The sequence below is a fragment of the Tasmannia lanceolata genome, unplaced genomic scaffold (genome assembly GCF_043159265.1).
Source record: "Tasmannia lanceolata isolate RefF3 unplaced genomic scaffold, GAP_Taslan_0.1 ptg000015l, whole genome shotgun sequence".
NCBI lineage: Eukaryota > Viridiplantae > Streptophyta > Magnoliopsida > Canellales > Winteraceae > Tasmannia > Tasmannia lanceolata.
In genome coordinates this window covers 29273264-29417442 of record NW_027518692.1, presented here as the reverse complement: position 1 = coordinate 29417442, position 144179 = coordinate 29273264, and the positions used below count along the sequence as shown (strand labels likewise).

The 144179-nt window shown below is 37.9% G+C and overlaps 6 protein-coding genes, 1 long non-coding RNA gene and 1 pseudogene across 16 annotated transcripts in view; 3 read left to right on the top strand and 5 right to left on the bottom strand.

Moving 5' to 3' along the window:
* Nucleotides 1–11563: 11563 nt before the first annotated feature.
* LOC143846174 (homeobox protein ATH1-like) lies at nt 11564–30252 on the bottom strand. Of its 4 annotated transcripts, none has more exons than XM_077354591.1 (7): nt 29506–30252; nt 28433–28506; nt 14825–16654; nt 12850–13205; nt 12700–12760; nt 11812–12038; nt 11564–11702 (listed from the first exon to the last, which is right to left on the bottom strand). In XM_077354591.1, the coding sequence occupies exons 3-6, from the start codon at nt 15983–15985 to the stop codon at nt 11874–11876; spliced, it is 1743 nt and encodes a 580-aa protein (XP_077210706.1). In that variant the 5' UTR covers nt 15986–16654; nt 28433–28506; nt 29506–30252; the 3' UTR covers nt 11564–11702; nt 11812–11873. The 4 variants fall into 4 exon arrangements, with proteins under 4 accessions (XP_077210706.1, XP_077210708.1, XP_077210707.1 ...); XM_077354593.1 differs by having other exon boundaries at nt 14825–15871; XM_077354592.1 differs by having other exon boundaries at nt 29816–30252.
* A 9350-nt stretch (nt 30253–39602) lies between these two features.
* On the bottom strand, nt 39603–44788 carry LOC143846336 (SNF2 domain protein). The gene is made up of 5 exons (XM_077354767.1): nt 43786–44788; nt 42768–42820; nt 40680–40846; nt 40445–40593; nt 39603–40349 (listed from the first exon to the last, which is right to left on the bottom strand). The coding sequence occupies exons 1-5, from the start codon at nt 44603–44605 to the stop codon at nt 39895–39897; spliced, it is 1644 nt and encodes a 547-aa protein (XP_077210882.1). The 5' UTR covers nt 44606–44788; the 3' UTR covers nt 39603–39894.
* Nucleotides 44789–47930: 3142 nt separating this feature from the next.
* On the top strand, nt 47931–57309 carry LOC143846755 (uncharacterized). The gene is made up of 7 exons (XM_077355308.1): nt 47931–48208; nt 48685–48795; nt 50348–50416; nt 54026–54157; nt 56156–56233; nt 56320–56439; nt 56830–57309. The coding sequence occupies exons 1-7, from the start codon at nt 48011–48013 to the stop codon at nt 57013–57015; spliced, it is 894 nt and encodes a 297-aa protein (XP_077211423.1). The 5' UTR covers nt 47931–48010; the 3' UTR covers nt 57016–57309.
* An 8179-nt stretch (nt 57310–65488) lies between these two features.
* Nucleotides 65489–65600, bottom strand: LOC143847696 (U6 spliceosomal RNA; annotated as a pseudogene).
* A 382-nt stretch (nt 65601–65982) lies between these two features.
* On the bottom strand, nt 65983–89018 carry PRMT11 (arginine methyltransferase 11). Of its 4 annotated transcripts, XM_077354585.1 has the most exons (9): nt 88683–89018; nt 87942–87952; nt 87100–87255; nt 85497–85560; nt 85249–85391; nt 68714–68801; nt 68251–68366; nt 68020–68170; nt 65983–66445 (listed from the first exon to the last, which is right to left on the bottom strand). In XM_077354585.1, exons 1-9 carry the CDS (start codon nt 88819–88821, stop codon nt 66240–66242), a joined length of 1074 nt encoding a protein of 357 aa, XP_077210700.1. In that variant the 5' UTR covers nt 88822–89018; the 3' UTR covers nt 65983–66239. The 4 variants fall into 4 exon arrangements, with proteins under 4 accessions (XP_077210700.1, XP_077210703.1, XP_077210702.1 ...); XM_077354588.1 differs by lacking the exon at nt 87942–87952 and having other exon boundaries at nt 88683–88821; XM_077354587.1 differs by lacking the exons at nt 87942–87952; nt 88683–89018 and adding an exon at nt 87911–87929.
* A 1787-nt stretch (nt 89019–90805) lies between these two features.
* Nucleotides 90806–107934, bottom strand: LOC143846165 (serine/threonine protein phosphatase 2A 55 kDa regulatory subunit B beta isoform-like). 2 transcript variants are annotated; one of them, XM_077354582.1, is made up of 14 exons: nt 107583–107934; nt 105826–105929; nt 105631–105726; nt 105389–105508; nt 99009–99215; nt 98437–98528; nt 97159–97277; nt 95852–95975; nt 95501–95624; nt 92434–92502; nt 92223–92314; nt 92035–92112; nt 91531–91580; nt 90806–91395 (listed from the first exon to the last, which is right to left on the bottom strand). In XM_077354582.1, the coding sequence occupies exons 1-14, from the start codon at nt 107677–107679 to the stop codon at nt 91274–91276; spliced, it is 1494 nt and encodes a 497-aa protein (XP_077210697.1). In that variant the 5' UTR covers nt 107680–107934; the 3' UTR covers nt 90806–91273. The 2 variants fall into 2 exon arrangements, with proteins under 2 accessions (XP_077210697.1, XP_077210698.1); XM_077354583.1 differs by lacking the exons at nt 105389–105508; nt 105631–105726; nt 105826–105929; nt 107583–107934 and adding an exon at nt 103774–104404.
* An 11264-nt stretch (nt 107935–119198) lies between these two features.
* On the top strand, nt 119199–133306 carry LOC143846164 (uncharacterized). 3 transcript variants are annotated; one of them, XM_077354581.1, is made up of 8 exons: nt 119199–119613; nt 122480–122598; nt 122688–122873; nt 123021–123116; nt 123191–123262; nt 124262–124381; nt 131853–132165; nt 132277–133306. In XM_077354581.1, exons 1-8 carry the CDS (start codon nt 119310–119312, stop codon nt 133065–133067), a joined length of 2001 nt encoding a protein of 666 aa, XP_077210696.1. In that variant the 5' UTR covers nt 119199–119309; the 3' UTR covers nt 133068–133306. The 3 variants fall into 3 exon arrangements, with proteins under 3 accessions (XP_077210696.1, XP_077210695.1, XP_077210694.1); XM_077354580.1 differs by having other exon boundaries at nt 131853–133073; nt 133161–133306; XM_077354579.1 differs by having other exon boundaries at nt 131853–133306.
* Nucleotides 133307–143012: 9706 nt separating this feature from the next.
* The window catches only part of LOC143846069 (uncharacterized), a 4758-nt gene continuing 3591 nt past the window's right edge, over nt 143013–144179 (top strand). The window contains exon 1 of the long non-coding RNA XR_013234638.1: nt 143013–143230. This is a non-coding gene — a long non-coding RNA (uncharacterized LOC143846069). The remainder of the gene's footprint in view (nt 143231–144179) is intronic.

The window sequence follows — 144179 nt, the reverse complement described above, 5'->3', positions numbered from 1 at the left end:
AATTAAAAACAAAAAGGCATTCTACTTTTGCTACAAATCAAAACAGTGGAGTGCGAAAATCATTTCCCTAAAAGAATCATTTCTTTCCAGAATTGGGGAGGGAAAATATATTATTGAGAAGAATGCCAAAGTGAAGGTCGTCCTTGCCAAAAAAAAAAAAAGAGCTATAAGGCTCCCCCATTAGACCATCTCAACAAAATTCATCATATGGACGGTTTGGATCATCCTATAGTGTGGTCCGTACAGTACTTTTTGAAAAATAAGGGACTATAAGGGCTTACACCATATAAAATCTCTTGGATTGCTGGAATTTTGTGGAAAAGTTTGGAAAGGAAAAATATTCGTAGAATTGCCTACTTTTTTTCACCCGTGAAAAAAGTAACTTGAACCAACCCTATTCAATTTTTTTGAGAAGGACCTATAGTTAATAATGATATTCCACCATGTTAAGCATACTGATATTATTTCCCTCTGAATTGTGGAAAGAAAAAAAATTAGAGAAAAAGTATTCCATCAGAAAATGTTTTTCTAGCACTCCAAGCAGGGTTAGTTTTATAATTTTCTGTGTCATTTTTGTGCATTTGTCATTTTGTTAGTTTTCTAATTTTCTATGTCCTTATATTTTTCTTTGTAGGTGTTTTTCTGCAAGGGCACAGTTCAGTTTAGTATTTATCCTAATATGGTTAGAATTGATTTAGAGGAACATTGTTAAGGTGGATTTGCTAGCGTCCGTCCATCGCAATAGGCATTTCGCAAATGTTAGAGGGTTGATCCTAACCCCCTATAGATCGGAGGGTTAGGATCAACCTATGGAAATGATTTTTGGGGCACAACCTATTTAGGCTGTGGCCCATCTAATGGACTGTTTGGATCATCCTATGGTGCGGGCCACACCATACTTCTAATAAAGTGAGGAGTGCCCTCATCAAAATACCGTAGTGCTGATAACATTTCCCCCCTTTTGTTTTGTTAAATTCTTTGTTGGCAACTTTGAACCATAGTTTAAAATTTCGGTTTCAGTAACCATTTCGGACCCCACCAAAAACCGAAATTTGGTAATTTGGTTCGAAATTTCGGCCGAAATTTTGTAACACTTTTTTTAAAGATAAATAATGGCATTTAATCGACATTTAGGACCGAAATTACCGAAATTTGTTTTTTTATGGTATGCTTTTCCAATTTTTTTTGTTTCTTAGGATTTAATTGGCCCTGCTAAAATTTCAAACAACTCTTGGATTAAATCTACTCTTGCATCAACATTTTATGCACTCTTATTTTGCAGTTACTTTAAAATATAAATATTAAGCGACACAATTTGCACAAGAATGTAACAGATCAACAACAAAAGGGCTATGAACTAGCCCCAAGGAAACAAAAATAAAAATAAAAAATCGCGCGCACTAAATAGATTTACAAACAAAAGAAAGAAGAAAAAAAAAAAAAAAACAAGAGGAACCAAAATTGTAGACCACTACACAATCGGATCAAATTTCCCACAGTATTGAGAGTCCTCTCGACAACTTCCCTATCAATATTGTTGTGCTTTGTTTTGAAAGCTCCCCTTGTGAATCATTGACTTGCCCTAGTGGACTCCATTTTGGCCCTACTGTGCAGAAGCTCCTTTGACTTGCCCAAGATACTAAAAACTCACTGCGACAGTCATTGAATTGTCCAATTCACTCGATTTTACCTTGGCTATGTTCTTGTCCTAGTATGTGTCTTTAAACACATTTGATCGGTTATCTCACTAGCTCTCTAATGGAAGTGCTTGAGAGTGGCTACAACCACTTGACAGGGGTTGATAATCACCAGGTTTTTAGACTCACTATTTTTTAACAACAGTAACTTTATTCATTCCCAGAAATAACAGATTATAAAACAATACGGGAGACAAGTTGTCCCTCAACAAGATTACAATCTGTGGATCCCAAAATATACAGTCCTGATTACCATAAGAGCTAGACTCATTATCGACCCTCACAAGTCTAGGATTACCATAAGAGCTTCCATTGAATCCTAGTTTGAGGGGTCTGATGGATGGAGGGATCCATTTGGCCATATTTTTCTCTGGCTAGACCACGAAGAGGAAATGGTCTTCAAATTACCAAGAATTTTCTCAACTGACGGCCCCCGAAACACTTTTTTGCACCGCGTTCCTTAAGTAATGCCCTTTAAATCTCTAAATGATACTTCCAATCAAGGTGGTACAATTGTTGAGGACATTACCAAGACACTCGGATGTAATTTCATGGCATCAGGCTGACCCACTGAACTGTGGAAACATTTTACTTGTTGATTACATGGTCCTTGAAAAGTTTTGTACAATTTATCAGTGGAATGATTAAGCTCTTGACCACACTATTTTTTTTAATGGCATTCTTGACCACACTCATTATGTTTGTGGTTTGCATCCTCTGTTGGTGGCTATGAGAACTTCAGTAATTATGGGGTAAAGATTTAGATCTATCTGATCATTTCGATTATTAGAAAGAATCCATGTTCCCTTTACGAGCATTACAAATTGCAAGGGTTTTGGAAATGGCCTGGCACTAGCCCTGGCTTCTGCTGGCCTGGACCCATACATTTTTCCCTGGCATGCCATGTAAAGGATGATAGATGAGCGTCTTATATATATTAAAAAAGAAATGACCCTTTTTAGTGATATTTATTACTACCCAAGAACGAAATTTAGAACTCACAAGGATGCGTCTGTTGATGTAGGATAAAATGGTTCAAGGCTAGTTAATTGATATGCTGTCCCAAAACTGAGGCATTAACTTGTGCCTATTTACCGCGCATTAGTTTCTGATGCTGTATACTGAATGAAGAACAGAAGTGAACCTTTTTAGTGATATTTATTACTAACTAAGATCGAAATTTAGAACCCACTAGGATGTGTGGCTGATGGTGTTGGATATAATGATTCAAGGCATTGACTTGTGCCTATTTAGTATTTACTGCAAATTAGTGTTTGATGCTGTATACGACTGAAAGAACAGAAATGAATCTTTTTAGTGATATTTATTACTACCCAGGAACAAAATGTGGCTGATGGTGTTGGATATAATGGTTTGAGGCTAGGGTGTTTTTTTTTTTTTTGAATGGTTGTTCAAGGCTAGTTAATTGCTATGCTGTCCCGAAATTGCATTAACTTGTGCCTATTTACCGCACATTAGCTTCAGATGCTGTATATTGAATTAAAGTTCGATGAAAACAAGTCTGTTTGACATCAAATGTTGTAATTTCATGTATCAGGTAAAGTGATTCTTGAATTTGGATTTTGATGCAGGTTCCTTATTGGTTGACATATGATTTCCCTCCAGAAGTCGGAGAGAAACTTAATAAACGGTTAGGATCAAACTGGAAAGGTCAAGGACAAAAGTGGTAAGCATGTTTGTTTTATTTGGTAAACAACTATACGACTAGAAAGTGAACCGCTACTTTGTTTTGGGTCATGCATATTAAGTTGTATTTAATGGTTAACTTGTTCATTGGACTAATGAAGTTTCAGAAAGTTTCAAAAGTAGCATTCGAAAGAGTAGTTCCCTAGGCTTTTGGGCCTTTCATCCATTGAGAAGAGCTTCCCTGGATTGCTAGCAATTTCTAAAGATTGTTTGTACATCTTGCTGGATTTTCGACTCTGTTGAAGACCCGTTTAGGTTTTTCAGTTACACATTTCCTCATTGCACGTTCGGCGTATGTGCATGTTGGGGACACAGTAGTGGTGATAGGTTAGTTACTACATTTCTTTAAAAAAATAAAAACTTAAAAGATTAGCCGCCATAAAGTTTTGCTAATCTCTCTTTATTTTAGTATTTATGATCCGATTTGAAACTTTGGAAGCATTTATATTATTTATTACAAGACTGTGACCTGAAGATCAGATCTGCGTTGAAAAAGACCTCCACACAAGACAGGTTAGCTTGGCGTCTCGAGGGAGGTCTTGGAGTTATTTGCTTCTCTCCCTCCGTAATGTTTTTGCTTCTTCCTTCTTTTATTTTTATTTTTATTTATTTATTTATTTATTTTTATTTATTTATTTTTTTTGGGAGGGGGGCGGGGGTATCTTGTGTCCTGTATTACTTTTATTTGCTGCTTGTACGGACCACCTGTATTACTTTCATGTATAAAAAAAGTGATTCAAGTTCTTACTGGAATGATAAGCAGGTTTCTTAGATTTACTGGAAAGGAGGACGAGATCAATCTTTTGGGTGATGGGACTGAAAAACTGGAGTTTGCAGAATGGTTGTGGATGACCCCACGACAATTTATCGATCTCGTGATTAAACCTTAAATTCCTCCTGAACTTGCCCTCATAAGAAATGGCCGTTGGATATTTATAGCCTGTTATTTTTCCGCAGGCCGTCCCTTTCAAGAAACCGGTTTATGAGCAGGTCTTGAAGATTTTCGCCCCTAATCTTCAGTCGAATTCCGCTGAACAGGTCTAGATGCCTGCAGAAATTTTGTTGTGCTGTTTTGCTGGTGTTTTGCTGGCAGATCATATCATGTTCCTTTTCTTCAACATTTATGTGTAATATGCAAGAGCTATGTTTAGATTAGATGGCTTGAACTAGTAATCATCTATCTCAATTATAATGCAACTTGTGTTATTGCTTTTTTGCCAAAGTCTCAAAACTAGGGGTGCAACTCGGGTCATGTTGGGTTCGCTGAGGCCAACCCGACCCGACTCGAGGAACCCTTTTTTGCAACCTAACTTCAACCTGACCCAACCCAAATTTTTAAGCTTAGCCAAAAAAAAATCTCAGGTTGAACTCAGGTCAGGTTGCCCAAACCCTCAACCTGAACTGACCCGAACTCAACTTGACCCAACCCAACTTTTTTTTCTTGTTGAACCCGACCCGAGTTGCACCCCTACTCAAAACACAACTATGTTTTAATGATTGCGCAAACCCAACTTGTCATTTCCTTTTTAATTGGTTTGTGAGTACTTTTTGGTAACTGTAATAACCTTTGATGGCTATTTAAGTACTAAGATGATGTACTATGATGATTATATATATATATATATATATATATATATATATATATATATATATATATATATATATATATGTGTGTGTGTGTGTGTGTGTGTGGGGGGGGGGGGGGGGGGGGGTGGGGGTGGTGGGGATGATATCAGCACAACCCAACTAAGCCTTTGTCCCAAACTAGTTGGGGTCGGCTAATGAATCATTTAGAAAATTTTCATGAAGAAGATATCAGCACAACCATGTTTTAAGGGATTTGCTAGGGTCCATTACAAAATTCATATCGCAACTGGTCTGTCGCATGTCAGACGAGCCACCTCGTGAATGGAGACAACATCTTTTGTCTCCATTCATGAGGTGGTTGGTCTGACATGCACCAGACCAACCACGAAATGCCTTTTGAGATGGACGCTAGCAATTCCCAACGTTTTAATAATTGCACAATCCAGCATGTCATTTCCTTTTTAATTGGCTTGTGTGAACTTTTTGGGAACTGTAATAACCATTGATAGCTCCTCTTTAAGTGCCAAAAGAGATGAATTAGTGAAAACATCAAAACATGGCTGTGCTGATATCATTTCCTTTTTTTGTTGTTTTCTAGAAGATGACCTATAAATTGCTGCTGATATCATTTCCTTTTTTTGTTGTTTTCTAGAAGATGACCTATAAATTGCTGCGAGAACCATTTTTACCTTTGGCTGTGCTCCCTATCTCCGACCTTGATTTGCAAAGTGCCAAAATATAGTCTATCTGCAAAAAGTCCAAAGTCTATTTGCTAAAACCCCGAAAAATTATTCTCAACCTAAAATTAGCTTATTGTTTAGAGACAGTGTTTCAATGTACATAGAAATGTAAAAATGGAGGGACACCGGTCGGACCGATCTCTGTGGCTAATAGGGTACACATTTTTTATGGGTTATTGGTACACGTCTTGCCCTTCCTTTGAGGTTGAGAACATATCTCCCCTCTATGTGAGACTTCTTTTCAGCCATTCTGACTATCTGTCCTTTCCCCCATTAGGTTTACGGTTTTAGGGTTTCCATTTTTAACATTGCATGGTTTTCTAAGCCTTCAAGAATTCCTCTAAACGGCAAAAACCAGGAATTTCTAGGATGATCAGGGCCGTTGCAGCCCATTTGTTTAAATGTTTTTTTTTTGGGGGGGCACTTCATAGGATGATCCAAACCGTTCATTTGTTTGGCAGCAATGTAAATATGTTGTAGCCCGTAAATCATCTAAATGCGATGATCCTAACCATCCGATCTGGACTTCACATTATAGAAACTTCTACAGATCGAAGGGTCTAAATGATAATTAATGACCCTCCTCTCTGTGTTGAACCTCTCTAATTAGCTTATTTATAGTGTCTAATACTCTAATTGACAACAGTGTACTGCTGTTATCAAAGCATGGGAGTGTGGTCACCAGAACATGGGACATGAAATCCCATATTAAAAGCCATGATGGTCTCACTTAATTGACACCATTTTCCAAACTCTCTCATTCTCCTCAACCAAACTATCTATCATTCAAGAAGGTACTGCACAGCTTCTTCTCAACCTCCCTTCTTCTTCTTCTTCTCTTCTCTTCTCTTCTCTTCTCTCTTCTTCTTCATCCTCCTTAAGGGCAAAAAAACCAAAACTGAAACCTACATGTTTGTGCTCTAGTTTTCTATTGAGTACTAATCTTCTGTTTTCCTAATTTCCCTTTTATTTCCCCAAACAGAAGAGTAAAAGATCCATCATACTTGATAATAATGCGTGGTGGGAAAATAGAGAATTGAATCATCCAAAAAGAGGAATGCTACCTCTTCAGACGAAGGACACGGCTTCTCAAGAAAGCAAGTGAACTGGCTGTACTCTGTGATGTGCAGCTTGGAATGATCATTTTCTCCAATAGTGGGAAGATGTTTGAGTATAGCAACCCTCCATCAAGGTCCGTAGATAAAAAAAATTGCTTTAATTGATGATAACTGGTGTAGACGTATTTTTCTTTCCACAATTTAGAGGGAAATCATTTGATATTCTTTCGCAAACATGCCCTTAATCTTGCAAATGAGTTCTCCCTTTTGCTTGTTCATCTCAATTTTGTTTTGTTCTTTGAAGCATAAAGAAACTTGAACAATTTCTACACAACACTTACACCATAATGGTAGGGGGAAAGGTTTGAATAAGTCTAGTTCTTTATCAGATGTAAAACCCCACTTTAGAAAGACATCTTCCTTCTCTTGCTGTTTTTCCAAGAAAAGAATTTGCATCAGAAATGTTTTTCTTGCAATCAAACAGTGAAATGGGCAAAAACTGGAGAATAATCGGAATTGAATCTTACATGATTTCTATTAGGTAAGCAAAAAATAGAGCAAACACAGGTCTGGTAAAAAATGGGAAAAAAAAAAGAAAAAAAAAAGCCAAAATCCTCCTGATTTTTTAGTTTTACTCGTTCTCTCCAAAGCAAAAATGAGAAAACCCACTCTGCAAACAAGAATTTGTCTGCTTATCTGAACAAATAATAGCTCTGACATAAAGAACTCATACCCGTGTAGATGGTGGATTTTGATTTTCGAACAGATGTAATACTATAAAAAGCCAAACAAAAGGGAAAAAGAAAAATAGAAAATGATGGAAAGGGACCAAATATTCAACACTGTAAAGTCCAATGTCCTAGCCAAGTCATAGAAACTATGAAAAAATACCTCCATTGTGAGAGTTAGTACAAACTAGTATTCCTCTTTTTCTTCTCTTCTAAGTGTACCAGTTTATATGCATTAAATAGAGCAAAAGTGGGCAGTAGTCATTAACAAAATACACTTGAAAATCAGCAACCTATCTTGAAAAAAAAGGACTAGAAAATGAAATGAAAACACATATTTTGAAAAATAAATTTAAATTATCAAAATGTCTCCACCAGTTATCATCAGAATTAAATTAAAGCAGTACCTTGATGCAGGGTCGCTATACTAAACATCTTCCCTGCACTGGAGAACATAATTAGTCCAAGCTGCACATCACAGAGTACAGCCAGTTCACGTGCTTTCTTGAGAAGCCCTCTCTTTCGGTTGAAGCGGGTAGCATTCCTGTTTTTGGACTTTCCAATTCTCTTTTAGGGGGGGGGCGGGGGGGGGGGGGGGGCGGGCGTGCACTTGCCCTTTCTTCTAAAACTATTTAAAAGGAATGCAAGTGAGGAGGGTTCTCTATATATAAAGCAAGGCATCAATTTTATTGACAAATCATGGTATTGTTTGTGTGCTCAAAGAACTCACCTGCTTGAAGTTCAAATCATCCAAGTCGGCTTCAGAAAAATGAGTAGGAATCGGGTTGGTTTCAAAAATAGTACCCTTCATCATGTTAGCTAAACCATCAACCTCTGTCCCATCCACAAGGCCATTCTCTTGTTGAACCACACCTGCAAGCCCTCCCTTGAATTGATTGGTGTTCTCAATTCCACAGAAAGAAGAGAACCCATTGGTTCCACTGTTGCGAACCCCATTGAGAGAAACAACCCCATTAGTTACAATGTTAGGAGAGAACCCATTGGTTCCACTGTTGGGAACCCCATTGAGAGAAACAACCCTTTAGCTACACTGTCAGGAAACCCACTGAAAGAACCAAACCCATTAGTTCCACTATTGAGATTACAGAGGCTGAAATCAGGAACATGAGAGGGGTTCCTTGCTTCCACTCCAAAAACCATTTTCTTGTTAATTTCATTCAACATATTGTAACTTGAGTTGTTATTGTTAGAAGTTTCCACAATCATGCCTGTCTGAGTGGATCGAAGCAAGCCTCCACTACTTGTTAGTTGTAACCCACTATAGTTGTTTCCAAAGTTAAAAGGTGGGGTTTGTGTGAACCTTCCAACTGATGATAAAGTATTTCCAATGGTAGGAACTGAACCCATATTTCCTAAGTTTGATGTTGATCCAATACATCCTAAGTTTGAAACTAATCCAACATTTCCCATGCTTGGAAAGTTGTTTTGAGAATAAGGGTTAGGCATGATGAAACTACCAAACTGACTGCCTCCAAAAAGGCCTCGTCTAGTCTGAAGATTTGGTTGGATGGTCTGCATTGGATCAATACCACCGCTTAAATCACTAGAGGAAATATCCCCAAGGGATGGTGAAATTGTTTGAACATTTTGATTTGGGAACATTCCAAATCCTGAGTTCCCAATGCTTGCCTTTGGCATCATTGTTTGTTGAATGTTTCCCTGAGTATTGAGCAATGATTGACCAAATCTTATTGCTGCAGAAGAGTTATTGGTTTGTGGGTTTTGATTGAGGAAGTTCATGGAGTTCAGTAGTGGAGGAATAGGTGCTGGAGGATTAAGAACTGGCATGTTGCTACCTTACCCAGGCGAAATTCCAGTCAGATTTTGGTGTTCTGCGAATCGGGTAAAGTCTGATTGACCTTGGAGATCAAACAGTAATTGTGGAGGAGTGGGACCAAAAGATGACGTTAGAACACTATTAATGAGAGGGCTTGACAGTCCAGGTCTTGATTGGTTTGCTTCATTAAGCCTTTTTAAGAAGATACGATATTTCTGCAAAAAAGACCAACATAAAATGCAATATCATCATTGCAAGTCATATATCAAATTATCAACCATCGAGCTTAATTAGTGTATTGAATCTTTCAATTCAGAAAGGGAAACCTTTTTTGTCTACTCGTGTGAAAAGGAAGAAAACATACCTTCCGGTCTCGGACCCTACTAACAGAAATTTCTAATTGTTCGTCAATCCAATGCAAGTCATTCAGCGATAAGGTGTCCAAGTCCTCACCAGTGAAGTGCCTCATGCTTGCTTGAAGCTTACCATACTCATGCTTCAACTTTGTTACCTCACAGAACTTATTATGGAGAAATAGTATTCGCGACCCAATTACTTTGGTCGCTAATAGAACATGTATACATTGAAGATAGTATTTGCGACCCAATTAAGTATTTGCATATTGTTTGGGTGATCCAAACCATTCATTCGATTGCCCCTCACATAGATAGGGTGTCCACAAAAAATCAGCTCCATAGGATCATCCCAACCCTATGATTTGTGGAGGTAAATTGGACGTGTATAAACCTTCACAAATCTGTCCATTTTTTACCTCCACAGTTCGAGGGGTTAGGATGATCCTATGAAACTGATTTTTTTGGGCACACCCTATCTATGTGAAGGCCCATCAAATGAATGCTTTGGATCACCCAAACAATGTGGGGCCCCACTATATTTTAATCTAGTGTGTAGATAACTTATCTACACTAGTGTGTAGAAACCGTTCTCTCTCTCTCTCTCTCTCTCTCTCTCTCTCTCTCTATATATATATATATATATATATATATATATATATATATACTGTTGGTGTGCTTAAGCTCACCAAGCTTATGGTGCGCTTAAGCGCCCAATCACATGGGGGCCCACTTTGTTAGGATGATCCAAAGCATTCATTTGAAAGGCCCTCACATAGATGGGGGGTGTACCAAAAATCAGCTCCATAGAATCACCCTAACCCTTCCATTTGTGGAGGTCAAAATGGACAGACATTGTTTGTCCTCAAATCCGCCCATTTTTGTCGTCCACAAATGGAGGGGTTAGGATGATCCTATGGAGCTGATTTTTGGTACACCCCCTATCTACGATAAGGCCTTGCAAATGAATGGTTTGGATCACCACAGAAAATGTGGGACCCATGTGATTGGGCGCTTAAGCGCACCATAAGCTTGGTGAGCTTAAGCGCACCAACAGTTTCCTCTATATATATATATATATATATATAAAGAAATGTTATCAGCACCAACCATATTTTGATATTTGCACAAACCCAGCTGTCTTTTAGTATTTAAAGAGCTGTCAAAAGATTATTACAATTCCCATTCCAAACATTCATTTTCTGTGTGTGAATGAGTCGAAGTACTTATCCCTCGGTCAATTAGTGAACCATCTCTCTAGAGATTATGAAAGATGTCCCACTAGAAATATTCTTGTTATTGCTTTGACTTTGACTCATATTCCCCAAAATGTGGATCCCGCTCTAATAGCTCCGAATAAATTAAGGGCGATGATATTTGCACTCCCCCTACATTAGGCGACACACTCCCCTTATAACGTGATTTGACGTGAAAAATGGGCAACTTCAATGCTTTTTGACGTCAAATCACGTTATAGGGAGAGCGTGCATAATGCAAGGGGAGTGAAAATATCATCCCCTTAAATTAAATACTAAAAGACAGCTAGGTTTGTGCAAATATCAAAATTTGGTTGTGCTGATTTCATTTCCCTAAATATACTCAACTCAACTCAACTCAACTAAGCCTTTGTCCCAAATTAGTTGGGGTCGGCTAATGAATCCTTTAGAAAATTTTCATGAAGAAGGTGAAAGGATCTACCGGCTCAAATTAACTAAATCTAATCCTGACACTAGTTGGGTTCGTCTACATGGATCATTTTCTTCCATTCTCTCCTATCCAACACGAGTCACTTCTTCTCGCTGGAGCATCCAAAGGCCTACGTTGGAAATGCCCAAACTAGAGTCACTGCAATTAAGAAATTTTATATACTAGAAAGATACTAATATGCATGAAAGTGGTAGCAACATATTCTTTCTAATCAGTCAGTTGAATATCACTTCAATTTACAAATTCACAATGTCTTATAATATGAGCTTTTCTTTCCCACTGTAAGATCCAAAAAAATGATGACCTCTTTTCTCTTCTCTGAACTCCCTAAATCACAAGAAAAATGGATTAATCAATACCCATTTTGCACTTATGCCAACTTACCAAGATACGGAAAGAAAAAAGGAATGATGGAGTAACCGTGCTCCATACTAACCTGGAGCAAGATGAATTATAATGGTTAGATGCCAAAACGTATACGAGTAGTGCTTTCTAAGTTCAGACGTCTCGGTTAGTTCGGACTCTCTGGTCACTGCTGCTTCCATGGTTTCGACGTTCTTTTGCAGTTCCTTCAGTTTGAGCCTTTTTATTGATCTCTGAGTACATTTCTTCTATCATTGGTCTCCAGAGACGAACTCGTGCATTTATAAACCAATTTGACACCTGAACTCAAGTAACAATGAAGGACGAGTAAAAACCAATTCATGCAACCCACAAAGCTTTCGAAATGTTTGTGTCAATTTGATTAGATTCAGCCACATGATTTACATGTTTGGGATAGAAAGAGGTAGACACAAGCTTAGGGGTGAAACTAGGGTCGCTTTTTTTTTTTTTTTTTTTGAAAGATGACTTTATTACCGAAACTAGGGTCGATTTTTGGGAATTCGAGTGGATCTTATACCATAAAACCAGGTTGGGTTCGGATTGATTCCAATTCAATTTTCAGTAAAAACTCAACCCAAGTTCCACCCCTACACAAGCTAAAATCGCAAATATTGTTCTCCGGGATTTCTCGTTGAGGGAAAATATCAGGATACAATTTAAGAAAAAAATACAATAAAAAAATTGTAAAAATATCGTTATATTTTCGTAATATTTTTCACAGTAAATGATTAAAATATCACTACAGTTTATAAGATCTCGGGATTTTGTCATTTTATCAAAATCTTGGGATAAAATTGTGATATTTTGAAAATGTCGTCGATATTTGCGACATATGACACATGAGATTTAACACTACTACTGTGAGATACAAAAAAGATGAAATAAAGCACTTGCTAACGCCAAAACCTATCCTTTAAAGTGTACTAATAATTCTAAATACCTGACTCCTTGTTAACCCACTTCGAATTGCGAGTAGATGCTTCTCTGAATCTTTTGGATACCTGAAATCCACAAAATAATAATCAAATCACTAGAAATGTATGATTTATCAAGGTGAATGTATCAAAATCCTTTCTAGAAAGAAACTCACGGGTGGAGGAAATTCTGAAACATCCATGCTCGTAAAACTGAAACAGACTTTTCTGGCAAGCCTCTTTGTGGTTTCCATGATTGTGGATCATTTCTCCTTAGCAGTTGCAAATCCCATTGCTTTTGGATGAAAGAAGATTCAAAAGATTTCTCTTTTTCTCTCATGCATTCAGTACCTAGGCGTTCTCCAGTCAAAATAATTTGATTGGTGATTTGCTCCCTCAGTTTTTTATATACGCCAGAGATTGTCTGAAGGGCGAAGAGAGAATGCATATGAGGATCTGACTCAGTTGCAGCAAGGAATGAAGAAATGACCCTTTGGATCTCATCTAGGCATTGATTGTACCTACGATCAATCTGAGGCCAAGAAGCAAGAGGCAACGTAAGTGATCTAATGATACCTAATGTAACAAAATAGGAACAAAATCATGGATGAACTCTCCGGAATTTATTAAAAGAAGTTAAACATGAGGTGGTGGGTTAGTAAGACCACCAGCATCCAAAGAGAATGGTGGTTTAAAAATAACTACTGCTTTAAGAGGATGGAGGAGAAAATGAGAGAAAAAAGAGAAGCGACGATAGTAGAGGTGATTTTGAAGGAAGACAAGAGAAACAAGTATCATTAAACACTATTAAATGACTATAATTTGTTAGGAAATAAGAACTATGGAAATAGGTTCTGTGATTCTTTTAGAGAGAGAAAGAGGGTACCGGTGCGTATTTATAATAATTCATGCGTATTTATAACAATGCATGGTAGGTGAAGTTCAATAATCTTGCAATAAAAATTGACAAATTGGAGTGAACCTTCTTTCTAGAAATGAATAGACAGTCATGAGACTCATGACACTGTTTGAGAATAAGTGAAAAATCGAATCAACTAATGATTGCACGGAAGTATGTTGCACTGTCTAATGTGATTTGTGTAGCCCTATGCAAGAATTAACATCACATTAAGCAACCAGATAAAACATATAATTCAACGTAAGTTTGTTAACTTACCAACTTCTCCAAAAGCTTACGCTGTTGGAGAAAAGGCGTTATTTTTCTTTTATACTTTAACACTCCCCCGCACGTGTGGCCCACTTGGCAAACACGTGGCACATGTGGTCCCACTTTGGGCCGATTTTTGCTATCCAGGAGGTTTGAACTCGAGACCTTTGGCTTTGATACCATGTTAACTAACCAACTTCTCCAATAGCTTAAGCTTAAGCTTTGATACCAACAGCCTTTTCTCCAACAGCTTAAGCTTTGATATCATGTTAACTAACCAACTTCTCTAAAAGCTTAAGCTATTGGAGAAGTTGGTTAGTTAACAAAGTTTTAGCAAGAAAATTCCATGAAAACACTATTCCTACATATGTTAAAGATGCTTGTCACCAAAAGATCGTTCCGGCTGAACTAATACAGATTTACATCACCATATGGCAACATGTTGGCTTTTGAAATGAAAATAACATTCACATGAAAATCCTTTTAAGAAATGAGACTAGAGAACAGAAATAATTGAGGTGAACCATCACAAATCCAAATGTGTCAGAAAATTAGAGTGCATACAGTAAATTTTTCACCTGGATGGTTCGACTAAATGAGGTAGACTACATCTGGTTGTAATGAGCATGGTTTTAAATTTCGTGACCAAAACTGAATCTCACCGAAAGCCCAAATTTCAGCCGAAATTTTGGAAAAAAAAACAGATTTTTTAAAAATATTATTATTCCGAAATTTTCGGCAAAATATTATTATTTTGAAATTTCGGCCGAAATTTCAGAATTGATAAAATAATACTTTGTTTTATTACCGGATTTCAGCCGAAATTTTAGTTTCAGTCAAGGGTGAAACCGAAACTGAAACCAAAATTTAAATCCATGGTAATGAGTAAATAACATAATGACTAGACAAGTTGACAAATAGCTGTGCACAGTTCAGCTTGTTTAGATTACAATGGGGAATCTTAATAAATAGAAGTCACATACCGCTTGTAGCATTGCCAACAGTTCAGCTTTCTTAGTTTCAAGTTCCTGTGTTTGCATCTTGAACTTCATATGACCCTGATATTTGATTTCTCCGGCAGAGAAAGGACGTTCATCAAATTCAGAGCCCATTGGAGCCCCCTTGCTAGCGGAGAACCTTGAAGAAAATGACAATTTTGCCCCACTCAAAGTCCCATCCAGTGAATTGCCTAGCATGTTTAGATTCTCTAACGCATAGCAAAAAACTTCAGAAAGTATTTGTTGGGTTACATGCAGATATTTTGATCCTAACAGTACATGTGAGAACTGAGCCGATTTATAAGAATCACAACCCAGAAAAAGCTCCTTGCTGTTAGTAGGGTTTTGTTCCAAACCCAGACCCATTCCGAACCCAAAATCTTCAAATCTGTTATCTTTAAATGTAACATGAGTTACACCAGAGCAGCTTATTTCCGAGCATTGGTCCAGGATAGTTGGTATGCCGATAATCGGAGTCTGGAATGTGGCAAGACTCAGGGAAAGCTCATTACTAGGTATACAATAACTGTGCGGATGATTTGCAATCGTGCTAGATTTGTTTGAAACACATCCTGGTTGTGTACTTCTTATAACATGATATGACTGAGACACTCTACTCATAGGAGTCTTCCTCCAGAGCCATTGGTGACCCAGAATTCTATCATAGTCCCATATGGAGTTTGGTTGTCCATTCACACTGGCATCTTTAAGTGCACCATCATATGCACAGTTTACAGAGTTTGAGAGAGATGACCCTGAAGTATCACAGCAATCATTTGAAATTAATGTTCTCAAATCCTCTAATGGTGATGCCAAAGTGGCTGAGATAGGACCACCAATCAGATTGGCAAGTGATGTGGTAGACAGGTTAGATTCCATGAAATGCTCTTGAAAGTCACTGTTGCCAACAAGACAGTTGGATGAAATATTTCTAAAGGAATGCCTATTAAGTGGCGTATTTCTAGAAGTTGAAGCCTCGGCATTGACCAAGTCACCATGATTTGTCATATGAAGATTGTTCATGGAGTCGACCTGCAAGGTTGAAAACAAAGGGTAGCCATTCATTATATGCAATGGGGCTGCATCAATAACCATGGGATTTTGACCTTTCATTGGTAGTGAAGCATTGTATATATCATTCTCCATTATTATGCCGCAGAACTGCAATGTATCAGACAAGAACAACAGCTAAACCACTGGTAATAATGTGCTCGGAAAGACCAGTTCCACCATGAAGCGGATTTAAGAAATGTTTATCGTGAACTCTAGCCACATTTGTTTTCGACTATTATGCGGCAACTGTATCCTCAGAAAGATAAATTACTATTCCTAACTCTCTCTAGTGAGTCTCAGTAATAATACCATCCATACAGAATCGACATCACCTAGGCGAACCATAAAGCACTTTCAGTGAACCAAAATGGCAATTAAAGCTTTTTTCTTTCTCAATCTAACTAAGCATGTATTAAATTGCAAAGTTGCGAAGGGGGACCGAACCAAATATTAGATTAAAAATTTCAAACACCAGATGGTCAACTCTTTGAAGATCCTTCCCCGACCATCAAGAGAGTTTGGATGAGCTCTGAATTTTTAAAATTTCATCATTGTATTCATCACTGCTAAGAGACAGAATTGTAATTTTGGTACTACGCTTTCATGAACAACTTCAACAAATCGTCAGATGGACCCTTGCCACTTCCTTCAAACACGCTGCTCCTAGAAACATGAGAATTCTACAACTAGCAGGATGGAATTCTCTTCAACAATTTGTAATCGTCCACTTGCTTTACAAATCCTTCGTCAGCTAATGATGACCTGGAAAATCATATGCCATACTAAGAAAAACAAAATCTGAAATACATAGTTTTGAAAATATGCATACCCAGACCATTATCTCCAACAAGAAAAACAAAAATGTCCTAAGGAACACAATGACACTCATGATGGAAACAATAACAAGACAGGTTACTAGGGAAATGAGAAAAGACTTGAACAGTTGAACTTCAAGTCAGCCACTATCTCCTGCAAGGAAAGAAAAGGTTCGATCGACTAATCAAACAGTCATAACAGACATAATAACCAAATAATATTATTTTAATTGGTAAAAGAGTCTGGAAGAGAGCATGTAGGTTTAAACAGACGTACCTTTTAGCACAGTGACAAAAGATTTTAAAATCTCCCAAAAATTTCATAATATTTTTAAACTACTGTGGATGGTTGTCTTGATAATGCAATGGTTTCTAAGTGTATATTTGTATTTAGTCTAGCATTTTCTGAAGTTCCATCTTATTTCCATCGTTAACATGGACTTGCATAAAGTTCCACGACTTTTATGAACTTCCATGAAGTACTTCCACTTCTGTAGGGGAGCGAAGTCTGTTGGTGAGGTTAAAATTTAACATTTTCCAAAGCCCTAAAATACAAGCAGTTACCAAAAATAAATGAAGAGGCAGGAGTATCCTCAAGTTTATACAGCTATGATACTCAGATGTAGATACAGATACAAACATTGACATGGACACGATAAACAGGGAAACGAACAACATTTTCCAAAGTCTGGGATACAAATACGGATACGCTACGAGTGTCCCAAACCATGAAAAATGATACGAGACGTCTACTATAATATAGCAATGAGTCAATTGGGTGACATGGACAGGCCAATGATGATGTGGACAGCCTCCCCATCAAGCTATATCCTACATGGAAGCCAAGTCAGCTTCTCATAGCAGGCAAACAAGAAAGCAAATACGAAACGAAATCAGTTTCCTCCCTAAAATCTCTCAACTCTCTCCCTAAAATCTCTCTATAATATGTGACAACAACTCACCCAATTCATTTCATATAAATACAAACAGTCCTATTGAGTGAAGTTTGTAATGTTTCCAAACACTAACACATAACTCTAACTTCCTTTTATATCAATAATAAAGACCCCATTAAATCCTAAATGTATCCATTAATTCCTGAACATTTCCAATAGTAACCGTATGGTACTCCAGGTTTTTTGTTTCCAAATTGATGGGTCCCACATGGGGAGACGTATGTTCAATCGAGACCGTCGATCTCGCAAAACAACATGACTTAACCTGCACAATCTAAGTCCCATATCGAATGGACATCCATCAATAACATAAAAGGCATTGAGAATCAATAGTGTAGCTTTTCTTGGTGGAGCTCGAAATGTGGATTGAATGATGAAGGGCTTATTTTAATCCAATCAAGGTGTCTTCAGTGGCAATACATTCGGTTACTATTCGAATTAACAGATCTAATCATGGACATATTGCACAAAAGGGGCCCAATAAGCGGTCATTTCCTTATGTGGAAATCCGCGTTCAATACTAAAAATAGGAAACAAACACACTTATTTTTTGTGTTATGTGGTCCCAATTAGATGAGATGTAAAAGTGATATGAGATTATGATAGGTCCATCACTCCCTAGGTCTCATTATGTCTGAGAAAGGTCCACCCTTGAGGCAAACAAATAATCACATGTTCCAAGAGCATTCTCTTTCAATTTCTAAGAACAAATCTGGGTTTTCTTCTATGGAACTAGGTTTTAGTTTTATTTTATTGCCTTCAATTTTTTTCAGTTTGCTTCAGATTCAAAATAGTTTCCAAATCGTGGATTGCACGGATGGTCTACCTAGTTTATAAATAAAATAACACAAAACTTAAGAAGATCTAACTTATGAGATGGAAGTAATAGCAAATTTCAAATAGTATATATAAAACTCATGTCTATATTGCATGGATTCTTTGTCCCCCCTATGCCGAATCCGTGTCGACACGTCTCCACTTGCGAATCGGACATGAATTCACGTGGGGCATATCCGGATTCTTGTCATAGGCGTGTCCTGCACGAATCCTTTTTTTTTTGGGCGAATCCAATTCATCGTTGTCTCTTATAAAATGTGAATCCTGTATATTTTTCCTTTAAACGTGTTTTCTTCTCAATTTTTTTATATAAAAGCACAACCTGTACTCTAGCACCTCGACCCTTGAACATTGACCCCCTTCCTCCTTCAACTCTCTTAATACAAAACTTGCCTCAACCCTCTACCCTCAAAATTTTCATATATATATATATATATATATATATATATATATATATGAGGAAAAGGATTGTACGCTCGAGTTTACCTAACCTTAGGTACGCTCGAGTGCCAAATCACATGGGTCCCACATTTTTTTTTGTCATCTAAACCATTCATTTGCAAGGCCCCATCATAGATAGGGTGTGTACCAAAAATCAGCACCATCGAATCATCCTAACCCCTCCAAAACTGGAGGGCAAAATGGGCAGATTTGTGGACAAACAGTGTCTGTCCATTTTGACCTCCACAAATGGATGGGTTAGGATGATCCTATGGAGCTGATTTTTGGTATGCACCCTATCTATGATGGGGCCTTGCAAATGAATGGTTTAGATGACCAAAAAAAATGTGGGACCCATGTGATTTGGCACTCGAGCGTAGAGAGAGAGAGAGAGAGAGAGAGAAAACGGTTCCTACGCATGTGTAGAGAGTTCTCTACACACTAGCTTAAAATACAGTGGGGGCCCACATTGTTTGGGTGATCCAAGCCATCCATTTTAAAGGCCCTCACATAGATAGGGTGTCTACAAAAAATCAGATCCATAGGATCATCCCAACCCTACGATTTGTGGAGGTAGAATGGATGTCTTTAAACCTTCACAAATTAGTTCATTTTTTGCCTCCAAAGTTCGAATGGTTAGGATGATCCTATGGATCTGATTTTTTGTGGACACCCTATCTATGAGAGGGCCTTAAAAATGAATGGTTTGGATCACCCAAATAATGTGGCCCCCACTGTATTTTAAGCTAGTGTGTAGATAACTTATCTACACATGTGTGTAGGAACCGTTATATATATATATATATATCATTGCGGTTTCATTACAATTCCGGAACGAAATTCCAAAAATTTCGTTCCGGTGGAAATTTCGTTCCATTCCGGACAAAATTTTCTGAAATCCGGAATTTCGTCCGGAATGGACGAAATTCTCCATTCCGGCCGGAATCGTGCATAACGGCTAGTTTGACTGGATTTTGCAGATTTTACAATAATGCCCCTGGAACCTGGTGCGCACCACGCGTACCCGACACGTCCTGCTTCTTCCTGCTGCTTCTCTTTCCTCTCCTGTACTTCTCTCTACTTTCCTGTACTCGGTATTTACATGTAAACCATTTAAGTAAATGTCTTTACTATTTTATTGTCCATTTACTTAAAATAGTAAATGTCTTTACTATTTTATTGTCCATTTACTTAAGATTTACATGTAAATAACGGAATACCCCCCTTTTGGATTTATTAAAAATAGTTTCAACACCAAAATCTAATAGGAAAAAAAGTCAACTCTCCAGTTCTAGTACAAAATTCAAAGAAAAATGGTCGGGTCAAAATTTTAACTTTCTTAACTTCCAAACGGTGGGGTATTTTTCAAATTTTAAAAATTCATAAAATCTATTTTGTCCAAACATTATTAAATCCCAAAAGTCCGGTAAAAAAAATCTCATAATTTGGTCTCTAAAAATTATTCATCTTGTCAGGCACTGTTCAACACACTGGTCAACACCTTGGTGACAGACTTTTTTTTCTAATGAATGATGTATTGATGCCTCATGTTATGAAATATGGAACTTAATCACTTATGAAATGAAGAGTAATATTAGAATTTTCCACTTTGGTGATGTTATTGTTATTTGATTGCTCTACAATTTTTTTTATTTTTTTTTATAAATATATAATAAAATATTAAAATATATTATTATATTCGGCGTACCCGAACGTACCCGCACCCGATTTTTTTGGCAAATCACGTACCCACGTACCCGTGTCGTGTCGTACCCACACCCGTACCCATGCTTCATAGCCTGGAACGGCTCTTTTTTGTTTTTTATGTTTTTCTATATATCAGACTATCAGTTGGACTTGTGCAAGACTTTATGTGTTTAAGTAATGAATATGCCTTTTGGGACACATATTTTGGACTATTTATTAGTTTTTCATCTTTTTCTATTGATTTTTTATTTTTTTGGATTTTTCTCATATTTTTTAATATATTTTTTGTGTGAACGAAAAGTTTCGACCGAAATGATCGAAATCCCACCGAAATTTCGTTTTGGTGGCCAAAACGAAATGGCGGCCGAAACGGAATTTACAACTATATATATATATATATATATATATATATATATATATGGGAAAACGGTTTGTGAGCTTGAGCTCATATAGCTTATATGACCTAGAATGCCACAAAAACATGGGTCCCACATTTTTTTGTGGTGATCCAAACCACAAAAAAAAAATTTAAAAATTAAAAAAATTAAAAAAAAAAAAAAATATATATATATATATATAAATTAATTTTGAAAATTATCTTATTTAAAATTAGCGAATCTGAATCCTACTTTTGGGAGTTTTCCGAATCCGACACTTCAAATCTGAGTCGGATCCCGACACACGAATCCGAATCCATGCAACACTGACTCACGTGCTCAAAATATAATTACAAATAGGTGACGCTAACAAGTAAAAAAGTATTATAGTTTATTTGAAGAGAGCGGTGTATGTTCCAAATATTATAGTTATTTTGACCAATATAAGTATCTATGAAGTATCCAAGTACGAGTACAGGTATCATATCATGTCAGAGATGGTAAGGTGGGCCTACACAAGTATTCAAGTACTAAATCTAATAAACTATACCCAATATGATGACTAGTAGAGTGGAAGATTCATTCGCCACCTCGGATTTGTAAATTTTGTTGGACAGCTTGCTTAGATAAGATTCTCGGCATGGATCTTCGCAATAGAAATTGGGCCATCAACAGCCAGTGCATTATGTTTGGAGTCGCGACAGAGACGCCGCGCCACTTCATTGATGTTTTGTTGGTGACGTTTGGAGTTTCATTTTCTCCCAATTAGGGATTACTTGGGTGTTACCAGAGCATATCAATGGCATGTTTGAAGCTTGGTGCTTTGCTCCTTTACCCCCGAGAGCTAAGATCCTTTGTAGACTATGCTTGGACGTTATCAAGTGGTCATTCTGGAAGGGGAGGAATCAGAGAATCTTCAAAGGGGGGTCAAGGTGGGTTCATAGGATTTAAAAGGAAATATTCTCCAACATTGTGAAGTGTATTGAAACAGATATTTCAACTAATCTTTCGATGATGTTTATTAGCAATTATCAGTGATTATATAAGCACTTACAGATAAACATCACAGAGGATAAGGATAAAGAGATCCAAATCTTAACCATCTATCTAACTACTCTCTCATCTCTCTCATCCAGATCTAAATCTGATATTCTCTAACATGCCCCATCAAACGTATATGGATTTAAAAATCTGCATGCATTTGATTACAATAAAAATATCCCCAAATTAATTACAATAGAATAATCCCAAATAATTAGCACACTGTTGAATCTTGATGATCTGTCTGTTGAAGATGTCGCTTGCATATTGCCGATGTTGCTGAAGATAATGATTTGTGTCTGGTGCCAGATGACTGATGTTGATTGCCGAAGATGATGTCGCTTGAAAGATGAGCCCGAATTGGCTTGATGGAACTCTAGCCTCGATTGGCGAGTTTTCACGGACTGATTGCAGATATCGATCTTCAAAGATTGATCAGTATTTAGATACTGTTCTTCAAGGATTGGACTGGTTTTACATACTGATCTTCAGATAATTTGACCCTCTCAGGCACGAACCTCAAGGAATCGAGGCCCCTCAACTGAGTAGAGCAACTATTTCAGGCACACACCTCGAAAGAGGTACCTCAACTGAAATAGTCTAAAGATTGGAACTTATGATTTGGAAAAGAAAGAAAATGAAGAGAAATGAAAAGATATGTGACAAATAGCAACTCTAATGGTGATGGCAAACATCGGCGATCTTGAAAAAAATGCTACAACTCTAGGGATTTTGAACGCGAAAAAAAATCCTTTTTTTTTTTATTTTTTGGTTTCGGGAGTGTGGATATCAAATTTTTGGAAGGGTAACTTCGGGAGATGTGAGGGACATTGTGGCACACATCTTCTCTGTCATTGAAAAAAAAAGGGAAAATTAAAATGCAAGGGGGTGCCATTATCATTTTTGGAATGAGTATTTTGCATATGACACGAGAGTGCTGTTAAATCTTAACCATCTATCTAACTACTCTCTCATCTCTCTCATCCAGATCTAAATCTGATATTCTCTAACAAAGTGGGCTAGGGGCAAAAAAGTTGAGTGATTCGTGAGGGTGTTTATAGTAGTGATTGCCGTTCGTTTCACTTGGAATGTGATTCGTGAGAGTGCTTACATTCGTAACCACTCTTTACCTCAGTGGTGCCCCCAATGATGCAGAGATACTAATACGGACATAGACACAGATATAGGAACATAGACACAGACATAGGAAGATTCATTTTCCATAGGACACATGCGAGAGTCCCACGCCATGATAAGACACAATAAAAAAAAAATTAATTGACATATTTCATTAATATTAAGCTAGCATTCGGGACCCGGGGTCCCATCCTGTGATACAATATGTTAAAAAGAAAGTGCTAGCACGGGCATACCCGAGACCAACTAGTAAGCATAGAGAACCAATACAAAAGCAATTACCCAATACCTCCTACTTTCATCTTATCATCAGCCAATATTCATTATAAGATTAAAAGTGTCTTGTATACACCTTCGCCTGTGTCCTTCTAAGAGTACGATTGAAGCTCCAAGATGAAATATAACAGGAAAAAGCATCCTGAAAGAAAATCAAGGCGAAAGACAGAGTCTCTCAAGCCAAGACTAATGGATTGTAAACTTCTGGTTAGTCAAGAACTTCCATTTGCTATTTGCAATTTTCAACTGTCTTGGATAATCATCAAGATCACCATCATCAAGCATACTTAAAATCATCTACAACAACTCCAAAAATGACCACAAAAACCCTTCAGACTAAACTTCAAAGGAGCCACTAATAACTCCAAGAACCAAAAAGGGAACACCCATTTCATAAAAATTGGAAGAAATAAAGCTTCACTTTCCTGTATTCTTTCCTTCCCCCCTTTTCCTTCTTATCCTTTTTCTTTTTCCTCTTTTCCCTCTTCTTTTTTGGGCTGGAAGGCTTTTATTCAGGGTTGATACCCTCGGCCCCCTTAACCTCCTTCTCCTTTCCAAACTCTTTTCTCTCCCTCGAACTTCTAATAGCCATAGAGCGGAATAACTTTTTAGTGGCTTCCAAATCTTCCTCATAACCTATTCCAAAAACATCACCTACTGCTAAAAGCTCATCCATTTCCTCACAAGGAATATCTTCATCCTCTTCTGAAACCATAGGTTCCATTAAGGTTGAGTTCGCCTCCTGCACCTCTTCAACAATGCGTATCCGGTTCCGGACTTCTAGACTTACTTCTCGATCAAGAGTGCCCCTTGACTCCTGAGAGACACCTTCTGAGGGACTCAACATTTGTTCTAACAGTTCTATCTCCACCGCTTTTATTTCCTCCCATCGCTGACGACGTGCCTGGCACTCTTCTGCTAGAGCTTCCTGGAAGAAATCCATCATATAAATCTGAACAAAAACTTCCTTTGGATCTGATTTTCCTGACATTAGAAGAAATCTTTCTCTGTTTTCCAAAGCTTCACGCTTAAACTGCTTCCATTGCTGTTTCAAAATTTTCATCGAAACTTCCTTGGGTGTCGGACACTCTTCCGACGCTAGTTGTTCGCTGTATTCTAAGTCTCTGAGAAACTGTAAATCACTCACCTCGAACGAGGCCGCCTCCCACTTTCTTAGGGAAGAAGAGGCCATTGAATGAAGAGGTGGTCTAAAAGGTTTATCAAAATACTTCAAAAGAGTACTACACTTTGAAGCTAGGGAGTGGTTTTTGGGATCCTCTCTCTTACGGAAGCCTAGAAGGTTCCTTTTAAAGAGAGACAAACCGCCATTTGTGGCTGACAAATACTTTTTCTTGATCAACGACCCCACCCCTTATGATGTAAATCTGTTTTTTAGAGCGAAGAGTCTGTAGTTAAGGCACCAGTCGCTTTCAAACGACTATTAGTATTCTTCAAAACAAATTTCGAAACTGAGGAGTTCTTTTTCTTTGTAAAGAAACGGTTTTTGAACTTGACCGCCTTTTCAACTGTCACATGTTGAAAGCTACCTTCAGATATATCTTTTCTGAACCTTTCCCCATAAGAATGCTTGATTTAGCTTTTAAAGACTTCGATCAGATCTTTCTTTTGATCTGACCAAAATCTCTTTCAATGATGGGGCAGAACTTTGCAAAGCTTCAGACTGGATGGTCATTCCCAAGGTTGTAGAAAATTCAAAATCAGGGGCAGGTGGAACCAACGGCTGCTTTCCACTGGGAATGACCAAATTGCCCCCAGAGGCTATCGGAGAGGACCCATTCACCGGCGATTCCACTACTGAGGGTGAGTCAAAAGGGGCCCCTGCTTCTGAAACCACCGAAAGGGCGTCAACGGAGGCCCCTGCCTCCTTAAAGGGATTTAACGGTTCCTCCACCAACCTAATTCCAATGGGATAAATCATAGAATCTACCATGATATTTATGAAGGATAGTAAGCAGTTCGATAAAGGAGTTAAAACTTTAACAGAAGCAAATTCCATGCAATGGTCATGGCTACCCGACAATTGGGAATCCAAAATCTAACCCAAATGTTAGCCCAGGGTTTCCACAGTCGAAAGAGACCAGGCATGAAGTGGGATGTTAGAGAATCTCAGTCTCACCGTCCTTGCACCAGTATTTAAAATTGGGGACCAAGGCTGGAGGGAAAAGAGGTAGCCTCCCAAAGCATCACCCCCTTTTCGAAGAATGGAGGTTGCTTCACTTTGGGATTCAAAAGTAAAGAGCACAGATAGTGGACTCAGACAAAAAGGCTTGCTAAGTTGTGGCAAGTCCCATTGTCTTTTAGCCCAAAACTAAAGTTGCTCCACAAGAGCATTGTTCCTCAAGGTGCCTATCAAGCAGTTTTTAAGAAACTTCTCTCTGTCATTGACCACTTTGATGGGTATAGATATTATTGGATTACCTTCCCTAGAGGGCTCAGGGAAGATGTTGTGAGGCATCTTTGGAACCCATATCTTACCAAAGTCTACCTTTCTTCCAATATCTACCTTTGCGCTAAGCTTCGGCTCCAAGCATTTCCTACAGATATTCCGCTGCCCAAAGTTATAGTATTTGCATTTCAAACATTTCCAGTCACTGATACTCTACTTTAAATCAGTCCGCAATCCATTTACATTGTCATTTTTGAACTCCAACCTCCTATTCATCGATCCCAGATCCTCTTGGCTCCCAAGGGATCAGTTTCAGCCCAGCTGAGCACGCTGTCCGTAATTGGCGTGCCGACAATTGAAAAAATCCCGGACAGACATGCCGGCCTACAGACTCCGGCTGGCAGGTCTTCCCATCACTACCACGAGGCCCGACCCCAAGAGAACGGAAAGTGAGAGTCTAACTAAAGATTTTTTTCATACTCTACAGTATATGTTTGTATCAGTAGTTTAGTACTACTTCCAAGATATGTCTTACCCTTGATCTGTGTCTGGAGGGTTTTGGGGACGCGTTTGATAAGACACAATACATAGATAAGTAAAATATCATAAAGAAGTAGAGTTAAATTAGACATTGGAATTAAGAATAAATTTAAAATAGCATCTGTAAGACTCACATACTCAGAGTTACAACTGTAAATAAAAGACAGTAACATGAAAGAAACATGATAGTTAATTCAAATAGAGAATCATATGTTTGAAAGAAGACATTTATTTGACTAACAAAAGTATCCATAAAGTATCTGTCAAGTATCCGGGTATTTAATCGTTTCACATGTGGTACATTGGGCCTATAAAAGTATTTGAGTATCATAGGATGCCCACATCCTACCCGATTTCTTAAGCCAAACTTCATTAGTTTAAGTTTAGGGGTAATAGTTCAAGTTGAGGGAATCCGGGCCCAACTGGTATTGGTGGAGTTCTATATGACATGACAGAGTGGTGAAGTGGTCTTTCTCGGTGCCGCTTGGAGTGAAGGGTCCAAATGAGGCAGAAATTTTAGGGCTCAAGACTGGCATCCTCAATGTTGAATGGGATGCTTTGGACTCCATGATTGTTGAGAGTGATTCTATGAGCATCATCTGGTGGATCAAAGACTGGATGGGGTTCCCATGGAGATTCATGGACGCTAAGGAGGAGATTATGGGCCATATTGAAGGGCAGGAGGTGATCCTTTAACATATTTACCACTCAGCTAATGGGGATGCAGATTTACTTGCCCTCAGTGGAGTGGCCAAAGAGTCTCTTGCTATTCGAGATCATATCTCCTTTGAGGATTAGTCTTATATGCTTCTCTTTTCTGTTTTGCTTCTTTAGTTTTTCTTTGTTTGTTAGGCCTTGATCACCTCGATCGAGACTTGTTTCTCTCTTCGCTTCCTTAATAAAGATTCTGATTTTCCATTAAAAGAAAATGACTGGTTCCCTCAACATGTACCAAATTAGCAACTTGGTTGTAGTGAATGAGTTATGAAAGAGTATTGATCTGGAATGGTACAGAATTTTCAACCTTCCAAAAGAACTGGACCAGATGTCTCTCCAATGATGCAGTTGAATCACATGCAACAAAAATGCCTCTAAGCATGCAGCAAAGTTTCAGAGAAACGACATGACAGCTATGACCTATTCCACCGAAACCAAAATATTTTGATTTCGGTGGTGGCCGAATCCAACACCAAAACCAAAATTTAAAACCTTGCCCATGCATTTGGGCATATGCTGAACACCAAAATGCACTAAGATGCAGTCATAAATCATAATAGCGAAAAATGCATAGGAAAAGTGCGTATTCAGACAAATCGGGTAAGCAGATAATCCTCATGGATATTGGAACTACAAACATTCATACCCAGAGGGGTAAGATGTGGGAAAGTATCTAAAACACTTGTAGCAGCAAACAGCCCTTCTCCTTTTATCGGCGGGGTGAGAGATAGGTGTAACTGGTAGATTTTCAATAACAATATATGATCCTAAACCAAAAGGGCAAAACTCTAAACTGCACTTTGGTTCAAGTGAAGCAAAGACAAAAAACTACAAAGAATCAACAGCCATAGAAACTATGAAAAGACTAAGTCAAATTGTCTTAGCAGAGTGTCGCATTGCTTTCGGTCCCAACCCGGTTTATGAGTTCAATTTCCTAGCTTACCTTGTCGAACAAAGTAACTAATCTGAACTAACTAGATCTAAGCATGGAAGCAAAGTTCTTCATTTTATTATGCAACAATGTTAGTGTTTTATACAGGCGGATAAAAAGTAAGAAGAACACAAAAATGGAAATGAATATGTGGCATCAGTTACAGGCACAAAAATCACTTTGTAGTTCGTACAAGCAACAAATAAAGTCGGATATTAATCTCTAAACTTCAATAGCACAGCAAATCAATGAAATTACAAAATTCTTCCATTAGACAGCTTCTCTTCAACAAATTCAAATATAATTTTTATGCAGATATGAAAATAAAAACAAGAAGAGTAAAAATACAGGTACTAACCTCCCTTCCATCACCAAAAGACCAATCATCCCCCCCTGAACAAACAGCCCAAGAGGCAATTTCCTTCTCAGAACCTGAATCAAAATCAGAACAAAGGAGATGAAACTTGATCACAATAAATGGGCTTCTCCCCTTTTCAAACTTCTTCCTCAACAACAACAATAGAGTGGTTCTTTACAACCTTGACTCAGTATAGAAATGGAGTTCCACAGAGCCCAACAAACAAGAAAAGTGCAGGGCAAAGTTCAAGAAAGAATCATTAGTTTCTCCCATCCTACTGAGGGCAAAAACTAAAAATCCATAAAAAGAATGGGCGGGTCTCTCACTCTCTCTCAAAGTTCAACAAGAATCACTAGTTTCTTCCATCCTACTGTGGGCAAAAACAAAAAATCCAGAAAAAGAAAAGTTGGGTCTTCCCTCTCTCTCTCTGATTGAATAGAAAATTAGGTTTCTTTCTTGCAACAACAATAGAGTGGTTCTTTACCACCTTGACTTAGTATAGAAATGGGGTTTCCCAGAACCCAACAGACAAGACAAGTGAAGGGACCAAAATTGGGTTTCTTTCTTGAAACAAAAAAAAAAAAGAAAAGAAGAAGAAGAGGTGTGCATTCTTTCTCAAAACAATAAAAAAAATTTAAAAAAAAAAAAAAACAAAACAAAATTGGGTCTCTCTCTCTCTCTCTCTCTGATTGAATAGAAAATTGGGTTTCTTTCTTTAAACAAAGGAAAAAAAAAAGGGGGGAGGGGGGGGGGATTCAGAACCCAACAAACAAGAAAAGTGCAGGGATCAAATTGGGATTCCTTCTTCCTTTTCTTTTTTTATGAGTGAGCTGGGGTTAGGCAGGACCCCTACCAGATTCATTAGAAAAAAAAAAGAGATTACAGCTAGGGGGGCTCAAAAGCCAATTGGGATTCCTTCTTTGTATGAAAAATAAAAAGAGGTGGGCTTTCTCTCTTAAAACAAAATAAATAAATAAATGGGTTTCTCTCTCTCAGATTGAATAGAAAATTGGGTTCCTTTCCTTTCTCATAACATACAAATAAAAAAGAACAGGGATCGAAACTAATCATACATTTCCTCTTTCTCCAAAAAAGCAAGGCCAGTATAAGAGGTGGGTTTCTCTCCTAGAACCCAGAAGACCAAACAATGTGGTTCAAAATCCATTATGAATCATTGGATTCTCCCTTCTCCCCAAACCCACATAATCAAAAGCCACAAATAGACTGATATTAATTTCCTTTTGTAGAAGCCAAAAGACCTCAGCAGGAAAACCCAATAAAAGAAATAGCCAAAAAACTTTAACAGAGGTAGAACGGATATATGGCCCATTAATTAAAGCATGCAAGTGTGAGTGAAGAGGATAGAAAGAAGAAGAGCCACACATGAGAAAAAAACAAGAGAGAGAGAGAGATAGAAAGAAGAAGTGCCCCTCTCTGGGCAGGGCACTCATTTCACTTGCAGGCTTTTGGGGGCCCATTTCTCCCTCTTCTCCTCTGATTTTCATCGTCTCCATCTGTGGCTCTGTAATCATCACAATCAAAATATCTGAAATCTCTGTTCAAATTCCTGTCCTGGCAGCTATTTTCAGACAAGGTACTTTTAGCCCTTTTTAGAAAAGTAAATGTTAATGTGGCGAAGAAAAATAAGGTCGATATAAATTAGACCCCTATGTTTCTCCTCTCTCTCTCTCTCTCTCTAGCCTTGTCAGCACCTAGCTTCTTCAAAAGATTGCTTAAGTTTCTAATTATTGAAGGGAATAAGGAGAGGAGAAGAAAAAAGAAATCCCAATGCAGATTTTCTTGCAAGTTCTGTTTTTTTTTTTCCCCTTTCCGCAAAAGAAGTCTTCTGCTTTGCTTTATTTGTAAAAACAGTCCTCTAGTTTGACAATTTACCAATAAGTGATTTGCTAGGGACCATGACAGAAGTCATTTTGCACACTGGCTGTTGCATGAGAGAGAAGCCACATAGGCTTAGATTTTGTCATATTCATTTCATTCGTCTGAGGTGGCAGCTCTCTTATGCAACCAGCCGGTCCGCAAAATGCCTTCTGGGACGGTCCCTAGCAAATTGAATCTCCACATCCTAGATTTTCCTAGAACAACATGTCCTTGGATGTGACAAGAAGAAACTTACCTTGTTAAAAGACTTAAATACGTGTGATGCCCATTCATAAGTTTTGATAGGGTGGGTTCCACCATCTCAACTAAAACTTAGGGTTGCAAGTTGGGTCGGATTTTACCTGACCCCATCAACCCGACCCGAAAAATCCATAGGCTGGGTTTAAGAATCTCGAGTTATTTAAAAAAATAAACCGACCTCAAGTTTAAAATCTGGTTTTTGTAATCCTGATAAGTGGATTGATGCCTGATAAAAATATAGGGTAGTTAAATTTTGATAGAGTGATGCCTGATATAAAAGTATAGGATAGTTAAATTTTGACACTGTATGCTGTTGATATTAACCCAAACAACAAAGTTGTAAATGTGCCAAAAAAATACACATCAATCATCCAATCAGTTACTTAGATAGACATTAGCAGTAGATGAACTATACCAACCGAAGTACCACCCTGCCGTGGGGCCTAGCCGGGATTTTGTTGTTTTGTGCACTTCGGCGTATGTAGTTTGGCTGGACGAACGGACAAGCTGAAGTGCCACCTAGTTGTGGGGCCCAGCCGGTTTTTTTCCCATTTTGTGCACTTTAGCATATGCAGTTCGGCTGGACAATTTACACTAGGCAAAGTGCCACCCGGCCTTGGGCCGGCCAGATGTTTGTTGTTTTGTGCACTTCGGGATATGTAGTTCGGCCGAAGGCACTGTTCCAACCGAAGTACCACCCGGCTGTGGGGACTAGCAGGATGTTTGTCGTTTTGTGTACTTCGGCAAATGTAGTTTGGCTGGCCACATAGTCGTGGGTGGCACCAATCTATTGCAGCCAAAACTGATAATCTAGTGTGATGGCCTCAAAGGTGATGAAAAGATACCTATCAACATGAACAGACGGCTGGAAGACCACTCGGACTTTGTTCTCAAGGAAGGCCCTTCGATGCTTAAGTCAGTGACCAGCAACAAATACGTATAGAAAGATAGAAGATGATCGTTTTTGAACCCGTGCCTTTGATCCTTAGTATAGTTTATAGATGGAGAGCCTTAGAGAAGGAGAGAAAGCTGCCCCTTGAGTGCTCTTTCCTGATTAGCTTACAGATTTGGTAACTCTGGAATTGAGTCAATTTCTTGGAATTTGGGATTCCATTAATGCCAGCTTTCTTGGAATAGTATGTTTTCAAGACTACTTATGGCGGTTGGTCCTAGGATTGCGTTTTAGGGTTTCTAGGGCTTCCATATATGAGGTGTGGATTTACCCTTTTGCCGCTAGACACGGACCAGCCTCCTATTTTGTGTCAATTTTCACCCCCATTAGAACTCAACCAAACCTAATTTTTTTTACCGATTTGACCTAATTTTTATTGATTTGACTTAACCTTTTCTTGATTTGACCTAATTTTTGCCAAGTTTTAGATTTTAGGTCCATCTTTTGTCCATTCTCACAATTCTCCTATTATTCTTTATATACCACTTCCTCTCCATCCTCCTCATCTTCTTCTTATATATCTTATCTTCTTCCTCTTCAAGTTCTTACTTTTCATATAAATGGAGAGTGAGATAAAAAACAGGAAAAAATAGAGAAGTAAGGACTGGAAGAGGACAAAATAATCTTTTGGAGTGTATGCCCGACCCTCACTAGGTTGATAGAGTTGAAACTACTTATTTGTTGGCATTCTCCTAGAAAAAGCAAAAAGATGTAAATTGATATCGTCACAGGCTTGGCTATAGTGGGGTAGACATAAATGCTAGCTATAGCAAGAGCAGAGAATTCCTGAATCCCCACAGTCAGGCAGCTTTAATGGCAATGGCAGAGATTTCCTGCATACACACCAAGACACTATCCATATATCCTTTTCCTCCCAACCGTGCCAATCTAGAGTTAGGGATGTGGACTTATCGGCAAAACTTCTAAACTTTCCAAAAATCAAGGAATATCTCAGTCTTTAATCATACAAGTCACTGTTGCAAAGATTTTTATTCCTAAATCCTGTGATCACGTTTTGATAGTAGATTTGTTGTGTTTAGGAGAGGAGAATTTGTGATTATATGATAATGTTAGGAAGTTATAAAACCCAGCTAAGATTGTTAAAAACTCAAGATTTGTCGGTTTAAATTCTTCCAAGAAAACTATAGTGTTAAACTGAGTTTTCAAGGTAGATTTGATTAAAGGTTCTCATGTTTTTATACCTCAGCAATTGCAGTTTTTGAACTATTATACTGTACTTTGTTTAGGCAAAAATCACAAGGTTTAAAATTGTAAAACAACCATTTAGAGTGGTGTTATTTAAACATTTGTACTGAGGTTTTTTATATGGTGTAAGCCCACATAGTCCAGTAAGTTTCAAAAAGTACTGTATGGTTTACACCATAGGATGATCCAAACCGTCCATTTAATGGGCCACAACGTAAATATGTAGTGCCCCAAAAATCAATTCCACAGGATGATCCTAGCCCTACAATCTATAGAGGAAGTGCATATTATGAAAATCTCTGTAGACCAGAAGAGTTGGGATCAAAAGGTATGGTGCGGCTTACACCATTTGATGGGCCACAACGTAGATAGGTTGTGCCCCCAAAATCATTTCCATTGGATGATCCCAACCCTCTAATCTACAGAGATTCCCATAATATGCAGTTCCTCTATAGATTGTAGGGCTAGGATCATCCTATGGAAATAATTTTGGGGCACACGTATTTACATTGTGGCCCATCAAATGGACGGTTTGGATCATCCTATGGTGTAAGCCTTACCTACTTTTTGAAAATTACAGGACTATACAAGCTTACACCATATAAAATCTCCAGTTATACTTCAACAAAAACCAGCTGAGATCATGGTTTTCAACCCATAATTCGTTTTGGTTCAGCAAAAAATTAGGGCTTTTCAATTGTCAGCAAAAAAACACTGGAAAATATTTGTTTTCAACCCATAAGATTTTCACCCCTGTAAAATCAATTGGGCTCTTCAATTGTCAGCTTAATCTATATTCTTGAAACTTTAATTACTAATGGAATTTACTTACAATCTTACTTACGTTGCTGTCATATGGGAAGCAATTGAAGAATTGGGTCTGTTTGGATACATGTCAATTTGATTTTTACCTAGCAACAAAGTTTCCTAAGTTACTAAAATCCAAGACAAAAAAGGACAAAAGACAATTATTTGCACTGTGGGTCTAAAATTGCTTATGAACGGTTGTTTCAAGTCTTTTCTTTGTCCAAAATAACTGTCCATGGAGAATTGTCAAAGGTGGGAAATTGGCATAACGAGATGCAAAAAATCTGGCGAAGATGGTGTAAAAATTAAACTGAGGGGATTTGGAAAATATAGTGAAAAAATAGACAAAATGTGTAAAAAAAATGATAATTTTTATCAAGAGATCAAAATACTAGCTTTCAAAGCAAAAGATTGGGTTGAGGCAACAAAATTTCATGTCAGACTAGAAAAAGTGGGGTCGACTCGACAAAAGATCGGGTCAGTTGGAAAAACATGGGGTCGACCCATCACAAATGGACAAAACATCAAGTCGACTCGGCGGTACGAGTAGACCTGATATTTTGCCGAATCAGAGATCCCACCTTTTTATTTTATTTTAGCGAGTTTTTGCGGTTTACAACATGCTTTTTATGTCAAATTTATCGATTTTTTGCAGTTTACAACATACTTCTTATATCAAATTTATCGATCTTTTGCTGTCTACATCTGATTTATAATATTGGTTGCCTACTTTTTCATAAAAATGAGTTATTTCTGTTACCGACATTCATAACCTCCTCATGTAATAACTTTTTCATGTTATCTACATTCACAGCATGATTTTTATGTAACATGTATGTTATAGTACTAATCAAGGTTTAAAATTTCGGTTTCGGTACCGGTTTCGGACCGTGAAATTTGGAAATTTCGGTCGAAATCTGGTACTTGACCCGAAACTAATATTTTATTCAATATTAAATTTCGGTGAAATATTAAATTAATATTAAAAAAACATTTTTTGGGTCAAATTTCAGAAAAACCGAAATTTCGGCCGAAATAAATGACCGTTTCGGGTTTACTCGATTTTGGTGATTTCGGTGTCGGTCTCCACCGAAAAATTTCGGATTTCGGTCGAAATTTAAAACCATGGTACTAATGCATCCCGATGAATCTACCTAAGTTAATTTTGATGAATTAATGTTCTTAAGAAATTGGGAAGGAGAGCATCTTGTCATTATATATTTTTCCTGCAAAAACATGTTTGTGTAGTCATTACAAATATAGTTACAAAAACTGCAAAAACTGTTAATTCCTCGTATACTTGTACTTAGATGTTCTCACTGACAACCAAGTCCTTCGTCTTTTCCTTAATCTTATCTCAATTAGTACTGTCACAAACACTAAGGGGCCGTTTGGATACGCGGATTTTAGAATCCAGATTTTAGTTGGAAAACAGTGTAAAAGAGGGTTCATGATCAAGCTGTTGTATGCTGTCCTGACAGCAAATCTAAAAGCTAGGAAGCGAGCCGGCAGTGATGCAGTCAACCCATTCATATCTTATATACGATGTGATAGATGATTATATGGAACGAACTTCCTTCTAACAGAAAACGAACTTGCTGATGGAGAGAGGGGCGATAAATAAGAAAACGATGGCTGGTCCGCTTCTTCTCGTCTCTCATCTACTATTTTGAAGAAATCCTGGATTCTAAAATCTGCATATCCAAACGGCCCCTAATACTTGTAAAATACCGTTAATTATAGTAAAAACTGTCACAAACACTTAATTCTAGTAAGTGTCCATTAATTATAGGAAAAACTGTTAATTGCATCAAAATCATGCTCGAAACTATAGAAAACACCTACTTTCTACTAACTACTTGTACTAAACACCTACTTTTGTTATAAAAAAAAACATTTTCTTTCTATAAAAAATACTAAAATCAAGTTAAAAACTATGTGCACAGTTTTTCAAAACTCAGATCAGGACGAGAACTCAGCCAAGGCAAAAACGAGTCAACTCAGGAAGTAATGATTCATATTTATTAACTTGGATGAGTCAAATGAGTTTTGATTTACTTTGTAGGGGAAAACTGGGACTGGAATGGGAACTACTAAAGTAAAAAGGAATTAGATATGAGAGAGTCAGATGATTGGCGTTCAAGTTTTTAAATACTAATACTCCAATTATAAGAGTCTAAGAGACATATCCTAATATGGCCTACACTCCACGTGCTCCTCTTTTCAAAAGCTAATCTTAATTAAAGAAGCTTTGTTGTAAGGAGTAAGGAGACAAGTTTGAAAACAAAACATTCCAAAGCCACAGCCATCTTTTCATCCAACATTCCGCATCGCATCAAAAGACTTGTTTGGGATGCCTAATTATCATGTTTTCGTCTCTCATGGGATCACTTCTGCCTCCATTGAGAAGCTACAATCTGATTTCTATGTGAAACTCGTTTTGCTCATATGATAATATACTAACCTTCTGTACCCAAAAAGAAAGGCAAGAGCTGACTTCAGTAACATATTTTATTCTCTTCACGCTATACTTTCCCCATCAAATCTTTCGTTGAAAAGAAGATAAAGAGAAATATAAAACTCACATGGTCCAGTAGACAATTAAATTGGTAAAATACAAAGAAGAACAAATTACAAGAAATATCCAGCTATTACGGCCAGCAACCATGATTTTTTTTTTTCCATAGAGTTATGGTTTATCAAATGATGTGAGAAGGGTTTAAACGATGGGGAAAAGGTTTTTTTTTTTGGAAAATGAATGCTTTTGAAATAGGTGTAAAAATGTTTGTGGGAAGACTAAAAGTTTAGGATGAGAAAGGTGGAGGGGGTAATAGGTACTGGGGCTGCAACAAGGTCGGGTTGGGTCGGGTTTTTCAAAACCCTAGCCCAACCTGGATCCCATTATCTCGGCCCCGACCTGCCCTGACCCTAAGTCAGGGCCGAAAAACCTCAACCCATTGCCCGCCCTACAAGGCTCCGTGCTGGCCTTGGCCCACCCTGATTGGCCTTGATTGGGCAGGGCAGGCCCGGCCCTAATTGACCCTAGTGCAAATACCTGTTAAGAGTGCCAAAAATAAAGCAATCACTTATCATATAGAACAAAATGATCAATAAACAGAGAAATGAAACAAAATAAGACAATATGAATTCAACAACATGACTGGCAACAGAGACAATTAATAATAATAATCTAAAGAAATATCAATCCAAGATAATAGAAAACATTAGCAAAAGAAACATGCACAGATGGTTCAATTCTATAATAGAAAACTTAGGGTCGGGCCGGGTCAGGGTACCCGAGGCATTAACCCAGAACCCGACCCGACCTGAGTCAGGGTCTAAAAAAATGAACCCTGACCCGCCCTCAGGTTGGAAAATCCAGCCCTAACCCTGTTCGGGCTCAGGGCAGGTCAAGGCTGACAGGGCCAAACTCGCACCCCTAGGTATCCCTCTACTCTTCACACTTTTAAATTCAAATGCCTTTAGCAAATGGTCGACCAATAGGACGGTCCACTGTTCATGCATGCTTGCACGCGGCATGGGCAATGAGCTATTGGATGCTTTTTGGAGTACTTTGCATTTCGCATGATCGAATCTCGATCAGGAACGATCCAAAACACAGGTTGGCAATCGGTCGTGATCCAACAGTCAAATGACCGTTGTGGGGCAAACTAGGGTTTTGCACTATCCAACAGTCACGATCAGGAGTCAATCCAAACAGTAGGATCGTGATCGAAGGCGATCTAACATCCAGATTTCAGCCTAAACTGATCAGCTGCCATTAGAAGGCATCTTCAAACAGAAAAGACACCAGAATGTCTATTAAAAGAACCAAAACTCACCATTTTTCAGATACATACGAAATTCCTAGTGGAGGTTTTCGAATTTAGAGCTTCCAAAGCACTTCTACATTCTCTTGAAGCCTCTCTTAGCTTTCATTAACCTCTTTCTGATGCTTTATCTCTAGTTATTTGTTTATGCTACTGATATTGGCAGTTTGGCACTAACATGTTTTGATAATTGCACTGAATCAACTTGCCTTTTATTATTTAAACAGCCGTCAAAGGTTATTACAGTTCCCAAAAAGCTCTCAGTAACCACTTAATAAAGAAAGGACAAGCTGAATTTTTGCAATTATTAAAACATGACAGTGTTAATATAATTAGCCTTTGTTTATCTGCAGAAATAGAAATCAGTGTCCCATAGACTTAAAAATTCCGAATATGCATTCGGACATGTTTCTCTTTGTGCATAACGTCAACAGATATTAGTAGATTTTCTACTCGGCTTCATTAATGTATCTTAAAGGAAAATTCGTGGTTACCCTGTGCACATCAATTTAACAGTTGGTGGGGGCAAATAGGGTCTTAAGGAAAGCGACTACAGTAATGCACCTTGAAGGAATTTATTTTCATTTTCTCACCATTCACTTTCCTTCCCTAATACTTTTCTTCAATACTAAGTAGAGCTGAATATGGAATGAAAGGAAGTAGAATTAGATTAGAGATGTGTATAACTATGTGGGATGAGTAACCAGAACCATCAGTGTATCGATCTTCTTGATAGTTATTTCTTTGAACCTAAAGAATGTTTTAATGCTTATTGTTTTTTGAGTTGTATGATCCATTTTGATAATTTATGCTCTATTTTTTTTTTTTTGAAAGATAATCGGTGCTCCATACGCTTATTGTTTAATGGGTTTTAAATTGTTTTATGGTCCATTTTGATCATGTTTATACTTGTATTTTTGATGTCTATGTTCATTTAATTAAATGAAATGTGACATCAATTAGGAGATGGATTCATCACAAAGCAACCGAAAAAGCGAAGCAAAGAATGATATGTGGACCACAGAGATGGATGGTGTTGGGACCTAGGTAGAACTTTAAAAGCTAGCTGTTAAGGGGAGGGTACCCCAGTCCTTATAAGGACATTCATATTCATTCAATTTTCCAAAGCATTCGCATCACATGTTATAATGTGGTTTACTAGTAAGTAACTAGGATGATAATTTTTGGGAGAAAATGATGGTCCTTGGGCATTATATCTTATATCTGTAATATCATATAATTACCCTGAACTCTACCAGCAATCAAATGCAGCATTCTCTACATTTCCACCATTTTGCTACTCTACATGCAAACAAATGCAACATCGTCTACCTTTCATGCATTCTGCCAGTCCTTAACAAGACAACCAAACAACACTTCTAAAGTCTACATGAGGACTCCTTACAGACCACTTCAATACTATTTTAACAGGAGACCACTTGACCTCAAGCAACCGAACAGACTTAAGTATCTTTGTTTTAGTTACCTTCCATGTTTTACTCATACAATGCCCAGCATAATCCAGAGACAAGTGATCTAGCTTAGTACAAACAAATTGAGTCAAGACACTTGACACAGGAAAAGCACACAAGAGAGACTTGGAAAGAATGCTTGCATTATTGCACTACTATTTATAGGCTTAAATAATTTTGAGGTTCAATGGTTATCTCCAAACGAGGAGCTTTCACCTCTTAAATAACTTTCTTGAACTTCTTGCACTTTCTAAAGTCATCTACACTAATAGTATGTGTAGAAATTCTTAGGACTTCTTTATAGCATACGTATGTCAAATTCCCAAGGCTTCTCTAATGTTCTCTAATCCTCCAAACCTGAGTAGAGCCTCTTTTGTGCACAAAACTTGGCTTATTAAACAGGATTGGAGGTCTAGAGAAGTCCTAGAGAAGTACGCATTGCAAGTCCAACAAGAGCAGTAAGTAATGCTTTAGAGTTGGGTTAACAAAGAGAAGGAACTCTCTGATAGAATGAGCAATGAAGTGAAAAAGAAAAACACTTCACAAATCTCTGTCTCCAGAAAATGGTAACCCTCAGTGCTGTTCTGTAAACTAGCTATAATGAAATTCAGAACTTGCTCAACAAATATTTGACTTGAGAGACGAACTACATTTCAGCTCAACGGTCTCACCATCACCCATGGGTGAATTCACAGATTAGACTTTAGGATTAGCAAAATGGAATGAGTTGAAATCAAACTTAGGACAGCAGCAACAAAATCCTCTGGCTTCAAAAGATACAACTATCAAGATGAGTTATAATGTCATTCAAGAGTACATCTGATATTTTTCCCCAATGGCTCTATTTCTTTCGATGTAAAATGGTTTACGCCCATTTTTTAAGGTCGAAAGAAACAGAGCCTACATGTTGAAATGGGGATCAACAACTCAGTGGGCAAAATGCAAGTATCCTTAGGGGCCTGGAACATGAGAGCATTCTCCAAAATGCTACCTGAACAAATGCAAGTATTCAATATCATAGAGTTGATAGCTAAACAGCGCACATCTGACTCCACCTCATTGCTCTGTTTCCTCCATATCAGCATCAGAGATGGGATTCTCCACCTCACTCCCACTACTCATCTCATCAGCTCTAGAAGGAGTGAAATTACCCTTCACAGAACTATCATGGAGCCTGTACTTGAGAAATTTAACTTTTATTTCCCCTTCTCCCCCCTTTTCTTTACGTTTTCTTCTTCCATCATTTGCCGTGAATTTCATTGTCCTTGCAGCAGCCAGAAATTTAGTGTCCATGGACTGCATCTCCTGACCCTCCTCCCCACCCTTCTCTACGTGTTCCCCCTTATTATCAATGTAAAAGAGGTCTTCTTCGTCAACTTTCATTACGTCGGGCTTAAATATCGGATGCTCATAGCCTACATTAGACTCATCAAGTGAAAACTTCGTACGGAGATTTGAGATGCCATTTACAAACATTCCTAGCCCTTGATCTTCAAGATTTAGTAGCCATTCTGGTGCATCAATATACAGTTCAAAATATCGGGTTAGAAGATGCGAAGACATGAAACACAATTAACATTGACATGATAAGAATACCATAACTTACTGAGAACAGCTTGAGGTGTAGATCCATCTGGTTTACTTGGTTTCTCCATGCCAATCTGACTAATGACCCACTTAACTATTTCAGATGGTAATTGTGATCTAGAAAAAGCATTTATATAAGAAATGGCTTTGGTATGATTCCCATTTGCCCTGTAGCCAAATAACAAGGTTTTAGCACTAGAAAGGGGCCAGTAGTATGTGACTGGATTTCAGAATTAGTGGTCTTTTACGCTTACCTTGCAACCCGTATGGCTTCATGGGCAGCAATCAACCTTGTCATAGCAAGACTTTTCATTTGATCATTAGAGTGTTCAGTAGTAGTTTCAGAATAGAGGAAAGAATAGTCTACTAATATCACAGCATCATATAGAACTTCTCGTAGAAGGATTTCATCTTCAGAACCCTAGAATCAGCAGACAGACTTTTGATCAAGTGGTGGCATGTACATAAAGGTTAGGATAACAAGCAAATTACCAAACACTCATTTTTCATAAGAACAACTAAAACTTCCCAGGATTTGGTACAGTTGAGAAATACCATTAGTACTCTAGTCAAAAGCATTCCCCTAGTCCTAGGCACCATATGGGTCCAAAATATAGGGGAAGGCCACCTAAGCAGCCTAGGCCTAGGATTAGGGGCAATAAGTGATAGCCCGAGAAGGACAAAGGGGCACTTTCCCTTAGGTAAAGCAAAAATGACTATACAAAGGTTCCTATCAACTGCTTAAATCCTACAAAGATATTATCCTCCTGTTTTATATATTTAACTACATAAAGCTCACATATTATATGCAAATGAGAATTTTAGATGTTTACACTTTAGTACTTTTAGGAATTAAGTCCACATATACAACATATAATACATGTACTGAACTAAAAATATATAATTTATATAGTTATTCGAAAAAATCAAAACTTTAAATAATGATTATGCGTGTATACCAGATAAACTAACTTCTTGATTTATTTATTTATTTTGTGGCAGGCAGGCGAAGATTGTGTATGCTACTTCATATGAAGATGGTGTACAACTATTCAATCAAAAGGCATAAACACATGACAGTTGATTACTATACCAGTTATGCCACTATGAAAACGAGCATTGTGAAACGGGGTTTTGAAAAAAGAAAGATATTCATCTAATGGAAATTATAATTTCAACTGTAAACCCAGTCGAGAGGGGGAAAAGATGCCTTGGCAATTAATAAGTAAAGACAAGATTTTGAAGAATGGACTGACCAAATCAGTTTATGGTCAAAGAAAAATAAACATGATTAAAAGCAAACCAAACCCAAGAAAACTAATTAAAGACAAAGAAACAGGAAATCTTCAACAAGATGTTCAGGAGAAGAATACTCCGTGATATGCATTTGTGTCATAATCATCATTTTCTGATGATTTACATAAAGTCAAAAGGGTAACAGACATATCAGTAATCGCACCATAAAATAGCATTATTAAAAAAAATAGAAATCTATTTTGTTAGACTAAGATCTCATATGATGGAAATTTTTTTATTTCAGGTATATTTTCCATGGTAGCTATAGGACAGAATCCCACTTACATGACCCAGGCCAACTAATTACATTTACCCATAAAGATTAATAGTTTCAGAAACTGATCAGAAGTACAGAACTTTTTCTACTTTATATAACCCATAAATGAAAAATATGAGATTTTTTCAAAAAATAGTCAAAAAATAAATTTTCATTCAACACACCACTTAATTTCAGTTTGCATAGTATTTTGGTCATGCCACAAACAAGGGCCAGTTATTTATGGATATTTTTATCAGGTTCAATATGGATAGATATGTATTCGTTGAATTTTACTTTGGGGCATCAGATACGGCGCCGAGACCATGTCTCTTAGTTAATATCACTAGGGCCCACATTTAAGCACATCCCATGGAGTGCACACAATATGGAATTATGGATGGAGTACTTGCTCAAGGAGGTGGGAGGACTGATTTGGTCAGGACTGTCAGATATGTTGACCCTGCCATAGTATTAGAGATTTAGTTAATTATATTATTATTGTTATTGTTATTGTTATTATTATTATTACTATTATTATTATTATTGTTATTATTATTATTACTGCTATTACTAATACTACTACTACTACTACTATTATTATTATTTTGCTCCCATGTTGTTTCTCTTAGTTCGCTGCTTTTCCAAATGAAGTTATCACTCGGGAGAAAAAAGAAAGAAAAAGGCACAAGCCATGGCGGTTTTGGCATTGTAATGAGAAACAGGAGGCTAGGTGATTGGTATCAAATTTGATTACAATATTCTACGTGAATAATAGTTTAATACTTACCAATAGGGAAGTAACAGGCAGAGTTGGCTCCAGCAGCAGCCTAAGAAGAATCTCTGGTTTACACAAACCAAAAGTTAGCCAATAAGCACAGCATGATGGCCAAATGAAAGACTAAATCAGAACAAGCACTTATCTATTACGACAATTCATTTCATAAAATTCAACAAATCTGTCAACATTCAACACAAGTGTATGTGCATTTATTTGAGGTTCTATAACTCACAACAACAAAAACCTCTCTATGTCGCATTAAATATCGGAGCAGGTGTTCTATCAAAAATAGTAAGATAAATAGATACAGAAATTAAAAAAGAACCAAAACTAAGTATAATATGGCTAAGATAAAGAAGATAATTTAAAAGATTGAATTAGAAATGTAGTATAGAACTAAAACCCCAATTCAAAACACAAAAATTACTTCGAGTCCCACCCCCAAGTGGAATGCTGAGGCTGGGGTTAGGGACAAATGAGAGTGGTACAATCTCATTCACATATTTTGGTACAACTGACCTTGCTGTAGCTGTTTTAACTTTTAACTAAGCTATGTCAATTTTCTGTGAGAATATGCTCTAACAGTACAATTCTCAATTCAGCATGCTTTAGTCCTTTCCTTTTTCTGAGTTCATAACCCGCTTTCAGTGCGTCCCAAATCAAATATCAAAAATAAAGTGTGCACAATTTAATCTATAAAAAAAAAAAAGAAAAAAAAAAGATGATATATTTGGCAAATACAGTGCAAGCACATTTCAAAGGACATATCCATAGGAACAAAGACCTGGTTCTGAATCTCAGACAAAAGACAATTGGTTCTCGACCAGCAATACAGTTGCTCAAAAACTTTTAACACCCAAAGAACCCAAGTAACCCAACATTAGAAAGACTGAGAATTAAAGGATGTTGAAGTATAAATGATTGAATAACACCAACTCTAACAGCTTAAGCTTTTGGACTAATTGGATGAATCACAAAGAACAATTGAAAAGAATTATAATTCAAACAAGATGAAATAACTTATTACCAAAGAACACACAGTTCCGAAACGCGGTAATCGAACCAACTGCCCAGATCCTCAACTCTTCCTTCAACTCCGACTTCGAAACTCCATCTCTAACCTTCAAACACAACCTCATCAAAAAAGCCTCAACCATAACAACCCCAGCCAGAAACCCAGTCCCAAACCCGTCATCACCAAACCCATCTAAAATTTCATCACTAATAAGCGGAAAAAACACCCTCAAACCTTCCCTCACTTCACAATCCCTCTCCAACCTATTCACAATCCAAACCCTAATCAAATCAGGAAAACACGAAACCAACCCAACTGAACCATCATTCTCATCAGAATCCTTACTACTACATATACTAACATAGCCCAAAACCCCTTCTAATAAACCCTCAATCTCTCTCCTCAATTTCTTAACCGTTTTCGAGGGTTTTTCGAAATCGGATTCAATTACAGAACAATGCAGCTTAAACAAAACTGGAGCTATCAAAGCAATGCTCTTTACGCCATTACATGACGCTGAACAAGCGGCGAGGAGCTGGAAAAGATCTCTTGCTGTCAAAACCCTACTTAAAACGCCATTTTCAGAAACCCTAGTTTCATAAAAGCTTACGGCTGAGTAAAACCAGATGATTTCAAGAGGAGGATCCACCCTAGATTGTAGTAATCGAAAGAAAATCGAACGAAAATCAGAGAAATCGCATTTTTCTTTGCGGGATTCGTGTAAAAAGCGATCTATGGATTCTTTTAACAGGGTTTCGTACTTTTCGCCGATTAGGAGACTGAAATTGGGGGTTTTTGCTTCGATTGCTGATTCGACTAGAACTTCATCCATTTCTAGGGTTAGGGTTTTGGGAAGAGAAAGTAGGACGACAAAAACCCTAATATTTCGTGAATTGGTAAGGGTTTTGGCAAAATTAGGGTTTTACAACGATTTTGAATTTGCGAGGACTAAGAGGATGCCGCTATCTTGCGCATCTGGTGTGTACCGTGCGTAACGTACGCTATATCACGAAACAGATTGTTAGCTTTTTGTTCAAGGTTATTGAAAGGAACTGATTTTCGCACTGCCTTATTTTAATAACGGCACTCCTCGTTCGTTGAATTCTTTTTCGGTTTTTCCCATGAACTCTCGTGTGTATCGCTTTTTAAGAAGGAAAATGCTAAAAGGGATTTGCTTGGCAATTTCGCTTAGAGCCATTTCGCAACTCACTTTTACAGGGGAGAACAGCAGATGAATAAATTAATAAGACAAAATCAACTAAAAAGTGAGCTGCAAAATGGCTTTCCACGAAATTGCCCAGCAAATCCCATGCTAAAAATAAGTATTGTGGGCTGTTAGGCTCCTCCCTGCGCACTTATTGGCATGGTTTTAAATTTCGGTTTCAGTATGCATTTCGGCCCTCACCGAAACCGAAATTTCGGCTGAAATCCTCTCACCATTAAAAACCAATTTATTATTTATTCCGAAATTTGGGACTAATACTTTATATTATTAAAAGATTTGAGATTTCGCCCGTTTCGGCCGAAAATCCAAGATTTCGGCAAATCCTGTAATGTTTCGGGTATAGTGGGTTTTGGTTTCGGTCTGGACCGAAATCTAGAAATTTCGGATTTCGGTCAAAAGTTAAAACCATGCTTATTGGGCTCCATTTCTGCCTCATATGCGATCGTATCCGTTGATCAGAACAATGCCAAGTAAATGGGTTATTTGTAATTCTTTACCTTATGCGTATAACGTCTCATTGGGATGGGGGACCAAGATCATCTGGATCACCTCATGATGTTCCATAAAGATTAAGTCTTCATTCGACTATGCAACCTAAAAATTGCCTTTTACCATTCATAGCGAATTTAACTTTCTTGGTAGATGTTTTTTTTTTTTTGTTTGAGAAATGAAGTGATATATTGGCCCCCTTTACTGAATGCTCTTTTGTAGGGGTGTAAACGAGCCAAGCCGAGCCGAGCTTGGCCAGGCTCGGCTCGGCTCGTTAAGCTCAAAAGCTCGGCTCGGGCTCGGCTCGGGCTCGAACCAGGCTCGGGCTCGGCTCGGCTCGGCTCGGTCAGGCTCGGCCAGACGAGCAAGCCTTACCGAGCTCGGGTTATATTATGTTCACACCCCTCATCTTCCCTGGACAGCCCTACTAGTGTAATTTGACTACTTTTTTTACACGGGGGTGGTCCTAGTAACAAATGGGGTTCCAAAAATGAAGTGACATATTTTGCCCGCCCCTTTCACTCCCTGGACAACCCTTCTAATGTATAAATTAATATATAATATATATATTTAAATATATTAAATTCTTAACGAGCCGAGCCGAGCCGAGCCTGGCCTAAATTAGGCTCGGCTCGTTAAGCTTAACGAGCCTGGTGAGCCGGTTCGGCTCGGCTCGTTAAGGATTCGAGCCGAGCTTTTTTCAAGCCGAGCTAAAGCGAGCCTCCGAGCCCGAGCCAAAATTGACACCCTTACTCTTTTGTACTACATGAGGCTGTCCCAATAATTACCAATTACCTCTTAGTAAAGTGTATATTACCATAAAAGAGTGTAAATAAAGAGAAGAGTGTCATTATTGAATGAAGTGAGTGTCTATTTTTCCCTATAGAAAGCAGTCTCCGAGCACATTTTATATGATTCATACCCTTTCTAATGATCCAAAAAAATACCCTTTCTATCAGTTCGGTGTTGCCCACCTTCTACTTTAGTATCAGAGTCATGAAAGAAGCATGGATAGGAGAAGGAGAGGCAAGGGGATAGAAACCTACTCTTCTCCTACGTTTCATTCCCTTCTCCTCTTCACTCTTCCATTCTCTTCTCTTCTCTCACACTCTTATTATGTGACCCAAAAATTGATTGTTGCCTCATTGTGTGACTCAAAAATTGAATGTTGCTGGAATCGAGGGATAGTTATCCCTATGCCAACCCATTAGCCAAAGGGAATTTTGCAAAATAAATCTTCTACTTTGCTTTATTTGCAGAAATGAGTCTTCTAGTTTGACAATCTGCTGATGGAGTCGTCACATTTGACAGAATTTACAGCATACCCGCGTTTGATTTTCTTACTCATAAAAAGATGAAAATGTCCTTATATGTGAAAAGACAAAAATTACCTTGTAAAAGGACAAATATTACCAAGACCGTCAATGATGTGGGAATATCATTTCTATATATATGCTAGCATTCTTGGCCCATGCTATGCATGGATGTAAACAAAACAAAAAAAAAGGCCCACCCTATACATGGTTCGGGTGGAGAACATGGGACCTACCCCATTAGAATATGAGGCAAAATGGTGGGCCCCACCCGATGCATGGGTATGAGTTGAGTTGGTGGGACCACCCTATCAAAAGATATCATGGATCATCATGGATATTTTGGATGGGTCAAAAAAAAAATCATGGATATTTTGGTCTTTTACAAGGTAATTTTCATTTTTTTCACACATAAGGACATTTTGGTCTTTTATGAGTTAAAGAAATATCCCATGGGTATTTTGGTCACAATTGATGGCATGACCTGATTTGCAAAATTTCATTCAAATGTGATGGCTCTATTTGCAAATTATGAAAGTAGAAGACTGGTTTTTACAAATAAAGCAGAGAACTTTTGCAACTAAAATAGATATAAATTAGTAGAGCTGCAACTTATGTCGGGTGGGTCGGATTTTCCCAAACCCTACCCTAACCTACCCTACCCAAGAAATAACATCGGGTCGACATCGGTCGGGTCCGCTCTAATTTTTTATAGGAAAACCCAAGATTCGTAAACCCTACCCTATCCAATATATTTTCTCAGGTAGGGTTGGGTCGGGTTTTTATTTTTTAACGTACGACAATGACTAATTTTAAAGATTGTACCAAGAAAACAAATTTTGACACAAAAAATTTCTAAATTTATGTCATCAAGCATATAATTATAAGAAAACTATATTTTTCACATCACAAATGTGATCACCTTAATGGAAACAATTATATCAGTATACTAGAAAAATAATTTGCTATGGTTATTTTTTAAGACAAACATCGATTTGATTAGAATATAAGAGCAACTTCTTTTTTTACAAAAGCCCATTAGGGGCATTTTAGTAACTTCGAAATTAACAGAGTGAAGCATCAGTGAAATAATATTTCCACCCCCTCCGTTGGACTTTTCAGCATGAAAAACAAGGCAGAACAAAGAAATACTAGGGAAAGGGTTCGAAAGTCCTCCCCGTGTAAATTGGAGAGAGAGAGAGAGAGAGTAATGGGGAGCGTGGGAGCCATCATTCTACTATCTGTTCTGTTACTCTCCTTGATTTCCATTTCTCATTCTTCTAAAAAAACAGTTCCAATCGCCAGAAAAGAAGACATACCCTTCATCAAATGCCAGGTCTGTCAAAAGCTCGCCACCCAACTCTACCACCAACTCAAGAAAAAAGAGACTCAGATCTCTCCCAAGAAGGTATTCTTCATAAAGATTTTATTTGGTAGTCGGGTAAGTGGACCTTGTTTTAGTTGATTTCTTTTGCTTGATGGCTAAGAAATCAACTAAAACAAAGAAAAATGGAAGATTTTTCTATCTAAAATGATTTTATTTTGTAGTCGGGTAAGTGGGTTTTTTTTAGTTGATTTGTTGCTCGATGACTAAGTGGGTACTTCTTCTTTTTTTAGTGTAATCTTCATAAAGATTCGATTTTTCTATCTAAAATTATTTGATTTTGTAGTCTGGTAAGTGGTGTTTTTTCAGTTGATTTGTTTTGCTTCATCGCTAAGTGGGTACATTTTTTTTCTTTCTCTTTTGAATGTGTTCTTCATAAAGTTCGATTTTTCTATCTAAAATGATTTGTTTCGGTAGTCTGGTAAGTGGGTATTTTTTTAGTTGATTTGTTTTGCTTGATGGCTAAGTGTGTACTTTTTCTTCTTTTGTTTTTGGATTAGGTTTCAGAGTTCCAGATCATTGAACTTGCGGAGAACGTTTGTAATTTGAAGAAGGAAGAAGGGGATTGGATTCTCCGAATTGATATCGTGGAGAAGGGTAGTACTTTGGAGGTAAGAGTGACTTATTTTTCTTTATTTCTTTATTTTATTTTGGATGTTTGAACTTGCTTTAAGGATTCCACACCCCCCCTCCCCCCCACTAGATGAGTTTGGATTTCCAAGACCAATTTGAATGTAAGTATTTTAGATGGAATATTTCATTTATTGGGAAAATGGTATAATGTTTTAAGTTAATGATTCGTCACTGAAAAGAAGAGAATTGGCAATCAGAGAGTTGTTATGTTAATTACCCCCATCTAGCTTAAACCCAGTTAAAATTCTTTTTTCCTCCCTTGTTTCATGTATATTAATATGTATGCAGATTGATACAATGTTTTTGCTGAATAATTTTCTAACAGTAACACAATTTGCTAACTAGTCACCATCTTTTAGTTTCAATACACCATGACTAATACTGGCACTATGTACTATTTATCATTCTTTTATATATTGTAATGTATCCATATTATTTAACTAAATATGATCATAGCCAAACATATTAATCTTCATGTAATGTCTATCTAGTTCAATAGCACTGTCATGTTTTTGAACCTTGCTTTTATAAGTAATCAAAATGTAAATTTGGCATCATAATAGCATGTTTTAGTGGTTCTAGTGTTAAACAACTTGAATTTGTTAAAATTTGTAGCATTTGATACTTTAATGTATCTGAATAAGTGAAAAGGATACATTTATTACCTGAGGCTGGGTAAAATCTGAACTGTTTAATTTGATTTCACTTCATTCTCAACATAACTTGCAAAATGTTATTTGAAAGAGTAATGTACTGATAAGTGGCTGAGCTAGACAGACATTGTTCATTAATTCAAATATATTCACCAATGACCAAATTATTTGAATTATTCTACCTGTAACTGCCAAGTAGGTAGTGAAGTCTTATCAGTTTGATTAGTTCCATTGCTTGTCATTTTGTTATGCGTTCTAACTTCTAACAATACATATTCAAATATGACTGCAATTGCGGGGTACAAATGATCTGTTACTTCTTCTAGAAACCTGAAGTTTTTTTTTTGAATGGTATCTAGAAATCTGAAGTTAGTGACTTGAAAATCGCCATTATGAAATACCAAAAGCTTTAAAATTGCATAATCCATACATGAATAAGAAATGGTGAAGTCTAGACAGAGTGACAGACTCGTTATTTCTCATTTCATTCCCTAATGGTTTCTGTTTTTCTTTTGGATGTTCTTTGTTCTTCATCAATGAGTGTTTGATCTTTAAAAAGAAGGCAAACTGGTCTCATACGTGTAATTTTTGCCATAATTAATTTTCAAACTCTAGAATGCTAATTATTGTTTGTGTGCTGTAGTTTCCATGCTTGTTCATTGTGATATTGCTTGTAGGATGAATTCATACGGCAAGTTCAAATAAGAATTTCCCAAACATTTAGTAGCAAACATAAAAATGAATAGTAGGTTTTTAATTGTTGCTGTTGTAATCCTGGAATTTTGATAAAATACCCAAACATGTGTAAGGGGGAAATATTTTTGTTGGCATGGATCCTTAACCTTGTTTCTCATAGTAGTTTCAACCCTTTCTCCAGCTTGTTGACCAAGACACTGAAGGACAGTGCAATTCAGAATGTAAGACTATTGAGCGGGCTTGTCAAGAGGTGATGTAGCTATGCTTGTTTGTCTTAGCGGGGTTATTTGTGAAATAAATTTGATTACTTACATGATTCTTTCTTTCTTAGGACAATTAAACAAGTATTGAAGACTAATTATAACTATATGGAATGCTCAACTACACGGTGGAGACAGTATTGGATATGATAGTGAAGCCATGATAGTAATGGATTTTTTCTTCTTGTATTAAGCTTTTGAGATCAGGGACTCCCTATGATTTAGCCGACGCTTTGAATCTATTGCTGACATGTGTGTCGCGTATCCGCACATTTTGACACTCCTTCCAACACTTTTAAATTTACTGCTACATGTGTCGGCTTAGTGTGGACATGTCGACGCGTTTTTGTACCGTGTCAAGTGTGACATTATGTTTAATGATTGAATATTGTGTTCATCTCTTTTGTTATTAATTCTTCTTTTATTATAATCAGTTCTTTAACTAATGTTTGTTATTATATCCTCTCCCCTAAGCCTAAAACCCTCAACAAACTCCTATTGTCTTTCTTTCTCAATAGATACTGGAGACTGAAGAGAACTAGATTAAATTGATAAATGTGTTGTTATGTGATTATCTCATGTTTATTTTAAATTATATTTGATTAATCCTGAATACCATATTATATTGTTGCAAATTATGATAGTAATCAATAATTTTATATCTACGTACGTGTATGGGTGCGTAGTCATTTCTAGATTTTTAGTGGTTGCCATGTCAGCACCTCGTATCCAGGTTGAAACTTGACACACAAATCCATGTCCACAATCATGATTATATATACTTTCTGTTTTAGCAGTGCCCCCGTTTCTGATTTTTTTGGGGTTTGCGTCGACACGCGATGCGCATGTCTGTCCACAAATCATAGGGGACTCCAAAATTAATCACATCTTCCAAAAATAGGGTCTATCTTATGAAGAGTTCAATTTTGGATGTGGTTTGGTGCGGTTGTTGATGCCTGTGTATAGGTGTACTGATGAGTCCCAACGAGCTCAATTTGGGAGGAATTAGATGAAGTTCGGACTAGATGAAAACTCTCTTGTTGCATTTTTCAGGGAGGTGGGGAAGTAGGGAGAGGGGTTTTCTAGGTGATCTGATTTGCTAATGAGAAGTTTGGATGCTATAGAGCTCCGTCCACTATGAGGGCTTTCTTGGATTTCGTGGGTGTAATGCCTTGGTGGACCTCTCGTTGACGGATGCTAACTATACATCGCTAGCCATCAGTCAAGCCTATTTTATGCAATCAGAACAGATTTTGACTCTGTTCTAATTGTTTGGTCTTCCTAGTACTTTATTACTTGTTTTTCCTAAATGACTTCTGATCAATTTCCTATCATGCTGAAATCTGAATGGGTGTTTGGGGATGTAGCTCATTTAGATTCAAGCTAGCCTGGTTGGAAGACACTATGTTTGTTAATAAATTGAGGGAGTGGTTCAGTAGTAACGACTTGGTTCGGGTGAAAACCATGCTGAAGGATGGGGCAAGGCGAGGGTAGGGGAGGCAAACAGAAAAAAGTCAGACACTCTGGGTAAGATAATAAGATCCTGACAGATGAGAGGGGATCAACTCCTATATATTAGGAGCAAATTAGTGAAAAACAATTACTCGAGGAGGGTCTCAATGGAGTTAAGTGATTCAAAGATGGTGATAAGAATAAACCGTACTTTCATAGCATTGTGAATGCTAGAACATGTAGTTACTGGATTCACAGTTTGCTCATTAATGAGAAGGTTGGAGGACCTGAGGACCTGATTTGCATTTTCGATGCAATTGTGAAGTTCAATTCTGATCTATTGATATATTCTTGTGCGAGGAGGGATACAAACTGAGACATGAAAGTTTGGAATTTGGTCCTCTTGATCTTGAGAGTTGGAACAAGCTTGGGAGATGCCCTTGAAGGGGAGGAGGTTGGGGAGGCTATTTTCATCTTGTGGCATGAGAAACCTATGGGGTTGGATGCTTTTGTTTAGGGGTTTCTTCTATGTGGGTTGGGATCGTCTAAAAGATGGTTTGCTGGCTTTTTTTAGAATTCTTTGACCAGCTGAGGCATGATAATTGCATTGGAGCTTCTTTTATGACTCAAATCCCTGTTCCTTTGAGATTATGACAACCGATTGTGAGCCCCAAACCTATTGTTGGGCTCAAAAATACATTTAAATTTGAGTCCAATAATAGGTTTAGGGCTGACAATCGGTGTGATAATCTGAAACGAACAGGGCCTAAAGAGTAATGAAGTCGAACACTTGAGGGATTTTAGCCCAATCAATTTGGTGGGGAGCAGATATTCACAGAAGTGCTTGCCTCACAATTTAGGAAGCTGCTTGGTAACGTAATATCCAGCCCACGAAGTGCTTTTTGTTGCTGGGGGGCAGATTCTTGACAAGGTCATCATAGACAATGGATGTCTTGTTGCATAACCTTTGCCTGGTTCTGAATGTTGAAAGGCTTTTCGGAGATGGCTTTTTTGTTAGCACAAGGGTTCAACCTTGGTCACTCTCTCGTCATGTTTTGATGACAACAAACACAACATGATACTTTAAAGCAATAGTCAGATTCTAACGTCTAGTTGGACAGTCAGCTGTGGTTCTTCCGTTGTGACCGTTTGAAGTGCTATAACAGCAGTTTCTCTTCCAGCCTCTATAAATATGACCCTTGGGGTCCCCAAACATTGGAACTTAACACTTGAGCTTAACTTTGATCAATACTATAAGTGTTAGGAACTCCCCTTGTGCCATTTCTAGAGGATCTTGAGCGATTAGCTTAGGAATTCAATTGTAGATCTTTGTGAGAGCTTTTGCTGAGTGTACTTCATTTGTATATCAGCCTTGTGAGAGGTTTTACTATTGCAATTGGTGAGAAGGCACCTTATCAACCTTTGCTTGGTGAGAGGGCCTCGTATCAACTTTCGCAGAAGGCACCGCATCAACCTTCGGATGTAACAGTTTGATCTCCACCCGTAAGGAGATTGTCGCAGCTTGGGGATAATAAATCTTTGGGAGTTTGGTAGGAAGGCACCGGATCAACCTTCATGTAAACAGTTTGATCTTTGCCCGTAAGAAGATCGAGGTAGTGGAGCCACAAGGAGGGGATATCCTTGTGAGAGTGGACGTAGGCGGGATTGGGCCGAACCACTATCAAAATTCGGGTGCACGTCTTTTATCACTTTCTATATTTTTTTTGTGCCTTGATTTTTATCTTTCTAGTTTTAATTTGTCTTTGTTCTTGCTTTAATTGTGAAATCATTTTAAGAGAACAAAAGTTTTTTTAAAGAGCCTTGGCGCAACGGTAAGGTTGCTCCATTGTGAAAGTGGTTCGGTGGGTTGCCTACGTGGGCCAACAGCTTCATTTCAACATTTATCTCTGGTGGGTTGCCTACCTGGGACAACAGCTTCATTTCTCAATTTTCTTGACTGAAAATATTTAAAAGTATTCACTGATTATGCAAAACACCTGATGTGTTCCCCTTGTTTTGCAATTACTTTGTCTCCATGCATTTTAATGTTGAAGATGTCTTTTTAATGGCTTCAGTGTTGAAGGTGTTAAACCAATATAAATAGAAAATCTTTGCTTTCATTAAATATCTTCTCGAACCCTTTGCAGGTCATGGGGTATTCTGATACCGATGTAGCTGAATATCTCTTTAACGCAAAGCCTCAAATTGATTCATTGGTGAATTTTCTCTGTGATGACCTTAGTAAAGCATGCTCTGCCAAGCCACCCCCAATTCCAAAGGTAATTACAGTTTGATACTTCATTTGACAGTTGAAAGTAACTAAATGCTCATATTGTCCGTGATGATGCTATCTTCTTTCTTAGGAAAACATTCTTCGAACTCTCTCTACATTTTTTTTCTTGTTGAACTGGTAATTCTTAGACTTCCGTCACCTTGTCCCATGGACTCTTTTATTGTTTTTTTGAATATTGGCGAAGATATATTAATAGAAGACTGAGGGGGTCCCCCAAAAACATACACGAGGAAAATAAAACTCCCTAGGGACAGAACCTGACCCGGGAAATACAAATAGGATTAAGGAGGAAGAAAGTCGAAAAGATCTAAATCCTGCTTCGATACGCCCTCCTTTGCCAACTTATCAGCTACAGCATTGGCACTTCTCCTCACATGCTGAAAAGAGACCTGCATGCCTTGTAATACGTCTTTCATCTCGTCAAATAAGTGAAGAAATCGCCACGGAGGGCCCCTTGGGCCCCTCAGCCATCTTATGACGTTCAAAGAGTCGCCCTCCACAATACACCTTACTGAGAGGCCCCTGGCCTCACTCAGGATCAGGATGCCTCGATGCACTGCTTTTACCTCCGCTTCATTCGAGTCTGCTATGCCAATTGGACCCGAAAAAGCCTTGAGTACCGCACCATGACAATCTCTCAAGACTCCTCCGATTCCTGCCAACCCAGGGTTGCCTAAACTTGAACCATCAAAATTTAATTTGAGGTTACCTGCAGGAGGAGAGCACCATATCTGTTGCGGGACCGTCACATTTTCGTGACTGTTGCAAACAACTCTCCATCCTTCCCACAGATCAAACGCCGAAATGAATCGAAATAAAGGGAGGGCTCGCGCCCAAGATATAGAGAGGGCAATGACTCTTTTATTGTTTTTGATCAGTTAAGTTCATCATGGTCCTCATGGATATATCATAGATGAAAGTACCTTGGGAAACAAAGTGCGTGTTATTTTTTAAGTATTTCCTAAATTATCTAAGCATGGGCAACAAGTCACAAGTATATAGCACGGGAATTTTCTAGTAACCACGAAAATTCAGATTTGAAGGGCCATGAGAATCACCAAGCTACCAAGCTGGGTTATGCTTTCTGACAGGTTGTATCTTAACGTCTTTGGTCAAATGCTAATTAGTGAATCTTGACCTTGTTTTGGAGCCTCGTAGAGGTCATTGTAGATCTAAGAAATCGTCATGCTATGCTTCTTTCATTAGGGATGAAACTGAGTTGAACTTTCTCTGACCTCTGCCCTTTTCCAATTTCACATACTCCACTGGTCCCATGGTCTGGGACCCACATCCTACAGTTATTTGTGGTGAATCATCCTGGGCTGTTGGCATCTAAAATGTAGGACTTGACACCTTAGAGCTTAAAGTAAAACTCTGATACGCTAAGGAATTTCACTATAACTAGTGACTGGGCAGAGGAAAATAGATTTTGGCCCACATTAATCACATGCATTTACTTAAAATAGTGAAATTGCTTCCTAAAACATAATTTTTTTTGCAAGTGGTTACTAATTTTATTCCGAAATGCCTCGACTGTTATGAAATCACAGTTGCTGGTAGCAGCTGCGAGTACATATTGGCTTTGGCATCTTACATATTCCAGCTATATAACTGTTCTTAAACCACGCTAGCGCTCCATCAAAGGACCTCAAACTTTCACAAGCAATTGACGTAGTAAAGCTAATTTTGAAAAACCATTTTGGGTTTACTCTTGCTCTTAGCTTATTCTTGCCCAACTAAAAGCTTATTTTAGGTTTACTCTTGCTTTTGGCTTAATCTTGGCCCACTAAAAGCTTCCATGGATGAGATGTTAAGCGGTCTTGAACTTGGAAGCTCAATCCTCTTCGTAACATCCATGACAATATCTCATGGGGATATTTCTAATTTTATTATTGTATGAATTTGTCAAGCACTAAGTTGCCTATCAAATGACAATATCTTAAGATTTACGAACCTAGTTTGAGTATCCTATGTTGTCTTGCAGAATAGGATTCCAGGAGAACCTTTTATTCCCAAGTCATCTAAAGATGCTGAAATGGAGAAGATTTTGAAATCCATGGAGGTAACTTCCTTGGGGAATTTGACACTGGCTGCATTAAAATTCGCTCTAGTAAGTTGCATGCTCTAAGTTGTTATATGCTGTCTCAGGGTATACCAGGAGCACCAGGCATGAAAATGTATTCAAGAGAAGATTTAATGAATCAAAATTTTGGGGACGAAGATGCTGATGAAGATGACGAGGACGATGATGGCTTCCCATCGAATTTGGTATATATATTATGGGAAATGATTTCATCACAACCATATTTTGATATTTTCACTAACCCATCTTGTCTTTTAGTATTTAAAGAGCTGTCAAAAGGTTATTGCATTTCCCAAAAAGCTCTCACAAGCCGATTAAAGAAGAAAAGACAGCTGGGTTGGTGAAAATATCAATTAACCTTTTGACAGCTCTTTAAATACTAAAAGACAAGATGGGTTAGTGAAAATATCAAAATATGGTTGTGCTGATAACATTTCCCTATATTATTTTCTGTAATCAATCTCTAGGAAATGTGTTTCCTTACGAGTCATGGAAGATTGATGCCTTTCGTTCTTACGGTTAAGTTTCGGTTCAAGTCATCCGATAAGAAACATGTCTCGTTTCTTGCCTTGCAGGGGAAAGTGTTGAGAGATAAAAAATCTGCGAAGGCAGATTGGAAGCAAAGGGTCGTGGAAGGGATCAGAGACACATCAACAGAGATACAGAAGCATGTAAAGAAGGCATCACAATGGGTACAAGAGTGGTGGCAGGGGGAAAAGACGAGTTCGAATCCTTTGAAAGGTACCAAGACTGAGCTTTGAGGCCAACCTCATTCTGAGAATTATGGACTTTTCGCATGTTTCTTTCAGTTTAAAATTTGCGACTGATTACCAGAAATGTAACTATTGAGATGAACTAGAGCCTGAAATCAGTAGTGATTCACTGAAATAATTTTGTTTATTTTTGGAGACCATTTCAAATTATTTCAGACTTTTGTGTTCATGTCGCAGACCTTGTGCCATCTTGAGACTTGAATCAAAGGACCATGGCAGCAGGTAGCACAAAATGTAATGTTTGATATGCTATTTGAACTGTTTCATCTGATTTAGCAGACATTCCAAGTCGAAATCTTTGAAATTTTTTAGTGTTAATCAAACAGGGGCTTTGAAAGTTTGTTGGGGTTGTTATGGCATGGTCTTTAGCTGCTGCATCTGATTTGGTGTAACAAGTCGTATTTTTATTGGAGATTTTCTATGATGTGCGCGTTGAAGTCCACTATTTTTTCACAAAGTACAATGAGCCCACTTGTTATGATGATCCAAACTGCTCATTTGATGGTCCACAACATAAATAGTCCGTACCCCATAAATCATCTCCATAGGAAGATCCTAACCTCCAATATATATAAGTTCCTATATTGTACAGTCCCATTACAAATTGGAGGGTTGTAATCCTATGGAAATAAACCTAGACCCAGATTTCTGAAGTCTTTATAGCAGGAACAATCATCGTCCCCTCACTATCCGCTCCTATACACATCTTAGAATGATTTATGGAAGAGAAATGATATCCGCGCATTCGATAAACAAGCGGTCCACTTGTTTGCTCTTTAAATACTATACGACAAACAAGTGGAGCGCATGTTTATTGAAACACTTGGCGCAGATATCATTTCCCTTTATGGAAATGGTATCAGCAATAATGGCACCGACCCAGCTTGTCTTTTCTTTTTTATTCGGCTTGTGAGAGCTTTCTGGGAACTGTAGTAACCTTTTGACAGCTCTCTAAAACGCAAGATGCATTAGTGAAAATACCAAACTATGGTTTTGCTGATATCATTTCCCTTAATTTAATGTTAGATTAAATTCTTCATGTTCACCCTGAAAGACATAAGGTGGACGTCTTGGCTAAGGAGGGTGCTGGGGTATAGGTTAGTAGTATCAGGGGATTCGGCTGGGGGTGGTTCTTCTGGCTACTCTTATTGATCTCTTCGATCGAGACTATCATGATTGGGAACAGCTTGTCCCCTCTCAATTGCACCTCGATTTTGATCAATGAAAGGCAACGTTAATTTTTTTTTTAAAAAGACATTTGGCTTGTAGTCTCTTGGAAGCTACAAGTGATCAAACTGACGATCAATCGTGTAAGAGGGATATGATGCCTCATGTCTCTTTTCCAATTATTGACCAGGAACTTACCTGGGAGAGTGGGGGTTTGAAATTGTTTTTTTTTTTTTTTTTTTTGGAAAGTTGACAAAAAAATATTTATACTATGAGAATTACATTGGGTACCAGAGGTCCCAGCTTGCATTACATAGTATATCTGGTCTCGAGCACTCCTGAACCATAAGGTAGAGCAATATTATCTACTTCCAATTCCATCATAATAAAGATAACTATTCAGCCCTTCCATTTACACTGCAAAAAAACCCATCTAAATAAAACAAACTAACAAGCTTCCCAACAAACCATCAATCTCCATCATAGCACCAGACTCCCGGAGGACAAGTAATGATCTCAACAAAAAGATGCCTCCAAAAGCGAAAGACCAAGGTCTCAAGCTGATGGGGATCTACTTTATTTTATGTGCTCCACTGCTTCCATGATCAAATCAATGCCTTAATAAGAGAAGGCCCAAACTCTTTGAAGCTTGGTGAAGATCTACCTCGTTGCATTCGCTTTCGTACTTCCTCTGGAGAATTTCTAATGAATCAACTCAAATAGTCATTTCACCTAAGAGACAGCTCAACAAAGCCTTTGTCCCAAACTAGGTAGGGTCGGCTAAATGAATCCTTTAGAGAAATTTCATGAAGAAGGTGAAAGGAATCTACCCGGCTCTAATCATGGCACTAGCTGGGTTCATCTACATGGATCATTTTCTTCCATTCTATCCTATCCAAGGTCATATTCTTTGTTATGTTCCTAGCCCTCAAAGGCCTTTCCTCACTATTTCTACCCAAGTTGTTTTCGGTCTGCCCCTACCTCTTTTTACTCCATCAATTTGGCACGAGACGCCTCTTCTCACCGGAGCATCCAAAGGCCTACGTTGGATGTGTTTAAACCATCTTAAGCGGTGTTCTCTCATCTTCTCCTCAATTGGTGCCACCCCCCACCGTTTTACGTATGTCTTCATTTTTAATTCTATCTAACCTTGTGTGGCCGCACATCCATCTAAGCATTTGCATCTCCGCTACACTCATCTTATGCACATGCTGCTTCTTGGTGGCCCAACATTCTGAGCCGTACAACATGGCTGGCCTCACAACTGTCTTATAAAACTTTCCCTTCAACTTGATAGGGATTTTACGGTCGCATAGAACTCCTGAGGCAAGCTTCCACTTCAACCAACCTGCTCTTATTCTATGGTTAACATCCTCTCCAATCTCTCCTTCCTTATGTAGAATTGAGCCAAGATAGCGAAAGATATATTTCACCTAAGAGACTATCATAGTAAAATACCTCAATATGCGAAAGACAGAGTCTCTCAAGCTTAACAGAATCTTCATCGTTTAATTCGCTCCCATAATCTCTTCTAGAGAATTTTAATAAACCCATTAAACAGACAACCCACCGACGAAACAACCGCCCACCCATAATCCTTTGACCATCACCAAAAAACCTCACCCGAACACCCAAAGTCTACAACCCTCCTAACAACCTATCCTGCTTAGAAAAACTGATAAAGCAACAAAGATTGTCACCCATCTAAACTCAAGATCCACACCTTTAACCGAAAGACAACTAAGGGCAGAAAGACTCTAGTTTGAGGAATGGAAATGGGGGACACATGAGGGTATGCTCCAAGGAAAAAAAATAGGCAAATGGACAAGATCGGGGAGGTGGCCTGGGGATTGGCTCTTGCTTAACTTGTGACTATCTAAATTTTAGATGGCAAAATCGATGCAAGTGGTGCCACCTGAACAAAAAGAAGATTGCTCCTTCACCTGTCTTCTCTCCCAGTTCTTGCCGCCCACAGAAATCATCAACGAGGGTTGGTGATGCGGGCCGGTGGTTGCCGGATTCTGGGGCAATCTCGGCATCCTTTGAAGAAGGGGTTCCAATTTTATCTATATCAGGAAAGGAAACGGAAATGCGAACCGATATTTTAAAGGCGTGTCTGATTGGTAAGAGAAGGGATAACAGTGGAACCTTAGACAAACTTTGGCAATGGGCTAGAAGCTTTTGGGACATTCCTTCCCTCACAAGACCTTACGTCTTAGCAAAGGGTGAAATTCTGTTCATATTTGACTTAATGGACTTTGCTGCTAGGGTCCTGGCAAAGAGGAATGAGGCCTGCGGGAACTGGTTGCTCTCACTATTTGCCTGGCACAAGGATTTCGTCCAGGGAGCAGAAGAAATCTGGGTTAACTTTTACGGAATTCTGATGCACGCCTGGGCTACCTCTACTGTTGAAGCTTTAGGAAAAAACTTTGGCCCAGTTTTGGAAGTAAAGATGAAAGGCAATCATGATCATTGTACGAGCTTCGTATCGGCCAAAATCCTAACTTCTAGATGGAAGCTATCTCGCCCTTCAGTTCAGATTCAGATACCGTGTGATTATTTCACCATTAGAGTTGAAGTTCACAAATCAAATAGCAATAAGCCCCAATCGGTTTCACCCCCTATGGTAAGCCATGGGTTGTCGCCTGAACAGAGCCCCCCCCCTTTCAAATTCAAAATTCAAAAACCAGGAAAAATTCAAATCCCAGGAAAAAATAAAGAAGAAAAAGGTGGGTGTTGCTCCCAAGGATCCCCTGTCTTTGGATTTGTTTATCGATGGAAAGACCTTGGGATTGGTGTCGACATCAAAAGAGGCTTTTGGGCAGTTTGGATTTTCGGTTGATCAAGGATTGAAGCAAATTAGATCTAAATTCAAAGGCCATGCTGGTCAAAAACCAAAGTCAAAGAAAAGTCTGGGCAACCTAAAAAAAAAGGGATCTCTAGGACACGCCGTACTGGAATGATTCTCAAGAATCAGGCATCTAATTATGGCTTTTTTGGAAGCAGAGAGCTGGTCAAAATTCTCCAGAGGACTAGCTTGGGAGGAGATCCTCCGAATTCATAAACCCTCATTCAGATAGTCATCCGAAGGAAAGAACGACGGAGTGGATTTCAAGGAAACCGTGTCCTTCCCAATCTAAACCTAGGGCATGTGTCACCCTTGGGAGACTAGATGTCGCTTAGGCTCTCCTAGCTTCTGTCCCTAAAGAAGCTAGATGGATGGGCCTTGGGAGTTTCCTCCTTACCGTAGGAGGTGGGGTTTAGGGAGAAAAGGCGTCCTTGGAAAAAGTGAAGCTTCTTGAAGTGACTTTCTTTATGGGTGTCTCCGGATAGAAAAAGCTTGAAACGTGTCTTTTACAAAATTAATGAGAATAGTATCGTGAAGTCGGTGGCTTCCTTCAATGGGTCGTTTAATCATGAGCAGATGTCCTGAATATTAAAAGCGATATAGGGAGTTGTAGTTTTCTCATAGAAAATCTGTCAGAGATAATTAAAATAAATTTTGTGTCATAAATGTTTGTATTGCTTTGTACGCTTCCTTGGTGAAGTGGGGTCTCGTTATTGGGCATCATTGGCGGTCGCTCTCCTTGATAAGGTGACGCTTGGGTTTTTCTAAGATTTAAAAGAAGAGAAGCTCTTATCCTCCCTATCATTCTAAAAATGGAGCAGAACGATATATCTTTTTCCTCCAGCTCTGAGTCGGAAGAGGATTCGATACTCAGAACCCTTGGAACTGGAGGATGTCCTTCGTAGGGTAAAGATGATGACTTATGATGAAGAGAGGGCTTCGAGGAATGATCCAACCCCAGGGAGATCATCAAGGGTTTTCAATGGAAACTGTTCAAGGAAGCGGCCCAGCTAAATGATGATGAGTTCTTCCGTCTAACCGAACACATAATGTAAAGGAGACTCACACACCCATGCACAAACGCCCTTTCTTCAGCAAAACACTGGTTGATGAGAGGACGCTTCGGAATATTCGTTGTGAGGCTGCAAAGGCAGTGGGGATACAAAGGTTGGAAGAATTTTTTTTGCTCGGAAAAAGGTGCGCGGAAACTTGGAATTGGTCCCTGTGCATCCTCCCCCGTTCATTTCAGAAGATGACGGATTGGAACTTGAAATTGAGTCTCTCTTGAAGAACTTGGGAAAGTGTTCCTCCTGATGGGGAGTTTCTAGGGGTACTGTGCAGGGGCTCTTTCATTAAGTTATGTCTTTGGCAGGTTCTTATCAAGGTCTTCGAGAAAGACCTATTGCGGTGGGGGAAAGTTTCATTATATTTTCAAGATCTTCGGAGAAGATCGCACGGATTTTTGGTAGATTAATATTGTTCAAGAAGGATCTTTTGGGAAGATTGAAGAGGTAGAATTTCAGCTTGGAGGTGATGAAACTAAAGGGTGTGGAAAGGGAGAACAGTTTTTTAACTTTGTTTTATCAGGGCCCGAAGCTTTCCCCTAGGCCATCATACGATGTACTTATTATATGGGGACTCCTGGTCCCTCTATTATGTAACTTTCGTATGAATATAAATATATCTTTGTCGCTTTTTCAGGAAAAAATAATCCATACCTTTAACCGCTAACACCAGAGAGTCTTAATGCAACAGGCTCAAACCATCAGCTAACTGTAGCAGGTCTTGTTTCCATACAAAAATTTCCACTAAAGACTGAAGAAAAGAACAAAAAAGAAGTGACCCTAAAGCAAAAACCCTAAACACAGATTATATACAGGAGGACTGGACTACTACTTCTTAAGAGCATTCAACTCTTGCCCCCCTTCTCCATCCACTTTTTCTTTTTCCCTTCTCTCCCGCTGGTCCCTTCCTTCCATACCAAGGAACATCTTCTTCGTCGCAACTAAGTTTTCGTCATAACCGATCCCAAATACATCACCAATTGACAGAAACTCATCAAACTCATCTGACTCAAACTCCTCCTTTTTGGAAGTTCCGGCCTCCTCTGAGTTCACCTCAACCTCCTTCCCTTAAGACTTCCTCCTGAACAAGACGCGTATGAACCAACTGAATAACCTCCACATTCAGAGAATCCCTGGAGACCTTTGACTCCTCATTGGGAGCCGGAACAGGTTGTACCACTTCTAAATTCTCAATCGCCATCTGCGCTTCCCATCTCAGACGCCTCTCTCTACGTTCCTTTTCCAGAGCCTCCTTGAAAAGAGGGAGCTTGTAGACTAGAACACATATTTCTTTAAATTTCGCTTTCCAGTCAACCTAAAGAATTCCTCTGCGTTCTCCCTTGCATCATTTTTTAATTGCTTCCACTCCTTCAATATACCATGGATCTTTCTCTGGGAGTTGGAGACTCTTCAGAGGCCTTCTGTTCATCGTAGACATGGTCTTTTTTTGTCTAACGGCCTCTACTCCTTCCAGAGAGACTAATTTTCCTTTCATTTTCCTATCTCATGCTTCTTCATCCCTAGACGTAAAGGAGTCACTTGGTTTGTCGTAATTTTCCAACATTCTCTGGATTTCAGAAACAAGAATTTTTTTTCTTATCCTCCTCCGTTGCAAAATGACCCTGAAGCTTCCTTTAAAATAAAAAAAAAAGGCCGCCTCTCGTAGCTAATAAATGGTTATCGATTTTTTGACCCCTAAGCATGGAGCTCGCTTTTCCAACACGGAGGCTTTTCTGCTTCCCCTTAGGATTGACACGCTTCCTTAGAGATTGATCTCTATTGGATATCGCTCTTTTTGATTTCCCAACATCCCCTTTGTAGCCATCATTAACACTATTTTTTAATTGCTTGATACCGATGCTTCCGCCGACTGCAAGTCTATTCCGTCAGCCACACGATTTCGATTAACCTCCCCTCGAAAGCCAAGAGTCCTCATATTAAATGTACTCTGAACACTTTCATGCCCACACCGTCCTTTCCTACCTCGAGATGTCGACTTCCTTACTCTTGTCCACCTGACTTTCCTTTTTGTGAGCGATTCAAATTCCGAAGAGGGTTCAAGCAACAGCTTTCTGTCCTTAGGATTACTCTTAGCAGGATTTTTTCCCCTTCATTTTCCGACATAAGATTTTCCCCCGCCATTGGATCACTTGAGATCCGATAGCCGGAATCCTCAGGAGAGATTGGTTTTTCCTTAGCTTTTAACTATGTTTGTGGTGCCAGTTCCCATTAATGAGTGCTTCTTCAACCACTGCTTTAACTCCCACTAAGTAGGAATTGAACTACACCTTAAGGCTTATAAATGGCACCAGACATTTCCACATAGAAGTGAAAACTTTAGCAAAAGTGAAGGCCATACAGTGATCGTGATGCCCAGTAAGTTGGACCACGAGAACCTGCCCAAAATACTCCCCCAAGGCCACCACTGTAGAGGATGTCCATGCGCGAAGAGGGATATCATAAAATCTAATCCGGATAGATCTTGCACCATTGTTAAACGCAGGGAACCAAGGCTGAAGCAAGAGGAGATACCCACCCAGAGCATCACCTGTACGCAAGATTGAAGAAGCTTGTGGTTCCGAATCAAAACTGAAAAGTATCATAGTAGGGCTCAAAATAATTAATTGAGGTAGACCCCATAATCTTTTAGCCCATGCCCAGATCTCTTCCAGGAGCCATGAACTATTATTCATACATCCCAGCAAGCAGCTTCTGAGGGCCAACTTGCGATCCACCACTTGTTCTGACGGTACTTCAATCTTCAGAAATCTTTTAGTCTCAGATTCCAGAGTGAAATCGGCCTTATCTACTCTAGAGAGCCTGCCCCTTGCAAAAGCTTTTGCCTTTTTTGACAGCGAACATTTCCTGCAATGGCTACGTATCCCAAAACTATTGTATTCGCATTCCAAGCATTTCCAGTCACTTTCACCCTTGGTGGGGGTATGTGCCTCCTGAATCCTTCCATTCTTCTTCCGAGGTATCTCCTCAATCTGGAATCAGGCCTTCTAAAGAAAGCATATCCCTCCTCTAATCTCCCAGGAGCTCTAGGGTAAGACCTTGGGGAGGACTAGTGGGATCCGATATCACTTCTTCCTTGTCCTAATAGGATCAGGGATCTTCTGCAACAAACCCTGTACAATCCTAACGATTGGAAAGCCTCTTGACTTGAATGTCCAGATTCAACAATATCTAGATAAGTCTCCTTTAAGCTTTCAAGCCTAAAGCCACAACTACAGTTACCCACACCCAAGGGATCACCTAAGCCAAGATCCCTGGGGGGAAAAGCCTCGGCGACGACCATAGTAATCTCTTATGGTCATTGCGTCGACAATATCGTCTGATGGATTTACTGAATGAACGGCTTAATGATCCTTCATTGTAAAAAAATTTGGACCATTTCTCGATTTGTGTGTGTCATCCTTGCTCAGGGGCCATGCTCATCTTCTCTGTATCGTTCCAATTTTATTGGATTGGATTGAAAGGTCTTCAATCAACAGTTTGTCTTTTTTTCTGAATTAATTTTTTGTGGGGATTTGCGGGCATTTTCTTCAACGACTCTGATTCTCTTTCCGTTGAGCGGGCGAAATGAGCTGATTCGAATTGTGTGTAGTAATTCCTGAAAATTCGAAATTTTTAGCTGCACTTGATCAGTGATTTTGAGAAAGAAACAGGGAGAACAAGCAGGTGGCAAAGAATAAAATTCCCCGGCTTTTTTTTCCACCTTTCCATTCTCTGAAATGTTAAAAAACCTCAGAAGTACTCAGAAAGGGGTTAAAGAACACATTCCCAGTGAGGCTGCGCTACAAACAAAAAGGGCAGATGTTTTACAGGTGCAATTTGGGAAAGGTCGGCTCCGCATTCTTGCTTAAAAATGAATAGAATCAACTCGAATCCAACCCAATTTTATGGTAAAACCTCAACCCGGACAGAGGGCATGAACATCAGTCATCTTGTAGAATAAAGGTTGAGAAATTATAGAGAAGTTGCAGAAAAATTAATGACTAACATGATAGAAAAATTAGATACTCACCGGTAGTTCATTGAAAAGCAAAATTTGCTTCAAAACAAATGCTTTCAATTAAGAGCTGCCTCAAATATCACCACATACCTAGAACTGAGAATATCAGCATTCCTCAACGCATCTTATAATGTTGAGTTCTAGAGACCTGGCAACGCTGGCCATTCAACGAATATTTGAGCATTATATCTACATCGCGAGGGTTCGTCGTATTGGGCGCTACAGTCATGCTTCCAACCAATGCCTCGCCCTTGCATATTGTCAGCACTTCTTCAAGGTATAGAACAGTTTGCTTCCAATGAGTCGCTCGTGATTTTGGCCCTGCAAGAAGTTTATTATCAGAATATGGGGAGAACATTGACCTCTCCAGAAAGAGAACATACAGCATATATTCATACACAACAAATAATATAGTTAAATATATGGGACTAGTAAAATATAAGATGACAGCACAAGTTGTAACACTGGCAATGCTGGAGGAGGTGTCATCAGCAAGGTTTTAGATTTTGGTTTCAGAATGCGCAGCCGAAATTTCGAAATTTCGGATGAAATCTAATGACATCTTTCAACACCTATTTTATCTCGTACATTATTTCGATAGGTAATTTCGGCTGAAATTTCGGGATAATATTAAATAATTATCTAGAATCCAGATTTTTGGGTGAAATCCCTTAAATTTTGGACGGGATAAGCGAATTTTCGATTGAAATAAATTAACGTTTTGATGAATAGGCATTTTGATTTCGGTCGAAACTTAAAACCTTGTCATCAGAGATAATAGGAGCAAGGTAAGATTTGCTTTTTCTAATTTTCACAACAAGAATACTAATATGATGGCTGAAGCAAGAGCTATGAGAGACGGTCTTCGCTATAGTGTGATCCAAAACATATGGGACTCGTAAAATATAAGATATGACAGCACAAGAGGTAACCTGGCAATGCTGGAGGAGGAGGTGTCATCAGAGATAATAGGAGCAAGGTAAGATTTGCTTTTTCTCATTTTTACAACAAGAATACTAATATGATGGCTGAAGCAAAAGCTATGAGAGACGGTCTTCGCTATAGTGTGATCCTAGGTATTAAAAGAATATGGATTGACTTTGATAGACTAGTCCTTGTTAATATCATCAAAGGTAAAAACAGATCTCCATGGCACATAAATTATATATTAAAAGAATTACGAAACATGTTTTTTTTTGTTATCTGCTATGGATATTGTTGTCACTAGTATTTACAGGGAAGGTAATCTTGTTGCAAATATTCTAGCAAATAATGGATATGATACAAGTATAAATTCAGTCTTTTGGGATTGGGCCTCCTGCCAAAGAACTCCAGAGGAGCAGCTAGATGTGATCAACTGTGTATTGCCTATATTCGTAATAAATAATGTTAGTTTCTTTTGGGGAAAGGGGGTTTATTGTATTATTTTTCTTGAAATATGGGTTAGAGGCAAGGTTTTTTTTTTTTTTTTTTGTGAAGATTTGGCAAGGTTTTACATCGTCCTCTCGTATCTTTTATTCATATCAATAAAATTTAAGGTGCCTCCCAGGGTTCCTAGACAAATTCTTGGTTAAAAAAAAAGATATGACAGCACAATGTGAATGCCCAAACTATGCAACTGTTTCTGCTGAAGCATACATGATTCTGGACTCTATACTGTCAAAGAGTACGTAACTGGATTTGATGCATCACACAAGTGCATGGAAATTTCAAATTAAGCATCAACCATGACCATTATTTCCAAGGGCAATTCAGATTAATCATTGAATTTGTGAGCATCAACACAAATCCTACTGGTTTACGTCTAGAATTTACAATGAATAAAAATATGAATGGCTAAACTATGCAACTGTTTTCACTGGATCATACATGATACTAAATTTAAAAGTAAAAACCTGTAGAGAATCCCGTCATCTTGTGACACTTTGTAAATGCAACATCAAAGTATGCTACAAGAGCATGGATATAATCATCGTGCTCCGCTAAAAGCTTAAATGGTGCAGTAAAGGAGGCATCACCAGAAGACATCTTAGAAATGTCCATTGTCTGCGAGAATTGAGCATCAATATCAGTCAAATACAAAATAAGTTTTGAAGAAAAGGCATTAAAACTAACAAAATCACCACCTTGAGTAACTTGCAATTGGTAACAATCTGGTTTTGATCAACTGTATCTACAAGAGGTTCCATCATTGATTGTTTCTTGATGCAGCTCATGTCAAAGCCATATACGTTATTCCAGACTGAAAGTACAAGGATGATGTCAGACGAAAGTAGAAGCAAAGTGTAGGCTTGGAAACATCAGAAACAACCAAGATAAATGCCATAAAAACTCATTCAAGAGTATGGTTTTAAATTTCGGCCAGGGACAGAACCAAAACCAAAATTTAAAAATCCCCGCCGAAATTTCAACCTAAACCGAAATTGCCACTGAAATTTCCACCGAAATTTCGTTTTCGGCTGAGGCCAAAACAACCTTGTTCAAGAGAGACTTGCACGTGATTCAGTTTTCGACATTGGGTACTAGTCAAGAAGCAAGTAAATGCATGCACATTCAGATCTATAAAAGTATGCATAAATATGGGCTCACATTCAATCCTGTCTTCCTTATACTCAGCATCTTCTATGGCTGTCAAATATAGGGAAGCTCTGTCCGGCAACACAATTCCATCTTTAATCTGAGTAGAACAACATAAATTCCCTTCAAATGTTTAGGATGACATCAATGTATAACACAGATAAATTAGAACATAAATATTTCCTCTGAAATGTTTGGGATGAAATCAATGTCTAACAAAGATCAATTAATGGAGTACTTGATTATCGTAATACATTAGATTGACTGCAGCAAAGTCATTCCAGTTTTTTTTTTTTCCAATTTATAATAGGAGATTAACAGCTCTTAGAAAGCAAGAGCAGAAGATATATAAAAGACAGTGTGGACACTCAGCTCTGGCGGTCCAACCCGAATGCTCGACACTTGTTTAACATAGCACAAGACAATCCTGGTTGTTCATACAAACAGCAATTGTTTTGTTACGTGGCTACTCTTGACTGACGCCAACATGCAAAGGAAATTTCTTTCATTCGAAAACCAAGTTTTGAATTCTCAAACGACAGGAATCACTCAAAAAGCTTTTTGTTGGGTTTTCTCTATTCATTGTAACTCTATCTGGGAAAAAAATATCATTGTTGGCGCACGGCTGTTTTGCATAATTTTTAAATATTGGAGAGGTTGGTGTTGGCACAAGCTAGGTTTTCTATTTCTTTCAAACTCTAGCTGGAAAAAAAACATAATGGGTACCATAGTTACAAAATTCTGCAATAATTAAAAATTATTGAAAGAAATCCTAAACTTTTGGTGTACCCTTTTAAACTTTACAATTCCCAAACAATTCAAAATTTGTAATACTTTTTTAATTAAACCAGGGCTTTTCCAAACTAACTGCAAATTTTATGAATAAATCATCAATTTCTCATATATTACTTGTAAGTCTTGTGAGAAATTCAGAATTAAAGGAAAAGACAATAGACTGAAAATTGAACTCGCACCCTAATCTAAAAAACAAATGGACTTATTAACCATCCTTCCCTGTTTTTTATTGTCTTACTTAGAAAAAAAGGTATACATCTAAAAGAAATGTTTTGTGAATAGAACAACATTTGCATTTTATCCAAAATTTTCCCCAACATATTCTGAAAATTTGCCTTGTCGAATAATTCCCGAATCCGAACTCTGTAACGGTGGTTGGCATGATGTGCATCACTCTTGGCAAAAGACTATCTTGCATACATTTAACAAGATTTAACTTAAAAGGTGGAATTAATAATAAATCTTAAATATCATCTAAGATTCGCATACTCAAAATTATAATTGCATATATATGACACTAACAAGCAAAAGTATGATACTTAAATTCTAAATTATAATTGGAAATATATGGCACCAACAAGCAAAAGCATGATACTTAAATTCAAAGCGATTGACATATGTGTGGCCAACAAAAGCATCTATGAAGTATGTCATACAAGTATCACTATCATATTTGTTAGAGTCAACAAAGTATTCGGGTAGCATAGACCACGAGTGCACACGATCTTCTCAGCTGCAAAGATCCTTTAAGCTGACCAGCCAGCACCTGATTTCTCTGATCTTTTCTCATTTTCCTTAATTTATAAGATGAATTTTAAGAGTCTTAAAAATCTTCATTATTTCGGAAAAGACTGAAGTCACCCCACCTAGCAATGAGTATAGCAGCCACTAGCAACTTATATAGCCTTATACATACAGAAACAATCACCATAACAATACATATCAATTATTGTTGGCGAGTTTTTTTTTTTTTTGAAGGGTAAAGTGTTGGCAAGTAGTTATGTTATTATACAGTTATATTGATCCTTTGTTTTGTTGTTCTTCTAGCTCTATACCTAGGCAACAGATCTGCAACATAGTCATACCATCCTCCACATCCACATGAAAGCAACATGGCATCACAAGAACGTGAATCAACATATGTTAGAACCAAACATATAAAGAAAGGTTTTTGCAAAATAAAGCTTCTACTTTGCCTTATTTGCAAAAGCAGCATTTTTTTTAAAAAAAGTACAAAAGCAGTCTCATAGTTTGTCAATTTACAAATAGAGTCGCCACATTTGAGTCTTTTTGCAAATCCAGTCTTGACATATATTTGTGACAAAATTACCCATGGTAGAATTTTCTTACCAAATGAAATGACCTAGATATCATTATATGTGAAAAGACAAAAATTACCTGAAGTAAAAATCAAGATTAAATTTGGGAAACGATAAAAGTATCCCCTTTTTAGATCTTCCCCTTTCGACTGGCTGTGGGACCCATCCCATCAAAACATGAGCTAAAATTTTGGGCCCCACCTTATGCATGGGTTTGAGTGGAGTTGGTGGGACCCAAGATATCAAAACATGGTGTAAAATGGTCAGACCCATCATTTTAAAAAACTTACGATTTACGATTCAGATCATACAATTCAAACCAAATGTTATCGATTTCTATTTTAATCCAATGGTTGAATCATAATTTATATGAATCTTGCAATTTTCTACTTAATCTTACGATTCGATCATAAATCGTACGATTCATACGATTTATCCTAATTAAAGTTTTGTATAATAGAAAATGGGACTTTCGTTGAAAGAGCTCATTTCTCTTCTACATTAGAAGAGCCTCCGAAAGCTCTCTCGTGAGAAGGATGAAGTCAAATGAATCGAACCAGTTTGAACCATTCATGCATGTTCTTGAGGACATTACTTACATCGATGAGGGTGATGACTATAATAAAGACAACATCGACAACTTACCAATTTTTTCCTATTTGATATTTTTCATTCGATGTCTGAGACTTTGAGAATCAATATGCTTGGATCTTTTATTATTTTTAAGGTTATTATCCAATATGCATGGGTTTGCATAGGAAATAGATGATGAGCATGTGACAAGTTTGTTTGCAAACAATTCAAATTATGATATTGAAAATCTAATCATGGTAGTTTAATTTAAATTAATGGATTTAAACGAAAAATAAATAATTAGCCAATTTATTATTATCCGATTTGTTTATATTTTCCGATATATATATATATATATATATATATATATGAATCTTACAATATACAATTAGGAATGGCAACTGGGCGAGGCGGGGCCAGATGTTGTATTCCCTATCCCCACCTCAAAGAAAATTCCCCTTCCCCGCCCCATACCCGCTTCGGGGATGACGAAGAATCCCTGTCCTCGCCCCGCACACTATGGGGGAAATTCCCGTCCCATCCCCGCCCTACTATAATAACAAGTTCTACTTTTGTAATCTAATCAAGCAATTATTAAATAAGAATTCAAAGTTCCAAACTAAAATATAACATTTCATGAAGAGGCAACCACTCATATATTTCAAAATTTTCATTCCAAACATAATAAGGATTAAAAACATTCCATAGAAAAATAATAATAACATAAACATTGTTTAATAATAATAAGGGCAATGATAAATCGACCCCCAAATATCTTAAATCGACCCCCTATGTGTCTTTCTCTCTCCTATAGGTTAGAGAGAGAAACAGGAGAGAGAGAGAGAGAGACATATGGGGTCGATTTATCACTCCCCTAATAATAATAACGCATTGTTTAATAACAATAACATAAAGATAAAAAGCAACACCACATTATCCAATAACTAAAGATAGATAAACTAAATAAACATTTTCCTCTCCATAGCTTTCATTTTCATCTGTCAAGCAACCAACGTCACTCCACTTGTTTATTAAACAAAACAAAAAAATATTAAGTTATATAATAATAAACTATCAATATCATAGAAGTGACGAGGAAAAAACTCTAATTATTACACATACTATAATACTTCATCATCCACGTCATTATCATAAAAAATAATGCAACATTGTGAATCCTTTGTCGAAAAAGAACCTTTACTTAACATAAAAAAACATTAAAGACTAACACAACTTCACTAAATAATTAAATAAATATTTGATTTGATTACCTTGTATCTTAGCTCACAACCAATTTTGAAAACGCATTAATGCCTCTAGTGTTTCAGGATGAAGCCTATTGCGATGTGGACTCGCTACTCTCTCATCAGTGCTAAAAGCAGACTAGGAAGCAATTGTAGAAACAGGGATGGCAAAAAATATCTTTAGCAATCATCTGTAGAGTAGGATATTTGGGTCCATTTGATTTCTACCAAGCCAACAGATCAAAATTAGAAGTTCTTCGCAAAACTTTTTCCTCTAAGTAGTGGTCAAATTCTAACTTTCCTTCAGTATTACTGTAACGACCCGATTCCCGTGACCGGATCGTTACAGTTGTGGTATCAGAGCCCGGGTTTACGGTGAACTTGGTACCTGTGGGTTATGTCGTTAAGTAGGGTTAGATAGCTAATAGGTGACATATGATGTGTCACATTTCAAGGGTCAACCGAAAAATTCGAACGAGATAGGAGAACTACCCTAAAAACTTTAGTAAGTAAGCAATTGATTAGAGACTTCATGGTACCTCGAAATTTTAGTTGTGAAATAAAGAGATTTCATTCTGACCCATAGTTTTCTCCTCATTCCATGTTATTCTTGTATCTTATAGATGTATCCAAGAAGGAAGCGAACTGGCAGGAATGGCAACACTAACCAAGCTCCTGCACCTGACAACAATACCCAGGGCCCAACTCAGACTCAGAATCAAGATGGTCTACAATTACTGGCTGAAATCCTCAAGACAAATCAAGAGGCTAATCAAGCTGCCCTTCAGGCTATTGCAGCCAGCCTTGGGACTCGTCAGGAGCCGAGACCCCGTGACAATGCCTCGCAGGTGCACCGTCAGTTCCGAGATTACCAACCATCCGAGTTCAATGGGACAGGCGACCCCTTAACTGCAGACCATTGGCTTACAGAAATAGAAGGGATCTTTACAGTAATTGAGTGCACCGACGTGCAAAGGATCCGTCTTGCTTCCTTCCTATTAAAAGGAGAGGCGGGTGTCTGGTGGCGGACTGTAGTTCAGAACTATCCCGCAGTCTTGTCTGGAACATGGGGACAATTCAAATCCCGTTTCAACGAGCAATTCTTTCCTACGCGCATCAAGGATCATTTGGCGGGACAATTCGCTGATCTAAAACAGGGAGTCTTGTCCGTGGCTCAGTATGGAGCCAAATTTAGAGAACTTTCACATTTTGCACCCGGCTACGCAGCCACTGAATCTGACAGAGTCCGAAAATTTATTAACGGCCTTCGCCCTTCCATCAGGGCGAGTATTATTAACCTTGGATCACGGACGATGGCCGAGGCATGTGAGAAGGCAGAGGTGGCAGAAGACTGCGAAAAATCTATGCAAGTAGCTAGATCTCAGTCGATTGCTAGCAGAAGCCAACAACCTCCACCCAAAAAGCCGAGAACGGATAGTGGTCCACCATCAAAGAACTTGTGCCCTCACTGTGGAAAGATCCACGCTGGGCAATGCTGGAGAACCATGGCAGTATGTTTTAACTGCGGAGACCCTAACCACAGAAGAAGGGATTGCCCTAAGGCACCAGCCTACATCCAAAACCACCCACCTCCGCCACAATATCAACCGGTGCAAACAAATCAACAGAACCAGGGAAGAAGAAATCAGTACCGCCCTTTGACCCAAGATAAGAACGCACAGCCAGGAACTGAGAAGCGTTTCTTCGCCCTAATCAACGATGACAACGAGGTACAGGATGGGGCAACAGAAGGTCAGAAAACTTATTTATAAATTATTATTTTTATTTTTATTTATCATGTTGGTTACTATCTAAAGTTATAATTGGTTTAGAAATTTCGTTAAAGGTATGGACTATGGGAAACAAGGGAAATCATAGGAGTAAAATGTCTGCCTAGAATAGAAGATTAGTAGCGTTTAAGAGGCAGTGCAGGTATGTCAGAAATTGGGATCAGTAAAAGCATACGATCTACAGAGTTAAGGAGCCTAGAGGTGATTTTATCGATCTCGGGAGAAATAGTTAAAACCTGTTGCGCCTTAGATCGCCTAAAAGGGAAAATTTTGAGAATAACTCAAGGAGATCGAAGGTTAGATGGATTTCACAAGACGTTGATTTCTAATCAAAATTTGGACTTACAGAGTAAAGGAGATGATCTTAAATTATCATGTGTCGAGATTCTGATTATCAAGATATCTATAATTGTCACCATACTATAAAGCAAACCTTGACAAGAAAGTTCTATGTGATGAATCATAAAGAAAATTTTTGTGATTGATTTTAGTTAGTGATTTCAAGATGATGATCATGATGAATGAATATGTATGAAAATTGATGATTTTGGAGAATGGAAATGCATTAAGATCTTATCGACAAAAATATTTATGGAATTGTGAAGATTTTTCCCTTGCATATGGTGATATTGTGATTGTATGCTGCGATCTCTGATACTATTGTTATAAAATTCTTGAAATTTCAGGATGGCACGTACCAAACTAACAGCCAGGAAATGTATGTTGAAACCAAGACTCTGGGAAAGGCGAAGAAATCAGGAATTGGAAGAAATAGCAAGGAATGAAAGGATTGCAGAAAATGAGTTAGAATTTATTGAGATTTCCTCTGACTCCGAGGAAGAACTGGAAGAACAAAAACCAGAAGAAGAGGAAGACCCGGAAGAAGAGGAGCCTGAAGAAGAAAACCCAGAAGAAGATGAACCTGAAGAAGAGGAAGACCCGAAGAAGAGGAGCCTGAAGAAGAAAACCCAGAAGAAGATGAGCCTGAAGAAGAGGATTCAGAAGAGGAGGACCCAGAGGAAGATCCTGAAGAGGAACCTGCTCATATCGAACAAGACATCATCAACATATCATCTTACTCATTCGGCGGTCATACGCCCCTACATTCGGAAGATGAAGTCACTAGCAAACGTCGCAGATTGTCAGCCTTCGGTAATGTACTAGATGTATATGAGGACGACGATTACGACAGTGGTAGTGATTGAGAGGTAGGTATGTACCATAATTTCCACTCCATTTTGATACTTAGACACTATGATATCTAGGTTATTGGCGTAGGAATTTCGAGGACGAAATTCATTTAAGGGGGGTAGAATGTAACGACCTCAAATTTACTAGATATTGTAATTATATTTAAAACCCTCCAATTAGATTCGTATGCCATAGGTACACACTAAATTAAAATCTCCCAAATCAGATTTGATAACCTAATTATATAAATTGGGAAGATCACTGTAAATCCAAAATTTTAGGTAGTTAAGTATAGCTTTATGGCATTTCTTGCTTACTAAGAAACCTAATTTAGAAACTTTGATTAATGAGAGAATCCAATAAATTACTTTTAAGTATAGTTAAACCAACTTAAAATACTTCCTATTATGGCCATATTAAATAAGGAAGAAAAAGGGGAAAAGGGAAACATGACAAAAAAAAAAAAAAATTCTAATTTGTGGGTTTTAAAGGAATCCAACGTATGGGTTTTTCTACCCATTTTTAGACCGCCCAAAAAGAGAGAAAGTTGGACGAGGGAGAACAGAGAGAAGAGGCGTGAGAGCTTGGGAGCAAACCAAGAAGAAGAAGGAGAGGGATTGAGACTCACCTTCGAATTCACAAGTAGGTACCATTAACCGTGATTCTTTCCTTCCTTGTTTTTGTTTCAATTGATGTAAACCCCAAATTATAATAACCCATTTAAGTTCTTGGCAACCATGAAACCCCAATGGAATACCACCATCAATCCACACATCCATGCTCTTGAACCAAAAAAAAAAAAAAAGAGAGAAGGGAAGAAGAAAAGAAAGGGGAAAATTATTTCAACCCATCAAAACCCCAACCGATCCATCTTACTGCAAAAACTCTCCATGCCAAACTCCCTTTTGAAAAGAACTGGAATTTGAGATGAGGAGATGAAATGGGTATAAGGGAAAGAACAGAAAGTATAAAAGAGATTGTAAATTTTTGACCCCTCTTTATTCCCTTTTTGCACCCCTTCTAGTGTATTAATGGTTGCACGTTTTTACCACTAAGGGGGGGGGGGGGGGTGGCTCGGGTAGAAACAGGGGAGGTGGATTATTTATTAGGTTATACGGTGAACCATCTGTTGGACGGCGAGATCATCCTATGGGTGGGCCGTGCAACCATTTTCTTTTAATTCACAGTCACATTTTTTATATTCACACACACTCACTGTACTTAATGAAACACACACTGATATATATATATATATATTTTTATAAAAATACGAGGGTCCACACATATATGTTTTTATACATATATGGGTTTTATACATATATAAGGGTCAAATTATTCCATGGCTGTGGGAGTAGTTGTATTTAAAGAAACACATGTGTGGGTTTATACGGGTAGATGTACTGGATTTCGGGCATGCCCCTGAACATGGCTTAATAAACTAGGTGAGCGGGACAGCTCCTGTAACCATATATGAATGTTAAATTACACTACGGGGAGGGTGGCTAGAATAAAATAAAAATAAAAATAAATAATAATAATAAAAATAAAAATAAATATTTACATAAATGGGGGAGACATACTCAAATTAAGAGTGATTATATCTTTACACCCCTAGGCTTTATGAGTACACTAACTTTCTCTTTTGACATACAAGAATTGATGTTTACAACTTTCCCATTCAAACATAAGGCCGTTGAAATAGTAATATATCTAGACACATGTAAAGCCGGACACCACCATTCGCTCCTCCCCTCGAGTGGCCGACCCCTGCCTTGAGATTTTTATAAGACCAGTAGCCACCTTCACACCCTCTTTGAGAAAGAGAAACCTGAAACATAAGAAAACCCAAAAGTTGTTAGAACCTACAACCTAATAAAGGTGGGAACAAAGGATAAAATATGGTGAAATATATATCCGGTCATCAATGCCTTAAATTAATTAAGTACTCATTGCATAAATAAACTGAGAAATATATATATATATATATATGTATATATGTAAATAAATAAATAAAATTCTAATATCCGAGTAAGACATAATTAATTTGAAAGACAAACATAGTAGTAGGAAGAAAATGGTTAACGTTGTTGATATGAAATTTATGCAGGGCGTCTTTCTCATTTATTTCTAGAGACTTCGGATTTGTCTCTTAAAAACTTCCTCACACCGTCAGTTGGAAAAGGCAGGTGATACCTAACTTTGCTCGTATGGCTTTTAATTTATCCAACAAGAATGATGAAGTATTTGATTTATATTGATTCTATGTTATTCTATAAATAAATGAAATTATGTCTTTTATATTATATGTTCAAATGGATTCTGAATTCTGATAAAAATATTCAGTTTAAATTGTATTTCTTTTTAATCATATGAAATAACGTGGAAGCCGTATGTACACTTAAGAAATACCCAAAGAAGAAATGGGAAAGGGTGATGGGAAGCCATTGAGCTATCCCCATAAACAAAGGTATACAACTTGGGAGAACCGCGCAACTCCAAGTTGATGTCGGAATCCTACGGAGACCAAGAGTCCCTAGGCGGTATGATCTATCGTAATAAATCCCCGCGGAATCGACCGTGTTGGCAAGGGCAACAACCTAGTGGGAGCTGGAGTGCCCTGGGAATTAAATTAAATCGTTTTAATGAGAACGTAACGGATTTGTAATTATTCTGGTTGTTAGTTAATTATTCTCGTTCAGTTCTCAGTAAGTTGTTCACTTTAAAAATGATCTTCTTATATTTAAATTTGCAAGTAGTTGTATTTCTTTAAACTGAATTCTCTTATTCTGGTTTAGAAAATCTCTATAAATTATCATGTTGGAAAAGTATTTGTTCAGTTTATTTGAATTGATAAATAAATATGGATCTTGATCTGTTGTTTAGATTGAACTATCATACCTGCCAGGTTACTATCACTCTGCTTGACGTTGTTTTCTCCCCAGGATTAGAGGATGCCCACGATGGTGCGTTTGCGCACGAGGACGTTTAGGAGCATAAAGCGATAGGAGAAATAATTGAAATTACGATACCATCGTCGACGTCTCGGTTTTATTTAAGAAATTTCTAGTTTGGATTTTATTTAGTAGAACATGTTATTGAAATGTCGATGTTATTGTAAGGAACATTTTAGTTATGAAATAAGAATGGCAGTTGTTTAAGTTCATAGATGGTTTGTTTAAAAAAAAAATATTGTGAGTATTTTGACTGGTGTTTGCCACAACTGTAACGACCCGATGTTAAACACCAGTCAAAATACTCACAATATTTTTTTTTTAAACAAACCATCTATGAAACTTAAACAACTGTCATTCTTATTCCATAACTAAAATGTTACTTACAATAACATCGACATTTCAATAACATGTTCTACTAAATAAAATCCAAACTAGAAATTTCTTAAATAAAACCGAGACGTCGACGATGGTATCGTCATTTCAATTATTTCTCCCATCGCTCTATGCTCCTAAACGTCCTCGTGCGCAAACGCACCCTCGTGGGCATCCTCTAATCCTGGGGAGAAAACAACGTCAAGCAGAGTGATAGTAACCTGGCAGGTATGATAGTTCAATCTAAACAACAGATCAAGATCTATATTTATTTATCAATTCAAATAAACTGAACAAATACTTTTCCAACATGATAATTTATAGAGATTTTCTAAACCAGAATAAGAGAATTCAGTTTAAAGAAATACAACTACTTGCAAATTTAAATATAAGAAGATCATTTTTAAAGTGAACAACTTACTGAGAACTGAACGAGAATAATTAACTAACAACCAGAATAATTACAAATCCGTTACGTTCTCATTAAAACGATTTAATTTAATTCCCAGGGCACTCCAGCTCCCACTAGGTTGTTGCCCTTGCCAACACGGTTGATTCCGCGGGGACTTATTACGATAGATCATACCGCCTAGGGACTCTTGGTCTCCGTAGGATTCCGACATCAACTTGGAGTTGCGCGGTTCTCCCAAGTTGTATACCTTTGTTTACGGTGATAGCTCAATGGCTTCCCATCACCCTTTCCCATTTCTTCTTTGGGTATTTCTTAAGTGTACATACGGCTTCCACGTTATTTCATATGATTAAAAAGAAATACAATTTAAACTGAATATTTTTATCAGAATTCAGAATCCATTTGAACATATAATATAAAAGACATAATTTCATTTATTTATAGAATAACATAGAATCAATATAAATCAAATACTTCACCATTCTTGTTGGATAAATTAAAAGCCATACGAGCAAAGTTAGGTATCACCTGCCTTTTCCAACTGACGGTGTGAGGAAGTTTTTAAGAGACAAATCTGAAGTCTCTAGAAATAAATGAGAAAGACGCCCTGCATAAATTTCATATCAACAACGTTAACCATTTTCTTCCTACTACTATGTTTGTCTTTCAAATTAATTATGTCTTACTCGGATGTTAGAATTTTATTTATTTATTTACATATTTACATATATATATATATATATATCTCAGTTTATTTATGCAATGAGTACTTAATTAATTTAAGGCATTGATGACCGGATATATATTTCACCATATTTTATCCTTTGTTCCCACCTTTATTAGGTTGTAGGTTCTAACAACTTTTGGGTTTTCTTATGTTTCAGGTTTCTCTTTCTCAAAGAGGGTGTGAAGGTGGCTACTGGTCTTATAAAAATCTCAAGGCAGGGGTCGGCCACTCGAGGGGAGGAGCGAATGGTGGTGTCCGGCTTTACATGTGTCTAGATATATTACTATTTCAACGGCCTTATGTTTGAATGGGAAAGTTGTAAACATCAATTCTTGTATGTCAAAAGAGAAAGTTAGTGTACTCATAAAGCCTAGGGGTGTAAAGATATAAACACTCTTAATTTGAGGGTGGCTACTGGTCTTATAAAAATCTCAAGGCAGGGGTCGGCCACTCGAGGGGAGGAGCGAATGGTGGTGTCCGGCTTTACATGTGTCTAGATATATTACTATTTCAACGGCCTTATGTTTGAATGGGAAAGTTGTAAACATCAATTCTTGTATGTCAAAAGAGAAAGTTAGTGTACTCATAAAGCCTAGGGGTGTAAAGATATAATCACTCTTAATTTGAGTATGTCTCCCCCATTTATGTAAATATTTATTTTTATTTTTATTATTATTATTTATTTTTATTTTTATTTTATTCTAGCCACCCTCCCCGTAGTGTAATTTAACATTCATATATGGTTACAGGAGCTGTCCCGCTCACCTAGTTTATTAAGCCATGTTCAGGGGCATGCCCGAAATCCAGTACATCTACCCGTATAAACCCACACATGTGTTTCTTTAAATACAACTACTCCCACAGCCATGGAATAATTTGACCCTTATATATGTATAAAACCCATATATGTATAAAAACATATATGTGTGGACCCTCGTATTTTTATAAATATATATATCAGTGTGTGTTTCATTAAGTACAGTGAGTGTGTGAATATAAAAAATGTGGCTGTGAATTAAAAGAAAATGGTTGCACGGCCCACCCATAGGATGATCTCGCCGTCCAACAGATGGTTCACCGTATAACCTAATAAATAATCCACCTCCCCTGTTTCTACCCGAGCCACCCCCCCCCTTTAGTGGTAAAAACGTGCAACCATTAATACACTAGAAGGGGTGCAAAAAGGGAATAAAGAGGGGTCAAAAATTTACAATCTCTTTTATACTTTCTGTTCTTTCCCTTATACCCATTTCATCTCCTCATCTCAAATTCCAGTTCTTTTCAAAAGGGAGTTTGGCATGGAGAGTTTTTGGAGTAAGATGGATCGGTTGGGGTTTTGATGGGTTGAAATAATTTTCCCCTTTCTTTTCTTCTTCCCTTCTCTCTTTTTTTTTTTTTTTTGGTTCAAGAGCATGGATGTGTGGATTGATGGTGGTATTCCATTGGGGTTTCATGGTTGCCAAGAACTTAAATGGGTTATTATAATTTGGGGTTTACATCAATTGAAACAAAAACAAGGAAGGAAAGAATCACGGTTAATGGTACCTACTTGTGAATTCGAAGGTGAGTCTCAATCCCTCTCCTTCTTCTTCTTGGTTTGCTCCCAAGCTCTCACGCCTCTTCTCTCTGTTCTCCCTCGTCCAACTTTCTCTCTTTTTGGGCGGTCTAAAAATGGGTAGAAAAACCCATACGTTGGATTCCTTTAAAACCCACAAATTAGAATTATTTTTTTTTTGTCATGTTTCCCTTTTCCCCTTTTTCTTCCTTATTTAATATGGCCATAATAGGAAGTATTTTAAGTTGGTTTAACTATACTTAAAAGTAATTTATTGGATTCTCTCATTAATCCAAGTTTCTAAATTAGGTTTCTTAGTAAGCAAGAAATGCCATAAAGCTATACTTAACTACCTAAAAGTTTGGATTTACAGTGATCTTCCCAATTTATATAATTAGGTTATCAAATCTGATTTGGGAGATTTTAATTTAGTGTGTACCTATGGCATACGAATCTAATTGGAGGGTTTTAAATATAATTACAATATCTAGTAAATTTGAGGTCGTTACAATTACGTACTTCATGTTTCATAAATATGTCATATTCCTCAAGATAATTCGAAGGGTTGTAAATAATGAACCGAGAAGAAGATGAACCATAAGGTATGAGCTTGATAATGTCCTTTCTTTGATACTTACAAAGCAAATCATAACAAAATTTATGAATTCTCTTAATTTCATTTTGATCATCATCTCCATAGAACTTTGAAAAAAAATTAACCATATCTTATATCTTGGAGCTAAAAGAATTTTCACTCACATAACACCATGAATCACACTCAAATACTGATCAAATTTTTCAGAATTTTTTTATATCACATATCTTCTTTATCACATCATTTCCACATAAAAGTCACTTAGACAACTCAACTTTTAGCTTACAAATTGGAAAAAAAAAAAATTAATGTGAGATACTCTGTTCCGGAGAATGAAAGAATTGAAGAATGAAAAAATTCTAACTTCCCACAAATTTCTTGTGCCAACTCTCATTTTCCTTCCCTTGGCAAATATTTACATTGTGTATCACAATGCTTTAAATGATAAAATATTTTTTTATAAATTAAAGCAGTTTCAAGCATTAAATAAGTTGAGTTCCAACGAGCCTTACAAGATGGTCCATGATGGTTTATCGGTTACCGATGAAGCAATTGAGAAAAATCGTGAAAGTAATGTTAGCTATTGGAGTGCATCGCCTAAACAAGTACAAAAATATCAAGAATTTTAAGACTCATTAATTTAAGACTCGTTGAAACTAAACTTATTTGATACTGGAAACTGCTTTGATTTATAAAGAAGTATTTTATCGTTTAAAGCACTGTGATACACAATTTAAATTTTTGCCAATGGAAAAAGAATGAGTTTGGCACAAGAAATTTGTGAAAAGTTGAATATTTTTATACTTCAACTCTTTCATTCTCTGAAACAAAGTGTCCAACATCAAATATTTATTTTCGAATAATTTAAAAGCTAAAAGTTGAATTGCCTAAGTGGCCATATGTGGAAATTATGTAATAGAGAAGATGGTAAAAAAATATCTAATAAATTTGATAAGTATTGGAGTATGATTCATGGTGTTATTGGAGTGCTAATTGTTTTAGATTCAAGATATAAGATGGGGTTGTTAAAAAAAATTATTTCCTAAGATTTATGGAGATGATGCTCAAGATGAAATTAAGAGAATTAGGAAAATTTCTTATAATTTGCTTTGTGAGTATCAATCTAAGGACATTGGCTAGCTCATCCCTCTTATAGTTCATCTTCTTCACAGTCCAATGTTCACAACCATTCGAATTATCTTGAGCAATATGACATTTATGAAACATGAAGTACGTAATACTAAAGGAAAGTTATAATTTGACCATTACTTAGAAGAAAAGGTTTTGCCAAGAACTCTTGATTTTGATGTGTTGGCTTGATGAAAATCAAATGGACCCAAATATCCTACTCTACAAATAATTGCTAGAGATATTCTTGATATTCATGTCTCTACAGTTGCTTCTGAGTCTACTTTTAGCAATGGTGGGAGGGTAGTTATTCTACATCGCAATATGCTTTAACTTGAAACATTAGAGGCATTAATAAGTTCTCAAAATTGGTCGTAGGCTAAGATAAAAGGTAATCAAATCAAATATTTATTTAATGATTTAATAAAGTTGCGTTAGTCTTTAATGTATTATTTATGCTAGGTAAAGATTCTTCTTTGACAAATGATCCACAATGTTGCACAATTTTTTATGATAATGATGTGGATGATTAGGTATTATAATATGAGATTTTATATGGTGTAAGGACTTACAACAATACGGTAGGGGTACCGCCCTTGATATTTGATCCAACAGCAGCTCACTTTTTGAGGAGCTGCTGTTGGATTAGACATCAAGGATGGTACTTCAACCGTACAAAGGCCTTATTGTTGTAAGCCCTATCACCATATAATTTCTCTTATAATATATAACAACTCGAGTTTTTTTTTTTTTTTTTTTGCCACTTCTATGATATTGATAACTTATTACTCTATAAACTAATATTTTTTTATTTTGCGTAATAGGCAAGAGGAGTGACGCGGGTTGCGAATATAGATTGACTATGGAGAGGAAAATGTTTATTTGGCTTATCAATCTTTAGTTATTGGACAATGTTGTTGTGTTTTTTATCTCTATGTTTTTGTTATTAAACAATGTGGTATTGTTATTATTATTATTTTATGAAATGGTTTTTATGCTTATCATATTTGAAATGAAAATCTTGAAATCTATAAGTGGTTGTCTTGCATAAAGTGTTATATATTAGTTTGGAACTTTGGATTCTTATTTTATAAATGTTTGATTAGATTAAAAAAGTAAAAATTGTTATTATAGAAGGGCGAGTATGGGGAGGGGAATTTTTCCCCGTAGTGTGCGGGGATTAGATTTTCCCCACGGGGTGGGAACGGGGATTCCCGGCCATCCCAGAAGCGGGGGCGAGGGCGGGGACAGCGACGAGGAATGCAACATCCGATCCCGCCCCGTCCCATTGCCATTCCTAAGCACAGACCTGGTGGTGGATGAATGAGAAATGGATAATTCGTAATATTAAAGATATATAGGGATATTTATGTAATTTTATAAACGGGGATTTACAGGGCGGGGCAAGGCCATAGCCATCCTCGCCATGTCCCCGTTCCAGGGAATTTTTTTAATTCCCGACCCACTTAAATCGGGGAATCCAGTGAAACCCCCTTTTTGCGGGTTTAATTCATTAATCGTCATCCCTATATACAATTCAATCTACAAGCTGACACGACTCAATTCATATTAAGATTTACGATTCGATTCCGATTTTCAAAACATTGGTCGGACTTAAAAAAAACTATTATTGGTAATTTGGCCACAAATATATGCAAGACTGGATTTGCAAAAATCATTCAAAGATGGTGACTCTATTTGTAAATTGATAAACTAGAAGATTGCTTTGCAAATAAGGCAATTAGCAGACTTCTTTTGCAAAAACCCCAAAGAAGAATTGGTTAGGTCCAGGCTATCCATATAACAAATGAAATATCCTGATCAGAGGAAAACAAAAAAGCAGCATAAAGTGCATATAAAATTGATAGCCTTGAAAGGGATGCGTCACTTACAAGCCATTTATCGCGTGCATACAGAACTGTGTCCAACATATTTTCGAACAGTAAAAAGTAGCCCATCCACTCTGAAACAATGATATCCACATGCGAGACAGGAAGCACAATATCTTCAACCTTTCCCTTCAAAACTGTAATGACTGAAGACAATAGACATAGAACAGGTGATGATATGAGGCATTTACACAGAAATTGAATATTATATAGCGAAGAGTTCATGATAAGTGATTTCTAGGGGATGATACCATCAGAAAATCCATTTGCTTGAACAATCTCTTTAGCCATGTCAGCCATAAGAGAGCATTCCACCTGCAATGCTAAAGTTTGTCATCCCACTGATTGCATGAACAAAATAGTAGACCATATGATAAAATTGCAAAGAAAACATTACTGATGTAACAACACTGACATAACAACTAAGATAGAGAAAACAAACAAAAATCCATTCATGACCTAGAGCTATATTGATAATAAAAGGGAAGTTCATAAAGCAAAACAAATAAAAACAAATAATACTGCCTAGTTCACTTTCCATGCTCAATTACCTCTGCTAAAAAAAGAGCGGCCCAGTGCACGAGGCTCCCGCCATTGCGGGGTCTGGGGAGGGCTAGATAAACGCAGCCTTACCCCTGCTTTGCAGGAAGGCTGTTTCCGTGACTCGAACCCGTGACCACCAGGTCACAATGGAGCAACCTTACCGTTGCGCCAAGGCTCGCCCTCTCTCAGTTACCTCTGCTGCTACCTAAAATTAAACTTCTATGATTTATTTGCGATTTTCAATTTAAAAATCCACATTTTATTGCATATACAAAATTCTGAACTGTGGAAATTGGGTCACCTTATTATACAGACATAAAGCAAGTTACACCTTCAGGGAGAAGCACATAATTTAAATTGGACTCAACTACAGAATGCTCTTTCTTTTTCAGAGACGCTTCCATCAGAGATACTGAAAAACAAAGTTATAGGATGCATTTCCTCCAAGTTAAAGGCTAGAGATTTTCCCATGTGTCCTGAATGTGTACATCTATGCAACTGCCTTTCCATAGTGGCAGACTCACCATTCGGTATGGAATGGTCATCTTATTTCGATAAGATTGTCCTAATGTCAATGGGTTCTCAATTATTGTAATGCTATATCAATCATGGAAGTGATTTCTGAGGCGGCAGAGAAGAGTGAAATTATTCTTTGAGCAAAAAAAAAAAAAATTTTAAAGGATAAATCCAATGCTAAGTAGGTATGGGAGTTGCAATCATGCTTATCAAACTGCTATTTAATATGGAATGGCTTGCATGCATACAGAAAGGATCTATTAACAATTAACATGTTACCAAAAAGAACTCTGATTAAAACCAATGCCCTGTCATTTACATCTTGTTTCCATAAAACAATATTAAACTATCCAATTCCCAAATCAAAAGTTGCCAAAAAGAATGCCCCAAATGAACAGTAAAGACTGGTAACCTAGACAAGGACATGTGTCGGTGTCAATAAAGGCACCCTGAGATACCATTAAATCAGATGTCCAATCATGTACATATAATTATATAAGCTTTATTTAGAGATGTATACAAGTGAAATGATACAAACAAATTTCCCTAGGTAGCTATAACCTTTTTTGGGATATTTAGGTAGTTATAACCTAGAAGTACATTAATTAGATAAATTAATAATGGTTAGCAACGGGGTAAAGTTCTGAAGAAAGGATTGATATTCTTACATCAGGTAAAGATCAGCAACTAACAACTCCAAACAAATAGTACTAGAAAATAAGAGAATCGATCTAATCAGCAGAGTACTTCTGTAAACGAAAAGCAGGAAGGAAGAAGAAAAAATAATCCACAAACCGCATAAACATGCTTGGCCCCTGCTTTCGCACAAAAGAGGGACAAAATTCCAGTACCAGCTCCCACATCTAGAACTATCTTGTTCTTGAAGAGAAAGGTATTCTGATAGATAACATCTTGGTATGTCTTTGTCCTGACAGTATCTTTCAGCATTTCCTGCAAAATGAGTGTCAGAGAAACTTCCAGCTTCTAGTTTCATAATTTTTTTCAATGGTAGTTTCAAAAAATTATTATTGCTGAGTAATCACAGAATGGTTGAGCAATGCCCATTAAGATTAGTGGGGAAACAAGTGAATACCGTAATGTAGATAGCAGGTTTAAGTTATCCAAGTTCCATAAAACAAGCCAAACCAAGTAACCAACAGAGAGAAATAAGCAACCACATAACTGCTTAAATGGCAAAAATAAAACCACATTGGTCTTGGTAACCAAGCAAAGGGAAATTTAAATTCATTAGCACAAACTCCATTAACCCTGCATTTCATAGGCAACTGACACGAAAAGCTTTTGTAGTAATTGGCTGTTTAACATGGTATCAGAGCTATTGTCTCACGGCAGGTACCAGGTTCAAAACACGAGTCCTTGATATTAAAAATCCACATGTACAGTTAACCCAAAAGAAGGGCCACATGTACCACATGTACGACCAACCATTGATTAATCAGCAACAAACTACTGAGATAATACATACATTAAATGCCAAAACTTTATTAAAATGAAGAAGAATGGAAACAGCATAATTTTGCTAAATAAGTAAGCAATGTACACAAGTTTATTTACTTCTCTACTGCAAAGGTGAAAACACATTTACCACTCACTACACCCGAAAGCGATGTACTTACTTCATGAATACCTGCAACCAACCAAGCAAAACCAAAATAACACCCACATGAATCTTTGAATGGATCGAGTTCTAGAAACAATAGAATCAACAAACAAGTACTCCATAATTCATTAAAAACAAAAATACTCCACAAACAAGTAAAATCTTTAAAGAGAAGACAAAAGCATACAATCTCATGAAAACACAGAAAACTTGTTGAAGGAACAGACCGTTAAAAGAGAGGTAAAGTAATAAGCTAGAGAGAGCGAGAGAGAGCAACCAAACATTGAAAAACCAAGACAAATAATGCAGGCAAAAACCACAAAGAACATACGGTTTGTTATTAACTACGAAGCCGGAATGAGTCCCTTATTCTTCATATATTATTTTCATCATCCTATTTATAGCTACCTTTTGGGCATCAAATCTTGTTTGTTTGGCTTGATTTTGATATCATTATAAAGTTTTTTCAATTACTTATCTAACAAGCCCAAGATCATGCAATTTGAACATGATTTGACGGCTAACAAGTAGGCTACAAGTAAGATGACGAAAATAATACTTAAAGAATAAGGTACTCGTTCTACGCTTTGTAGTCAATAACAAACCGCACGTTCTTGGTAGTTTTTGCCTGCATCAAGAACTTTACAAGATTCATGTAAATGTACCAAATCAACAAAAACCCAATTGCAAAAAAACAGAAAAGTATCGAATAAAAAAAAAACCCAACTAAAGAAACGAAAAAACAAGGTCAGCATACCGAAGTGAGAGTAAGAATCGAAGTAGTAATCGGCACTAGTCTTGTCACTACCGATTAGGGTTTCAGCGGGCTCATTCATGGCATCATCGAGATTCGAACTCTCGGCCCTCTCCTCAAAATCTTCATCTTCCACGCTCATCTTCGTTACTTGAAGATTGAGGCTACTGTCATTGCTCAAAGAACTGTTCTTGTTATTGGTTTTATGTCAACCCATTTTGTTGAATCATATTTTGCGAATATGAGGGTTTTGGAAGAATGGATTGGGTTTGGGAGACGTTTTGGAGGGAAGAAATGGGATCGAGAGATTAAGAGATTTTTTAGGGCATCAGAGGAGTTCTTACAAATTTAAATAGTTGCGTAGAAAAAAATTAAGACAATTGCTAAGGCTGATCGCGCGTCTGGGCTTCGTTTTATGGTTGCGAGATCACATTGTGTGTGGGATGTGGCATGAGAAATTGGTCTTGTAATTGGCCACCATTGCGGTGTGGGTCCCACCTTTGAATGATCTGAACTGTCCATTTGATAGGACTTGCTTTAAATCTCTTGAAGCCCAAAAATCCCATTGATAATACAATAATAATCTAGAAAAACTACTTATCATTGGATTTCAGAACTAGGAGTTCGACGTGATTTCCTGGCAACAAGAGATCAGAAGCAAGATCTATCAAATGGATGGTTGAGATCTATCATAGGTGGGACGCACTATGTTATATAGTCCACTCCTTCAGGGTCCAAAAGGTTCACGGTGGCCCATACTCAAAGATACATGTGTAAACTAGATAGTTGATCTTTTGGATTACTGTTACGTGCCTAATCGGCCGTAACGGAAATAAACAAAATAAAAGAGAGATAGAGGGGGGGAATGGTTGATTCGAGGTAACCGGACCTCCTAGCGGCTCGTTTCGAGAGGAGCCATGACTCTCAAAAACAAGGTCTCCTTTGCTGTAAATTATCTTATCTTTTATTTTTTTTCTCTCATTAGATTACTACTACAAAAATACAAGCAAGAGAGAGTGCCACATCACAAGCACACTAACCAACTAACAAGACACATCACAAATAACTAACACCCACTACTTAACACATACATCATAGCTAACACCTATAACTCTAAAAACACATTCCCACAACTAACACCCACACCATAATTATTATGCACATAACAATTACCTCCTGCAGGGGATCTGCTTAGATAATGAGGTGTGCATATTCAGCATAATTCTCAATCTTTGTTAGGCATTCAAGAGGTCAACGGCAGGGGATCTGCTTTCCCCATTTCTATTTGGATAGTAAAAGATACCCCTAGTAAAATGATCGAGAAAGAGAAAAACCAAGGGCTTATCCAAGGCTTTAACTTCAAGGAGCTTTGGCCAACGTAAAAGATTAAAAAAACACTTTTCACCCAAACACAGTAAAAAAAAGATCCTAGCCATTCAAAAAAGAAAAAAGATAGAGAAGATCAGTAAAGTCAAGAGATTTGCTAGGCAATTTAGCATAAAGCCATTTCACGGCTCACTATTACAGGAGAGAACAGCCACCTCAGATTAATTAAATTAATAAGACAAAATCTGCTACAAAGTGCTTCTGTGTGTCTTCTCCTCCAAAAAGTGAGCCTCGGAATGGGTTTCCTCCAAAAAGCCTAGCAAATTCTTAAATATCAAAAAAGATCACTAGTCTTGGAAGTAGAAAAACTAGAAAAGAAGCATGCAACATCTTAAAAAACCCAAACACACAGCAGAATCCCACAACACAGGCACCAGGATGGGCTGGTCCACCCCAAGGGCCTCACCAATGCCTCTCACTTTGTGCAACACTGGATGACCGACATGTGGCAGATACTAAACATCGCATGGTTTTGATCTGGGCATAGAACCTAGATCCCAGTGCCACAGCAGCATCAAAACATTCTCATTGTAAACATCCCGCCTCCTCAAAAACAAAATTGATCTAATTGCATTGCACTTCATGCTCAGAATTGAATTATTGATGGTTCAATCAATCTTTCTTGGGTGATTGATTGAATAGGGAAACCCCATTATGGGCGGATTAGTCAGTGTTGTTGGAAGCAATTTAGCTTTAAACTACTCAAAACAAATGAAAATTGCGAGGGAAAAAAAAAAGAATGTGTCAATTCCAGCCTTCTTTCTTTTTTTGTAGATGGGTTTAACACTTGAGTTAATAACAATCATAAAAAACTTTCCCTACAACTACAAAAGCAAATACATCAATACAAAGCCCCACACTCACCAGGCAATAACGACATTAGTGCACATAACAGCCCTTCCAGCGGTCGATTCATAGAGCCCTGGGATGGACCTCAACCTAGCAGCGGAATTGAAGAGCCTTTGTTCTGGTTGTAGGAGAGCCACAGTCACATTTGTGGATCTAAACCCAACAGAAAAAAAAAAAAGTGCACCTTTTCTACAAAGAATCGGAACTAAGCTGCCTGCCCGGGAACAAAATACATCAACTTCCTCGTGGATTCAGACGACATTCTAAAACTGAAGGATACAGGGGCTCGGAGAAATGCAATCTCTGCTTTGTTGGTTCCATGAAAAAGCCAAACAATGAATTTTTTTTTTCCAAGAAATCTACGCATAATACATGTACAGGCTGTTTGCAGCAGCACAGGCAAGTGAATTCTCGGTTGGGTGCCAGGCTAGGTGGAGTAACTTTGTCGTGAAATCACAAACATTTCCGTTTGTGTCGGCACCTGTAGATTCATGCACCCATGTGGCATGTTACAGACATAAATATGGCATATAAAGAAGTTTCCAATCTGTTAGAATATATTATATCTCACACAATATGCAGGTCTAGGATTAGACATGAATAATTCAATACTGACCTCGACTGCTTAGAGATCTTGAAGGCCTTGATGGAGTCTGTACATGTCTCCTAAATGAAATTAACACCAAGACATGCAATCAGAGACAAACAAAATGGCTGCAAAGGCAATCAAAATGTTTCCAAATGAATAGTAATATCCATAGTTTTAAACTTTGGCCGAAATTTTTCGGCGTCGGTTTGGACCTGAACAGAAAGTACATTGAATCAGAAAAATACAGGATTTCACCGAAATTTTCCCAAAATTTTGCCGAAATTCTGAATTTTTGAAATTTCGTTTTTCACCCCTATTTACAAAATTTCCACCGAAATGTCAGATTTCACCGAAATTTTAAAATTTACCACCAAATTTAAAGATTTTTACCAAAATTACTGAAATCTCCGAAATTTCCACAGAAATCCTTTGTGCTGTCATCATGATCATGCTACCGTGGTTACTGTAACTGTTATTGTCTGCTTATCAGACTCATCATTTTTATTATTATTTTTATCATTACAGTAATACCTAATAGGGTTTTTGCTGGCTTCCAAAGTAGTAGACTCATTGCTTCCAGCAGCGCAACCAAACATGCGAAACAAATTGCTGGGATCATAAAAACATATTAGCAAAACTAAATTGATGTTAGGGGTCACAATCTAGAGTTCCAGGAACAACAATAACTCAGAAACACTACTATAATGGAAATTGCAGACCTGTAGGAACCGGTTGCTACCCGAAGTCCATCTCCACTCAGACAACACTCAAACTTGTCAAAGATGGAGTCATTTTCATATAAATCACACAGCTGTACAAGTTCACAGTCAATAACTAAATATAATAATTAGCACTAGGACTGGGTAGTTGCATTTATAGCATGCACCAATGCTTTGATTAAACAATTTCTATAAAAGGAGGAAAACCCACCCTTGGCCTTAAATACTCATGAACCTGGAAAGTTGCAACTGGACCAGCATCCATGTTTATATCCCATAGCTGATAAAGAAGATATGAAATAGACGCAAATGAGGAAAAAGGCAGAACTAATAAAAGACCACAGATCAATATTAGATTAAGCCTTCAGCTTCACCAAAAAAAAATGCACGGCAAAAACCATTTTTAAAAAAAAAACATTCTGAATTACGAGTTGATAAAAGGCATAACCATCCTCTGAGCTTTTAATTACTTTTAAGCTTTTCCATTTCAAAAAAACCATTTTAAAAAAGATTCCTCATCATGAAATCCAGACACCAGACACCAGACAGCAGGGTTCAGTGAAATGATGACTCAAAAACTGTAAATAAACAAGACATCAACACGCTAATTCTTCAAAAAATGAAAAACAGATGAACTAAGGAGTAAGGAAGAGTATCAAGCACAAGCAAACATTGTTTCCATTAAAGGGCAATTCAAGTACATGTGTGCATATCAAATCCACATACATCACATGAGTGTCATCTCTCATTTTTTTGGGTAGGTGGCAAATGATGGTAATGTCATAGATTTTATCAATTGCGTGAGGCTGCATGCTCAAGAGAAAAAAGCATTTTTATATGCCAATGAATAGAAAGGCAAATAAATTGATACAAAACAAAGTATACATTTCACGGTGGATAAAGTAGCATTGTCCAGAATCTAGCCATACCCAAATTCCGATTACGACAGAATCAAGATTGTCAACATCAATAACTACAAATTGATTTTTATGAATTAACCCCTTCTTTTTCATGAAAGACTGAGATGGCATATCCACCAGCTGGATAGCTTTCACTTAGAAATTTATTTATTTTTCTTCATTTTAATAATTAAACTTAAAATGGATCAGTTAATTGGCACACACAATGTAGTATGAGTTACCAGTGACACGCATGTATACAGTATATTGCGTGCGTGCATTTAGCTACGAATGTTTTCTATTCGTTTAGCATCTAGAGGACACTGCATGGTAAGTTTAGTGAATTTTTTTGAATGGTAAGTTTAGTGATTATGCATGCATTCTTCCATGTTTTATGTCAGTAAAGCTGCTGAGAAGTCCACAAAATTGTTTGAAATTTCAGAAAAGTGCTCAGTACTCAGTAGGCACCCAAATAGCATGGTGAAGGTACTAACAAACATACCAATGAAACCCAAACTTGCGACCAAGGTTCCCATTCGGGCTCTTAAGTCTTAAGAACATGGATGAACATGAAATTTCACAGGGAGTAACAAATTATTCATAAATGGATAAACCAAGTTATAGAAATATATAGAAGAAGAAAACAACAATTACTATGGTCTCCACATCAAGGGATACAAAAAATTTGAGAAACAAAACCAATGAAAGAAGCAAATAACCATTGTCGGTGAAAAGCCTGGTTACACTTCGCGAACCATTGCCTGGTTGATGTAAACACATGAGCTTGCAGTTATTTCACGCAAGTGATGCACAAAAATGCGGGTAATGACTGTTACATGTGGATCTCACGTTTTGATTATGGAGATCATGCCCGTTGTGGTAGTCTAGTAGAGTAAATTTTGCAGTTCAGAATTATGGGCTTTTTTTTTGGCCCAACAGACACTCATTTCAAAGACACCACATGATAGAAAATGGGGTCACATCCCAAAGGATCTTGCCCTTCATGCCAGTTGTGGTAGTCTAGTAGAGTAAATTTTGCAGTTCAGAATTATGGGCTTTTTTTTTGCCCAACAGACACTCATTTCAAAGACACCACATGATAGAAAATGGGGTCACATCCCAAAGGATCTTGCCCTTCTCTCCAAGCGAAATAACATGCCAATTTCCACAACTTCCAAAGATCTTGGGAACGACGGAAACACCTACATCTATTATCAATCGAATATCCTGGCATTACACTCATTTCAAAGACACCACATGATACAAAATGGGGTCACATCCCAAAGGATCTTGCCCTTCTCTCCAAGCGAAATAACATGCCAAATTTCACAACTTCTTCCAAAGATCTTGGGACCGACCATAACTTCCCAAACCTTTTGAAGAAAAGAAAACTATACATCATAAGCCAGCTTACAATGGATTTTTTCTCTTCTAATTCTATATATCGTCTCTTCCACTTCTATGTAGAGGATACACAAATTAGCAAGTTCGAACCTTTTCTACTCAAAACATCACCAAGTACTGATACTGTTACAATTGCCGCCCAGTTAGGCTGCAACCAGAGGAGGGACTCGATTACTCATAGCATACAATCATAGACTGAGGGTTGACAACAGAAAAAGGCAAGCAGAGAAGGAACCACTCAACTCACACAACGAACATCCCCTATCCAAAGGATGACGGGAGATATAGACCTTAATTTTTCTTGTTGGCACATCCTAGACTTCTTTGAAGTGTCTTCAAAACGACTAATCTCATTCCAACTTAGAATCCACCAACTGTGAGGATTCAACAATCGTGGCCATCTTATTATTGGCAAGCCTAAGTAACAAAGCAATAGCGGAAGGTTATCCATCCAAATATCCTTTAAAAAAGATTTAATTATTCCCTCAATATTTTTATACACAACACAAATTGACCCCCAAGCTCTTGAACCCAGATCGCTTCAAGGGATTTTAAGTTTTAACATCCCGGGAATTCCACTAAATTTGGTACTTGGTGTTAATTGTACCTCTCCACTAAGATCAGTCCTGAGGTCGACATTTTGGATCCAGCATCAGCATCACAATTCTTGCAAAATATTCGCATACACACTAGTTAAGTGCTATTTACAGATAATGTGGTGCTTTTGAAAATCTTCTTCCATCAATCTCACTAATAGAACTGAAAATCCAAGAAAATATTCGACGAAGTGTTTCGTATGCTTCAGTCGGAATACAAACACACCAGCAATACTGTGCAATTTTCAAATCGAACATGGTATATTTACCATGATGCATTTCCACGAAGCACATTTTTTAAAATGATTACTCGAGAAATTCCAAAAAGTTAAGAGAATTAACTAAACATAACAAACACATTCATTTGAGGAAAAAGGACCTTAAGAGTCATATAATCACGGCTAAGAATATGCCTCCCATCTTTTCCGAACTTAATGTCTGATATTGAAGCAATAATCTCTGTAAAAAAGGATCTTGAACCAGGTGTCTCTGGCTCCTCGAACCTGTATGGGATCAAATATAATTAGATAGTGCTTCAATAGGCATGTGAAAGTAAGATATCTGCCTTCCAAAAAATGAAAAAAGAAGATATCATATAAACAATATTAAGAACCACTGCCTAAATAACATGTTCTTAACTCATGCAATTCCTAAGACAATATATCCTGTTGGCTTTGCAATATGATTTAATTAAATGCCTAGAATAAAGAAAAGATAACAGACTACTTACAATTTGGTATGAGTATCACATAATGCTGATTGCCGCAAGTCAACTAGCCGAATTGAGCCCTTCGAGCTACTATAAGCTAACATATTACAATGGGTAGGGTGAAATTCAGCAGATGTTATCACCTCTGAAAGTTAGAAAAAGAAGATTTATAAGATTGAGCATTAAATTCGTCAAAAGTCAAGCATAAATTATAAGATTTCAGGTTAATTACATAGTTTAGCACAATTTTGTTAAGTACGTAGTTGTAGGTGCAACGATCATATAAACACATGGATGGAGTACACATAAAAAAAACCTAAAATACAAAATCCAAGAGCTAGTAAAGTTCAGGTCATGCAAAACCAAGTATCAAGAATGAAGAAGACAAGTCCCCACTATGGTTTTAAATTTCGATTTCGGTACAAATTATGGCCTTGGCCGAAACCGAAATTTCGGCCGACATCCAGTAAAAAGTTAAGAAATTTCGTTTCTGTGGGCCGAAATTTCGGCCAAAATTCGGTAAAATAATAAAAATTAATATTTTAATGAAATTTCGGTCTAAATTTCCGAAATTTCGGGAATTTTGGTTTCAGTGCATTTCGGTTTCGGTATTGACCGAAATCCGAAATTTCGGGTTTCGGTCGAAATTTGAAACCATTGTCCCCACCAATCCAACAAATTGGGACCCACTGTAAAAGCACCAAACTCTTTCATTCTTTTTTTTAAATGATAAGAGAAGGTTTAAACACCTTACTCTTAACTCATTAAAAGATAATAGAATATCAAATACAGGCCAGGTATCATGCAAAACCAAGCATGAAGAAGAAAGAAGCCAAGTCTACATGTCAAACAAATCAGGACTCAACTCAACTCAACTCAACTCAACTAAGCCTTTGTCCCAAACTAGTTGGGGTCGGCTACCAACAAATCATGACCTATCATAAAAATACATTTTAACAACCTCACAAATAGAATAATGAAATATAAGTTACATGTGATCAAACAAAGGCAATGAGTAATAAGGACCAGTTATTATATTCGAAGAAATCTACACAAAATGTTTCAGGCGCGCTTTCACGATGACTGCATATATAACACACGTTTTTACTATGGACGAATTATATAACCAGAGAAAGACTTTTCACAATAGAAACATGTAATGGTGTATTACAAAATAATTGTTAACACTTAACAGTACCAACGTTATACCTTCATAGCTGGTTTTGAGGCCAAGAGAAATTCCAGGCATGTCAATCCTGAAACCTCACTGTGCATAGAATTACCAAATGCATGCAATTTCTATCATTCAGAATATTTTGAATTCATACCAGTTAGATCCTCCATGTTTGCAGGCTTCACGTCAACAATATTGAAACTCTGGTTGCTAATTTCCAAATTCCAAAGATTTATCCGAAGGTCATCTGCCGATATAAAAGTCTCGCCATCACTGAGAATTTAAAAAAAAAAAGGAGCTATGAGCAATTTTTGAGTTTCAAGAAAGCAATGACAGTATCCAAGACAGAGTAAACAAGACACATGTGAGCCATAACCAAGATGACACGGGAAAACCAATGCAGGATTTCATTTTTTCCCGACTCAGAAAGTGTTAAGTAATGAAACTATGGCATTTTAAATATCTATTAATTTAGTAGGTTGTTAGAAAGTGCATCTTTCCACAACTTTAGTAAGACAGGCTTATAAGAGGTGATACGCACACCTGCCCAATCTGCAATTAAAAATCTATGACAAATACCACTTAAAACCGTTGTCTTTGACGAATGACGACTGCTGATAGGGATCAATTGAAGGTTTACAGTAGTTGGCGCAAGAAGGGTAAAATAGTCATTTCTATAACACTCAAAGTCAAAGTAGTCAGCCCCAAGCATTGGTTTGGACTTACAATGAAGCCATGGATCCCATCTGGGAGGTAGAAGGTTAAATAGTCATTTTATAATGTTTTATGTTAGTAGGGGTATAGGTGTCATTTCTCTTTTTGCCCTTTGCCGGGTTGACCACCTTGGTTTTCCCTTTTGCTTTTGAATGAAATCAGCATCCATTCAAAAAGGGGGGTATAGGAGTCATTATCATAACTTTCACCTAAGGTGGAGAGAGCAGCGAACGTAATGTAATTTGATCAGCTAAGAAACATGGAGGAAGTTGAATTACATGGAATGGTTTTAATAAAAATTACAGAACATTGCAATTTTCATAAATATCTTTCTTGTAGAGACAATAAATATGAACATATATTGCCTCTTTGAGGTCACATGTTGCGATAATCTAATATAGTCAGCCAAGAAGAAGCAACTATTTAAAATCCAACACAAAGGAGTGACAGGAAAACAGTTAATATAAACTTTCAAGTTAATATTAGGAAAGAGAAGAAATAACATCTCCAAACAATTTCTCACACATTTAGCCAAAAGATCGAACCAGAATCGCACAAATAAAATAAACATGTAATGAATTGCTGTTTAAAAAAATATATATGAATGAGCATAGCCATAAAGTGTAAACTCTAATATGATATGTAAAGGAACCAAACTCAATACACATAATGAACCTTAATAAAAATAAACTAAATAGAGAAAAATATTTGAATGCACCTGTTATTTGAAATAGAATTTATGTGATAGTCATGAGCATGAGCATATATTCTTCGACATCTAGCAACAAGGCTTGTCTCTTGGCTGGCCACCTAAATATATAAAGCCACACATAAAGTAAGGAACAGTGCTGCTGATAAAACAAATCACAACAAGCTATTGAATTATCTAGGAGTGATAGAATGAAGGGCGCCATTGCAAAAATCAGCTTCAAGGGCGCCCCCTTATTAAGTCAACATGGTTTCCACTTTTTTCAGCGCCACACTTTGCAGAAATTAACCAATAGGGGCACCCTTGAAGCTGATTTTTGCAAGGGCGACCTTTATTCTATCATTTCTCTGAATTATGGCAGAAAACCAAATGCAAACTCTATATCATGATAATCAAGAACATCACCAGTTCTTCATGCAAGCTTGCAAACAGATAAAAACATTCAATTTCTACCAGTTGATTTAGAATGTATCACAAGGGGTATAATGTATGGGTGCTGACACTATTACACTAACTTCTTTAGATAAAACTACCGCCACTATGCATAAACAAAATCAGTTGGTCGGACTGAGTATAACTACCACAGGTAAATGTAGAGATGGGATTCCCCCAGGGGGGGAGAGAACGTCATTGCTAAGACAACTGTATGGCCTTTCTGAAAATCCACCATTTGGTAGGTGCACTTTGGCACTAGTTGATATACTTGGGCCTGCAATGCTACCATTTCCTACAACTTGTGAGGGGTCCACATTCATGTCACAGATTTTCTTCACCTTCTTTTCTTGAACCTGCCAGTAATCAAACAGAAAGAGAACAAAAAACATAATGCTTAGATAATTAGCCATGTAATTAATGGGGTCACTAAAAGAGAAAGGACTAGTACAAAGACAGGTTGAATCAGAAAGGTTCCAATAACAGCACATATAAGTATAACAGCTTCTTGAAATTTGTGAAATAACCATTTACTCCAGAAGCTTTAGCCATTGGAGTAGGTGTATTTAATCTTTTATACTTTTACACTCCCCCTGCCGACCCCAACTAGTTTGGGACAAAGGCTTAGTTGAGTTGAGTATACTTTAACACTCCCCCTCACGTGTGGCCCCTCTTTTTAGGGTTGTGTGGCCTCTCTTTTGGTTGGCCATTAGATGTGGATTTTTAATATCTAGGAGTTTTGAACCCAGGACCTTTGCTCTGATACCTCGTGAAAAAACCATTTACTCCAAAAGCTTAACCCGTTGGGGCAGGCGTTATTTAATCTTTTATACTTTAACAAAATTGAAGCATAAAAACATAAATGATGGTTACTTACGAAGCAATAAGAACATACGCCTTCTCATATATAAGTCCAAGCCTGTTATTGCCCCAAAAAGAAAATTTTACAGGATGCATGTTCCTATATGCGATTGCATGGGGATGAAGAAGATTGCAAAGCGAAAATGTAGATGATGCCACGTCAACTAGAATCATGGATGAACAAATTCAACAGAGGGGCCAGGCAAAAATAAATTCCTTCATTGAGCCACCAGAATAAATCACACTCAATGCCATTTCTAAAATAAATTCGTGAAATTTTAAACAGATACTTGACATTTTGAGATTCGGCCTCTTTAAATAGCAAAAGAATTGAAATCAAGTCAATTCTTTGCCAAATAAATTGCAAATTGTATGGTGAAAAATAAAACTAAGAAAAGCTGTTATAGTATCAGAGACCCAGTGCAATAGCTGACTTTTGAGTTTTAACAAAACAGCCTTTTACATTAGCTTCAGAATTGCTTCATGGATTGGGAAGTTGTTGAATATTGGACTTCAATGGAAAAATATATATGGAATTATGAAATGATTAATAACAGAAAAACTAAAAGCACCACAGAAAATGTTGATGGGGACCTTCTAATTTAAAAAAGCCAATGACGGACATACTCAGCCTCATTATTGAATAGAGGATCTGGATCTAAACTCCGTGCTCATTTGAAATTCTTTGAAAAGGATCTAGGTCTAAACTCTTTCACAATTCACAAATTGCATAACTAGGGAAAGGGCATCCACGTCAGTGATTGACATGAAGACAACGCACCAAATGTCCCTCCCCCCCGGAGCATCAGCTCTCCCTTGTCTCTCTCTCTCTCTCTCTCTCTCTCTCTCTCTCTCTCTCTCTCTCTCTCTCTCTCTCTCTCTCTCTCTATTCATTTCTTTTCTCTGATCTACTCTGCAACCCCTTAATCTATCAATCATCTTCCACCACAAGCCCACGGTCCACTTTCCCTCTCCTAAAGTTTACCTCAATCAGTTTCATTAATCCTTCCCTATTCCTATAATTTAACTGACTTAACTCTGAACTTAAAACCCATTCGATACCCTTTCTCTTGATTGTTTACATCAATTTGGTAGCAGAGCCTAAGATCGAATGGCTACTTGGAATAGCAGGATTATGATAGAAAGATTCGATCCTATGGATTGTAATCAATACACTATGAGGATTAGAGACATACCAAAATCTTCAACTGACGTTGGATCTATAGCAGCAAGAAAAGGTGAAAATTAGCATCAATTTCTATGGGGGAACTTACCTTTCCATTCTTAAAGATTGGGACTTAGAGACAGACGAAGAACTTGTGCATGATGGAGACGGGCTTGAGCTTGAGGAATAGGTACTTGAAATTTAGAATTTCGAATACAGCTGTTTTTCTTCATCAATGTTAATTGGAACAGTTGACCATATTTAGGCCAAGCCCAAGCATCTTGTTCATTGAAAATCACAACTTGAATTTTCTTTTTTTTTAGACTGAGCAGGACTAAGATATAGAGTATATGGAGTGCAACTTTAGTAAATATGAATGGATAGGAGGTACCTAAGAGGGATATCTTTCGCTATCTTGGTTCAATCCTACATAAGGAAGGAGAGATTGAAGAGGATGTTAACTACAGAATAAGAGCAGGAAAGTTTTATAAGACAGCTGTGAGGCTAGCCATGCTGTACGGCTTAGAATGTTGGGCCACCAAGAAGTAGCATGTGCATAAGATGAGTGTAGCGGAGATGTGAATGCTTAAATGGATGTGCGGCCACACAAGGTTAGATCAAATTAAAAATGAAGACATTCGTAAGAAGGTGGGGTGGAACCAATTGAGGAGAAGATGAGAGAGCACCGCTAAAGATGGTTTGGGCATATCCAACGTAGGCCTTTGGATGCTCCAGTGAGAAGAAGTGACCCGTGCCAAGTTGACGGAGTAGAAAGAGGTAGGGGCAGACCGAAAACAACTTGGGTAGAAACAATGAGGAAAGACTTGAGGGCTAGGAACATAACAAAGAACATGACTTTCGATAGGATAGAATGGAAGAAAATGATCCATGTAGACGAACCCAACTAGTGTCAGGATTAGACTTAGTCAATTCGAGCCGGGTGGATCCTTTCACCTTCTCCATGAAAATTTTCTAAAGGATTCATTAGCCGACCCCAAGTAGTTTGGGACAAAGGTTAGTTGAGTTGAGTTGAGTTGATCTCACTCCCTTCATTATTGTACCTAATAAAGATACATGTCTCACTCTTATCATCAAACTTCATTCTTTTTTTAAGGATGTTAACTAACCAACTTCTCCAAACGCTTAAGCTATTGGAGAAAGGCGTTATTTATCTTTATACTTTAACACTCCCCCACACGTGTGGCCCACTTGGCAAACACGTGGCACATGTGGTCCCACTTTGGGCCGACCGTCGCATGTGGATTTTTGCTATCCGGGAGGTTTGAACTCGAGACCTTTGGCTCTGATACCATGTTAACTAACCAACTTCTCCAAACGCTTAAGCTATTGGAGAAAGGCGTTATTTATCTTTATACTTTAACAAAGGAAAATGAACATAAGCAATTGACCCAAAGATTCTAAACTGCACTATTGAATTACCAAAGCGTTTGGTTTCCTTCCACTCTAAGCTTCATAAGGTCACCACTTTCGTTGGACTTCTATTCAAAAGGTAAACAGCGATAGCAACTGTTTATGGAGTTATTGACTGAATGGGAATGTCTTGAGTGGGTAGAAGCATTGGAGTCTTATTTATGGCAGCATAATTCGAGAGATAACCAAATGATTTGCATTATCAGATAACTTTGGCCGGGCGTGCCTTAGAGTAATGGCTTACACTGAAGCATAAATGACACATAATTGGAAAAACATCTTTCATTTGTTGGAGTGACATGAGGGATCTATTTTTAGAAAGGTTGTTCCAAAGACTTTTTAGGAATGTGAACTTCAAAAATAAAAATAAAAAAGATTTTTTATGAATGTAAAATATTACAAGTTACAATGATTCGAGAGGAGAAAGCCAAGAAAGTCAAAGCTCGTGCAGTGAAATTATTTGCTTGCCTGAAGATACAAAAAAACTTGGCGAATGTACTTGGCCAACCAAGTATACAAGAGGCAATTATCATTAGTCAACAAAATTCAAGCTTGTATGAAAGGATTGGCAACGCAATAATCACTCGACTTAAAGCAACGAACGAAAGTGCTTGGTGATCACATTACTTCAAACCAAAAAAATAATTATCTAAAGCTACTTGCATGTTGGAAGTACTTAATACGCTAAAAAGGATGACTACATGCGACATGTGCAAAGATTTTAGTTGAAGAACTCCCACCCGTCATGCCAATCATTATTCAACGGGTTCGAATCTTTTTAAGCAGGGGGAGTATGATGGAAACCATCATAAGGCCCATATTTTAATTTTTAAGGATGCATTAGGTGCCGTTTTAAACGGTAAGGTTGCTCCATTGTGACTAGGTGGTCACGGGTTCGAGTCACGGAAACAGCCTCTCTGCAAAGCAGGGGTAAGGCTGCATACATCTAGCCCTCCCCAGATCCTGCAATGGCGGGAGCCTTGTGCACTGGGCCGTCCTTTATTCGGTGTCTTTTAACTTTTAAGTCCATTGAGTTAAAGGAGGGGTACTACAGTCTTTTCCCACCAATGTCAGTTGGTCTCAAGCAACAAGAGCATTTAAGTCCTTTGTAATTAATCACTTAGTTGTTACATAATGGGCCTGCATTGCAACATAAGGGAGTCTTTAATTTGCGGGACTTGAAGTGGATTAGTTTGTATAATGAAGTAGGAGTCTTTGTGGATTTGAAGAGTCCAAGTTTACTTACTTGTAGCATGGTGATTCCATGTAATAGTTTTATTTCAATTAGTTGGTCTAATAAGAGTCCTAATTAGACTAGTAGTTTCTGCAACAGGGATTAGGAGTTTTTTTCCAATTTCCATATGGCTTGCATAGCCTATAAATATGGCCTAATGGCCCTTAAAACAAATAAATATGAATGAAAATTAATGTTTTCTTATGTTGATTGGGTGTAATACCTTTTTTGAAGTGTGATGCCCCATATCATATGCGTAATGTCTAGGAGAACCCTGGTGAGACTCCATGTGATTTTCTATCCATAAACTCTTTTCTTTCTTTGCTTCCTCTTCTTTTCTCCCCCACATCCAAGGGCCGAGACCACATAGTCGCCGGCCCTTTTCTGTCTGCTTACTTCCTCTTTCTTCCCTTCTCTTTTCCCCTTCTAACTCCACGGCTAGGGACATAGATGCCACCCTTCTCCTCTTTCTTTCTCTTCTCTCTCTTTTCCTTTCTCTGTCTTTTCTCCGATCTTTTCTCCAAAACTTTAATCCATCGACCATCTTCCACCACAAGCCCACCGATCCACTTTTCATTCCGCTCTTAAAGTTTACCTCAATCAGTTTCTTTAATCCTCCGAACTAACTCTGAACTCAAAACCCATTTTATACCTCTCGTTTGGTTGTTTACATCACCACATGAGAGTAGTAACAATAAGAACGGCTCCCGAAAGGAAAAATAGTATATTACCCTTATCTGAAGAAAAATTACTAAGTTTGGATCTATCAACCTCCAAAGTAAGAACATATCCATTCTTGGAAATTTTGAATTATGGCCATGAAAAGCTTCCATGTTGATGTACCTCCTACCTGAGCTGCACCAACTCTGCTAGAGAGGGCAAGGGAGATCAAAGAATAGTATATTTAGCCCTTATCTGAAGAAAAAATTACTAAGTTGGATTTATCAACCGTCAAACTAAGAACATCTCCATTCTTGGAAATTTTGAAATAATTGCAACCTTGATGGTAAATGACTACAAACTAGATGCACAGCACACTTACCTTTTCAAAAAAAAAAAACTGTATGCACTATGCGCACATACAAATGCAGTTATAATACATACTAAGTGCATTAGACTATTAAACAAATACAATTTTATTACTAGTACTACTAATAATGAATATAAAGTTATCAACTAACAGTCTTTACATACAATTACATATTAACATATAGATGCAACTAAAGTTTTCCTATCTTGGTAATTAAACACTTGTGCCAGTGAACATTTGGGCTAGCTACCTAGAGTTGCCAGTGCTATTTAACAACTACAGTGTAAGACACTAAATGCAAAAAATAGAAAAACAAACCATCCATTTTTTACAACAATCAATCCCTACAAGAAAGAAGTAGATCCAGATTGCTAACATTAAATGATTAACCATAACTAATATTTAATCAGAATAAAGTGAGAAGCACTGAATCTAGTCTTTTGCAAGGTGATGGAACTGAAACTTTACTCAATTGGTTTAGAAGCATCTTGTAACCAAAATAGGTTCTATTGTTTGAGATTTTTCCTAAACGGATGTATATCAGGGACCTTAGATCGAACTATCAATGTGAAGAACTAAAGTAACCCCAAGAAAATCATGTTCATAAAAAGCAGTCTTATCTCCACAAACTAAATTGCACTAGTTACAAGAAAGGAGCAACAATTTTTTCAGAAACGGCTTCTCATAAAATTGCGTGTTCCAAACAGAATGAAGAAATCATTGTCATATTCCAGTTACATCAAATTAAATGATAGTTACAAATTATGTTTTAAAGAAAGGAACTAAAATTTGAAAGTGGTATTGTTACCTTCCAAAATTTAATTGTTTTATCATTAGTTGAGAGAAGAAAGAGGGCACCATTCGCTGTCTGACACCATCTTATTTTGTTGATCTTCTCTTCTATTTCCAAGCTCTTGAGATAGTCAAACTGAAATATTGGAACAGAGACATCCACATTAAACAACAGGAAAACACTACAGGGTCTAGATCCCCACAACCAAGAGCATGACTAGATTGATGCTCCAAAAAGAAACAACCAAAGAAGGATACCTCAGGTTCATGACTTTGAAACTCAGTTTTGTAGCAAAATTCAGGATGCCTACTAATTGGATAATCCAGCCTCTCTGTATCTCTTCGATCGCCATGCTACACATTGGGTTCAAAAGATGTGAAAAAAAAAATCGTTACATCACATTAAATCAAAGATAACAATGACAGAAGAAAATGAACAGTCGGTGAACATACTTCCTTTGTGTCTGTCCTTTCAAATAGAACCACACGCCCTCCTCGGTCTCCGGTAGCAAGATGGTCGCCAGTTCTATCAAACTCAATTGCTGAGATGATATCAACTGCAAAAATGACCACAAACAAATTAGGAAATCACATAATAATCCTGCCTATACACTTAAAAATGACACACTGCTAACATCCTTCTGGCACAAGCGTATGCAATAAAGATTAAATTCCATACGTGTAGACTTTATTAAAAGCTCAAGTAATTAGTAATTACTCAAGGGCAAAAAAAAGTGGAAACAGCGCCATGAGATCACAGATAACTTACAGAGGAGTAAATGTGAATAAGATCATGTGGATGAAGAACACAACATCAACATGAACAAAAACAGCTCACCAACCAAGTGGTAAATTTTATCGAAGAGAGAGAGAGAGAGAGAGAGATCTATAACCATAATATTTTTATAAATACTTAAAAGATACGACATTTACTTAAAAGATATGACATTTAAGAGAGAGAGAGAGAGAGAGAGAGAGAGAGAGAGAGAGTGAGAGTGTGAGTGTGTGTGTGTGAGAGAGAGATGAGATCTATAACCATAATGTTTTAATAAATTTTATCGAGAGAGACAGAGAGAGAGAGAGAGACAGAGAGAGAGAGAGATCTATGATACTGCAGAATCCGACACTGAAAATTTCAAAGACGTACAGGGGTTTATATGGTAAAAAGTCATACAGCTGTATACTGCTCCAAATACCTCTAACCAATGAACACTCATCTCAAAATGGAAATTTCAGTCCATGTCATTTGCTCAATTAATTGCTGCCTCTCTGACTCATCGTATCATTCGCTAAATAAGTCTTCAACCAGTGCATGGCATTCATAGCCTTCTCTAGTAAGCTTTCACCGATTGTCACATATTCAGGAGACTCATCAAATTGCATATGCTTCATTACATGATTGACGGACTTACATCATAGCAGATTCAAACTTCAAAACGCTTCAAGAGCAATAAAAAAAAGTAAGAAAAATCACAAATTATTTTCAATATCAATCCTTTACAGACGTGTCCCACGTCCATCCTCAAGCATTCCCAGTTACATTGTATCTTGCTAGTCTCCCAATCATCTAGACGCATAGTAACATTTAGTTCGTATGCGGACCTGAAAAAGTCTACTTCTAACATAGCAACAGTGCATACACCTTAGAGTGTGTCCCAAGCTAATGAAGAAAAAAAAAACAAAAAGAATTTCCCCGCAATTTCATCTTCGCATATGTATGTTAAAAAGAATTTCCTAAGCGATTTAGCTGGAAATTTAGATAGAGTAGAACTGCAGCAACCATAAATGATTAGAGACCTCTTTCACCAGAACATAACAAGAATAAATGATTAGAGACTCACACTCTGATTTGGCGTCTCTGTTACTCTAGTTACCTTGTTCATGTTCTTAAGTATGTGCAAATGAAATCTCCAAACCCTAACTAAAACAACGTTAAATCCATATTCAATTTCAACTATCTAGCCCTAGAACTACTCATGTTGAACTCTACCAGAACTTTGAAACACCATTCTCTACTCACACATGTTAACAAAAAGCTCCTACCAAAAGGTCATATCATTTTCTTACGAATCAGCCACTGGAATCCAATTCACAGAGATCGAGACACAGATCAGTAGATTCAAAATAGAATACATTACCAAACCCTAATTTCAGTCAAAAACAGAAAAACTACAGTACGGATCAAGCAAAGGAGAAAAATAAAATCTCACCTTCCTGAACTTCCTCTCCAGCTGTTCGATCGCCAAAAACTTGAGAGAATTTCCATTCGAGATGCGGCGGCGGGCCCGCTTCTCCCTCGCAGCTCATTTTCCGGCCAAATCACCGGCGAAATCAACCGGAAAAAATATCCGGAATCAACGATGGGATGATTTTACAGATTATCGCAAGATAATGAGCTCGAATGTGTGGATAAATACGTTGAGATGAAGGTCTTCGATTCCACCATGAGAATACAGAGAGAAAGGGTTTGAACAATGGTGTTTTCTTACTCTAGAGAGTCTAGAGAGAGAGAGATGTGACGCGTGGCCTTCGGCCTGGAACGAAAAAAACAGAGTATTTCGCCCTAATCCAGTTTTTAATTTCACGGGTTAAGCAAGGTTTTATTTCTTAATCACTATAATGCCCCTACGTGTATGTTGGTTACTGATGTCGGCACTTGGCAGCTGGCACTACCATGTTTTAATATTTACACTGATCCATCTTGTCTTTTATCAATTAAACAACTGTCAAGGGACCGAACAAATCGATTGACGCCACGTCATCACAAGTGACCTGAGATTTCCCTTAAGTTTAGGAAAATCATAAAAAGTAAATATTTTTAACACATGGCACTCTCTCATTGAAGGTCCCACCTAGGTGGTTCTCTCTCTCTCCCTCTATCATTATTCTTCCCAACAAGCTCTTAGTGGCCAGTTAAAAATAAAAAGACAAATCAATTTTGTGCAATTATCAAGACATGGTAGTTCCTAGCCTATCTGCCTATACCATATGGGATCGATTTAAGATGTACGGGGTTGGTTTATCACTGACCTTATGTCATTTTGTTTGTCCTATTCTGTTATAATGGTTTCCAAGGAAGGGATTTGCTAGGGACCATCACAGAAGGCATTTGTCTCCGAGGGGCTGTTGCATGTAAGAGCAACCATATAGGCTTAGATTTTGTCATATTCATTTAATTCGTGTGAGGTGGGTGCCCTTATATGCAATAGCACATCCGCAAACTGCCTTCTGCGATGGTCCCTAGCAATTCCCTCAAAGGAGGTATAATACAAATTTCCTAAAGATAAGAGCCACTTTTGAGGGATCCGATTTTTTAGTTTTCGGGCCACACGTGGATTCGTGCAGATGTCTCTCTCTCGTCGAACAATCTCTATTACTATCCAAATAAAGGACGGTTTTCAAGTAGACGTGGATTCCTACTATGCAGGGGTGTGAAATAATGGGCCTCACGCCATCAAAGCATGAGGTGTAAAATAGTGCATTTGGCTTGGGTGTAGATGAGGTAAAGTGGTGGACCTACCCGATGTATATATGTTTGAGTGGGGTTGGTGGAACCAATCTATTGAAATATGGTATAAAATGATGGCCCCACCCTGTGCATGGTTTTTGGGTGAAGATGTTGGGTCCTGCTGTATCGAAAATGGTGGCCCCACCCATACTATGCATATAGGGTGTAAACTGATGGACATCATTTCATCAAAACATGAGTTGTAAAATGATGGGCATCACCCGTGCTATACATCATGTATAAAAAAATTACCATAGAAAAAATCCATTAAAATCTTTCAATGCGAAAGTTTTTTTAATAAAAAAATTTTACATAAAGAAAACAAATTACAACGGAAAGAAGCGTGGTTAGTGTATGTAGACACCCCATTTTGACCGGACACAAGTTCACATTGCTTGGGCAAAACCTCGTCAAATCAGTGAGTTAAAATCTCAAATTGCATCCTAAGCTAGGTTAGGATCTCACTAGGATCCTCTCAAAATTTCGTCAAGATCTGTCATGATTTGCCGGGCAAATAAGGGGGATAGATTATGTAGTGTAATACATGCAATAAGGGGGTTGAATTGGTCAAAGCAAGGGCTGTCCACGGGAGGAAAATGATACAAATCTACTATTTTTACAAGCGGGATTCAATTAGCTCGTTTTTTTACGCAGCTAATTCGCGCGCTTATCAAAAGTCGTGCGCCCATCATTATTTTTTGCGCCCATCAAAATGGGGAGTGCTAATATCAATAGCCTCATTTACTGTTTATAAGCTCGAAAAAAAAAATCAAAAGAAAGGGACGATTCATTTTCGTCGAGAAAATTCACAGAGGGAGAGATCGAGATCGGAAAAAGGGGGATTTATATATCTTCTCTAGCTAAGCTCGCCGGAGCTCAGATCTGATCGGAGTTTGGTTAGTCTCCATTTGTTTGATATAGATCTCGTAATCTACAAACCTCCTTTGAAACCCTAACTCTCATCTCTCCATTTTTTATTTCTTCTCCGGGCAGAATTCCAGCGAGAGTACCCCATTTCTATCTCCATCGGCAAAATCTGTCGGGATCTGATCTTCTCTATCTTCATAGATTTGAAAGAGGGAGACGGTTCATTTTTCATAGAAAATAAAGAGGAATCTCAGATCTAAGATCTAAGATCTGAAATTGAAGGATTTGTTTCGATTAGGTTTTCCCTAATCTGAAACAGGAGAGAGTGAGACAGAGAGAGAGAGAGAGAGGAAATTTCTTCCTTCGGCCATCTTCTTCGGCGAACTTGCCGGAACTCCGACCGGAGCCTCCATCATTTAGGCATCTATGTTCTCTGCCTCAATCAATTTTTGTCATCTCAAATCTCTTCATCTCTACCATGTTCTTGGCCTTGTAAACTCAAACCCTAACCCATTGCTTTTGACCCAGACCCATTTTCTCCGGTGGAATTCATTGGATTCCGATCATTTTCCGCAAGAACACAAGCTCCGACTGGATTTCCTACTTCAAGATCTGATTATTCCAGCCCTTATAAACCTGAGATTCGGCTTCTTCTCTCTTAGATTTAAATATCCATCTTAAATTTGATCATTTTTTGCTTTCATTCTACCATTGCCTTCTCAAATTCAAGCTTCAAGTTCAAGAATATCGTTTTCAAAGGCAAAATCAAGTTTCGAGAATGCTAGATCGATAAAAAGCAGAATCAAATGAGTGCAAAGTTTCTTCGAGAGGTAAGAAAGAAGGTAAGGCATTTCTCATTAAATTGTAAAATAACAATACTTGCATGTTACTCTGTTTGAATCCATAGCTGGTGGTAGTCATTTGACATGGATTTGAGTTTGGCTCGATGAGCATCTTATCATGGATATGAGTTCTGTTCTGAATTTTTGGTCATCTTATCATACATAGTTGAGTTTTATCATAGATTTGATGATGTTTTGCTATACTCTGATCATGATCGGTGATTTGAACCTTGTGAATCAGCTTCTGGTTTGGTCATATCTCTTGTTTATTACAAATGGTATTTGTGTAGAAATGTTTGTTGTATGTAACAGAGTTTACGGAAACCACCTTAAGTTTTGAGGTCTGATGAAAGTGACTGAATCAGCGCCTGCAGATTTGATTTTTTTTTTTTTAGCTTATTCTCGTAGAAGTGGAAGGCTGTACAATATGTTGGTCCTAATAATATGAAACTGGGTGTCGAAACTCAGATAGTGGAGACAACTTCTAGTAGGAAAGCTGATACTCTGAAGGTTAGGGAGTATGGTCTTAAAGGAAGTTAAGACAAGTTATCCATCTCCTGTTAGTAGCGTTCCCATCGGCATGGTTTTGCGTTCAGAAGTGACAACTTCTATGTTGCTAAAGATGGTTTCAAGAAGCAAGAATCCCGTGTGCTCTATTCCCTTTAACAGTCAGGAGTAGTAGCATCACATACGAAGCATCATGCATCTCAGTCTGGAAATGGCAGTGTGGGCATGGAGGGTACAGTTGTTACTGAAGGCTTGCCTAATGGAGTGGGCATTACTTCATTGGATTTTGTTTCTAACTATCAGGCAGGAGGTCCAAGTTACTCTCCCCGTGTTAATGAGCAAGCTTATGCCATCTGTCCCATCATCAAGAAGAGATGATCCCAGCGCCGCTGTCATTGATGCCTGTAAATGGATGTCCATTGGAGCAGCTGCTCATCTCGTCAACCCCAAGGGCATTTCGGGTGTACCTGAAATGCATATCGCAGCCGCATCTCTTTACAACCCAGCTCTGGAGCTCCCTCCAAAGTTTCTTTATTTCGTGAGAATGCTTATGGGGCAGGGGCTTTGCAATCTGAAAAGTGCAGCCACCTCCGCCTCGGCCGGCATCATGGCTAGGCTTTTTCATCAAATCACAGTGAGTCATGGGCGGGAAAACCCAATGAGCAGCGCAAATGGTCCTTACGGTGGGACCATTGTTCTAAGCCTATCTTTAGGGGACTTGCTCAGTCCAAGTAGCGTCCCCCTCTTTTATATAGTGGACTTGCACAGTCTTTTGGGAGCTTTTAAATGTTTAATCCCCCCTTCGGAGAAGTTGTCTCCCTAGTGAATCACCCCGTATGAGACATGCTTTGTCTCTTTAAGGCGATCCTCCCTTGGAGACGAGCCTCGTAGTTTGGAGCTTTGTATCTGAGAAAGTTTCCCCTAGTCTTATAGAGAGTAAGCTTGTAGGGGGGATACAGTGCCTCATTTGTAGAGCCCCTATTTGGAGACAAGCCTTGTCTCATTTAGAGGTTCTCTTTTTTTAGAAGGCTTACCTAGCCTTATATTAGAGCAGCTCCCTTTAGAGAGTCCTTGACTCATTCCTCATTTGAGTTGTAGTATTAGAGAGCCTTTGGCTCATTTGTCTTCGTTAGTGGTTTTTATTAGAGAGTCGTTGACTCACTCGTCCTTTGGATAGCATTGTTAGAGAGTCGTTGACTCCCTCGTCTTTCAGGTAGTGTTAGAAAGTCTTTGACTCAATTGTCTTTAGGTGGTTATTAGAGAGTCTCTGACTCATTTGTCCTTAGTAGGGAGTCTTTGACTCGGTTATCTTGCTTAGCAGTATTATCGGAGAGTCTTTGACTCATTCATCTTTTCGTGGTGTTATTAAAGAGTCCTCGACTCATTTGCACCCCTCTTTAGTGTTATCTGTTAGGAGTTTCTCCTTAGTATTGTCGTTATTCTTCTTTGTTAGAGACTAACACAGTCTCATTAGAGCTTTTCTTTTTGTGATCTTAGATCATTCCCTCGTCTTTGGCGTTAGTTTGCCTGGTTTAGGGGTTTCCCCTATTTGCCCTAGGGTTGGGCCCTAGGATGTTGATTTGTGTATTCCTTTAGGTCTTTGACCAAAAGGATAAAAACAGTTAAAAATTCAGAAAAAAACATCTAAAACATCTTTAAAATTAAAAAACATTGGAATATTTTAAAATCCAAAAACATCAGAAATTCGAAACTCAAAAACATTAGAAAAAGTTTAAAAATCCAAAAACATTGAATATTTTAAAACTAAAAAACATTAGAAATTTAAAACATAAAAAACATTTGAAAAACCTTTAAAAAGCCTAAAGTGTTGAGTGTTTTAGAAGTAGTAATTAGGAGAGTTCGTTTCGAACTACGTTGGCTTGATCCTCTTCCACGAGGTACGTAGTGCAGCTTGGGATTTATATCCCAAGTCCAGCCAAACTTTTGTAAATAGCGTTTTAAATCTTTTTGAATAAACAACATTTGATTTCGAAAAGCTCTTCCTTTAGAGTTAGGACTTTGTCCTAGATAGAGAGTTTAGAATTAGGTTGTTTGATTATTGTATGCTTGTTTTAGAGTTAGGGGTCTGTCATAGAGTTATAGGAGCGCCTCCGTCCGGTCAGTCGGCGATCTACATCGCCGAGTGATGACTAGAGTAGGATACGCTAGTCCACCTTTTGTTTTCCTTAGGAAACACAGCCTAGTTACACATAGGTTGTAGGAACCACCTGCATTAGCTTATGGATAATCTGCATTTAGTTAGGGCATATAGGGTGTCCTAAAATCCACAATTCACTGGGATTTAAATAATCGTACAATAAACTTTAATAACTAGACCGGTCTTTTAGATCGAGTCTAGGATAGAGGTCTAAGTGTCTTAGGCATCCTAGCTTAGAATAGGCGCGAAGAACTATGTTGCCTTGATTCTCGTGGAGGCGGGGATACATAGGCTTCTTTGGATGAATACCAGATCATCTGAAGACTCGGGCTAATCATTTAGAGTCTTAGGATTTGTTGTTTTGATGTGTCTTTACTTTCTTGTACTGATCCTATACCTTTAGCTATAGCTTGCATGTGTTTGCACATCAGAACTTAGATACCCATTAAGCTTGTCACTCATAACCTAGCTATGCTTAGGTGACACATCTTTCATTTTATTTTATGTGTGCTTATTATTTTATCCTTATGAAATGCATGCTTAGGTAGACGACTCCTGAAGATTGTTCCCATTTCATATGAATTTTACCCAAACTTCTTTGGAGTTAATAATAAATGGCATAAGAGACCAAGTGCTTGCACTCGGACGAATTAGGGGTGCTCTCACACCTTCTCCATTCGTAACCAGGCACGAACCCATATATATTTCTGGTTATCCATTGCACAGAGGATTTGATTTTAGGGTTCCATGGCATATCCATGGATGACGACTCTGAGTTTATTTTAGGTATGTCTCGGTTTCGAGCCCTGGCTCCGGATCAAGACATATCTCTTTCTTTTTATATCGTCACTCGTGCTATGCTATGAGGGTGGCATCTGTTTTGAGAGTTCCTTGGTAGAGCTCTCCACACACGTGGACGATCCAGAGGGTGTGGGGGACTCGTTCCCTCACCGCCTATCTCGGATCGAGGTCCACAATGTATAACTAGTATTCTGGTCACATGCTATGCATTGGTGTAAAATGATGGCCTGCGCCATCAAAACATGAGATATGAAATGGTCGGGCCCACCATGATGCGGTTTGGATGGAGATAGTGGGCCCCACAACATCAATAACATTAGGGGTAAAATGGTGGGCTCCACTCTATGCATAGGTTGCTAGAGATGGTGGGCCCTACCCTAAAAAACTTGAGGTATAAAGTGGCAGGCCCCATCCCATAAAAAAGCACGAGGTGTATAATATTGGCCCCATCTCATAAAAAAGCATGAGGTATAACATTGGCCCCATCCCATCAATAACATGAGATGTAAAATGGTAGGACCCGCCATATGCATAGATAGGTTTGGGTGGAGATGGTGGCCCCATATCAAAACATGTATAGAGAATGGTGGGCCCCACCCATGCTAGGCATGGTTATAAAATGTTTGGCCCACCCCATCATAGCGTGAGGTGTAAAATAGTGGGCCCTCCAGAGCAAGTGTAAAATAGTGGCCCTCCCTCATGCTATGCTTGGATCTAGAGTGTTAGGCTCCACCGTATGTAAACAAAACACAAGGTGTAAAAGAAAAGATTTTCCAATAAAAAAACTCATGGAAAGAGAGCGAATGACAATGGAAAGAAACATGCTTAGTATATATTACTAGTAAGAACACATGGGCATTTACACGGCGTGGCAAATTCCTGCTAATGGAACTGATTGATTATGAATACCAAGGAACCTTTTCTGTAAACTCAAAATTTAACAGCATACAACTAGACAACCCAAATTCATAAGAAATTACAACAGACCTTTACTATTTATATACCCCAATAAGAAGCTAGAAAGTTGAACTCTCCAGTATTCATTGAAGTGGTGCAATCCCAGATTAAAGAATGGAAGAACATATACCGACATATAGCCATTCACCCATTTACCAATCCTCGGTGCGAGACTGCTCCCCAGCAGAGGCATCTTGTTTCGACGTGTCCTAGCCATAGCGGCATAGCCAATCAATTGAAAAGCCTTTTGAGTAAAAACAGAAATCCCCAAAATTCTACCTTTCGGCCATCATGGAATCAGCAAGTACAGGACAAAAGGTGTTTGTTCATAGCCAATTGAAAAGGCCTTAGAGTGAAGACAAAAATCTCCAAAATTCTACATTTCAGCCATCATGGAATCAACAAGTGCAAGGCAAATGGCATCTGTTTGGGTTATAGCTTGTTGCCTTGTACCTATTTCCTGGAGCAAGACCACGGATTCGTTTTTCTAATCAAATGGGTTTTGATAAAGAGTTTTAGGCTTGCTTTAATGAAGTATAATAAAGAGAGATTCGTGCATGCTATAATGGAAGGAAATTTAGGCTTGCTATATGTGCGATCCTTGTTCTGTGGTATATTAATCATTTAGAGAGATTTATGGGGATTTGGAAAGATTTTATAAAGAGTTTGCGAGACTTTGGAGAGAGAATGGAAATGGACAGATTTCTTTCTGTTTGAATTTTAAATAGATTAGTGAAGTTAGCAGCAAAATGTGATTAGTAGGGGATCCAAATTAGTTACGGGAGAATCCAATGTCCGTGAGAAATCAAGTTAGCTAAGGAAAAAAAGATAAATTATAGCATTAATTTAGTAGGTAAAATTTGGCAACTTCTATTTTGAAGGTAGAACCATATTAATAAGCATTGATTTTTTAGGGGATCCGAATTAATGGTGGGCGGCAAATTTAATTTGTAGGGGCATTTAACTCAAATTAATAGCGGCAAACTCGATTTCGTAGGGGAAATTTTTTTTTAAAAAAAAGGAATTTTGCAAAAAGACAATGACAGCGAAAAGGAACTCGCCTAGGCCCTGTTCGTTTGAGATTATATATAATCGACTGTCTAGACTAATCAGTTATACAGTCGATTATTCTTAAAAGAGTTCTGGATAACTCATATAACAACCGCTTACAAACAACAACCTAATTATCCGATTGTAATGAAATATACATATAGCTAATCACCAAAATTGGTGATTATAAACCGATTGGGTGCTTTTGGGAGGCGGAGATTTCCTAAATTTTGAAACTTTTTTTAATAGTACCTTAAATATTTTCCGTAATGACAATATTTCCCTAATCTAGATATCTCTTTCTCAAAATCAATTCTCCCCTACGTAGACGTTGCGATACCCTAATAGGAAAAGAGATGGGCACAAGAAACCCTAACTCTCCCCTATCCGTGAAACCCTTACTCCGGAGAGAGGGCCTTTGCGAAACCCTAACCAGAGAGAGACTCAAGAACTCGAAATCTAAGTTTTCAAAAGGTATTGATCTCTCACTTGATTATTTTCTTGTTTTATATAGCGGTTTCATTTGAGATTTCTCGCATTGATCTGCCATGACGGTCAAAGGTCGATCCATAGAAGAGCTTGCAGATCGGTTGCTGTGATCGATATGTGATTTTTCTTTTTGTTTTTAGGTTTTAGAATGAAAATGATTATTAGGGTTTGTTCTTTACTCCTCTGCTTCAAATGTCGGTTTGTTCTCTTCTCTTTTGCTTCAGATCTCTCTCCATAATGAAGATCGATCTACGCAGATTTGTGCCTGCACTTTGTTATTATTGATATGTTCATTAAATTCTTAAGAAACAAATAAAAGTTATTAATAAGCTCTTGTAGATCCAATCTAACCCGAAGATTGATCATGTTTGTCCTAACAACAGGTAAAACTTAACATTGAGATTAGGTAGTTGATCAGAAGCTTGCTGCGAACCAAAAGAGAGAAGATAGCCAATCTAGTATCTATCTTTAACATTTTTTAGGCCGGCATTTTGAAATAAATTTTTTATACGTGATCCAGAAAAACGGAGTTATAACATACTAGATGTCGTCTATGATTCCATTATTTAATAAGAAAACATGACCACAAACCCTAATAAAGGTTCCAAGTTCCGAATGCCGGTCAATCAAATTTCTCATAGAACCCCCCCTCCCCCAACCACACCGAAAAATATAATCAAAACATCAGAGGCTTTCAATAATAAGTTTCTTTAGAGACCGATGAACGAGAGAGATTGAAGAGCAAGAGATAAAAAAAAAAGAGTAAGCCATGAAACCCAAACCAATTTATTCTACTATTTTCCACAACTTTAAAATCAAAATAATGCAAAAAAGGGAAAAAGAAAAAATATACGTACAGAAATACCAAGTAATAAATTAGTAACCCAACAAACATAAATGAACTCAGCTAAAATCTAAATCTAAGCCAAAAGACTTGGATCCTTTTAAAATTTCTACTCTGAGATCCAACGAACATGAGGATGCAAGTGGACGAATTACTATACTTTTACGTTGTTGACATAGTCTTCAATAGACATGTAAGTTCCCAAATCTAATGTAACTTCATCCAGTTCTGATATTAGTACTACCCTGTTTTGAATTTTGATAAAAGAAAAAGCCTACTAATATTGGAACAAAAAATCATTGATTAGTTCAAGTTTATTGGTAAAAATAGCAGATGCCGCAATCAAACTTTAGGAATGCTATAGGATCAAACTAGGAAGTTGTTTTTCCTTGTAATGGGAGGTGCTGTTACAGCGAGTCTACCTCTTGTTTGGGTGGATTTTTATGAAGAAATAGCTGCAAATATGCAACATTCAGGGACACAGAGGATATTTTTGCTATGAAGAATCTTAGAAGGATATTTTTGTTGTCGGAGGTTGTTAAAGTTCCCAAAAGGCGAGAAAAATAGAAAAGACAAGCTAAGTTTATGCAATTATCTAGAAGGTGTTTAACATGGTATGCCAACCGTTGTTGTAATTGTATTTTTTCTTCTCGTGTAATTTGCATTTGAACCCTTGTTTGTAAAGCTGTAATTTTTTGCATTCAAAGGGTATTTTTCCATATAGGTTGTGTAATTAATCGTTTATTAAGGACACAATTATAGCTTAATGGATTGTATTGGTAATTGGTGATGGTCACAATCGGTTGTTGTAGTTGCAATCGGCTGCTGCATAATCCCAAAGGAACAAGGCCTTAGTACAGAGAGAAATAGATAGATTATGGATAGGTAGACAGACTACAGATAGATAGATGTAGTTGTTTGTGTAAAGGTCGCTTGTTCAGTTATCCAACAAATGCCTACGACAGCTGTGCCAATCCCTAGCGAGAAGGGAAGGAGAGGAGAGAAAACTTGATCATGAACTACGATCACAAACATCGACGAGTTACTTTTCATTCTGCCGGTGTTTGTTATTTATTGGCCTCCTCTGCAACAAATTAAACATACTGGGCTTATATCGTTTCCAATTGCTCCTCTGCAGCAAATTACCTATGAGAGCACGATATGGAACTTACATGGACTCTGTCCTTAATATGGGACATTACACTGTAATGTGTCTTATAGATTGCACCCTGGGGTTACAACTTACAACCTGGGCTGGGTCCGCTTGAAGCCGACCTGAGCCCAACCCAAGGTAGCATTCCCTCAGCCCTAATTGAACCTGTCTAACTCATACTTTCTAAATCGGGTTGGCCTAGGGTAAAACATAGAATGGAATACATAAAAATATAACCATTATATTTTGAAAATCACTATAAAATTAGAGGATGGACTAGAGTCCAGGTTGGGTAGTGTTGCCCAAGGTCCCAACCCCAATCCAAACCCAAATTAAATTGGTTTGGCTTTTCCCAACTCTAACCCAATCCAACCCAAGGAAATGCCATCCCCAACTAAAAGGCAAAATCCACCCGAACCCAACCCGACCCAAGTTGCACCCGCAGTGCACCCATACTAAGATTGGCTCATGCTTTAATCTACCTCCCATAGAATATTAACTATTGGACATGTTTTCTCAACCATCCGAAAGCACTTTTAGTATCAATCGACGGACGGGATTTTTCGATACCCATCTATTGTGGGCCCCATCAGATGTTTCTATAACCTCGAAGGTTGTGGTGTTGCGACCACCTATAAAAAAAACCCCCCTCTCTCGCTCATCCACAATATAAAGGATTTTAGGTTTTCTCCTTCTCCTCCCTCCTCACTCCTCAGTCATCCCTCTTCAGATTCCTCCAGAGCTCTGAACAAAACCCTTCAATGGCGGAAGACTTACAGTTCGCTTCTCGAGCGGAAAACAAGAGAAAATACGAAGACCAAACCACTCCTCCTCACCCACGCCGTGCTACGGGCTTCTCAGCTCCGATCGTATCTCCACCCTCGGATTCAAACCCTCCTCCTTCTTCATACAACAACGTCCCTCCTCCCGCTGATGAGATCCAGCTCGCCAAGCAACGTGCTCAGGAGATCGCGGCACGTCTCTTCAGCAACGCCGAGGCAAAGCGACCTCGTGTCGAGAACGGTGATGGTGGTCTTGGAAGGGGATTTTCAGAAGAATCGAACGGTTAGGGTTTTGGATTCTGTTTGATAGTTCTGATTTTCCATTTTATGTGTTCTGATTTACGTTGTTCGCTTGTTTTGGAATTTCAGGGTTTCTTTTGGGTGACAGTGTTGTTGCTAGTGTTTTTATAGGGTTATGTGGCTGTGTGCAGATCTAGTCGAACGGTTAGGGTTTTGGCTTCCTTCTGAAAGTTCTGATTGTCCATTTTATACGGTCCGATTTACGTTTTTCTTGTGCTTGTTTTGGAATATTAGGGTTTCGCCTGGGTGATAGTGTTGTTGCTAGTGTTTTTCTAGGGTTATGTAGTCGTTTACAGATTTTCTTTGCGGTTTGGTCTCATTTACTTTGCGTTTAGGGTTTTGTTAGGGTGATGGTTGTGTTAGTGTTTTTCTATTGTTAAGTGGTCGTGCGTATATCTGATTTGGATTTGGTAGGTTTTCTGTACGTTTTAGAGCTGTATGTTATGAGGGTTGCGTTTGATTTTGGGTAGATCTTTTAGGATTTTGTCTCTTGTATAGCTTTTTTCCGGATCTATTGTTTTTTTTTTTTTTGAGCATTGGTTGGGTATATTAGGGTTTTGGAACACCTATGATTATTTTGTTTGTCAGGGGGGTTTTCAGAAGAATTGGACGGTAAGGGTTGTGCTTCCGTCCGACAGTTCTGATTTTCCATTCCATTTTTTGTGGTCTGAATTTACGTTGTTTTAGGGTTTGTTTTGGAATTTTATGGTGTTGTGGGTGATAGTGTTGTTGTTAGTGTGTTTTTAGGGTTTTGTGGTCGTATGCAGATAATTTCTATTTGTTAGATTTTATTTGCGGTTTGGTCGGATTTTCAATTCTCTCTTGGTACATTAGGGTTTTGTTCTGCTGATGGTGGTGTTAGTGTTTTCTTAGAGTTACGTGGTCGTGCATATATCTGATTTGGATTTGGTAATATTTCTGTGTGTTTTATGGGTTTTGGTGGGGTATATTAGGGTTTTGGTGGTAATATATCTGATTTAGGGTTTCGGTGGGGTATATTAGGGTTGCGTTTTATGCATTCTGATTTACGTTGTTCTTTGTCTCGTTTGGGCGACAGTGTTGTTGCTAGTATTTTTTAGGGTTTTGTGGTTGTGTGCAGATCTAATTTCTATTTGGTAGATTTTCATTGCGTTTTGGTCTGATTTTTGTACGATTAGGGTTCTGTTGGGGTGATGGCGGTGATAGTTTTTTTCTATTGTTACGTGGTCTTGTTTGTATCTGACCTGGATTTGGTAGATTTTCTGGGAATTTTAGGGCTTTGGTTGTGTATATTAGGGGCCGTTTGGATACGCGGATTTTAGAATCCAGGTTTTTAGTTTGAAAACAGTGTAAAAGAGGGTTCATGATCAAGCTGCTGTATGCTGTCCTGACAGCGTTTCTTGGATTTTAAGTGAGAAATTCAGGTTTTGAAAATCTCTCCAGCATCCTAAGATTTCTAGAACCTTGAAATATGGGAGGATCTGCTAGTCTCTTGCTGACGGAAAGAAGGGCGAGAAGTAAAAAACGAGTAAAAAATGACGGCTGGTCCGCTTCTTCTCTTGTCTCTTAGCTACAATTTTGAAGAAATCCCGGATTTTAAAATCCGCATGTCCAAATGGCCCCTTAGTGCTGATTTTTGATATTTTTGGAAGTATTAGGATTTTGTTGTTTGCATAGTTTTTTTCCCCAGATCTGATGTGTTTTTTTCTTGTTTTTTGAGCATTGGTTGAGTATATTAGGGTTTTAGAACTCATGATTTTTCTGCTTATCAGGGAGTTTTCAGAAGAATCGAACGGTGAGGGTTTTGGCTACCGTTAGACTTTTCAGTGATTTTCCATTCCATTTTATGTGGTCTGATTTAAATTGTCCTTGTGCTTGTTTTGGAACATTATGGTTTCGGTTCGGTGACGGTCTTGTTGCTAGTATTTATGTAGGGTTTTGTGGTTGTGTGCGGATCTAATTTCTATCTGGTAGATTTTCTTTGTATTTTGTTCTGATTTTCATTTTGCTCTTTCCGGCCTTGTCTTGGTACATTAGGTTTTTGTTCGGGTCATTGTGGTGTTAGTGTTTTTCTAGTGTTACATGGTCGTGCATACATCTGATTTGGATTTGGTAGATTTTCTCTGAATTTTAGGTCTTTGGTTGTGTGTATTAGGGTTACATTTTTATGTTATAATTTTTGGAAGTCTTAAGATTTGCTGCTTAAACAATTTTTTTTCCTCGGGTCTGATGTGCATTCGTTTTTTTTTTTAAGCATTGGTGGTTGGGTATATTAGGATTTTTTTTGTCTGTAGAGGTTTTTTTTTTTTTTTTCTTGATTTGATTCGTTCTCTTTTCTTTTTTGAGTTTTGGTTTGGGTATGTCTTATTTGGGGCTTTTTTGCTTGGAGAGGTGTATGCTGTAACTCGGCTTTAGGTTTCCCTTGCGTTATTGAGCTCCAGTTGGCTAGATGTCATGGTTTTGATTTGATTATAGTGTTTTGGCATTTTTAAGGTTTTGTTGCTAGTATGGATCTGTTTGCATCAAATTTGATGAGTTTTGCATTCGAGTGGTAGTTTAGTGATTTATATTTTTTTCATTTGGTGTTGGAATTTTTGTCTTCTCATCTGGTTTTACTTTCGGCTTCATTGATGATTGATGTAGTTGTTGTTAGGCTTTTATTGTTGGCTTGGCCTATTTAGCAATTGTTATTTTATGATTGTTACTGTTTTGTTAGTGTTGGATTTGGTTTTGGTCTTGGCTTGTGTTTCAGATACAGCAATGTTTTGTGTGTTATTGTTTGAGCAGTTTTGGGCCAGGGATGAGTTGTTCTAGTAATTCCGTTGTTTTATGTATTTCTAAGTCTATTTATTCGACTTGACTGGTAACAGACTTTGGGCAGAAGCCCCCAATGGTGAATTCTCTTTCTGGGATGGGCATCCCCGCATCAATTCCAGTCGCATATGGTTTTCAGGGTGCTAGCAAAAAGATGGATATTCCAAATGGAAGGGTTGGTACTCACTTTGTTGTAGGAAACATATGTTGGAAATTTGTTTGCCTACTTGGCACTTATCCATAAACTCGTATACTTTGTTGCAGGTTGGTGTTATTATTGGTAAGGGTGGGGAGACTATTAAATATCTTCAGCTCCAATCGGGAGCAAAGATTCAAGTAACCAGGGATATGGATGCTGACCCTACTTCTCAGACTAGACCTGTAGAACTTGTGGGAACTCCAGAGCAAATCAGCAAGGCCGAGCAGTTAATTAATGATGTTCTTTCAGAGGTACTGTAGATCTAAATTTTTACTTTTCGAAAAAAAATTTCTATATTCATTGTTCCTTGCACTTTTCTGTACGCTTTTTTAAATATTTATTGTATTATATGCTCTCCTTTATTGGGACCTTTTTAATGTTTGTAATATGCTAAGCAGGCTGATGCAGGGGGGTCTGGCATAGTTGGAGCTCGAAGAGTCCCTTCTGGACAATCTGGAGCTGAACAATTTACAATGAAAGTTCCAAACAACAAGGCAAGCAAAAACAATTATTCATATATGACGCTTCATTTACGTGGGTAATTTCTTTTACACTTTTCTTTTTCCAGGTTGGTTTGATCATTGGTAAAGGCGGCGAGACAATAAAAAACATGCAAGTTAGGTCAGGAGCCCGTATTCAGGTTAGTGACTTGGTCCTCTCCATAACTAATGCTTCTTCATCCTTGCCCAATATCATCAAATTTTTAAATAATTTCATATTTAGTGGATGAGCAGGTATCTTTGCTATACCTCTTTAGCATATTGTATTGTATGAGAGATCGGTTTTGAAGAAATATGGTAAAATCGCTATTGGTTCTTCAACTTAGTTTTTTTTTTTGACTGGTGTTGCTCTTCAACTTAGTATCGGCATTGAATGGTGTTTTGGTACAACTCCTTGTGTATATTGTAGCTTTCTAATTTCCTGCCATGAAACAACAATCTTTTGCCTGCTCCTTTGATTTCATTTGGCCGTATCTTGTTGGAAATTTGCAGGAAAATGCATGAATTTTCTACATGAAATATTCTTCTCTGTGCGTTTGCCAATTGGTCTTTGATTTCACTTTATCTTCATCGTTTTTGTTGTCTTTATATATCTTTACCTGTTGAGTATGCTCTTCTTCTATAGATACTTTTATGCGTGTCATTGTTGAGAACATATGCATTCTGTTCTGTCCTGTCAAAGTTGTAATTTTACTGGCATCTTTTTAATAATAGAAGTAGGAGGAATGATAGATGCAAGGGCTCCCTTGCGTAAAGAGCCTGAAAGGGCCCTTGATTGGATCCATGTCATTTTCGGTAACCTTCTAAAATCGGCTGAGAAAGTAAATTCGGTTGCACTTAATGACGTGAATCCATTCAAGGTGCCTCTTATCATTCCTCTAGAAGTAGACTTGGTAAGCATTTTATGTTATATTATATCTTTCAATATAATGCTTTCCATGTTTATCATAGCTAGATTGTTATCTAATGCTAGATGTGCTGTTTATTCTGTATGTATGATTCATTAAAGTTGTAAGAGTCAGTCTACGATTCATAAAATAGCAGTTTGATTTGTATTATTCTGGTGGCTGGTCTTCCTGCTTATCAAAGCAATTTCAAGTTATAATGTGGTACTGAACACTCTTTCATTTCCTGGACAGTTGATACCTTTGCATCTGCCTCCGGGTGATACATCAACAGAAAGAACGGTACAGATTGATGGAACCAATGAACAAATTGAATCTGCAAAGCAATTGGTCAATGAAATTGTCAATAGTGAGGTATGTGGACAGTCCCTTTATTGGCTTGTGGATTTGCTCCATAACTATTCATTAGATTTACACTTTTGGGTGCGTGAAAGTTTTTTTTAGGGTGCTTGCTATATCTGTTGCTCACTATTGAGCTTACACTTGGTTGTGATATCATCACAAAATTTTACTGGAATGGGTGCTACTAACCCATTAACTTTGTTAGTTCAATGATCTATGCCTTAAATTTTGTCAAATGGTTTTTTATCTGACATTAATTCATGGTCAATGCCTTGGAGTAGCTTTTCTCTCAGGTCTGTTGTGCCCCGAGCTTCTTATTTTCCTTGCATAGTTTACTGCATATGCAAGGTTTTGAAAATCGGAATCGAATTGTAAATCGCAATAGAGGTCGAATCATATCGGATCGTAAATCGTAAGATTCATTCAAATCATATCGGATCGTAAATCGTAAGATTTATTCATACACACACATAAAATAAAAAATAATAATAAAGAAATTTTTTAATGCTTTGAAAAATTATAAAGAATTTAAAGAATTAAAATAACCAATTATTTATTTTCATCTGAATTCATCAATCCAAATAGAAATTTCGCTGATTAGTCATTCAATATCCTAATACAAATTGTTTGCTAACAAACCTGAAACATGAAATGACAAATATCAACCATAAAAGACTCGAGTCGTCGGTGCTGTCCTCATTATAGTCGTCTCTCTCCTCGATTTAATTAATGCCTTCAAGCACATGTGCTTGACTGGTTTGATTCATTCGAACTTCTACTTTGTCTTCTTCCATCTAATGAGGGTTTTCGAAGACTTCTTATTTTATTTAAAGGAAATAAGGATTTTCAAAAGGAAGTCTAATTTTCTTTTATATAAAATTTAATTTGGATAAATCGCATTAATCGTACGATTTACGATCGAATCGTAATATTCAATCGAAAATCATAAGATTCATACAAATTAAGATTCAATCATGGGATTCAAATCTTTATGCATAAGATTTGATTTGAATCGTAAAATCGAATTGTAAATCGTAAGATTTTCAAAACAACATTTACTCGTATTTCTTGTATACGGTAATGCATTTCTTTTACATAGTAACAATGTTACATTCATTTAGATTCCCCTCCCGTTCCCTTTCCTCTCCAATTTCTACCAGCAGTTTGTCTCCTCAGAGGTACAATCATTGCATTTTATTTCCTTGTGCAGTTTTTGCTCTATAGTAGTCACATTTTTACGGCTTGAGGCTTCCTTTTTCCACAACCTTTTTTGTCTACACTGCTCTTTCAATTATGATATCTTTTCCTTTTGGTAGCTTCTATCTTGTTGAACTGCTTCGTGGAATTTCCTGTCGAAACTTAAGATGGTTGTCCATTACTTACCAGTGCATTTCTGCTCCTCACGTTCGGTTCATCTATTCATGCCTATAAATGGACTCTAGCAAACTCAATTATTTTTATACTGGAATGCAGTATGATATTTTTATCATCACTTACCAAAGTTTGTCGGCTTTGCCTTGTGGAAGGATTTGATTTTTTTTGAATGATCACACTTGAGTTATCATGATCATTAGAATGCATTCAATTTTGACTGGAAATCTTATGATTTTGTGCCTATTGAACTTATCTTGTTCTCTATCTCTGTCTGGACAGAATTTTCCAAATCACGATTTACTGAAATTAAATTATGCATATGAACGTTAAATTTTTTATCATGATTATTAATTTTGATTGATGATGTTGTTAGCAAATCTATTGTATATACTTTTTTTTTTGTGATGGGTGTCTCTCCCAAGCTCAATTAATGTTTGATTGAGCATTGTATCCTTGAGGAAGCTGGCGATTTATTTTTAAATCCTTTATTTGTAGGATGTTGATGTTATAGTTTTTGATTGCGTACCTGTTATATTCTACCAACTTCTCCGAGATCAATTTTGATTATATACCTGTTATATTTTTCTAATCTTGCTGAGATCATGCAGTACTTTCTATATTTATGTTCTTGCTATAGTGCATACTACACATGACCGTCTTTTATTTTTTATTTTTTAAAAAGAACTCTGAGGGTTATTTTTTTCAATTTATGTTTTTCTAGTATGCGGATGCCGCTACTTAGTTTTGTCTATTTGTTGTGTTGGGTTATCTGTGGTTCTACTTACTGCTGCTTCCCCATACCTTCAGTTTCTTTTGCTCTTAATTTTAGCCTATTCTGCCCCTATCGATTGGTTCCAAGAATGTGCCTACAATTTTGTTCTTAGCTATTGACTGAAGGTTTCATTAGATTGAAGATGCTGGCAGACTATACTGGAGGCTTCTTTTGCCCTACAAATTGGTCATGTGAACCTGTTCATATTGTGGTATTACAATTATCAAATTGTGCTGGCTCATTCGGTTGGACTATTGGTTTTTCGTTATAATGAAGTCATTATTTCATAGATTTTTTGATGTGGATCACTGGTAAATTGCTAATCAAATTAGGTCCATATCCGCGGGCATCCTATTGGCAAAAATGAGCTATGGAAAAAGGAGTCAGATTTCCAAAGTACTTGTTTCATTGAGAGATTTTCTTGGACCTGTCTATATATTATAATTGTCAACCGAGTTGCATTATGAGAATATGATATCCAACCTGTAGATATTGCACAATATCCATATGGATCTCTTATAGATGAAATTGTGATTTAGTTTTGAGATAATGGACCTGCAGGATCCGTGGGGTGCCTGAATCCAAGTTTTTCTTGTGCGTATGCAGTTAGATGATTTTTTATTTTCTTATGTGGGTTGTGGAGAAATGGATCGAGAATAGGTCAGTTTATCTTTTATTAGTATCGTTTAGATTTGGACTGTCTGTACTCTGTAACTTCGTTCAAGGGATGATCAAGTATTTATCTCTTTTGAGTTATATTCCTGGACCGATCTGCTGGATTTGTTGAATCTTAGCTTGTGGAAGCAAGTCTTCTGTACTTTATGTTTGTCGGGGTTCAAGGCTTATGGAAATGCTACCTTGATTTCTAGGATATGTTTGCCAAGTTCTGAAATATACCTGATTCAAATCTGATAGTCTATCTTACCTCAATGCCAAAGTGAATAATTGTTGGGATGATAGCCTGCATCAAACCTGAATTTTAAATTCACTGCGTGCTTCGTGTGACTCAAATTGTTCTTGGAAATTATTGTAGGGTTAGCTTTTGTGTTGGTGACACCAACATGGTGCAGGTGGTATAGGCAAGCCCATTTTTGGTGTTTCTTTGGCCCGACACTGGTATGGTCTTAAATCTCGATTCCTTACAACTGCTAATTGATCTTCTGCTGAAGAATCTGCAAGATTTATTCTTAATGGGAAGTGTTGCTTATGGTGGTTTTAATGTTTTGAGCGTGGGAGCAATGCTCCTTCAGGATCATTGACTTGGTAGTGTTTATCTTTAGAAATATGTAGTTCATCTTGCTGTTTACATCAATTAACTGTAACTTGTAAAGAGCCACAAGTTATGATTTTTTACCTTTTCTGTAATTTTACTGATGATTTGTTTGTCCATGTTGAGGAATTTTGGAAAGGAAATGCAAATTTGTGCTTATTTTGAGTTGTTATCTGGGTTCACATTTCGATTATACCGTGAAGCCTATTTTTTGCTATCTTTTGAAACACACTTCTTTCTTGACTCATTATTTTCTTTTTGAAGAGCTTTATGGTTACTATTGGGGATTATACCCGACTTTTTTAAAACTGAATATTCATAGTTGCCACTTTGAATTTCTTTATTTTAGTATCTATTGGTCTTCTAGATGTGACCCATTTTGGGGTTTTCTATTAGTTGAAAATAGTTGGGAGTTAAGCTGCAAATCTTCTTTGTATGCTAGATACTTGATATGGAATTCTTTTTACTGCATGGTTCTTGAAGAGCTATTTTTTACTAGCATTTTCTGTGCTGTCTTGCTTACTGCTCCATTTCAAATATGCTTACTGAAAATTTTGTATCATATATGACCTTGCCAAGTTTTTCCATCAAGTCAAACAAATTTCGGAAGTACATATCTCTTAGATGTCCTAGCCTGATTGTTGTAATTTCAATTTCTGCTAGTAGACTTAAATGTTCTATTGTCTTCTATACCATTGAGAGACGGGGGGAAATCATTTTCAACTTTCCTAATGGCTTAAATATCTTCTTTTTGCACTGTTTTAATGCAGAAACTTGTATCCTGGGTAATGGTGTAGTTGTATGTAATTCTATTGTTTTGTTTTCCAAATTTCTGGTCTTACAACCAGTTTTGCAGTTCATAGCCCTAGCTAGTACATGTTGCTCATCGGTGCTTATTGTTATCATTATACAGAAGTTATTACTACCACCCACTTCTTTTGCTATCTTCCCATCCTGTTGTACTTGTTGATCTTTTTTGCCATGAATCCAACATGGCAGTTTCTAGTTGTTGGCTCGTGGCGTCCCATCCAGCCCAGTTTATGGCCATCTAAAAGAAGTGGACCCCTTTCCGTCAGAAAATAGCTTCTTTTTTTACATCATACCAAATTTTCTTTCTTTCTTTTTTGTTTTATTCTTCTTCTGTTTTTAACAGGCAACCGAATTTGTTATCAAGAAGAGTAATGCTACCTGCAGTTCTGCTAGGTCTGTAGGCTGATATAAGTATGGGGATGAGATCTTAAGACTGCTATGACAGCCTTTACCTGGGTTATCTATAAAAATTATGACAGCCTTTACCTGGGCTGTCTATAAAAATTGGGTAACTGGGTAGCAGATCTGAAATAAAATTCTGGGTTTAGGTTTGGATTAATCGGTATAGGAGGGACTGATGATATATAAGAAGGTTATAGCAGATCAGTAAATTATCTGTGACAAGATAATTTTGGACTGGTTGAGGTTAAAAGATGACTAATAGGCCTGTAAATTACCAGTATATATGTTTTAGGACTGTTTTAGGTTCATGTAGGAGATAAAACGGGAAGTGTAAGACGTCAAGGTGAAAGAGAGGTGTGCATGGACTATTAGGATTAAAGAAGGGTTTGGGGTAGCTTACAGTTGAAGAAAATGGGCTGTAACGGACTAGCAACTTATAAAATCTGGTCAAAGGGAAAGGGGTTTGAGAAGGTTTTCACAGGGCTTGGATGACTGATTACAGGTTTAAAGGGTCTTTGCAGTTCCTAAAGATTAACTGTTAGCAGTGTGGGATTTTGGATTGTTGTAGGTGTTAGAGAAAATTTAGGAAGTTTTTACATGGAGGTGTTGAGAAAGTAGAAACTTTAGGAAGTGGCCATGAGTTACAGGTTTTATATGAAAGAGATTATGTAAGACATTTGAGTACTATTCAAAAAAAAAAGAAGGAAGATTATGTAAGGACATTTGAGATTACCTAGGAGATTGGGATTTGGTTTGGGAGGTTTACGTGGGTTAGTTATGGAAGTTAGAGAAGGGGATTTTTCCTAATAGAAACCGATTTTTATGATGAGAGGGGATCCTTTTGTGGCTAGAAATTAGGAGAGGATCTTTCCCCTCTTTAAATTCATTTAGTGAGGAAGCCCTATTGAGTGAGCGGCTATTTTTAGGGATCCCCTCTCTTTCTCATCTTTTCTCAACGAAATGCGAAGTATCCCTAAAAATTGCTGCCCACTCAATAGGGCTTCCTCAATGAATTTAACGAGGGGAAAGATCCTCTCAGTATTTCTTGCCGCAAGACTCATAAAAGGGCCTGGACAACTAATGAACTTGTATGCACCCAAACCTTTTCTTAAGGCTGGGTTCTTCCTCCCTATCCCCCAACCCCAGCTGCTGTACTTGTCGCCTATGGTTTTGTCTCATATTGCCACCTTTTCTTCCCGAAACCTCCACAACCACTTTCCCAATAAATTCATATTATGTAGCCTTGTTTTTCCGATGTCAATCCCACCATGATTCATCGATCTACATACCTTCTTCCATCTCATGTGTTTGAGCCATGCATGGTACCGTTGTGGCTATTTTTCATGGTCCCACATTTAATGAAGTGGTTGAAGCACAACATTGTATGGAAGATCATACAATACACACACACAAAATTCTGTAGGGCACTATGCAGTTTCTACTTTTTCGGGAGCTTATTTGCGGAAGATTGCAGTGTGAATGGCTGTCAAGAGGCTATTTTTAGTGCCTATTTTGTAGTTTTATTGTTTTACAATCATGTTTATGGTGGAGAGTGGTGTTGTCTCAGTGGGAGAGCCAGTGTTTCAAAATGTGGATGCGGGACAAAATGCACCTAAAGCAAATCACAGTTTTTTTTTTGATAGGTAATCTGGGATTGAAACCCCAAAAGCCAAGCAAATCCTAGTTGACTTTGTACCACGTGGTTGAGTTCTCGGTTGATGTTGTCATAACTTGGGAGAGTGAAAAGAGTTTTGATTGACTTTGTAGGGAGAAGCTCGAACTCGGACAAGAATTCAGCCACCAAGGTAAAAGGGAGCCGACTCAGAGGAGTCCACAATCGCCCGGGGAGTTTTGAAACTATTGAGATATATGGTGGAGAGTTTTTCTTTTTATATGGGAAGGCTCATAAAAGGCTTCTAATTCTTTTAACTCTGTTTTGGTGTTTTGGCATCACACCCTTTTTTTCGTTTTTGTTTCTTCTTTTAACCTTTTATTTGGTGTTTTGGCATCATACTCCTTTGCAAAGTCCCAATATTATTCCTCAGGGGTGTGCTGCGCAGGAAGGATGGTCGTTATTGATTTGTTGTGTGCATTTGCTGTGCTGCTTTGGTCTCATTATGAGATTGTGAGATTGCTGTTCTGTTATTTTGTAGTATTCCTAATCTGCTGATTTTAATATCTTTTTAGGCAATTTTAGTGGGGAATATATATCAATTCACATTCTAGTTTGATTGCCAATATGATGTGTCTTAGATGGTAATGATGCCATTTATTCATTCCTATGTGCTTTGATTGAGGGATCCTAGTAATCTGAAGCACTGCTTTATTTTAGGGGGAATTTATTCATTCTTGTTTGTATACCAATTTTCTGGGCTAGAGTGGCACAATATGATCTACTTGTCAAACGCTTTGAAGGCTTCATTGCCTCACTTTATGGCAATTCAAATGTCTGGCAATGTAAATTTCACATGCTTCTGCTTGTGTAAGTCGTCGTATAGTTTGTTGCAACTACATGTTAGTATCCATTTGCTTCTGCTCTTGTGCAAGTCTTTGTATAGATTTTTTGCAACTACATATTAGTAGGAGAGGATGGGCATCTGTGCCGACATAGCTTGAGCAATTCACCTCCAGCCCTGCAAGTAGGTGTCTTTCTTGCCCTTCTAACAGCATGTATAATGCATCTGTCCTTGCTTAGATAAATGCATTTGACAATTTATGTGCTTATTTATGCGTTGCCTGGGATTGATAATTCATCTATATGTTGCGGTTATTTCTATTTCATCTACTTCTTCTTGCCTTATATATCTGTATCAAAAAGGTTACCTCGGTTTATACGAACAAACATTTGTCTGCAGAGTCGTGTTAGAAATCCACAGATGGGTGGGGGTTATTCTCAGCAAGGCTACCGCCCTCCAAGGCCTCCAACGAATTGGGGCCCCACTGTGCCTCCAATGCAGCAACCTGGTTATGGCTACATGCAACCAGGCGCATATCCCGGGCCACCACCACAATATATGTCTCAGCCACCTTATGCAGGTTATCCGCCTCAACCAACCTCCACTGGATACTCCACAGGGTGGGACCAAACCACTGCCCCACCAAATCAGCAAACTCCACAGGGTACTGGATATGATTACTCAGCTCAGCAACAACCAACTGCTCCCGGAGGTTCTTCAGCTCCCTCAGATAACACCACTTACAATTATGGTCAACCCCCTTCTACTAATTACAATCCCCAAGGGTCATATCCTGAGTCTAATTACTCGCAGCTACCCGCAGGGCAACAACAGGGATATAGCCAAGATGGTTATGGTGGTGGTTACCAGACTCCTGCTCTCCAGCAAGGCTATAGCCAACCACAGCCCACTCCTCAGCCAGGATACGAACAACCACAGGCTTATAATTCTGCTCCCACTTATGGAACCATGGTTAACCCAACCCAAGATGGATCTGCTACTTATGGTGCACAAGCGGGAGCCACCCAAGTGCCTCCAGCTCAGCAAGTCGCTCCACCGGTCCCGCCTCCAGCGCCAAACCAACAAGGATACACAGGCCAACAGCCTACTAGCACTCCTGGTTATGGAATAACTCCAACTACCCAACCTGGTTATGGAAGCCAACCCCCGGCTCAGACCGGCTATGCTCAGCCAACGCCATTAACCCAACCTGGCTATGGGCAGCCTCAAGGACCAAAGCCAACCCCAACTCCTGTTTACGGGCAGACCCCACAAGCTCCAACCACTCAAGGTTACATTCAGCCCGTCCCAGTACAACCGGGATATTCTCACTCTCAGCCTCCACAATCAGGCTATGGTCAACAAGATTCCACTCATCGAGCACCACCTTCTGGTTATGGGTCAACCCCTCAGGGTGGCTATGGGCAGCCCCAGTCCTACGGTGCACCAGCAGCAGTAGCCCAACCTGGCTACACGCAGCAACCATACAATGATTCTTATGGTGGTGGTGGTGGGTATTCCCAGCCTACTGTGTATTCAACAGACACTGCTGCAGCCGCATCTGGTGCTCAAACTGTTCAGACCGGAGTTCCAAAAGCCTCTCCTAAGAGTTGATGTACGGTAAGTAGTTTCTTAGCAGCATTTTTTGTGGAACTTTCTGGTAGGGTATTGCTTTGAAATCTAGCCTTTTATTGCTTTGGAATTTAGGATTTTGATGCTGAGGTCGGCTTTTGGATTGTATGGTGGTTGTTATTTGTGTCCTTTAGTTATTTTAGATGCAGATTGTCATGTTGGAACATAATATACTTTGTCTGAAGCCTTAGTATTAACATAAAAGACAGAAATTGAAGATCTATCACTGCTTTATGTATGCTTGTCTTTCCCTTCAAAGGCCTGAAGCAGTTGACACTAGTGAGGGTGCTTCTATGGACATCTCAAGCGTTTTTGGGGAACAACAATCATGTTTTGGGGCCTCCGCTTAATTAAAATTTTTACCATTTCAGGATACAAAAAACAAAACGAGTTGGATTCTTGATGCATATCCAGTCTTTGGTTTGATAAAGCCACTCTGGGTCTTCACTGACCACACCAGAGTAGGGTTTGTCAATACAAGTGGCAATTTTTGAAGGGCTTGGTCCGAAGTTTAGGATGCCCTTTTGGAATTGTAATCTGGGCTCGCTGCTTTCTAACAAAGTGTCAGTATCTGGGTATTGATGAAGATATGAAGCCCTGTTCGTTTTGGATTGTGAGGGTTGAATTCGAGTCCAATAATCAGTTTTAGAATAAAAAATCCTAAACAAACAGGGCCTTATTGTCCGAATCTTAATTGCAAATGCCCACCAATTTATGTGGCATGAAAGAGGCTCATAAATTTCCCTCATCCATCTGATAAGTTCAGTACAGAGAAGATAATATCATGTGCTGAGAGTGAATCTCATCATTGGATGATTCTAATCCTTCAACTTATGGCCACTAAACGTATGGTGAGAAAATTAAAAAGCTTGGGTCTATTTATCAAGAAAAAGCCCTTACAAATTGGATGGTTAGAATTGTCCAACGGCGTGGGTTCTTTTTCCCATGACCCATCTGTCGCAGGTTCTAGGCAATAAATGGTTTGGAACATTGATCATGTGGCTCCCACTTGTTCTTTTGTCCGCTCATTTTTTGACTGAAAAAATATGCACGTATGAACCTCCAAAATTGGCCCAGATTTGCAAATGGGTTTAAGTCAATCTTATTTGTAAACATGATATTAATCAAAGCCAATTTGGAAGCCAATGTCTGGCAGAAATTTTTGTAACCATTGTTTGCACATATTTATGCAAATAATTTTTTGTGGTAATTGAAGAGGCCCTTAGTTTTATGAGTTAAATACTGAGAAGGTAATTCCTTAGTGGCCTATACGATCTTTGACCCTTGCCGTGTGAATGCCCTATATGTGCATTCAATGTTGGGACCAATGTTTTAAATTTCGGTTTCAGTACCCATTTCGGTCTCGGCCGAAATCCTCTACACATAAAAAAAACATTTTATTCAGGCCTGTTCGTTTGAGATTGTGAAAACTGATTTTAAGCCCAAAACCTATTATCAGGTTTACATTTAAATGTAAATTTGAGTCCAATAATTGGTTTTGGGCTTACAATCGGTTGTCACAATCTCAATATATTTGCATCCTATCTTTTTGGGACTATCCTCTCAATAATTCAAATCGAAGCAATTTGATGTCCGACTCGGGCCTATATGACCGATCCATAGAAATACTCTAACACTCCACCTTTGTCATATATTCCATATATCACACTAGATAGATATCATATTCATGGAATACGATTCACTTTCAAGATGCCTTGATGGATATTTGCATCCTATCTTTTACAATAGAGGGGGCTGTCCCAAGTAAAAATAGGGGCCCAAATGGCCAATACATCCTTCCGAGGTGGGCCCCATTACTTTAGCCTGGAATGCTGGTCACTTGACTCACTTCATCTCCACTCTGAAAATAACCAAATGTAGTTAGGGGTATATTGGTGACTATAAAAAATGAGGGTAGTTTGGTCCCAGAATGTTAGCGTGTCCTTACGAAACCAACCTTCGATTTTGAGAAAATTATGTACAAGTCATATTTTCACAAATTTACACCGTATAGAGGGAGGCAAAGCGCTTCTGCTTCCAATGACTCAGGGGCGATGCCACATGAGAGGAAAGGGGGACAATTGCCCCCCTTAAGTTTTTAGAAAAAAAAAAATATACCTTTATTTTTTAATATTTTTTTATACTTACCCCATTTTTTAAAAAATATGCCCTCCTTTCCGATCATCCCTAAGATAGAAAATAAGTTTAAAATTTTAATTTTACCATTTTTATCTCCCTTTTTTGTGCAAAATTTACTATAACTTTTGCCCCCTTTTCGAAATTTCAGATAGAAATTTTTGATAAAAAATTACTATAATTTTTGCCCCCCTTGTGCAAAATTTCTGGCATCGCCCCTGCCAATGAGGCTTACCCAATCCTACTCTTTCTATCTATTTCTAGTTCGTTTCCAATGAGGCGTAATTACATGCTGCATGTTGACTTTCAATCATGTTTTTGTCATTACTTTCTTTAGAGCTTTTAACTTTCCACATCTTCTCATTTCTAAACCCCTTGCTTCGTGCATCGCTTCTTGCACTCGCTTCCCACTGTGGCAACTATGCTTCAGTATATATAACTACTAGACTCGAGAAATATACTGTTTGAATAGCTGCAAAACTTGTATAATTCGAGAATTCTGAAATGAGATTTTCTTGTGGTGTACATAGATGTTCTAGTTTGGTAGTTGATGGGTTTGATTTACACAGCTTGAATAAACTGTGCAATCCATTGCAATCTTGAGGCCGCTGCTCTAACCCATTGTATGCTGATAACTGTTTTGGGTTTGTGTTGCGAGCTTCATTTAGGTAGCTAATGGCAGCGAGATTGAAGCAACTTCAATCCAAGGCTCGACAAGCCTCTCACAGTTTGTGGCTAAGAATGTAACAGATTACTATAAGCAGTCTTTAGAGCAGAACAAGCAGGATATCCAGGAACCACCCACTGTCGAGAAAACCAACCTATTGGCCAAGCAACTATTTTACACTCATTTTGCCAGGTTAGTATTTCCTTCAATGAAGTGGCCCTGCTTTGAGTTTCTTGCTATTAAGGATTTAAGGTTGATTGTATGGGAATCATTGTGTACAAACTTAACAACTTGTATCTTTTTTTTTGCATTTTCTGTTGTAATACTGTTTCTAGACTGCAATTTTGATGTGTGGAGGCGTGGGTTTATTACATAATGAAATGTTTTGTAGTTCTCTCTTTCCTCCGTTTACAGATTCAGGAATATTTGGTATGGTTGTCCACTGAGATTTTGGAAGTTAAGGACATGTTTTTTTTTACTGAGATTTGGATTTTAAGGTCATGTTTTTGTGTTTTATTTTACATGGTATCACATGATTGTTAATCTTTCACATGCTGTTTATATCTCATAAATTCCATGGTTTCTTGTGTCTATTTCTTACTCATTGTTTGTAGATGAACATCTCTTGTATTTTTATGTAGTAGTAACGTTTATTCTGAGTTAATATGTGTGTTCTGGCAATGGGGTTCAGGTTGGTAAGTAGAATATTAGTGGCCGTGTACCTTAATGCATTCACATGATGCGTGCAACTGGTTTGCATCTGGTTTTCAATGTATTGTTGACAAAGAAATCTTGTTTAATATATGTATATGGTACCCTTAATTTTGTTTTTCTGCAGTCCATTCTTTTGTGACAGGACTTGGCAATTGCTCTTCGCTCATTTATTTTTTCTTCTTGGCATCTGTCTCTTGAGTGCATTTATTGTTGTCTCCAAACTGGTGAATTAATTTTGTTTCCATTTACTTACCCTTTTTTACTGTCACGGGTTCGAGTCATGGAAACACTGTGTACATCTAGCCCTCCCCAGACCCCGCAATGGCGGGAGCCTCGTGCACTGGGCCACCCTTTACTGTACCCTTTTTTAGCTAATATAGCCATGTAAGATAATTTGCACTCTCTGCCAGTTTCTTGTTTGATCCGATGGAGTACTAGTTTTCTAAGTTCTCGTTGGGAACTGGAACCTAGTTTATATGTGATTTTTTAAATTGTTATTTTGGTATGTTTCTTGAGGCTGATCTTTTTTTTTTTTTTTGGCATGATTTCTTGAGGCTAATCTTTCTACATCTGATGTATGTAAACTGGAATCCTTGATTCTGAGATTCTGTTTCTGTATAAAAATTTTGTCAGAAAATTATCATTATGTTTATTGAGGTGGATCTCTCTTGTGTCATGCTGCGTTACAAGCAACAAATGTCATGATTTCCTGATAGCAACGTATTGATGCCCTATGCTAAGACATCTTATATTCTTTTAATGATGGAAATATCATTAAACAAGAATAAAGATAGGCAAGAGAAGTTTGGAGCTCCGTTTTGTGTAGATTTCAGATATCATGGGTCTTCCCTGCCGAGCTTGTTCATCTATTGGAATGTTGGCCAGAGGTTCCTTGGAAAAAGAAAGGGAAGATCCTTTGGAATGACTCCCTGCTAGCAACTCCATGGATTCTATGAAAAGAGCGAAACACGTGGGTTTTCAAATGATATTCCAAGAGTCTACCGTTCCTATTCAATAAGGTAATTGTCATTAATATATCTTGGGTGAGGACTCTTCCTTCTTTTAGGTTTGTGTCGGCTCATGACCTTTGGTATGGATGGAAGGTGTTCCGTTTTGATTCAGAACGGGTTCTAAAGATTGTTCAAGACTGGGTGCCCCCTGCGCTTGGGTTTCTAAAGCTTTTTGATGGATCTAGTTTGGGGAACTCTGGACCGTCTGAGATTGGGGGTGTTCTTAGGGATGAGCTTTTTGATGGAAATGAAGTTGAGGTGCGAGTGGTTCATCAAGGAGTTAAGTTCCTTGAAAACATCGATATGAATAAAGTGGCGATTGAAGGGGACTCTCTTAATGTGATTAGATGGCTCAGGGGTTCCAATTCGTATCCTTGGAGATTCCCCCCCTTTTGATGAGATTCAGGATAGGGTGGGTGGAGCTAGTTTATCCTTTCTTCATGCCGACGGTCTGCCAATGGGGTGGCCAATAGACTTGCTAGGGAAGGTATCCTGAGGTCGGAGGTGGAGTTGTTTGATTTCCTCCCCTCTTGATTGCTATTCTTTTCTTGCCCCATTTGGGTTTGTATTTTTATTGTTTATGCTCTTGATTCTCTTATTCCTTGTTTCGACCTCCTCGGTCTCTTCTCCTTGGAATTAAATCTCTTACTATTCAAAAGAAGAAGAAGAATAAAGATAGACCAAGGAGGTTTAAAACTACAACAGAGAAAGCACCACAAGACAGTAAAAGAAACGATCAAAACAAAGAGAATGATCACTTCACAAGGGGCAGATTATAATAAGTCATAAACACATCTTTATCAGCTCTGGACCGAAAAAAAATCAGCTCCAGACCGAGCAAGCTGATCAGCTTCACATTAGCTGAGTGCTAAAAATGCCTAAACTCAATCTCGTAACCTTCAATCTTATCAAGAATTTCCTCAATCATGTCTGCAAACCTTGAAGGATAAAGAAACTCATTTATGACACATCGAATCACAGTAAGGGAATCACCCTTGACAATGAGATAACATGTCTGATTTTGATCAACCAAACTGATTTAATTAAGAAGCACACGAACCCCCGTCTTGTTAGAGACCTTCTGTCTAATAGGACGCGAAAAGGGTAATCTAACCATACACTCGAGGTTCCTAAGAAGACTCCCAATACCTGTCGTGCCTGGATTACCAAAGCTTGACTCGTCGAAGTTCAGGTTCCAAAATCCACCGAGGTACGAGTCATAACTTGAGCCATGCCAAGCCCGAAAGCTTGGTCATCCAAGGTGCAAGCTTGCACCATGGACCATTCCGAAAAATCTCCATCTCGCGAGGGTGGCCAAAACCACCCCAGCTTGCTCATGGCTCATTGGTCCTCCTAGCCCACGAGGTGTACCCCAATATTAAGGCTTCTAGATGTTGGCATCAACATCGGTTTGTATGTGCAATGCGGCTTAGAACCCAACCCACCTACACTGTTTTTGCCCTCCCATGCTCAACCAAAGAAACTGGAGCATCCTTTTGGATAACTCACAGTCCAAACCCAAAGCTCCCTTAGGGTATCTACTAGCTGTATCATGCTTCCCCATTGTGCCTCATGCACATGCCAAGTTCCTGCATGACCGTTCTGCTAAGCACAACCTGTTGGGCCTAAGGGGATGAAGCAACCACTCATGCCCATCTGTGCGGTGACCAAGTGTCTCCACTAACCTTTCAACCAGCCAGCTAGGTCGCACATTGGGCCCATCCTTGGCTCCCATGTTCTGCTGACCCTCCAAAAAAGTCAGGTCGTAAAACGACTCAATAGGGAGTCAGAAGCAAGCAGAGTCAGAAGCTGGTCAAACTCTAATAAGCAGGCAATCCGCTGTAACTTCACTATAGGGTTTGACCGGCCCCCTAGGACTAGTAGAGCTGACCGGAATTTTCCCCTATCTAGAGCAGGCCAAAAGTCCGATCCTACATAGAAGGTTGGGTGTGGGTGCACTGGGCTAGTTGGAAGGGCATTGAAGACACTTGGCTAGAGGCCGGATGGACACAAGTGGTTGCTTCATCCTTTTAGGCTCAACAGGTTGTGGGCAGTAAAGTTGGTGACTAGAGGAAGCAGTGTTTCAAAATGCTGATGTGGGCCAAAATGTGGCCAAAGCAAATCCTATTCGACTCGGTGCTGTGTGATTGAGTATTCAGTTCAAATGAGTTTTGATTGTCTTTGTAGGGCAAAATGCAGACTCGAACAAAATGTGGCCAAGGTAAAAGAGAGTCAACTTGGGTGACTTGACGATGACATGGACGAGTTAACTATGGGCACCATGACACGCTCATGCGCCTATTACGGGAACCCAACCAGTTTTTCCACGACATTTCACCCAAGTGCCAATCTATTTGCTTGAACAGACAAACAATCAGTAATGTTCTTCGTGGGTACATGCTGACCACTTGAGTAAGGCCGTTCACCATACATCACACTTGCCTGGACACATTAGAGCTCTCACACTACTAGCCACCAAAGTTCCCAATCACGCGGATTGAATAGTCCTTTCGGTCTTCTCCCGCTATAGTACCTCAAATTAGCAAGCAACATATGAGTTCACCACACAGTCCCATTACAACATAACTAGATCACATGTTGAACTAAGCTCCCATGACGCACACACGAAGGTCCTCCAAGAACATCTTGCATGCTCAACTGATTTCCTTAACCACCACCCAAGTACATCAGCCACTACCCAGCTTTTCACCTTGAGGATGCATCTTTAGTACCTCAAGATAACAAAACACCTTCACCCCTCATGGTTCCATGACTTGGTGCTCTGGTATTCCTCTTCACCCCAAGAACACTACTCTAGTACCTGAAACTGGGTTTGCCTTCACTCTGAGTAAGCAATCCACATATTCGAAAGCTCTGTCAATATGATTTCCCTTAGCTTGCCACTTGACCAAGGGTAATGCAATTCAACATATAGTCCTCACCATGAGATCCTATGAGTAGCTCTCTGGCATTTGAACTCCACCATATCAATAGGCCTCTTGCATAGTTGCCGTCACTAAGGCAAGCTCGACCCTATTCTCTAACGAGTGAGCCTCGTTGATCATAAACTTTATCAATATGGCAGCACATTGCCTAGATTTCTTAGCACAATGCATGCCAACTCATCCAACATGCCTTCATCTGTGGTCTCTACTCTCCATTAATAGGCACGCTCTAGTGCCATCTCTCTTGGCCTTTTGCCATGTTAGGGTCATCCAACATGCCATCCTTGTTCCATGATTCCAAGCACTCATTGACGAACAGGTTACCGTTCTGATCTTATAAATGCTGTTGTTGAGACTAATCGGTTTGTAGTCCTTGGGAATAAGGGAGATAAAGGGTGCCTTTAAATAATGATTAGATTTGCCCCCTGATTGAATTCATCGAGCACCTTCATATTCCTCTATGTTTTTTTTTTTGAAATGGCAAATATTATAAAAGAATCAGAAGGGACACCCGAAAGGGAAATCCCGAAATTACAGAACACAAAAATAAAAAACTAATTACACAATGAATAGGACATCAAATAGGAAATTGATCTGACCAATTCATCGAGTTGCATACCACACCTCTTCTAGCTCTAGTCACATCATGGAAGTTGTTTCATGATTTAGTGATTTTCTTGTGAAAGTTATGCAGATGGATTCCTATATGGTCTTTTGTAAGTTTTGCTTTTTTAAGGTGTTTTTTATTTATGAAAAAAATTCCACTCTTCTCAACAATGTCTTTCTTTTTTACTTTTAAAATTCATTTTTATCATAGTCTTTGATTCAGATTATTGTATTTGGAAATCTTATGATTAGTTGCCTCATTGAGTCTGATGATTGTCTTGGGGAATATTATGATTAGTTTTTCTCCTTTCGTTTCTCTGCCTTACTATTTTTTTCCTCCATACGAGATTCCAGTCCCTTAAATCATACTGTTAACAAGTTTTTATTAATATGGGATTGGTATAGCGGCACTGTTTGGCTGGAATTGTATGCCTGGTTCTGTATTGGTGAGATTGTGGGAAGAGGGTTCAAAGTTACAGCCCCCCCCCCCCCCCCCTGTGATGATCCTTTTGTGGCTTTTCTACTTGTTCAAGCGTCCACGTTGATGAGGTGAATTTCAGGCACTGGCCTCATTATACATGTAAAATTTTGTTTCCTGCAAAGAAAATTTGAAGCTGATGAGTTAAAAGTGTACAAGAATCTTTAGTCTCAATAGTCTGCTGGTTTGCTGTTGGTTTATTTTCCTGTACTATGAAGTAGCTACCGATTTGAAAAGGGAATAATAGCTTCATCGCCCTGGGAAAACTTGCCCAGATGAGTTCATTGCCTTTGTGGACATATTTAAGCTATCACATAACACGAATGTGTATAGCTAATTAGCTATTCAGGGCATGTTTGGCAACCATGAAAAAAATATTTCATGGAATGTTAGTGGGGCCTGTGTGTGTGTGAGAGAGAGAGAGAGAGAGAGAGATAAAAACATTAGAATCTTAGATTTCCTCAAAATCGTATGTTGTGGACAAGAGAAGAAGGAGACCGTCCGTTTCACTTCTCCTTAGAATCTTGGATTTTAAGTAAGAAATCTAGGTTTTAGAAATCTCTCCTCCATCATAAGATTTCTAAAACTTGGAAATATTGGATGATTTCCTACTCTCTTGCTGATGGAAAGAAGGGCTAGAAATCATAGAACGAGCCTCCCACCTATGATTTTGAAGAAATCCAGGATTCTAAAATCTGTGTATCCAAACCGCCCCTTAGTTTATCTAGTAGTTGGACTTGGGGACAGGCAGGAGGGTGGAATAGGGCGAGAATTGAGAGGGCATGAGTGATGAGAAGAGGGTGAGAAGTCCTGAAATAGAAGTAAAAGAAAAAACTCTATTCAAAATATAGTTTTAATTTTCCTAGTTTTCAGCCACTTGATACCATCTCTTTACTTGAGATTTTATATTTTTCTTATTTGATTTTATTTCACTTATATATATATATATATATAGGACAATTTGACAAGGCCCTTTGACAAACAGAAAGCAATGAGCACTGCTAGGAAAACGGGATTAGGTTTTGGGGAAAAAAACAAAGGGGCTTCAACCATTTGAGCAGTGTCCACTAAAAGACAAATGGAGGAGCTCAAATCCTCCTAAAGCAATTTAAAAGGGTCAAATCAAAGGTTGTTTCAGTCCCCTTTTTATTTTCCAAACTGAATCACGTTTTCAAAGTGCTTTTGAAAAGCAATTAATATCGGAACTACCGTGTGTTAATACTTGCACAAACTCATCTTGTCTTTTGTTATTTAAACACCCGTCAAAAGTTACTACAAATCCTAAAAAAACCCTCTCAGAAGCCGATTCACAAGGGAAAGACAAGCTGAGCTTGTGCAGTTATTTAAGAGAGTAATATATTTGCCCCTTTTATCCATGGTACACCAACTTGTAGTGTAGAAAGGTAGCCATAAGAGGGCTGTCCTAAAGGGAAAAAGGGGGCGAATTTATAATTTTGTTATATTTTCGGGTTAAGGTCTCATTTCGCAACTCCCGCCTTTCGCCTCTTGTTTTTCCCTCTTCTTTTCCCTTCCCTAAATCCACCACCAGAGCAAGAAGAAGAAGAAGGGGCTTACAAAAGGGCTTAAAGGTTTTTTACCCATTTCCTCCTAATAAGTTCTCTTTATCTTTTCACTATTGTTTTTGCTTGTTATTCATATCTTGTTGTTTTGATTTGGGTCTGTATTTCTTCTTCTTTGGATTTGGGTCTCTCCATATTTTGCATCAAACACCCTTTTATTTCTTATAAAGAAAGTCCCAACAAAGAGAAACCCTTGGGAAAAAAATAAATAAATTAAAGAGAGCATCTCCATTTTTCCATTTCCTGAAAATGAAGAAAACCCCCAATAAGAAAAGGCCTCCTGAAATCTTGTACCCATAAGTTTATGTGTATGGGTTCTTTACAGAAATTACTGAAATTACAGAAATACATTTCTGTATATGGGTTCTTCAGAACCCTGCATTCATTTGTCCCTACCATCGAATTTCGTTACTTTCATTTGGTTTGTGTTTAAAAAAAAATACTACATAAGGTTTCTTTACAGATATTTTTGTTTAGTTTAGGGCTTCGAATTCATTCGTTGATTTCCATTCGTCTCGTAGATCCTCTACTCATAAAGAGAAAGATATGTTTTGGGTCTTGACCAGCGATTGGATTTTTCTAATTTTTTTTTCTGTATATTTATTGGAATTTCTCTTGTAACTTGTTGTGTAGTACCCATGAAATTGTTTATGTGAAATCCCCTTTGTCATTACCGGTACATTAACCACCACGTTCAATAATTAACAGATCAAAATAGGTTTTTTGTTAATTTCCCTTCTTTTCCTCTCCCTTTTTCTCTTCTCTTCTTCCCCTTTTCCTCTTCTCTTCTTCATTTTCTTTTTGTCATTAAATTTTTTAGGTAGAGTGAAATTTTGTTATGGGTTTTGCTTAAAAATCTTATAGTTCACTTCACATGAATTGTAGTGAGTTGGACTTTGAGCTGGTATTGTAAATAGTGACTTCGATAGTTGCCTATCTATTTAGTTATGAAGACTCT

What these genes read in the sequence shown, in the direction of transcription:
- LOC143846174 (XM_077354591.1), bottom strand. Translation starts at nt 15,985, where the DNA reads ATGGAGAATGATATATACAATGCTTCACTACCAATGAAAGGTCAAAAT. An exon ending in TGTTGGCAATGCTACAAGCG is followed by an intron (nt 13,206 to 14,824) that starts GTATGTGACTTC and finishes TCTTGGCCTCAG; the next exon opens with ATTGATCGTAGGTACAATCA. An exon ending in TTTCAGAATTTCCTCCACCC is followed by an intron (nt 12,761 to 12,849) that starts GTGAGTTTCTTT and finishes TGTGGATTTCAG; the next exon opens with GTATCCAAAAGATTCAGAGA.
- LOC143846336 (XM_077354767.1), bottom strand. Translation starts at nt 44,605, where the DNA reads ATGGATGAAGTTCTAGTCGAATCAGCAATCGAAGCAAAAACCCCCAAT. An exon ending in TGCCTGTTACTTCCCTATTG is followed by an intron (nt 40,847 to 42,767) that starts GTAAGTATTAAA and finishes TGCTGATTCTAG; the next exon opens with GGTTCTGAAGATGAAATCCT. An exon ending in TACACCTCAAGCTGTTCTCA is followed by an intron (nt 40,350 to 40,444) that starts GTAAGTTATGGT and finishes TTGATGCACCAG; the next exon opens with AATGGCTACTAAATCTTGAA.
- LOC143846755 (XM_077355308.1), top strand. Translation starts at nt 48,011, where the DNA reads ATGGGGAGCGTGGGAGCCATCATTCTACTATCTGTTCTGTTACTCTCC. An exon ending in AGAAGGGTAGTACTTTGGAG is followed by an intron (nt 48,796 to 50,347) that starts GTAAGAGTGACT and finishes CCCTTTCTCCAG; the next exon opens with CTTGTTGACCAAGACACTGA. An exon ending in ATGGCTTCCCATCGAATTTG is followed by an intron (nt 56,440 to 56,829) that starts GTATATATATTA and finishes CTTGCCTTGCAG; the next exon opens with GGGAAAGTGTTGAGAGATAA.
- PRMT11 (XM_077354585.1), bottom strand. Translation starts at nt 88,821, where the DNA reads ATGAGCGTGGAAGATGAAGATTTTGAGGAGAGGGCCGAGAGTTCGAAT. An exon ending in AGCAAATGGATTTTCTGATG is followed by an intron (nt 85,392 to 85,496) that starts GTATCATCCCCT and finishes TATTGTCTTCAG; the next exon opens with TCATTACAGTTTTGAAGGGA. An exon ending in CCAATTGCAAGTTACTCAAG is followed by an intron (nt 68,171 to 68,250) that starts GTGGTGATTTTG and finishes CAATTCTCGCAG; the next exon opens with ACAATGGACATTTCTAAGAT.
- LOC143846165 (XM_077354582.1), bottom strand. Translation starts at nt 107,679, where the DNA reads ATGAGCTGCGAGGGAGAAGCGGGCCCGCCGCCGCATCTCGAATGGAAA. An exon ending in AAAGGACAGACACAAAGGAA is followed by an intron (nt 105,727 to 105,825) that starts GTATGTTCACCG and finishes CCCAATGTGTAG; the next exon opens with CATGGCGATCGAAGAGATAC. An exon ending in AATTCTATTTCAAATAACAG is followed by an intron (nt 97,278 to 98,436) that starts GTGCATTCAAAT and finishes TTAAATTCTCAG; the next exon opens with TGATGGCGAGACTTTTATAT.
- LOC143846164 (XM_077354580.1), top strand. Translation starts at nt 119,310, where the DNA reads ATGGCGGAAGACTTACAGTTCGCTTCTCGAGCGGAAAACAAGAGAAAA. An exon ending in ATTTTCAGAAGAATCGAACG is followed by an intron (nt 119,614 to 122,479) that starts GTTAGGGTTTTG and finishes GACTGGTAACAG; the next exon opens with ACTTTGGGCAGAAGCCCCCA. An exon ending in TTAATGATGTTCTTTCAGAG is followed by an intron (nt 122,874 to 123,020) that starts GTACTGTAGATC and finishes TATGCTAAGCAG; the next exon opens with GCTGATGCAGGGGGGTCTGG.